At 41.7% G+C, this 144,179-nt stretch overlaps 5 protein-coding genes across 7 annotated transcripts; 1 reads left to right on the top strand and 4 right to left on the bottom strand.

Moving 5' to 3' along the window:
- Nucleotides 1-6,260: 6,260 nt before the first annotated feature.
- sfxn3 (sideroflexin 3) lies at nt 6,261-17,216 on the bottom strand. Its single transcript, XM_018671890.2, has 11 exons — nt 17,111-17,216; nt 15,086-15,258; nt 14,589-14,759; nt 12,189-12,287; nt 11,558-11,633; nt 11,324-11,409; nt 11,082-11,209; nt 10,524-10,573; nt 10,266-10,315; nt 10,100-10,147; nt 6,261-9,987 (listed from the first exon to the last, which is right to left on the bottom strand). The coding sequence occupies exons 2-11, from the start codon at nt 15,247-15,249 to the stop codon at nt 9,891-9,893; spliced, it is 969 nt and encodes a 322-aa protein (XP_018527406.1). The 5' UTR covers nt 15,250-15,258; nt 17,111-17,216; the 3' UTR covers nt 6,261-9,890.
- Nucleotides 17,217-18,105: 889 nt separating this feature from the next.
- Nucleotides 18,106-34,141, top strand: pdzd7a (PDZ domain containing 7a). Its single transcript, XM_051076922.1, has 16 exons — nt 18,106-18,375; nt 19,425-20,224; nt 20,461-20,598; nt 20,743-20,917; nt 21,363-21,539; nt 21,706-21,853; nt 23,978-24,038; nt 24,714-25,244; nt 26,104-26,262; nt 26,547-26,719; nt 27,231-27,322; nt 27,424-27,515; nt 28,245-28,313; nt 29,197-29,865; nt 30,151-30,251; nt 32,899-34,141. Exons 2-16 carry the CDS (start codon nt 20,032-20,034, stop codon nt 33,064-33,066), a joined length of 2,946 nt encoding a protein of 981 aa, XP_050932879.1. The 5' UTR covers nt 18,106-18,375; nt 19,425-20,031; the 3' UTR covers nt 33,067-34,141.
- A 157-nt stretch (nt 34,142-34,298) lies between these two features.
- On the bottom strand, nt 34,299-75,697 carry lzts2a (leucine zipper, putative tumor suppressor 2a). 2 transcript variants are annotated; one of them, XM_018671886.2, is made up of 9 exons: nt 75,413-75,697; nt 56,985-57,094; nt 41,449-42,078; nt 39,327-39,989; nt 39,083-39,205; nt 38,694-38,840; nt 37,841-38,356; nt 37,647-37,751; nt 34,299-37,500 (listed from the first exon to the last, which is right to left on the bottom strand). In XM_018671886.2, exons 3-9 carry the CDS (start codon nt 42,043-42,045, stop codon nt 37,318-37,320), a joined length of 2,334 nt encoding a protein of 777 aa, XP_018527402.1. In that variant the 5' UTR covers nt 42,046-42,078; nt 56,985-57,094; nt 75,413-75,697; the 3' UTR covers nt 34,299-37,317. The 2 variants fall into 2 exon arrangements, with proteins under 2 accessions (XP_018527402.1, XP_018527403.1); XM_018671887.2 differs by lacking the exons at nt 56,985-57,094; nt 75,413-75,697 and adding an exon at nt 54,123-54,440.
- A 17,319-nt stretch (nt 75,698-93,016) lies between these two features.
- Nucleotides 93,017-116,317, bottom strand: sema4ga (sema domain, immunoglobulin domain (Ig), transmembrane domain (TM) and short cytoplasmic domain, (semaphorin) 4Ga). 2 transcript variants are annotated; one of them, XM_018671884.2, is made up of 16 exons: nt 115,961-116,317; nt 110,745-111,058; nt 106,409-106,557; nt 104,851-104,913; nt 104,627-104,725; nt 104,416-104,509; nt 104,221-104,334; nt 103,321-103,475; nt 102,364-102,539; nt 101,127-101,271; nt 100,065-100,287; nt 99,276-99,391; nt 99,031-99,185; nt 98,584-98,642; nt 95,465-98,057; nt 93,017-93,984 (listed from the first exon to the last, which is right to left on the bottom strand). In XM_018671884.2, the coding sequence occupies exons 2-15, from the start codon at nt 110,890-110,892 to the stop codon at nt 97,048-97,050; spliced, it is 2,706 nt and encodes a 901-aa protein (XP_018527400.1). In that variant the 5' UTR covers nt 110,893-111,058; nt 115,961-116,317; the 3' UTR covers nt 93,017-93,984; nt 95,465-97,047. The 2 variants fall into 2 exon arrangements, with proteins under 2 accessions (XP_018527400.1, XP_050932629.1); XM_051076672.1 differs by lacking the exon at nt 115,961-116,317 and adding an exon at nt 111,161-111,526.
- A 2,590-nt stretch (nt 116,318-118,907) lies between these two features.
- tp53bp2a (tumor protein p53 binding protein, 2a) lies at nt 118,908-132,825 on the bottom strand. Its single transcript, XM_018671883.2, is given in 15 exon segments — nt 118,908-120,170; nt 120,280-120,479; nt 120,623-120,789; nt 121,066-121,199; nt 121,329-121,466; nt 122,319-123,169; nt 123,851-124,259; nt 124,398-124,519; nt 124,739-124,861; nt 127,310-127,493; nt 130,746-130,910; nt 131,022-131,203; nt 131,353-131,527; nt 132,723-132,782; nt 132,784-132,825. Coding segments are annotated over 15 exon segments (2,979 nt in total). The 5' UTR covers nt 132,811-132,825; the 3' UTR covers nt 118,908-120,128.
- Between the last annotated feature and the right edge of the window lie 11,354 nt (nt 132,826-144,179).

Genomic DNA, 144,179 nt, shown 5'->3' on the forward strand with positions numbered 1-144,179 from the left:
GTTTGGTGGTTTTTGACTCCTTACTATACTATGACATTTTTTTGACATTTTTCATGCCTTACTTACTATGACATGTTTGGTGGTTTTTTGACTCCTTACTATACTATGACATGTTTGGTGGTTTTTTGACTCCTTACTATACTATGACATGTTTGGTGGTTTTTGACTCCTTACTATACTATGACATGTTTGGTGGTTTTTGACTCCTTACTATACTATGACCTTTTTTGACAAATTTTCATACCTTACATTTTTTTAACCATTTTTCATACCTTAGTATATTATGGCATTTTTGGATTTTTTTTACTCTTTACTACAATGACATTTTTGGTGGTTTTTGACCCTTTACTATACTATGACATTTTTGGGTGGTTTTTGACTCCTTACTATACTATGACATTTTTGGTGGTTTTTCATGCCTTACTACACTATGACATTTTTGGTGGTTTTTGACTCCTTACTATACTATGACATTTTTGGTGGTTTTTCGAGCCTTACTATACTATGACATTTTTTGACCATTTTTCATGCCTTACTATACTATGACATGTTTGGTGGTTTTTGACTCCTTACTATACTATGACATTTTGGATGGTTTTTTACTCTTTACTACACTATGACATTTTTGGGTGGTTTTTGACTCCTTACTATACTATGACATTTTTGGTGGTTTTTCATGCCTCACTATACTATGACATTTTTGGTGGTTTTTGACTCCTTACTTTACTATGACATTTTTGGTGGTTTTTCGAGCCTTACTATACTATGACATTTTGGATGGTTTTTTACTCTTTACTACACTATGACATTTTTGGTGGTTTTTGACTCCTTACTATACTATGACATTTTTTGACCATTTTTCATGCCTTACTATACTACGACATGCTTGGTGGTTTTTGACTCCTTACTATACTATGACATTTTTGGTGGTTTTTCATGCCTTACTATACTATGACATTTTTGGTGGTTTTTCATGCCTTACTATACTATGACATTTTTGGTGGTTTTTGACTCCTTACTATACTATGACATTTTTGGTGGTTTTTCATGCCTTACTATACTATGACATTTTTGGTGGTTTTTGACTCCTTACTATACTATGACATTTTTGAACATTTTTCATGCCTTACATTTTTTGACCATTTGTCGTGTTTTATTACACTGACATTTTTGGTGGTTTTTGACCCTTTACTATACTATGACATTTTTGGTGGTTTTTGACTCCTTACTATACTATGACATTTTTTGACCATTTTTCATGCCTTACTATACTATGACATGTTTGGTGGTTTTTGACTCCTTACTATACTATGACATTTTTGGTGGTTTTTCATGCCTTACTATACTATGACATTTTTGGTGGTTTTTGACTCCTTACTATACTATGACATTTTTGGTGGTTTTTCATGCCTCACTATACTATGACATTTTTGGTGGTTTTTGACTCCTTACTATACTATGACATTTTTGAACATTTTTCATGCCTTACATTTTTTGACCATTTGTCGTGTTTTATTACACTATGACATTTTTGGTGGTTTTTGACCCTTTACTATGACATTTTTGGTGGTTTTTGACTCCTTACTATACTATGACATTTTTTGACCATTTTTCATGCCTTACTATACTATGACATGTTTGGTGGTTTTTGACTCCTTACTATACTATGACATTTTTGGTGGTTTTTGACTCCTTACTATACTATGACATTTTTGAACATTTTTCATGCCTTACATTTTTTGACCATTTGTCGTGTTTTATTACACTATGACATTTTTGGTGGTTTTTGACCCTTTACTATACTATGACATTTTTGGTAGTTTTTGACTCCTTACTATACTATGACATTTTTGGTGGTTTTTCATGCCTCACTATACTATGACATTTTTGGTGGTTTTTGACTCCTTACTATACTATGACATTTTTGGTGGTTTTTCGAGCCTTAGTATACTATGACATTTTTTGACCATTTTTCATGCCTTACTATACTATGACATGTTTGGTGGTTTTTGACTCCTTACTATACTATGACATTTTTTGACCATTTTTCGTGTTTTATTACACTATGACATTTTTGGTGGTTTTTGATCCTTTACTATACTATGACATTTTTGGGTGATTTCTGACTCCTTACTATATTATGACATTTTCTGACCATTTTTCATGCCTTACTATACTATGAAATTTTTGGGTGGTTTCTGACTCCTTGTTATACTATGACATTTTCTGGTGGTTTTTCATGCCTTACTACTAACATTTTTGGGTGGTTTTCCATGCCTTACTAAACTATGACCTTTTTTGACCATTTTTCACACCTTACATTTTTTGACCATTTTTCATGCCTTACATTTTTTGACCCCTTACTATACTATGACATTTTCTGACCATTTCCCATGCCTTACTATACTATCACATTTTTTGAACATTTTTGACCCTTTACTACACTATGACATTTTCTGACCATTTTCCATGCCTTACTATACTATGACCTTTTTTGGTGGTTTTTCATGCCTTACTATAATATGACATTTTTGGTGGTTTTTGACTCCTTACTATACTATGATATTTTTTGGTGGTTTTTGACTCCTTACTATACTATGACATTTTTTGACCATTTTTGACCCCTTACTATACTATGACATTTTTTGACCATTTTAAAATGCATTACTATACTAGGACATTTTTTAATGGTTTTGGATTCCTCCCTATACTATGACATTTTTTGGCCTTCTTCGACTCCTTATGATACTATGACACTTTTGGCTGTTTTTGATGCCTTACTATGACAGTTTTTGACGCCTTAATATACTTTGACATTTTTTGACCATTTTTGATGCCTTACTAAACAGTGCTTTGTGTTGGGCAGTTGATGTAAAGCTGTTTGTGAATTACCTGGAGGCCTCTGTCTTGGTCTGAAAGAACTTCTTCATTGTACAAAGACTCTCTGTGATCTTGGACTACATCTCTGTGATTGTGGACTACGTCTCTGTGATCGCGGACAATGTCTCTGAGATTATGGACAATGTCTCTGCGATCATGGACTATGTCTTTGTGATCGTGGACGATGTCTCTGAGATCATAGACGGTGTCTCTGTGGTCATCAACAATTTCCCTGATCGCGGGCAATGCCGTCAAATCGGTGACCCCCGTCTCCGCCGATTCTATCGCAAGGTCTCTACGAAGCATGGACAATGTCTCTGATCACGGACAACGTCTCTCTCATCTTTGACAAGGTCTCTGCGATCATAGACAATGTCTCTGATCGTGGACGATGTCTCCCTCATCCTCAACAATGTCTCTCCGATCATGGACCATGTCTCTGCGATTGTGGACGATGTCCTGGACAAAGTGGTGACACCTGGAGGAGATTAAAGAGAAAAATATGAAGGAAAATGATCAATACACTACTACCTATTCCTCATCAACAGTTTAACCATGAAAACACAGATAAATATTCAACATTACAGCTGAGGCAGAGCATTTAACATTAGAGGGCTGTTTCAGAAAATGAACAGTTGACTGCCGTCACCTCCTGAAAAACCAACAACAAATACTTGGGAAAAAGTAAAATAATTATTGTGTGTCTATCAACTAATCACTGAAGCAATGATATATGTTACTGTGAACTGCACAACAATAATAAACAAAATCTTTGAATGCAGGATTTTAACTTGTATTGTTTATTATACTTCAGTAAAGTCTGAATATTTCTTCCACCACAGACAGTCTCATACAGAATCATTATTTCACATTTCAACCTTTTGAAGCTTTTCTTTTTTATGACATTTTTTGAACATTTTTCATGCCTTACTATACTATGACATTTTTTGGCAGTTTTTGACACCTAACTATACTATGGCTGTGTTCAAAACAGCATACTAACGTACTATTCATACTAAGACTGACGTCAAAATTAGTACGTAGTGTGTTCACACATCATAGTATGCAAATTTTGTGTACGCAAGAAATGCCCAGATATATACTAAATCGGCAAGAATTTCAGAGTATCCACCATGAGCTTACTGGATATACTCAATTGCCCCACAATGCATTGCGTTTTGTCCGACTGCCTACAATGGTGGACCTTCAAGCAGATACTCCTGGCACCAGCCAGCAACAGTGCGCCTACAAGTGTGAGTATTTTAACTATATTATAGGTTGTATGTGGTTAAAATAATATCCAAACAACAAGGTTTACATTAATAATGAATCTATTTTGTTTATTGTTGTTGGAATTGATGTGGCGCTTGACTGGTCAGTTAGCCCGTTAGCCTACATGCTAATTTAGTTTAGAGGCTTGTCAGTTGGCGCCGTAATTACTACGGAGCAGTAAATGTGGACATATGATGTATAGCCGTGATTAACAACGTTGTACGTTGTTGTTCGTTTCATCAAGAGGCTGATGCAGATACGGGCCGCCTATACCCGATAGGCGGGCCGCCTATACCCGATAAATCAGGAGCAGTTCACGGGGAGGCGTAACGCCGTTGTCCGAGGCTTTGAGTTAGATAATTAATTTCAATGTGCATAGTTCATCATAAGCTCTTTCGTTTCTTCTACCAAGTGAATGATAATTTCACTAATGATATGCTTGTTTGGGATGTTCATCAAAGATTAAGGGCTGGAGGGAAAGGTGGAGGCTGGGTGGGTGAAAAAAAAAGTGGGAAAATCTGAAACAGAAGTACAAGGCGAGTTCAAGCATCAAAAACACCACAGTCTTTATGCTAAGCACAGAAGAAACATGTCATCATGTTTTTGCTTACTTAAAAAATATCAAGAAGTTTAGGATCTTACCAGAAATGCAGAAAATATTCTGCAAAAGGTACAGTAAGAGCAGTATGAACATACTGATTTGAATATGCTATGATATATCAAGAGTAAAATCATATCAAGAAATATGAACACTAGGAAACGCAGAGTAAACAGTTAAAATATGACAAAAATATGATGTGCATATAAGTGATCAAATATAAGCAATAGTTTGTAGGGTATGAATAGTGAAAAGTTGTTGCTGCTGCCACCGGTGGTGAGAAATGCATTCTGAGATACTGGTAGTATACTTCAGTGTGAACGGCCACCTACTTAAACGCTCATTTAATAGGCAGCATACAGTATATACTGTTTGAGTATGTAGTAGGCAGTACGTTAGTATGCAGTGTCAAACACAGCCTATGACATTTTTTGATGCCTTACTATAGCTTAATCCCTGACTGCCCTCTTGGATGTTTTGTTTTGTTTCTTGTTCAGTTTTTAACTTTTAGTGTTTATTTTTAGATACCTTTTGTTTTACATATGTTGTTACCACTCACTCAGTTCCTAAATCTACTGATTGAATTGTAATTTCTTAAAACTGAAGTGCCTATTTTCGATTGTATTGAAAGGCTAATGCTAACGCTCGCCACTAATGGTAACATCCGAGTGTAGCCACAAACCAATGACAACGACATGAGAAACCATCATAAACGAAGTTAAAATGACCAGGATGGAACACAAATTTACAAAGAGATGCAAAAGGTTGTAAACAATTACAACATGGATTTAAACAGACTATCAAGAGCTCGAAACACAAACAACACAAACACTCCTAGCCACGTGATAAAACACGACGACGAGAAGATAAGGCTAATGCTAACGCTAGCCGCTAGCTAGTTCGCTCCTTAGACTTACCTTCGCGCTGCAGGTGTATTCAGCGTCCAGCCTCACTCGTGTTCGATAAAAAAGCAGCTCCAACGCTCGTTTTAGCATTTTAGCAGTTTTCTCACAGTACTGACAAACAGAGGCAACGGTCCGACTGTAGGTTTTGTTCTGATTTCCGACTTGTCTCTCCTTCTCTCTGCGCGGTCAGACATGACCGATGACGACACACGACGCGGCCAATCACAACACACGCAAGCCAACAACGGCAGAAAAAAATGCCAATTGGCCGTCTGATTCTGTTCCGCCCTAGTAACCGTCTCTGGTCCACACACTAAGACTGAAAATAAAGGAGAGGTTCTCATTTTTTGTTGAAAGCTGGAGATGGATCTAAACGTCAGTAAAACAGCCACAGGTTATCATGTTTAAATCACTAATCTAGTGAATTATTTTATCCTCAGACATCTCAAGACAAAACATCCACAGCACTGTGTGTGGGTACACACAAAACATTATGTAACGATTCAGATAACTTTCTTTTAGCTGATGTATTTGTGGCTGTTGCACTAATAAGTCCTATCAGATAACTAATTCTCAAGAGCAGGAGGGCAATACTACATACACAATTATAATACACAGTGTTTAATAGTATCACATTAAGCAGTTTAGACATTAATGTTACACATTTTATTCTATTGCTCTGAGTAAAATACATTTCACACCAAGGAAATATATTTCAACACAATACAAAATAGAGGGAGAATACACCAATACTGACAAGATTACATGTATGTAAGTTTGTATGTACATGAAATAACCAAAAACATTCATGAGTGTAACAGTAACACAGATTGTCTGTACATTTGTGCCTTCAATATGCAAAGATTTCACTTTTATTAATGGCATACACAAAGAAAGTTTAAATTAGTGGGTGCTGAACCAACGTGCCAAAATTCACTGCTGCAATGTGGAATAAAGTCAACTACATTTAGAGATTTTATTGAGATGTTAAGAAAAATCTATGCTAAAAATATGACCATTAACTAAAATGCCAATTGGAATTTATTTTTATCCTCAGTCTGTTAAGTTTGTGTTAATAATGATGCTTTGTGACATTCTTGAAAAATTTGGTGTTGCACTGACAAGGTTGAGGATTTCCTCTGTAAAAAAAAACTAAAACACGTTTTTGCACGAGAAAAGCCTGGGAAAAGGTCCATACGATAAAGCTGAAACAAAAACCTCACACTTCTTCCCCTCAATCCTGTTCATACCCGTCTCATCTTTGGCTTGATCTATGGGTGCAACATGTTGTGGTGGTGCACTACAGTCACAAGCTCAAATACATGTTTACAGATGTGTTTTGACGCTCACTAAAACCGTCCAGTTTTGTTCTTGACATATCTATGCCATAATTCAAAGAGCAGAAAAACACAAAGGGAAAAAAAACCAGAAACTGAGTCACTTGGTTATGAGCAATGAAAGCAACCAGATAATGAATGAATTATAAATTAGCATTAACATGATTCATTCAATGTTATCCAGCACAATAAACAATACAATCTTCAATATACATTTAAAAAGCTCCTTTTAAATAGCAACACAAATCAAACTAGTTCCTACAGCAGCACAGCTATGGTTATATAGTGCAGTTTTGCTCTCAGCAGGAAAACTTCCCAATCACAACACACAATAACTATGATCAGAACTGTAGCAGAAAGAAACGTCTAAATTATATAGCCATGGTATATAACAAAGAGTGTAATACAGTAGTGATGCTAACTCTGAAACACTGTCCTGCAGTGCATGTGGTCATATTTTGGTGTTACAGAGGGATGCAGCGGACTACCATCTGTTTACATGGAAGATAACAGAAAGAGTTTGATTATTGCTCCGGGGGTTAAATGTGTATATAAAAATATGAAATTCAGTAGTGAGTACAATAGCAGAAATGAGATATCTTTCATCTAAATCTAAATAGTACAAAGATATCCTCATACAGGAGTTATGAGTCATATTGAGACACTCTTTATGGACAGGAATCTGAATTTCAAGTGGGAACAATTTTCAAAAATGATCAGGAATGAAACCATTGAATTTCAGGATCACACATAAGAACAATCATTTTGTGTTTCTGTCTGTACAGAAGTTCCTCCATAAAAATGCAGCAGTTGTGCGGTTGCTGTAGTCATGCAGCACTCAATCAGTTTACATTTTAAAATGAAAGTATCAGCATGGCCTGTACAATCTTACTGTTGGGGTTACAGGGTTTTTTTGGACATGAAACATCAACTCACACAAGCACTGAATCATAGAGTATTCTCTGTAACGAGTCGGGTCTGTCAAGAGGATCACTCATCTGATTTGAGAGCTCATTAGCCCTAAAGCAAGAGGAACACTTGTTTATTTGCAATAAACTACTCTCTGTATTCCTGTAACACAAGCAGCTGACTTTATTTTATGATGCATATTTGGGGCCATCTGGTGGATTCACAACCAGAGGCACACCTTGAATCCCTAAAATACCACATGCATATGTGCTCCATACACTGTACATCATATATATATATATATATATACTATATTTATAGATATATCCAAAAAATATACATATTCTTACATCATTCAGACAGTGCTGGGATAAAATTCAACTGACACTTCTTCATGTACACCATCATTACTATCTAACCACAATGACAGTTGTGTGTTTGGAAAGCTTGGTCAACAGTGTGAATAAATTTGATCAGAGAAGCTCAAACTCTGCCAAACTTCCACTTCAACAAACCAACAACAAGGACTGTGCACACAATTACCCACTGCCGTGACCTGGATATAAGCTTTTAACATTTTGACTCTGTCACACAACATTAGCTACTTTCATTTGGTACAATGTAACATCAATGGCTCGAGTGCAAAAAATAATTTTTGCAGAAGGCTAGCTATCTGTTGGACAGTTAAATCCTGTGTCTCCAACTTAATTAGACAGCTCGCTTTGCTTGACAGCCAAGCAGTTTTGAATTCTTTCAATCCGTTTGGGCAGTCTTTCAGTTTGAGTGTGGACATTAAAACCAGAAAAACTGGAGTTACAAAGTTTTCACATGACAACACCAATACACTGTTGTCTGACCACAGCATTTTCTCTTAGCAACAACACATAGACTCACCAAAGGACATTCCTTTCCAACTAACACAACCACCAAACAAGCACCATCACTTACAACAATCAAATAACTCATCAATGTGCTACTAAAGATAGTGACTGCACTAGTTAATAAAGTGATCTCAAATGATGAAAGGCCATGAAACACAAGTTGCCACTGCCATGGCAACAGTACATATTCATGCTGACAAAGATCACACTCAGCAGTGTTAACTAATGTATGCTGTGCTCTGTGATCTTCTGTAGTATAATTCCTACATGTTGTCTTTGCCAAATGTATCTAGCACCTCATTACCTGGTCTAAGAATATGAAGGGACATAAGTACACTTCAAGGAGAGTTCAAGAGAGTAAGAAGCTGCACCAGTGTACAACAAAAGAGTAACATATTCACTGTGGATTGGACTATTTAGAGCTAATCGATGCACTGGTTTTTCCAGTTTAACAATTGTAACGAACTATACTCAGTGTGTGATAGATTAAGATATTACTTTTAATAACAGCATAATGTGACAAAGACTAGGGAAGAATTGGAAAGGCAAAAAAGATTATGTTACATTCAGAAGCAATACACAACTTACAAGCACTAGCCTTCACTTCAAACTGGAGTTACAAATGATTCAGAGGATTTGCATGAACCTGAATGATATTGGTGAGTCAAACACAAATCAGTAACTTCATGGACTACCACCCCATAGTCAGTTTTGCCCAAAGGAAGACAGAAAGCACACCACAACACAATAGTCATAAAATAAAAAAAATCAGGAGTCTTTCCTAGGGAGTACCATCTATGTACAGAGAGAACTGTAGATGATATTCCTTACTAAAGTGTTTAGTTTTTCCCTTCAGTGAATCCTCTTTTTTAAAATCAGTCAAATAATTGTCACCCTCCACTGTTACAGTTGGAGCAGCTTCATGTAGTCATGTTCAAAAAACAAATGCAGCAGTACACGCAACAACAACAAAAAAACTGCATAAATAAATTTTGTTTTGCTCTCCCACTTGTGCCCACAAGACAACAGACATGTGCATATATATATGTGAGTGTCTGCATGTGTGTGTGTGTGTGTGTGTGTGTGTGCGCGCAAGTGTAGGCTGGTCCTACAGGCCCTTGTTGAAGTAGACGGTGGTGGTGTGGGGACTGGTCTGTCGTATCCTCTCCTGCAGGTCTGCTTCAAGCCCACTGATGCTCATTGAGCTACAAAGAGATGATTGAACATTAATAATTTGCTGGTAAAGTTTAGTTAATGCCTACAGATATGACCCCCCCCCCTCTCCGATAAGAGTGATGTGAGAGTGGCTGTTGGTACCTTTTCTGTGGGAACAGGGCGCAGCACAGAGGAGTTGCAAACACCAGGCTGAAAATGAGGTAGAGAGGGGATGTTTTAGACAGTTTTACCAGTTCCTTTTTAGTGCAGATACTTGTGAGTCCACACAGAAACATCACAATGGATACTCCTAGTGTAATTTACTTACCACAGACCTACGAGCCCCACCTGGACTGGAGCATTTAGAATTGGGAACCGCTACAGAGATGAAATCAGAGAAGGCAGAACCACAGTGAGATCAGGCAAACAAATTGTCAATGTTTGTCCACAAGACATCCACATGCAGTGACTGTGTAACATGTGAAATGCAGAAAGACTATTTTCAGCCTATCCAACATACCCAGTAAAACCACAGACTTACTGACAACAAACAACAGGATGACAGTCATGCACATAGTCTACTTACCTTCATGAACGCTCTCTTCTCCAGAGCATTCATTATGACAGGAGGAATGGCTGTAAAAAATAAAAAACAAATCAGGTGAAGTCTTCTGCTTCATGAATAACAAAAGAAATTTCACACTTCAGGAGTGAGAATTTTTTCATCCCTCAGCTAATGATCAGTCTTGACAGTTATTTTGTTTTAACCATGGATGATTTGTGTGGGACGACAAAGGCTGGTGCACATATTTATATTCATACTGTCACTGAGATGACCATTGTTGTATATGATATTCACTGTTTTTGGGTCTTCCAACTTCTGAGAAAAATATCCTGCTCTTTAGCTGATTAATGCTCCACTATGTTCACCAGCTAGTTGCTAACTGTGTCTGTCTGCCATTGGATGCTGAGCAGGTAATGTACAGTGGGCTTTTAAACCAGAACAGTGAAGGTGTGGGCCAGACAGTTAAAAATGAACTAAAACTCACTGAAAAGGTCTGTACAGTGAGGGTTGTTATCATAAATATATTGATTATACACAGTTTAACAAACCAGTAGATAATATTAATAATCTTGTCATTACCCATTGCTGGTACTGCCATTCCGATCCTTGACACCACCACCTGCACGATGGCCTGCTTGGCAGCATTAGCAGACTCTCCTAACCTGTTTCCATTCTCATCCGTCACAGGGATACCGTACTTCAACTCCCTGGAGGAGGCAAAAACAAAAGTCATATAGAGCTGCTGTAGCAGTTGTTACAACTCCTAAAAGCTCTTGGGTGAACAAAACAGAGGACATTGGCTTTTACTTTAGAGATTTCACCTCTGTCTCATGAAGGGAATGTTGATACAGTTAGCAGCAGCAACAGCAGCAAAGGGGACAAACCGGCTGACGATTGGAGGGAGACGCTGCAAAGATGGGGGTGAATCAGAGACGCATTAGACCAACTGACCAAATATGCAAATATATGCAAATATATGTGTAGATCAGTGTGTCTTTATCTAATTTACTCTGTTTCATTTCATCAATTTATTAACTTGATCCTTTGGGTATTACCGTAGCTAGAGACTTGAGCCCCAAGGCAGTGACTACAGCTCCAGTAGTAGCACTGACGTAGGCTGCACCGAGCTGACTGTGAGAAAACAGATGCATCAGAAAACATATCACATGTTAATTACCCACTTCCTCTTTCACACATCATAAATAGCTGACTAAGTCTACAGAACATGAGAACTGTGGCTTATAATTTCTCCAGTAAACTAAAATAAAGTATTTCAGAGAACAGTTGCCTTGGTTACAGTGAAAATTCATGCTATATATGAATATGCAAAGGTAAATAAATTCTCAGTTACATGCTTCATCCATGAACTATGCATTTGCATGTCCTGAAGGAAACCCTTCTGAATGCATGCATTCGATGCATTTCTGCAGCATCTGAAGGATGCACTCTGTGGCAGAATGAAGAGAGTATGCAAGTGCATGTTGACCCAATATCAAACGGGAGCACTGAACCTATGTCAGCATGAGTGCATGGTGACACGGGCTTGAACATGGTTAACAGTGGAACGTAATACCGCTGTGAGGGAAGGGGAGAGGCCAGCAGCTCCCACCGCCTCCTTACAGACACTAGTTTAGAGGGAGGACAGGAATGATCTAGAGTGGAAGAGAGGTGAGAAGTCCTCCCTACTTCACGGTGATGGGGGCATCTCCACTGCGGTTGGTGTAATTGACAACAGCGTTGAAGGACTGGTTAACCCACTGCCAGAACACAACTGCGGGAGTAGTCCTGCAAGCACAAAGAAACAACATTTTGTTTGAGGAATTGAGATTTCACATCATGTCAAGTAAAAACTACTGTATTGGCACCATTAACACTGCAGTGAAAGAGTTTGGTGACACCATAAAAACATTGTCACAATAAAGCATACAAGCAGTTCTACAAAAAATATCCTACTATCCCACAGTAAAGAAAAGTGTGGGTCATTTATTATATTGAGCACACTTTGTATACCCTCAGTCACTACTTATTTCACACAAATGCAGCCTGAAGGAACCAATTATTAACATCATCTGTCAACTCGGCAGTTTAGTTTTGATTACAGCTGGTACACATAAAATAAAGATCAAGAAATCTGTTTGTGTAGTGGAGCACTGTTCTCTGTTACATTATGCAGGCCCCAAAGTACAACCTCAATGCAACAAAAGTGAGTACACTTGTGATCACTGTATCAAAAGTGATTACACCTGTGTTCCAGTCAAGGTTAATTGTGTGAACAAGGTTGTAAAATAACCTAAGAACACTTCAGCTTTCTCAAAGAGAGGCTGAGAAACAATCATCTGTGAGAAATGTCTCTAGAGATTTCTGACAGACTGGTGTCATCCATGCCCAGGAGAATTGAATCCATCTCAAAAAATGATGGTGGACATACAAAATATATATATATAAAAAAAATAACAGTGTGGAGTCTCACTAATGATGGTGTGCTGAGTTTTGTTGCAGTGGCTCTCTAATATGAAATACCAAACATTTCTGTTTGTCACTGTGACTATTTTAGTGATATTGACTGAGGGTGTAGCAAGTTTTGTTGTATCTTGTCTGTATGACAAGTGAAGTAACAAGTTTATCCATTTGGCCTAAAATTATTTATTAACTATTTATTTTTGTCAAGGAAGAAATGAATAAATGATAATTCAACATGCCTTTTGTCTTTGAATCAAATGATAGAGTACAATGATAGAACAAAAAGTAAGAGTCAGTCTTAACGCTGAGAGGACAGAGTTCATGCACTGAGTGCATCACTAAGGCCTGACCAAGAGATACACATTCTGTTTCACATTTAAGGTAGGATAGCTACATGGAAAAAACAGAATGTACTCCCTCCCTGGCCTTGAGCACAGTAAGGCCTAACAGGAAGAGATAAAAGTAACAAGGGTGGCATTTTTGCCAGGGACACTATGACGCACATAAAGTATCAGGATAAGCCATGGCAATGGGAGTTAAGATGGACTTACTGCCAACAGTCAGCAAGAGCTACATAGAGTCATAAACACATCTATCTGGTATCTCAGTCCCTACAGGGCCTGTTGCCTATGAGATAGGAAACCATTACTCAGCTCTTACATTATGGTATTACCTCAATCATGAGAATGATATATTTTGCTCTTACAATTTTCACCATCTGTTGCTGTTAAGACAGAGAAACATACTGGATTTATACTTTGAATATCTGTATTATCTAAATGTTGATAATGATATTATATATATATATATATATATATATATATATATATATTTAAAAAATTCTCTCCTTCAGTAAATCATCTTATGTCTAACCTATCTGTGTTTATTTGTTGTTTCAACTTCATTATTTAAAACTGATAAAATTTTAAACTATAGTGCCCTCCAGTGACTGTATGCGAAAATGTCAGCAGTACATGCGGCTGCCCCACTAGTCTGATCATAAAGTGCTTTCATCAGTGATTTCATCCTGCTCGTTTTTATAATAACAGGGTTTACTGCAGGTCCCTTTCATTTTATTCCAGCAGTTTTTATTTCAAAATGTCCCTTTTCCAAAGCCTGTGATACAAATTTTAATTGTTGTTTGACTTTTATTTCACAGCACCAATTTTCAAATGACTGTTTTCATAATTCCACTTTTCATCAAGCCTGTATCTGTCTATCACGACAAACAGGACAAAGCAGCATTGAATACTTTTTAAAATCTGTGACTAGCTAATTTTCACTTGATAAATCTAAATTAATATACTAATTATCTTTTTTTAAATTAATAATATTTTTTCTGTTTCAGCACATTATCACATGACTTCACTGTCCTCTCAGCAGCCCAATGATTCATGAGTATTCAGTACAGTAAGTTTTATTTTTTATTCTTTAAGAGGATTTTCACTCCAGGGATTAAAAGCTCTATTTTTATGCATTGCCACTGCTGTATCAAGGTTAAATTTACAGTCACATGGAAACCATATCAAGTTTATTCAGCACTTTAGCAGATTACATGTTTAATTCATAAATCTTGTTTTTTTGGTGTTGAACACACTGAACCATGTGTTGAAATGTGTGCTGTACCTGTAGAAGGTGAGCATGCAGCCTGTGATGGACATGTTCATTGGAACCTGAGCAGACATACGCCCAATCACAAACATCTTCTCGCCTGTGTCAGGGTGGAAGGCGGAGTCGTAGATGTACTTGGCTCTCCAGAGTTCATCCTCCGTCAGGCCAGGCTTCACGATCCCAGCTCTAAAAAAGTCAAAATAGTACAGTGACAGAATTTTTTGAAAATAATTTACATAACAGGATATACTGAACCATTTTTATAAATCCTGACAAAAAAACGGCAACATAAAAATGCAGGTCCACAGCCCAGGAAGTAAATACACTGCCTTTCAAAATTCCCACACTAATATTGTGAAAGAAAAGCTCTTTACCTCAAGTCCACATATAAGAGTCAGGCATCATCACCTGGTCACATCAGTGCTAATTTCTATTCATGCCTCACAACACCCCACCCACCCAAATATTATAATTCATACTCCTACTCCATCCTCCAGTGTCTGACCCTCTACCTGTAGTTCTCCACGATCACTTTGGCCTCCTCCAGAGTCTCAGAGGACAGCAGGACAGTCCTGGGATCCGTAACCATGAAAAAGTGCTTGGCACGCCCCATGAATGTGCCCTGGTCCCATCGTGGTTCCTTGATGTTTATGTTGAGGGACAGCTCTCCAGACATCCTGGCTTTCTATGATCAATGACACAAATTTTTATTAATATTCAAAGTTTTTTCCAAATTTATACTGGATTGGCATTACACAAGTGTGTAAGAAACAATTGAGAAACTCTATCCGATACATTTACCTTTTAGAATAAATTTGGCAAAATTAGGATTTCAATAGCGAAGTATCTGATCTCATCAAAAAAAAAGGGAGACAATGCTACAAATCTCACCAGACATCTGATGGCACTGTTTTCAAGCCCAGCCCTAAAGGTGAAATTATCATGATTAAAAAACCTTGGCTGCACAGTTAAGCCCCTACCTCTGCTCCATTAATAGCTCTGCAGCAGTAAAGAGCTGCATTGAAGCAAAGCCCCCTCCCCCAATCACTAAACAGCATACAACCCAGAGCAACTATACACAGTTATCTCTGAGAAAATAACTCCAAACAGAATTGTGGTCTAGGTTTAACATATTCTGCCTCTTAGTACTCCTTGGTTGAAGCTTGATTAATTTTTCTGATGTGTTGTTCTTGCTGTCTCAAATTCAAAAATGACCACATTGTTGTCTTGTCAAATTGTTGGTTCTTTGGGAGTGTTCAGCTGCCAGGAGGCTAATCTCAAACATCCTGTAGGAGTTGTGGCTGTGAGTAGGAGATAAGTGAAAACTGTGTTTTTGTAAGTATGAGATAAATGCTTGAAATGTATGCCAGTAACTGTGGTATTTTATCAGTCAAACAAGAAACTTCAATTTCTGATATTAGTAGATCTGCCAATTATTCTGGTGAAGAATTGATTTGTCTATATTTGTTAGTTTTAGCTTCTAAAAAGTGAGAATCTGCTGTTCTTCTTCATCTTGAATGATTGTTTCTGGAATATATGAGTTGTAGACTGATGGACAGACAAATTACTGAAATACTGACAAATCGCTACTTGACATTCCATAACCTAACCCTAACCCTAACCCAAATGAACAACAAATTAAATGAGAATAGGAAGATAAATATGTGAGGAATATAATTATTAACTGCAGTCCTTAATCGACTATCAAAGTAGTTATCCATTGTTTTGCTGTCGAACGACTAATTTCTTAAAACTTTTTTAACCTTGTAAGTGAATACACACAAAACCATTACAAGAATGTGTGTGTTGAAGCAGCATTCCTACAGTGTATGTGATGGGATAGTCCCTGCAAAGCTCAGGCCATGAGAGGGCCATAACCACCTATGGTCCCATCTGCAGGCTACAGCAGATGGAAATACTCCAAGAACACACTGTACAAGGGCGATATAATAACTGATACGGTGGATTCAAGGACAAAAACGTTTAATATGTAGCTAAAACACACAAACGGCTTATGGGTGGTGTTCAAATATAAATACACATTCCACACACAAATTCACTTTAGCCTTAGAGTAAAATATAGAGTAAAAGACCTGGCTATCTACTGAGATAGCCACATAAATTACACGAGTTACACACAAGTAGCTGATCAAAGACATAGCGTGACAGATGGGTTTGGGGAAGTCACGACACGCTGCCGGTTCCTACGAGCAAGACGGCTAACGACAGTAGCCAACAAACAATCACACACTGCAGTACAGGAATACTATAACAGGACAGTGAACCACATCAGATTCACACAACATGAAATGTTTAACCACTGGGACAATAAACAGCTTTCTATGCTGTCAAAACAAATCACTTCTTGGCACCTAATGTCAACCACACAGCTAGCCTGATAGTTTATAAGCTAACTAATATGCTAGCACATCAGTTAACGTTGCAGGGGCACATATCGAAGCGGAATAATCGCTAACTTAGTCGGATTGTGATTTAAATTAGTCAAAGACGTGAACTCGGTCAGTACTGAAGCCTACCTGGTTTGTTTTCTTTGTTTTTTGGAAATGTATGACCTCTCAATATCACAGTACCACCGGGTAGACGTATGCTGCCTTCTAGTACTCATAAAATTATCGTAAAACACAACCTCAGCGCAAATGACTGGGAGATAAATAGGAAAAAGTAGACATTTCTGTTACGACTCATGAGAGGTCGTGTCTACAATTATAAAGTGATGGATTTAAAAACGTATGAAACGTGCCGATGGGATAGGTAAAACTTCAGTAAATGAAAGACCAATACAACAGTGTAAAAAAAAAACTCAGAGCATCCGAGAAGCCTTTGAAAGCAGCACCGTAGAGTCACACGCTGGGGGCGGTGTTTGTCATGGAGGTGCTGGAGACCGCTGGGCGTGGAGGACAGGCAACTCATGATTGGTTAAAAAAAACACAACTGATGGCTCCGAGGATGTTTTGCACGTCTAAGAATTTCTAGAGGCTGTCAGACCGGTCCAGGGAAAATAATTTAAATGTCTTAGATGCGACAAACCCTTTGGCTGATTAGCAAAGATTTGGAACGAATAAATGCATAATTCAGGTCAAAACATGCAGCTAAGTAAGATACGGCTTACTTTGACTGCAATCGTTCAATTTTAATAGACAAGTATCTCGAATTTACCTACTAACTTTTCAGTGTATTTATTTTTATCTATTTTTCTCCTTTTAATCATTATTTTTGTCATGTTTATTTTGGTTATTTAGAGAATCTTGAAAATAAGTGCAAGCTGTGGTGTCTTACTTTTGCGATGATGTTGAAAAAGTTGTCAAACATCATAATAAATTTGTTAAATTGTGTTTTTTGGGTGATGACTCTGACGAAGGCATGACATGACACCGCTGTCCACCGGGTGGGGTTGTTTATCCACCTCACTGAGGTGGTGAAAGCAGTCAAGAGGATCCACTGCTCAGTTTTTCCACCTGCCTCTGGAGTTTTACTGAAAAATATAGACTTCATTAACACATTAACAACAAGGTTTACCCAAGGGCAAGCTGCAATAGACTTGAGTCAGTGTTACTGTAATGTTGTGCAATTAGTGAGTGTACTTAATCATCACTAGTCCGGCGCTGATGGTTGCACAGCTGTAGGGGCTTTATGTAAAAGGCTTACAGCTCTTAAGACAATAATGGTCACCCGGAGAACAAATGAGGTGGCACTAATACTCCGGACGAGTCCACTAATGCGTCAGTGAGACGGACCAGTGAGCGTCTGTTCGAGCTCACCCAGCACAACATGGACACAACAGGTAACGCTGTCATGCTTTGTTCACTTTAGATTGAACGCGAAGTCTTGATGTAACATTTTTTTTTTTTTTGGGGTAACGTTTCACGGTTCAAGGTATCAACAGGTAGACTGTGTCTCTGAAACAGGACTCCATAAAATTTTACAGATACCGCTCGCTGTGGCAGATGTTATTTACATGTGGCCCAGAGGTTTGGTTTGTTATTGAACGCGAATAAATTTATGTTAATTAACGGTCAAAACTAATCCACTTATTTATGTATACTATCTCTCAGTCGCTGTCCATGGTGCTGATCGATTGAAAAACACATTAAGTTCAATGAGAGAAGAACAATAATACACCATTATTATAAGCTATGATTAATGGCTTTATTAATGGTTAATATTTAATTTAAGCTACGCCCGCTTTACAGATCAGTTATAAGCCATTAATAAGAACAGGTTTTGGGTTGCCAGGTTGTGGAAAATCCTGCCCCAGCACAACACTTCTCTTACCTTTTTAACTCTTTAATTCATAAGGGAGAATCCCACCAATGGACTGTTTGACCACCTGCCCCCTGGAAAAGGGCCAAACGACCAAAGTCCAACTGCTTATTAAGTGTAGACTTAATGGACTGTAGAACCCATGATTTATTAATATTTATAATTGCAGATTGCTGACTAACCTTTGCTAATGCTTCCTTAGAGAGAGAGAAACCCAAGACCCTTTACCAATGTCATACTACTATTTACATCTACAAACCTGATAACACTAGTGTGAAATCCTAAAGTACTTAAGCATTTTTAACAGCTAGTCAAACTCTATGTATCAGTAAATACATGTGTAAACCATAGTGAGTCTGCTGTTGTAACTGTACTGTTGTATTAACCATTAATAAAACCATCAATGCCTAATCACAAAGTGATACCCTGTTTTCAATTCAGTTTTTTTCTGTTCAAGATTCAAGGTTAAAGGTCATAACTGTATCACAATGAGGGAGTTTTATTATCCCATCTGGAACTTCTGAGGCCACATTACTCATCACAATATATTCTTTATTCTTCTCACAACAGATATCCATTTAATTAAACATGACCCGAGGGGAATCACCATGCACCGCTGACTTCTCTGCAGACAGGCCTGCAGCCTCTCAGCTGAAGCAGGGGGAAACAGAGAGGCACCATGGACTCTGTGGAGATGGACTCAGAGGCTGCAAATGAGTCTAGTGGAATATACTAACTTCTCTAAACTGCAAAGAAAATTAGGATTCAATCCTGAGCTAGGAAAATTGGAAATCCAGAGTCCACTGTTCAGTCATGGAGCGCTACTTTTTGCCATCCTTTTCAAATGAGTATAAAGTTTGCTCTTTTAGCTGCGTGGATTCAGCTTAACTTTGAGCTTCTCTATGTCACATTTTCTTTTTTGGATCTTGGATTCTTTTATAAACCCTTATTTAAATTGGTTTCGATGAAGATCAGCCATGTAAATTACAGCTTTGTAAATTGCTTGAGCATTATATCATCTGCTTTGGACCAGCAGGTGAAAAAAAGCCCAGCTGCCTAAGACACTGTCCCACACCTCCTTTCCCCAAATCCCAGGCTGTACCTATTCCATCCTGACAGCAGACCCCAGATATCCTCCTGTCTGGATGACTAAGAGAAGAAGTGCCAGACATATAGCATGGCTTACTCCACTGACCCCTCTGGCTGGAGGGAGATGACAAATGGAGGGGGGCACCCCCACTTCAACAATGGAGGCCAGATGGGGGGTTCCCACAACACCACGCGCTACATGCTGAAGAAACAGCACCGCCACAGACGCAGGTCCTCCTCACCGATGGGAAGGGTCATTCTCATCAATGCACCTGTTGATGGTAAGATCTGAACATGATAACAGTCCTCTGTTACTTTGATAACACACACAACACCACTGGCAAAGTTTAGAGCAAGCCACTATTTATTGATGCAATAAATTATAGATACTAGAGTTAAAAAGACGAGTTCATTCATTCATCAGATTTGAATTTTCCTACCTAATTGTCTCAAGACTGCCAGAGTCCTTGCAGGCCTTTACAACAGGTACATGTCTGTGTGTTTTGTGTGTATGTAGGAGGGGATGACTGTGAAGACATTCACACAGTGACAGTAGATAAGAGTCCTGATGGACGTCTGGGTTTCAGTGTCCGCGGAGGCTCTGAACATGGACTTGGCATATTTGTCAGCAAAGTGGATGACGACAGCTCTGCAGGTTAGGAGGATTTGTGCATGTGTGTCTCTCATGACAATGGCAAAGCTTATTTATTTTTCATTGTTTACATCTGGGTATGTGGTCCTCTGTTTACGTGCGACATTTACTCCTGTGTGTCATCCTGAGTTCCACCTGTGTCTGCAGCGCAGGCAGGGCTGATTGTAGGCGATAAGCTGGTGGAGGTGAACGGGGTCAGCCTGGAGAGCATCACCATGAGCAGCGCTGTGAAGGTCCTGACAGGCAACAACAGGCTGAGGATGGTGGTGAGACGGGTGGGCAAGATCCCTGGCATCCGCTACTCCAAGGAGAAGACCACGTGGTGAGGCCAAAGGTTTTGTCACTGTGAATAAGGCTGCCAAAATGATATCCTATTGAATCTACAATTGAATATTGTTAATTTAACAGCTTTACCAAACAGTCACTGTATATTATGACCACATATATACTTTGGATGTATTGTTATGTAAATTACAGGCTGCAGCCTTGTTGTTACCACCAATGACCTTTGCATGGCTCCTGTTTTGTGTAGTCTTGTCACTTGACTGTAGCTCACACTGGTTATCTTTCTTTTGGGATATACTGTATCTTGGTTTCATGTAGCAGCAGTGGATGGATTACCGCTGTGACCTTTATGGCTATTTGATAAACCGATACTGACAGGCCTGAGTTCAGTGGAGAAAGGGAAATTATTTTACGTGAATGTTTTCATGCATGCATATACAGTATGTACTTTTTAGCATGTGTGTGTGTGTGTGTGTGTGTAGGGTGGATTTGATTCACCGGCGGATGGTGGTGGAGGAGAGCGGTCGTACACCATCAGAGGCCAGTTCAGACAGCGCTCTCCGCAGGATTGTACATCTCTTCACCACGTCAGATGACTACTGTTTAGGCTTCAACATCAGAGGAGGCAAAGAGTTTGGACTAGGGATATATGTCTCTAAGTAAGAGCCAAGTCAAGTTTAAAATATGCTCAGCTTCATTCAGTCATTTAAAGATAGTAGAATTGGTTGATTCTTCCTGCAGTGGAGGCCAGGTTCATAGACATCTATCTCTCTATCCTGTGTGTGTTTGTACGTGTCTGGATGCCTTGATACATTTTCTCTTCAGGTTGGATCCCGGTGGGCTCGCAGAGCAGCATGGCATCAAAATGGGAGATCAGATCCTTGCAGCCAATGGGGTAAGCTTCGATGACATCACCCACAGCAATGCAGTCGAGGTCCTGAAGAGCCACACCCATGTGATGTTGACCATCAGGGTGAGGGACAGTTTTACTAATAAGCTTGCAGTCAAGTAGTTCCACTCAGCTCTGTGACATGTTTTAGCCTCTTTAAACTCATTGTTTTGGGTTTACAACCCACAACTTCAGTGTCATGGTTCACTCTCACTGCTATCACCATCCTACTTTTCAGTAATAACACTGTATGCTACCTACTCACCACCAAACAGCACATAAGCAAAGTTAGCTGGTGAACATAGCAGGGCCACATATTTGCACCTGGGCTTGATTGAAAGCAAAACACAGCTGGAATAAGAGTGAATACTGGTCAAACATTTATCTGGTTGATAGAAATATGAATCCAATGAAAGCTGATTCCATGTCTGCTAGATGTGTAAATGAACAACTACTTTCGGACACATTAACTACATGAACTTTACAAGGTGATAATGTTGATGCTGTGTTAATAGCTTGTTGTCTAAAAGAATCAGTTAATGCAGCCTTAAGTCTGATTTCAGATATGTAGTCCTGTAACATCTGTGTGTTGCATGGGAGCATTAATCATTTGCACAGGTTTAAACATAACAGTTGATTGGTGCTTTAAGTGCTGTGACACAATAATAAATGTTACAGCATGTTAAACAACACCAGCTCTCCTCTGGAGGGGACAAAATGAGCCTGCACAGTAGAGCAGACAGTTGGCTTACAGCCCTTGAATTCCTTATGTGTGTCTGTGTATGCATGCATGTGTGCAAGGCCACGCCACTTAACCTGTGTCATTTTTAGATAAAGGAATTGTGTGTATGCTTGTGTGTATGAATGGGCATATGTGTGTTGTGCAGTGTGTTTGAGTGTGTGTCTGTGCACTCTGTTAGCTCTCTAACACAGCTGCGTGCTCATTTTACTCCTCTGATCTCAGGTTCCACGTGTGAAAAACAGCCAGGGACAGCGTTCATTATTCAAAGGCAGTCAGGGATCAGGTTATAATCAACAGAAAAGCTAATTTTATGTCTTCTCTTTGTCCTGTATGGGGCACATTTATGGATCAGAATCATGCATGTGGAGCTACTGTTGATTTCAGTTATGAAACTCAAAGAGGGCCTTAGAATGGACTTCTACCTCCATAAATGTAGTTTTAAGGAGGGTAGTACAATCTGTCAGGTAGGAAATATCCATCAGAATCGAGTACAATTCAATCTTTTGTCAGCGGTCGATATGCTGCTCTGGCTTCCTGCTAATGTCTGCAGTATGCAAATGTGCCAATACATCATCACATTGCAATGTCGTTGATATTGTGATATGATTTTTTGTGTGTGTGTGTGTGTGTGTGTAAAACTTGGTATGATCTGGCACAGCCCTACTTGAAAAGCTACTGGAAACTAACTCTTGATGTAAAATGGTTCCTTCCCTAATAAACAATGTCCTTAATAATCAATGTCCACACCTTTCCATACCACAGCACACAGCATCAGGGCACAATGCACAGAATTCGTGTCCAGTAGCCTCTCACCCTTTTCAGTTAAAATGACATAGTGACTTTGATGATCCCTTGACCTTTCCTCTAGTGCCACCATAAGGTTGACATTTGTGGTTTTGAGTGAAATGCCTGGATATAGACACTGACATTCACTCTCTGGATGAATTATAATAACTTTGGTGATCCATAATATCATCTGGAGCCACCATCAGGTCAAGTTTTCCATTTGTCCTAATTGGTTTATGACCAAATACCTGCAAAACAAATGACACTCCCATCAGCCTCAGCTGTACTTTTGTGCTACTGAGCAAATGCAAACAGATTAAACTAAGATGGTGAACATAGTAAACATTACACCTGCTTAACATCAACATGTCAATATTGTTAGTGTGAGCATGTTAGCAAGCTTACATTAGCATATAGATCAAAGTATTGCTGTAAGTACAAGCTCACAGAGCTGCTAGCATGGCTGTGAATGTTTGTTCATGTATTCCAGGGATGGCAAATTTCAGGAAGGGTGATATTGTGCGATCTGTGTCCCACAAGTAGCTAAAAGATGGAGTATAAAAAAACAAATATTGGCTTGTTCTTTTTATCTACTTCATCTGTTGTTTTCTGTGTCTTCTAGTCTGATTATGTTTACTGTCTACTTTTGCTGAATATATTGTGTTTTTGGTCTTCAACAGGAAGCTGGGAGATACCCTGCATACAAAGAGATGGTGGCAGAATATGGCTGGCTCGACAAATGTATGTTGACTGTTGCAGAAGTGTGTCTATCACACAATAGGATTTTGCAAGATAATAAAGATGTGACCTGGTGATTTAGTTTTAAATTCTCATTTCCGTTTGCAAAGCCATGTGTTGGATACTTGGAAACCCTATTTTAAAAAAGAAAGGGGCGGTGGTGGGGTGGGGGGTGGGGGTAGCCACATGTGGCATGCTTATACTAAACCCTGGTCATTCAGAACTCGCGCTCCTTGTTTTCCATTTTGATGTGAACATTTCTGAACACAGGCAGGGATTAATTCAGTGTACTCAGTGTACAGAGCATGACCTGACATCTGGGTCAAGATACTGAGTCATTTTGAGTTTCATTAAAAAAAAGAAAGAAAGAACCACATGAACTCCTGGTTCATGTTCTGTCTCTCAAAGTCTGAGAGGATTAGCAGGACATGAGGGCAGGCAGGTTTTAATCCAAACAAAGCAGACTTTGTAAAATAAGGAAATGAAGCTTCCCCTGCAAATCTTATTCACTGTGTAACCTATCAGCATTTGTGTGTATATGTCTGTGTGTGTTGTTGTAGCAACTGGACAGTTCCATAAGGTATTGCGCTTGAACAATACTATATATATATATAACTATATATATATATAAACACATGCTAATCCCCACACTTCATTGTAATTATGGATTGTTTTCAGTGGCCAATGGGGGCCCTGCACCATTCTCCCACGGTTCAGACTCAAACTCCTCTGCCTCCTCGCTGTCCTCCAGCACCCCTCTCAGCTCCCTCAGTGGTCTCTCCCAGGTCCTTTTTCCTCCTGTCTTTGGCTCCGAGATGGTAGACGTCGCCATCTCCACAGAGGACCGCTCCCGACGTCCAAGCAGTGCCGAGCGAACTGCTGACACCGCCATACAGACTGACCCCAACCCCCCAAACTTAGTGGACCACCCTTCTACCCATAATGGGTCATACCCTGACAGACTGGTCACCACAGAGACCAGTCGGACTGTAGGTGCCACAGTGCTGCTGAAGGACACAGTGATACGTGGGAAAGGGGAAGGACCCAGGGAGATGGGAGGAGCTGGTGAAGGAGGGCGGGGAAGAACAAGGACGCTGTCAACTGGTGACCAGGAAGTAGTGAAGCACTCGCCTAAGACAGCGGCGCTGATGGCCCTGAGTAGACCACGGAAACCCATCAGACGTTCCCAGAGCCACATCACTGCGTCAGGTGAGACCTGCAGCCTCACTAGAATTTGTGGTGCAAAAATGGCAAAACGTGTCTAATAGTTTTTGAGCTGATTTTTGTGACCCCTTCATCTTTCTACAGGTCATCAACCAGTTTAATGACCCCTCACCCCTCTCTTATTCTAGGAAGTAAATAAGAACATCCAGACTCTACATGGCTGATTTAAGTTCCAGACAGAATTTGTCCAAGAGCACAAAGTTAACACAGACTCATGATTAATCACTGCCCTTTACTCTCACTTGTTGTATGTCTGTGAGAGATGAATAAGAACAAGCATATGGAGAATATCCATCTAAACCTTGGCGCGGCTGTTGAGTTATGAGCCTTTCCTTTTCAATTTATCCAGCTCATTCACACCTCCAGGACCTGGCGGAGGCCTGGGGCAAAGCCCAGGGCTGATTGGACATTTGTTATGTAAGCTGGGACACTTCACTGTAGTGCTCTCAATAGATGGGGGTGTGTTCAGGTTGGTGTGGCTGCAATTCATCAGTATTACAGTATTACTTCCCACAGTGGCAGATTTACAGCAGTGAACAGAGAGGCTGACTGGAAGAGAAATGAACAGTCTAAACTCATAGTGGAGAGTGTGTATCACCCAATGTTATTGGCTAACTGTTAAGTATGGTGCAGTACAAAGCCTAATGGATTGTGTTTTCAACACCATACAATGATATGCAGAATGTTCTATTATTGCTATGGTTCAACACTTGTGAAAGATTTTTATACAAACAAGATTGCAGCAAAAATTGGTCAAAATATTTCAAAGCATTTGTTTAGGGAAATGGGTCTGCACTGACTATATTGATGTATCAGGTTGTTTTTTTTTTTTTACCACCTTTAGAGGACAGAAAGAAGAAGAAGAGGCAGCAGAAGGAGAAGAGCTCAGCAGAGGGTAAAACTAGCCTGCAGCGCTCCAAAACCTTTGTTAACCTGTTATTTAAGAAAGACCGTAAAGAGAAGAGCTCCTCCAAGTCACCATCCCTCCACCACAGTGACAAAGGTGAGAGTGCGGTCACAGGAGATTTTCCTTTCTTTGCTCACATAACTTGTTTTCTCATGAACACAGCTACATATGAAGCTGTATTTTATTTAAGAAGAAAAGAAGATATTTGATTTGATCTTATTCTACCTATAATTGACCATTACTATCAAAGTAATGATAGGGTAATGAACTGGTTGATTTCCACTAGATATCAGTTAAAAGTATTTAATGCCATCTGCAGATTTTCTTGTTTGCCTTTTTTTTTTTTAAATTTTATTTCAGTTCTCCTTTCAATTTCTCAGATAAGGAGCGGGGTCGTCCTTTCCAGCTCTTGACCTCCCCAAGAGAATCCCGTGCTGGGATTAAAGACAGCAGCCTGCTGCCCCGACCCGAGACCCTGCAGCATGTGGAGGACGTGGCAAAGAGACTGCTCAGCCAGGATGAGGTGGCTGCTGTGATGAGACACTGTCGGCGGGTGAGTTCCTGATCTAAAATGACCATCTCTAATGCTTCAGTGGTTCTCTCCTGTGTGTGTTTTTTTTCCTTCCACTGAATGAAAATCAGCTACTACTCGAAAGCTTAAGTGTGCGGTATTGTTCCCCATGTCGCAGAGTGTCCTTTAGTGATAGACGTGTTTGGCAGTGACTGTGACAAAAGACGGATTTGGCCTGTCATTTATGATTAGGATCAAATATCAGCCGTCATCTGATCCCCTTGTCTCTCTTGAGCCATCTCACACTCATCGGCCAATTTCAAGGGGATCAGCTCCTCTGCCAGCCCTTTGCCACCACTGCAGAGGATATTGAGTCTACTTAGAGCACAGTATGACTAACCTGTAATACAGTAATTAAACACCACTGAAAACAGTGGAGCGTAGTGGTGCTCTTGGAAAAGTGAATATTTAATGTGCAGGCTGCATATCAGAGGACAACCCAAATCCCAACCATGAAACTGTCTATTTAATCATCATCTTATCTGTTCCTCAGTTTTTGTCCGACAACATGATTGAGGATTTAGTACGTCCCCTTTTGGCGATCTTAGACAGGCCAGAAAAACTGCTACTTTTCAGAGAAATAAGGTGAGATCTGCAGAGTATATGTGCAGCATAATACTGCTTTTATATGTATACATATTGTATACATATGTGTTAATGACTGACTCTTATCATATCCTCTGCAGAATGCTGATACCTACGACTGAGCTGAGTCGGTTTGACAGCATGGTCTTACCCTTTGAGCTGGAAGCATATGATATTCTCAAGAGTCGCTCCTGTAAGCAGAGGATTATACTTAAAAACACTCATTAGGATTTTTGATTTATACAGCTTTTGTTTGCGTGAAAGCAAGTGTGTGGGTTTGGTTTCAGAGGTGGGTGAAAGTTACAGATTCTTCAACTTAAAATATATGAATTCTGTTTCTCAAGTATTGCAAATAACACATTATTATGAAAACAGTTATTGAGGTTCCCAAATTAATAGTAGCCTAATAACAGAAATATAAACGCTGGGTAAGCTGTGATATTGTTAACTCCCTATTAGTACTTGAAACTACATTTAATTTTCATTAATATAGACAAACTTTATGATAACTATTGTCTTTTACATTTTTTTTTTTTTTTGATTGATGGTCAGTTGATGGTCAAAGAACATTCTCTATAAATAAAATTTAAAAAGTCTTTTTTCTTGTTCTTCAAAATCCAAGGGAAAGAATTAACTCACTGCTGCTCATAAAGCTTACTGCACTTGCTGTAGGTGCATGGTAATAATTGAAAATGGCCTAGATGATTGTATTAACATTTTTATCAGATCATCTCCTCTCTCTCTGGAAAGAGATGGGGACATGTCCCCCTCATCTCCAGTGGAGATTATGCCCATGCATGAAAGACACCACCGAGTAAGAAATCGTTGTAAAAGTAGGGAGGATTACACAGAGCAAGGAATTTAATGGCGAAATCATGTGATATATCACGTGATATATCTCTGGTTGTTTATTTCTTCATAGTGCGTTCTCCAGCTCTGCGCTCCCCTCGCAGTGGAACCCCTCGACGTCACCTCATCACCCCAATCCCAGGTACATGAGTTGTATCTCTTCCTGTTCCTCTCACCTTTATCCTTCTAGACCTCACCTCTCTCCCTTTTATTCTCTCTCTGTCAGGTTGATGGCCTTTATCTCTTCCTAGAGGAACACAAGATACAGAAGGGGTGTAAACCTCTGACCTTTTGTGTCCTTCCCCTCCTGCTCTTATTTTTCCTCCCTCACCTCACTTCTTTCCTGCCTCATCTCATATCTGTAGTGCCAAACTGAAACAGTTCCCATCCCCGGCATCCCATACACACATACCCACCTCACAAACTCATATAAAACACACATGCATGCACACACATTACCGTACACAAAATATCTCAGGTTTCCTGTGCCTGTGCCGAGGCAGAGGCTTGTGTTACATCTCTGCGGCCTATAGAAAGGACCGAGACATGCCTGGTTGTACGATGTGACATTTCAACAATACAGAGATGCTCCAAGCGTTTTCCTCATTCAAGAGTCATTGAGACACAATCAATACAGTCTCACTTTAGGCTGACTGCAGCCATCTCACTTTCTGAGGGCACAGGTTAGGGGTCAAAGGGTCAGCACTGTGAAAACAGAAGGGCACTGAGGAGTCAGTGTTTAGGAAGGCCAACCATTCATAAGATGCAACATTAAGCATTTTTTTTGTCCTGTTTAGTAGTTGGTACACGTCTGTTTCACTGAAGTTTGGTGCTCTGTGTCAGTTTATTTGTTTTGCAAACCATCTCATGCTGACCTGCTGCTTTGACTTTTAAATAATCTCCACATCACTGTGTTTTTATGTGCAGATGTTCCCCAGAGGTTTCACATCTGGATGAAACTTCTACTTTTACTGTCTACAGCCTGCAGGGTTAAAGCTGAAATTACTGTTTTTATGTTTGTCCAGACTACAGGGGTGGGTTCCACCTCCAGCCTGTGCAGGACACAGTGCGGGAGCATCAGTTGATTGAGGAGTTGGAGAGACTGCGTTTGTCTGGGCAACAGTCAGGCCACCTGCCTCCATCCCGTGCCTTCACCCCATTGCTGGATATACCTGTGGACAGCTACACCTCCTCCACTGTACGCTCCCGCTCCCTGAGCCCCTCACCCACCCACAGCTTCCTCCTCACAGAATCACCGCACAGCACCCATGGGCGCCAACCGCATCGCTCCCCAAACAGAAGAGAGAATGGGGTGTCGCGGTATGATGAGGTCTCCTTATTGTCCGTATCTGACCGAGGAGACGCGGCACCCGAACGAGGGAGGTCGCCCGTGAGGAATGGGCGCGGGAGAGCGAGGAGAGAGGCGAGCCCTGATAGCATAGATGGCAGACGGAGCATGCAGGAGGGCTTCACAGAGGTCAGCGTGCGTGTTCCTTCACAGCGGAGAGGGAGAACTCCTCTGGCTGATGTATTTGAGCCTTCTAGAGATAAGAGCCCATCCACAGGCAGAGGGAGCAGCCAGCAGGTAAATAGATATTCACAAAATGGTCATGGTGTGAAAAGAGGAGCAACTCTGCCACCTGAGGAGTATGAAATCGCTACTTTGACCATCTCCAAGGCCAAGCAGTCACTGGGTGAGTACAAGACAGAAATATGTGTATTTTGAAAACTGATCAAGTGTAAATATTTTCAGGAATTTCTTGGTGCCAGCTTCTAAAACAGTTTTAAATCTATGCATGTTTATTCAATATCCTTCCATGTTCATTACATAACCAGCAGAGGTCAGGGCTCACTTACTACTTAACTGAAAGGGATTTGGAAGAGCTCAGTGCTCTAATGTCAAAGGCTAAATAGAGCATATATAAGACTTGTTAGAATACAGGAGTCTGATACTATCAAGCAATTTGCTGTTTTTTCAGGTATTAGTATCTCTGGAGGAATGGAATCAAGGATTCAGCCAATGATAAAGATTGAGAAAATCTTCCCAGGAGGAGCAGCATCTACAAATGAGGCTCTGAAGGTGAGCTGTCACATGGTTTAAAAGGGTTTAATGTGATTATGATTCTTAGCCTTGAAGTAAATTCAGGAAAAAATATGGTAAACACATTAAACATTATTACTTTCAGCCTAAATATTGAGAATGTACTCTTGTTCCTTAATAACACTTTGATTTTAAAGCACATTAGATGTATTGTACCTGAGACCTCAGACCTGTGGTTATGAGTTGATGTTGCTATAAGTAAGCATGTCTATGACAGAAAGGTTGAAGTTGCGCAATGAGGAGTGGAGAGTAGATGAGTGGAGAGCCATCTCAAGTAGCCCATCACCTCCATTATTGATGAGTTAACACGGGTGCTGGTCTGCTAATGTATTGGTAATATATTGCCTGCACAGTAACTTAACAGATGTCTGTAATCTTGGCCCAGTTCACTTAAACACACATGATACACACGCTAATTCACTACAATTAACCACAGGCTAATTCTTAAAGCTCTCAAGTCAAAGATAAAGAGGTCAGACAACCCATGTATTGCAAAAGACGTGTGTGTGTTTGAAATTGAAAGAAAATATATACCTGCAATAATACAATATATACTGTATGTGCATGTGTGTTTGTGTGGGTTAATTTGCATGTGTTTGCTAACAGCTAGCTATCAACTAACAACAGCTAGCCAGGTCTAATGCCTGATTAGTGTCAAACATCAGGGGGATCCAGTGTCTGCTCAGCCTTTCAAATTCAAAGAACTTCTCTCACAGGGTCTTTGTACACACACACACACACACACACATTCACACAAATGCCATACATATACAGAGACACACATTATGCACCCAATCAAAGGATATAAAGAAAGAAATAACAGAAGTTAGACTGAGTTAGAGGCCAGCACAGTCTTTTTTTACATGACACATTGCATCCAGACATGTCAGTCTGCTTGTATCAGTTCTGGCTTAGTGTTATCTCCCCCTTCTCTGTAAAGGAAAGTGAGACCAGGGTAGTTCAGTGTTAACATGCATCCTGTCTCCTTAAACCCACAAGATAACAGACAATCTGTTAGGGATTTGGTTTTTACTGGACCCAAATGCAGACACAGAGTCTGGGTAGAAGACTTTAGGATGGATTTTTTTTTGTAAAAGGGTAGTGATGAGGGAATAAGATATAGAGGAATGGTGGAGTCTGGCTGGTGAACGCAGCAGGAGGATGAATAGTTGCAGGAGGAGGTGTGAGTAGCAGAGTCAGAGCAACACTGGATACTAATTAACAAAGAACACGAGAGAAACTTGCAGCTTGTTGCAACAAGTAGCAAAAACAAACAAACAAAGCGGCCGAGAGCACAGCCACCACTGAGTGAGCTGTAACAATCTGCCAGCGAGTGGAAGGTTGTCCAGGGTTTTTGAACAAGAGAGTTGATAAGTTGATTGGGAGCAGGTGTGGAGATGAGCCAGGAACTGGGCGAGTAAGCCACGCCCACGCACACACAACCCACACAGAAGACATCTGTCAACAACACGTGTCCGTAAAACGCAGTACAGGTCAACAGCAACACAAACTGCAGCCTAGGAGTTGAATGAGTTGAATCAAGACCTCTCTAACAGTTTCAACAAAAACTGAACATTCTAACTTTCATGAAGGGAGGATTTAGTGCAGAACTGTTGCATTAGTTTTAGATTGGTTTACCTAATAAACTGCCAACTGACTACATATCTCCTCTCCTTGGCTAAATAATCTAGTTGAATGTATTTGAAATGGCCTGGTAAATGAACGAACAATTCGCTGATCCTTTTCTGCAATCTGTCAGATTTTTTTACAAGCAGTGTTATTTTTGGATTGTGCTGTCCATTGGCTAGAAAAGAGGAAACCTCATAAAATGCTCCATAAATGGCTGAAAAGAGGATGGGGCAGATTAGGTTGTGATCTATTTAATTCAAATAAATTACTTTTCAAAAATGAAAAAGCACTTTTTAATCTCATCTTTGGTTAAATGGATCTAAATCTTTTGATACTCTTCTCACAGAAGACTGTAAGGTTATTGGTGAACACCAGACTGTGTGATGGAGCCTCCTCCACTACCCAAACATGTATGTGCCATGATAGAAAGAATAAGAACAGAGTGAAGGGAAAAATTATCTATTTGTGTCCAATGACTGGAAAGGAAAAGGGAAAGGGAAAAAGACGTGATTGGTGAAGAATACAACAATGGCCATCAGCCTTGCATGTGTCTGTGTTATGTGTTTCTAACCTTTACTGAAGTTGAGCACATGAGGCAGGTGCATCCTTGGCTAACGCTGATGACATCAGAGGAAGTTCCTCTCACAGATTCACCACTCTCTGCTCACATCCTGCAGGAAACTGAGAGCAAACAGTCCTAACTGTATGTGTGTGTGTGTGTGTGTGTGTGTGTGTGTGCATGGTTGTCTCAGTGTATGTTCTTTTTTCAACAACCTTGTGCTGAAGGGGAAACTATGTGCACTAGTGACGGCCTTCAGTGTGAATATATTAAAGTAACAAAGAGAGCCCCAATTCTCTCTGGCATAAATCAGGTTCTCGCTAAGGGACACAATCACTGCAGATTTATGGAAACTGTCCATAATGTTGCCATGGAAAGAGACAGATTTCTAGCTTCGCATGTTGAATTTACCTTTTCACCCACGATCTGCATCTGCAGGCAGGCTACGAGCTGTTGTCCGTGGATGGCGAGAGTCTGCAGGGAGTGACTCATCAGCACGCCGTGGACGTAATTCGCCGCTCGTTCAGCAACAAGGCCAAAGACCCAATGGTTTTTGTGGTCAAGGTCCCTACCGCCCCCACCAGCCCCAGGAGACCTGCTGACTAACCTCTGCAGACCTCACAGCCAGACTGCAGCTCAGGCAATAAGGACAACAAAAACCTGCAGCTCCTGCGGGAGAGAATAAACTACCGGATTCAGTCCATAAGAGAAAATATGAGACAGGTAGAGCTCTGGTCATAGTGGTGAAGAATGGATGCACAGAAGCATCAGTCCTGTTAAAGGCAGAGTTGTGACATGAAGTACAAGGAAATTTCCCCAAACAGTGAACAGTTTTTAAGACTGACACAGCAACTTATTTATCAGGATAAAGATTGTTTTAAATCAATTTTGCTATCATGTAATGTAAAATACTGTGTTGAAGTATATATGTTGCAACTGTACAACTTTTATAACATTCTTGGCATTTTTAGAAACATTTTACTGAATGCATACATTGCACATTAACTTGATTCAAAGTAAGTCGTTTAGTGTTTTCTAAAGGTGCTTTTATGATAAGATCGTATGGTTCACAAACTCCTCCTTGGTTGAAATTGTGCCACTGTTTGACACGTGGCAACCTTGCTGTGACCTCTGAGCACTGTCTGATGATTGTGAAGCCAGTGGTCTGCACATTTGAGTTGGAGGATCTCAGTCCAGCAGCCCTGCAGGCCTGCCAGAGGGAGATTACCCCAGCCTGCGTTATGAGATTTATAGATTTATACCCAGATTAAACCCCTGTATTATGTCAAAACTGATAGTTTGGGTTTAGTGGATGTCTGGGGGGATTATTACAAATTGCTGCTCAGTATTTTTTGTGCTGTATTTTTCTGGCAGAAGTGCTTGCACTCTGGAGCAATCCACCACTTTAGAGGCTTAATTACACCATGCTGTGGACTGAGCTTATGCAGACATGTGGAGGAGTTGGAAAAACATGTCAATGAGAAATGCAGGACATGGAGGCCGGTGGCACAGTTTAAATCAAAGTGGGCTAGAGGAGATATGAGCAGCAAGATAACGGGAATATAGTGTGCATAGTGCCTTACTTCTGCAGATGGCCAGTGGGGAAAACATTGATCAAATGTTAAACAAACTTGGTTTTAATAAGTGCTAGAAAAGCTCAAGGTGAAATGTTTCAATCCAGACATGCAATTAAATTTGAAAATGAAACTGAGTGTCTATGCCTTTGAGTTGTTATAAAGTACTTCAGATGTTTGACTTTGATGCAATACACACTCATTCAGCACACAGATCGCTCAACATTTGAGTGTCAGGTTAAAAACAAATCAATCAACAGTCACTTTGAGGTGTGACAACTTGTTCTTTAATTAAAAACACAGTCATTTGTACAAGAAATGTACACATAAAAATATACATGGACAACTACGTACTTTTTGAATTAATGAAGACACAACATAAGCAAACATTTTAAAAAATGCACACAAAAGGATGAAAAAAAAAATGCCACAAAAAAAGAAATGTGTTACGTTGCTTTGGTCTAATCACAGTGGCTACATTTGAAATAGACACTTTGTCTAAATAAGACAATGTCACTCTGTTATACTATTTAGTGTTTTACATATTTACACGGTTATGCAGTAAAGAGAACTGAGATATGAGGAAAGAAATGGAAGATGGGATGCACACAGCACTTGTCAGTGAGGGAGTGAGTTTGATTTGCAACACCTGTGCTAGTTAATCTGTACCTGTGCTGCACCTGTGGTGAGTGAGTAACAGTCTAGGGTCTGGTTAACAAAGTGAATATGATTGGACAAACCCAACTTCTTCCCATCAGAGTCACTTTCCATTGCTTTATGTTAACAATTTATGCACAGTGCAGACTTTTAGTACTCTATAATATCACTTAAACCACAATGAATGTGGTAACGTCATGCAAAATACAGGCTGATCAAATTGTCTGAAAGGGTTTCAACTGAATTTCCGAGTACAGGAAACTTAACATGTTCTTGGTTTGCATTGGCTCCAACCTCAACTTTACAAGGAAGTTCCTCAGAAATGACCTGTCCCATGCATTTATAGGAATGACGTGCACAAAACGCAATGATGAAGACATGGATCAGTGTGATATTATGATTCTGATAATCAAGTGAAAGATCAATTAAAATGGGGAGACAACAGGTTAAAACTAAGCCCCCAACTGCTTTACCAGCTGCAAAGTTTGGTCATCAGATAGTGTGTGTTTGTGTCACAAAGATTATATAATGTAAACAGATTTTCATGCATTACAGTATTAGGTGCAGTCTGTCTATGCTGCCGCCTCTATTTGTAATTGATCCATCATTTGAAATATTGGTATGTGATATATATAGATATATATATATATATATGTAGAAGTCTTTATACTTTGTGTATTAAACCACACTTATACCAGTACTACAACAAAATATCTTCATGTGCTATTTATAAAAAAATATACAACATCTCCTCCATTATATAGATTTCCATTTAACTATTACTCCATGATATAGACTCTTTGTAAAATAAAAGTTCTCAGCCTACTACTGTTTTTTCTCCATAGAAACCCACAATGCTCAGTGTTATGCACAGCCCTGCATATACTGTGAGAAAACAGAGCAACTCCACAGCTGCAAATGTTAACATCCTCCTCATCAGTTTATATTTAGGGCTTTAAGAGCCGACCTGCCTCGAGGACATTGCAGTGCTGGAGCTACTGCATCTGCAAATTCCCATCTCACTGCTATCTAAGCCAGCTTCTTCTGAAATCTGATATAACAAAGACATGCAGACATGCCAGTCTCACTACCTGTATAGCAATCATGGAAGATTATAGTCTAGGGGAGACTAGGAAGACTTTAAAAGTGTTATGTGGCTTTGGACTGCCAAAAGCTAAATAAAGAGCACTAATGGGAACGAAGGGGAATAAATGGAAACTCTGAATAAGCATGCCTACAGTTCAAACACCAGCTTAAATCTCTCAGTGACGCGATGACCAAACTGAAAGAATATGCTCCATTTTTAGTTTCCTGATACCGATTGCTGAGGTGCTTTTCACTGTTATAAAAATAGTTGAGTAAGAGGCAGATATAGAGAGGAAAAGAGACAAAGAGACAAAGGCAGAAGTAAAGGAGAGAAAAAGGAGAATCAGCAGCATCCTGGTGATGTCTCCCATGCTACGGTCTGCTTACTAGTGCTACATAACAGTAAAATGTAAATGTTTATGCCAGACCTTGTGAACGAGCTGACACGTTGATCGAGTGCAACGGCATGACTGTTGGTGGTCTAGAAAAAATGACCAGCGTTGAAACAAAGCATTTCCCTTGAACGTTTGCTTTCTGCGTCCTCTGCGGTTTGGGAAATGACAGAATAGGATGTCCACATGTAAGCAAACCGCCAAAGCCAAATGTCGGAACTGGTTTGTTTAAGTTTGATGATTTGCTTCACAAGAAAGAGACGAGGGAAGCTGTGCAAAACAATACCATGTTTCCCTTGGTGAGCAGATTCTTTCATCGCCAATGTCCACCATTAATACTGCATTTCTCTGGAGTGGTAACAGTCACAATATATTCCTTTTCAAATACACACTGCTGAGGAAATACCTCCAAAACAAAACTTTTCTTATCCTTTTTATAAAATGAAATGAACTGCTGACCTTCTGAACACTGTAAAAAACAAGTTTATGTTGTCGTATTTGGTGTTATTTTCCCTTTAGCAGTTACTTGGAGAACCAGCGGTTGATGTTTGTGTCGCCAATGAGCACAGTTTGGACGGGAGATGAGGTCATCGTTAATGGCCAGCAGTTGTGCTGTGGATGTGGATGGGGCTACTGTCATGATGCATCATAACATGCATGCTGGTGGCCGGGTGTCTAACCTCGTGTGCTACCGAGAAAAAGTGTGACTGCGCTTCAACCAGATCGCTGTGCGTGTAGTAACATTTTTTGCTTTAAGTTCCCATTGATTTTCGATACCCTGATTTAAATGTGGTCTGAGGAAGGAACACTTTTATTCAACTGCTTTTGCTCCCACAGAAGGAAAAAAGTCTTTGTGCTGGCTTTGTTGGGGGATAAAACCCATTAAAAGTGCCGGGGGCGGACACTTCTTCATAAGGATTTATTGGAGTACATCACAGAAAGTGAGAATTCACCTTTGGGAGATCTCCCTTTTGACAGTGACGAGTGGTGAGTGCTCGCTCAGTGGTCCAGGTAAAGCCATGTTGAAGACAGTGCAGTATTTGGCTTGGAGTCCAATGTTTGGGTTACATCTTTGCGTTGTTTGTGAGTTGTGTTCCTGTGTATTTCTGTGCACATATTACTGTAAGAGAGTGTTTATGTGTGAGTGTTTAGATCTCAGTGGCGGTGATTTCCTCAAAGTGGATGTCATTGCTGCCACTGTGAACTTCATAGTCCTCCATGTCCCTGTTCTCCAGCTCCAGACTCAGCTCCCTCATCACTCGCTCGAGATCCCGGTTTCGGCGGTACATCTGGATATAGTTCTGCTGCAGCTGTTTCTGGTAGCGGATTACCTGGGTGGAAAAGTTTAAGAAATCACTCTGTAGCCCTGCCAATCTAGACATGTATTTATTCCCTGCTGAGGAACAAAAATGACAGATGACAAAGACTGAAAGTGAATTAGCATGCAGCTAATGTAAATCTTCTTCCCTCTTTTTACCTTTTCTTTCTCCTCCTGCCACACCCTCCTCTCATCCTCAAACCTTGACAGTTGCTCCTCACTAGTCCTCCTTTCATACATGAGCTCAGCCTTCAGCCTGTCCACCTGATAAAAGAAATAGGAAATGTTAGAAATTGTACTGTTAAAGGTACTCATTACTTTTTTTGAAAAATGGTGCAGAAAATAACATGTACCTGTTGTCTGAGTCCCAACGCTGCTTCTGCATTTTGCCTCTGTGCCTTGGCTTCATCACTCTCTCCTCCCCAGACCAGATGAGTCTCCTCTCCATCACGGTACACAGAGGGACTGGGACCGCCCCTTCCCACCAGACCTCTGCCCTGTTGGAGGGACAGGTTCATACCCTGGCCCTTCATGGTTGCACTTCCAGGTAGAGAGGGTCCACTGTGATTGGACAGGGTGTCGCGGAGCCTGGCCGACTCCTCTTCCAGACGGCCCACTTTCTCCCGGAGCAGCTCAGCTTCGCTCTTGCGCCTCTGGAGTTCGTTCTCGCAGACTTCCAGTTCAAGAGATCGCGTCCGCAGGGCCATCTGGGCCTCCTGGGATCGAGCCTGGCTGGCTTGCAGCTCAGAGCGGGCTTCTCTTAGCTGGGCCTTCAGGACCACAATGTCTCCTGCCTTCTGGCTGAGCTCTGACTGGATCTCCTTCAGCTGCTGCTTCAGGAGGGAGATCTCTCCTGACTTCTGACACACCTGAAGGGGCAGGAAAGAGGGAGTGTGAAAAAGAGGTGGAAACGCTTGAAACAACATCGAAAACAAATTGTCTCACGGCAGATTACAGAGTAACATTTTGGATTTGCTTGCTCATTAAAAGTAAACTTCAAATTCTTTCAGGCTTATAAGCTTATAAGGTTAATTTAAGCCGACTAGGTGTCACCTCTGACTTGACACCTTTCTTTTCGACTGCATTTTAAGCTTTTCATAGTGAGTCAACAGTAGAGCAGTAACACGCAGCAAAGGTCTTGTGCCAGACTCAAACAGGGATATTGCAGCTCACAGTCGGCACCTTTAATCACTGACTCTCACCCACCTCCCACTTTGTCTCCTCCAGCCGTGGCCCAAGCTGGGTTTGCTCCCTCTGGATAGTGGCACACCTTCTTTCCAGCGTCTCCCTGTCCTGCAACAGAGAGGAGAAGTCCTCCTGCAGCTTCTTTTTCTCCTGCTGTAGTTGAAATACCTGATGGCATACAGAGATGTGTCTTTTCAAACTAATTTACATGTTAAAACAGATATTCCAATATACCGAGGCATTGATTGAACAAATTGAAAGAAAAGATCTACACTTTTTCCAAACAGATGAGTTGAAATTGGTAGCACAACTCTTGAACTGTTTTCCTGGACGATATTTTATTTCCATTTTCTCCGCATAAATCTCTGTCTGTGTAAATGTTTTAGGAGGTTTTTAAATGCTTAGCATACCTGTAACTGTAGCACCTGCTGTGCCCTCTGGGCCTTCTGAGAGGCCTGCTTCATCTTCATGGCACAGTTCTGTCTCAGCTCCTCCATCTCTCTTTCACAGCGACGCTGCTTCTCCTCATACACCTTTCCAAGCAAAAGACATGGGTGAGTTCGTCATCTGTACTATCAGCATATCAAGCTGTTTATTTGGTGTTCTGAGAGAGGGCCTGGTCAGTGTGGTGAGGTGAATGTATTTAAGTCTCACCTGGCAAATAGCAGCCTCATTCTCATCCAGATTTTCCCGGAGCTGCTGGAGCTCCAGGTCTCGTTCCCTCAGCTTCTCCTCCAGCTCCCTCACCACTGCCTCGTAGCCCTCCACTGGTGGCGGTGAGTGGCCACAGGACCCGCTGTCCGACAGGGGCTGCCCGCGCCCACTTAGCGACCCCGAGCCTGTGCTCTTGCTGGATGAGGAACGTCCACTGTCTGAATTAGAGTGACCATGGCTCCCACTTCCTCCCGAAGTGTTCCGGCCCAGGCCTGTGACAGGCTCAAGCTGGCCCCCAGAGCCAGACCCGGAGCTGGAGCCCTCACTGGGGGCCAAACTGTAGCCTGTACTGCTGTGAGTGGGGAGGCTGGAGAGGGAGTTCCTCCCTGAGTCTGACATGGAGCAGGATTGGCTGCTCCTAGCATTGCGACCTCCGCTGTAGGAGTTGCGTTTCCCTTCAGAGCTGGAGCTGCTGCTCCCTCCGTTGCCGTTCGTGCCGCTGGCGCTGCTGGATCCTCCGAGGGGCAGCAGGAGGTTGAGGCTGGCCTGGCTCTCTGACAGGCTGCTGCCTCCTGGCCGTGGTGACAGGTAATGCACAGAGTGGCGATTCTTGGGAACGACAGGCTTGAACGCTGTTGGACGGATCAGCACTTTTTCCATGTTCTGAAAGTACAAAAATCATTTTTTTTAAATAGCATTAGTAATAGATAAAAACTAAGCTGTGCTAATCAGAAACGGCTGAATAAAACTCATTAGAGAGGGGTGAGTGATATGCTGACAGGTCACCCCTCCAGGCTCTGATTAGTTTAATTTGGTTTAATTGATATTTATGGGCTTCATTAAGCAATTTTCTTAATGATTTTCCTATCATTTAAGACAGAAGACAGCAAGAGTGGGAGAAAGTGAAAGAAGAGAGGACAGAGAAAATCTGATTAAAGGGCAGAAAAACAAAGAGGAGGGAGGAGACTGGAGGAAGAGGCGAGACAAAGACAGAGGGGGGTGAAAAGCTCCTAACGTGTTCTGTAAGCATTTCTCTTAACAGTCTTCCTCAGAGGTTCAGTAATTACGTCAGTGAATGTAAGCGAGCTCTGACATTGATCACGATGTGTCTGCAAGGTGAGTAGCTGTCAAATGATCCATCTGAGCCCTGTCAGGCCAGTGATTAAGCTTCCCTCTGGATCGATGGAAATAAATAGCCAATTAGACAGCTGAGGTAATCTGCTGTAAAAACGTGTCAGCACATGGTGCAGAAACACTCGTGTCTGCGTGAGTATTTCCTGAGTACAGCATGTATTCCCAGAGAGAACAGAGAAAAAAGTCCTTGCTATGGCATTTAATGTCAGTGTGTAATCTTGAGCTGTAATTAAAGAAGCCATTTTCCTATAAATATCTTCAGGTCAGATGTCATGGTCAACTAGCTGGTAGGGACGCTTATATACTCTCAGTGAGGTAAGGTTTCTTCTGTCTATACCACTCTATTGCCTCAAATGTATGCTGTGTATAAAATATACATAATGAATAAACAGAGGCAGCTACAGAAAAATTAGGTTATGTTAATTGTTTTTAACATAAACATTTTCTCACAGACTTCATCAGTGAAGGGAGTTTGCTCAGAAAACTATGATGTAGCTGAAAGCTTCATAAAAAGTTTTTAAGTGGACTTTGAGATGACTTTGCCAAATGACGATTACTGAGGTCTAGTATGAACTTTTTCACAGTTTCTTGTTACGGACAGTAACACCGGCCATACTGATTCATTGACGGGCTCTGGGATTTATAAGTGTAAATGTAACACAATCTACTCTGGCCTGACTGATTTTTGAGGCCTGCAGTTCAAAAAAGTAAAAATATATGGGTTGAAAGTATTATTTTAAAACAAGACAACCACACAATATAAACAATAATTTTGTTATGGAAAAATGACCAGGGTAAATTCACTTGTCAGTGCTCTCTTGTGGACAAATTAGGTAAAGGAGACATGTTTCTAAATGACCTTGAACCTAGTTTGGCATTACTGCACTGCAGACTTTTTGGCTGACGTAAAAACAATACACTGCTATAAGCTAAAACTATGTTGTCCTGGTTGATTTTATAATCTACCTCTACAATCTCCTCCTCTTACCTTCTCTAACTGTCCCGACACTGGGATAAGTTTGGGAGGAGGCCCACCAATGTTGCCGTTCACAGTCCTGTTGTCCCTTTGGTCCTCTGAGTCACTGCAGGGGCTTGCAGCCGCCACCACCAGGTTGTCATTCCAGTCTCCAACCACCACCTCATCACTCACATACCCAAAGTTCCCATTAGTGCTACCACCTACTGCCCCGGCAGAGTTACCAGGCCGAGGCTGCTTTTTGGTGGGTAGCGGTGGAGGAAGGACCTGGGCCTGAGGCTGCGTTTGGTTGCTGATAACCAGCAGCTGCTCTAAGGAGCTCCCACTGCGGAGGGTGTTATCCTGAAGCCGGAAGCAACTGGTAGCTGGCGTAGAGCGGCGGGGTTTGGTGGTGAATTCACTGGCAGCCCGGCAATGTCTTTCCTGGTACGTCCGGCCCGATATGAGACTGCTGACAGAACCCATGGCTGTCCCAGAGCTACAGGGCCCACAGGGGCCAGAGCAGGGTCCTGAGGGGGAGTGGGATGATAGTGGCCGGCACTGCTGGACTTCGAGACCTGGATTGGGGTGGTCAGTTACGGTCACAGGTAGTGCCTGAACCAGAGCCATGGCAGCCTGACGGCGTCAGACACACCACACACTCTGACAAGAGAGAGAAGATAAGGACAAATTTTTAATTCATGTAACAGACATGACTATTACACACGCTCTGTTGAAGAGATGTATCCATGCATATGAGGTTTTTCATTAAATATGCATTAGACATAATACTTTCATCTAACTGCCAATGACATTATAGACAATTTTATGGCCCTTTAGCCCCCTGAAATTTAATGTAGCTCTGCTAAATAATTTATTCTCCCTTTTCTGACTGATTTATAATGCAAAACATTTGATGTAGACTCAGGAATCACAACAAATACAAAAAAAGGGAAAAAAGACTGGCACTAGGACCTAGCAGAGAATGCTGCACAGAGCTGTACTGTGAGGAAACCAGTGAAAATCCACTACAGCAGCGTGGATTGTGGCTGCATTGCCACATATAAAGATGAAGAGATGATAAGATGAAAACTGACAGCTACAAGAAAAATATCTTTAAAATATTTCACTGGAGTTAAAAACCCCAGTGGCTATACTGACTGAATGATTGGGGTTGTAGGTGATCAATTCAGAGCTCTCTCATTGATTTTTCTAAGCAGACAATAAAAAAATGTGCAGGCAGTTTAATTTAAGACTCAAGAAAAAGAGAGTGTTTAAATTCTGAGCTATTATTGACCAGAGGCTGGTAGCCCATTACTCAGTAAGGTTTATGAATGGATTTTGCCTTTGAGTTGTATTTTCCCCTGTTACTTTTTCCAAATATTTCCAGAGAGGGGCACAGCTACCTAGGACAGTGAGGAAGAAAATGTCACTTCAGTAGATATAAGTAACAACTACAGAAATCCACAATAACCATGCAATAAATAATGTGCTGACATAGTTTTTATAGAAAACTATGATTTTTCTCAAATGATAACTTAGCATTTCCTCAGTATGTTCATTTACATAGAGTGTTTTCAGATACTTAATACATACAAAAATTGTATTTCCTTAGTTGGTTAGTAAATACTTACAAAGCTAATGACATTCCCAACAGCTTTAGAGTTAATTAGCAAAACAAGATCAACACAACTGCAACAGTTGGGTTACCAAATTTTACCAAAGGAAGACTTGTAATTACGTGTAGTAATATCCTTGTAATGCAGTTAGATGGTTAACATGAGTGGATTCAATACAGATTATTTATTGGCCCATGACTTCATATGTTTTAACATGTTTCCCCGTAGAAGTTCAGCAGAACACAAGAGAATCAGACATTTTGAGAGTGGGAAAAGTTTTCCCAGTAAACTAACGGTGTGACAGTGAGCCAGCATGCACAATACCAGGGCCCTGAAACTGAAGCAGCTAAATGTTGAGGTCAGGCATCATTGATATTATCATTTGCACCTGTGCTTTTCTTGTTGAGAGGTAATATACTTTAACTCAAACATCAAACATAATTACCACAGTGCTGACAGTCGCTAATGTGATTTGTGCTTAACATCTCATCCATGTGTAAAAAATATGTAGGAGACTCGATGTGTGGTAAATGGCTTCACTGTCAGTTTTGAATTATAGGGCTAATCATTCCATCATTATTCTTAAATTGTATATATTAAAACTATTTCATACATAATCCCTAACACTTGGAATGTGATAGATTTACTTTATCTACAAACTTGCAAGTAAAAACAATCCTCTTTGCAACAATGAAGCCAAACTATTTATTGATTTTAGGCTTGTTGTCACTCGCAAAAAACTCATTAGCCACAGCCACTTCACAGCTGTTTATTTGAAATATTTTTCCTGGGGGAGCAGGTCCCCAAACCCCCCCTCCCAGTAAAGGCTCATCCCTCATTAAATACACTCTGTATCTCTGGTGACGCCACTGCTAATTGTCAATCTCATTAGCAAAGCAGGAAGAGAGAAAAAAAAGAGAATGGATTTGGTAGAAACTGACACAGACAGAGAGAGAGAATGAATCACGGTCATCACCGTCTGCAGCTGCTCTGTGATTTTCCTGAACATCCTCATCTGAACCTGGTGAGCACTCATCTATGTATTACTTCTAAAGGGGTTTGAAATCTAGTCACTCTGCTGATTTCATGATCACAATGCTCACACGCCTATAAAAAAAATCTTTGAAGAAATGAATAATAGCCTCACTTGGTCGCTGCACTATTTTTAGGATGAAAAACATGAATACATATTACTAACACAATAAGTGGCAGCAGATTAAGTCTTCCATTTGCAGATAGTATTATCAGTGTTGGTTGCCTGCAGGGACAGAGAGGGGACACATATCCTGAGCCTGTCGTGCCAAGCCCAAATCCGTCTGGCCAAGTGGAATAATCCACGCCAGCTATGGCTGCACAGTCTGTCAGGACTAATGCAATCATGCAAACTGACACTCATAGACACACACACACAGTGCATGTACATGGACATCCATGCACATAAAATGGATGCATCAAGGTGCACATTAATCATGAAAGTCCCAAATGAAGTCTATGATCTTAGAAATAAATGCCAAGAAAGACAGGGGGTTTTGTTTTGTTTACTGAAGCACAATTTAATCAAAGGATTAGATCAGATAGCGCTTTGTTGCCAGATTCCTTGGAAATATGTCTTCGCTGTGTCTACACAGGAGGTGCAGAGTGAGCAGCATGGTGGCAGGGCAGCAGCCGCAGCAGCTTCGGTGCTCTGTGTGTGTCTGCACAGGAGGTGTTCAGGCACAGTACTGAGTTGTAGGTCACCTGCATTTTAACAGCGCTCAGAGACCAATACACAATCACTGTAGTTATGTAAAATGGAAGAAAATAGGGCTTGGATATGCTTTGAACTGCACCAACGGCATACAGCACGAGTGAAATGTGAGCCAGTTCATAGACAGCTGGACTGATTGATTGGAGCATATCTGTTCCATCAGACACAAGAGAGACATCCGTCCAGTCTCTCCTCAAAGACATTTATAGTGTTGATCATGATAAAATGACAGAAGTAGTTGGGGAAGAATGAAAAAGGAGAGGTTGAGAGAGAAGTTCAAATCCTGACTTATTGTTCTTAACTCTGCAAACTTGGCTAATCACTGCCTATAGAAGAGATGGTTGTCAGACTGTTTGGAAAAGTTTCAAAAATTGTCAACAAAAGGTCATTTTATGATGAAAAAAGTGCGCTTTTACTCCACCCTTGCCTCCAAAATGGGGATGAAGGGGCTTATCAGTAGCTTTTCAACACTCCGACCACACTTTGTTTTAGGCATACTGATAGACTTTAGCTGTAACTCTTCAAAACAGACTATTTGACAACCACACCCATAACAGTTAGATATTAGCCAGTTGGGCAGAGGTGAGAAAGCAAGGCAGGATTCTTCACACAACTATGTCGGTCACTTTTCACGTGAACTACCAAATTAAACACCATGAATGCCTTTGAAGTTAAACTGTCCCTATTCTCCTTTGAGTGTGGCCAGGCATGAGTAGAGGTGACACACCATAACGAACTAGTTCATTTCAAGCATACTGAAGCCTTGAGATGTATGCATTAGATGTAGAAACTGAAAAATACAAAAATCAAAAAGAAGCGGTGGAGTATGGAGGGTTTAAGAGGTGAAGAGGGCAGCAAAGATGTATATGGTCTGGTCCAGTCCAAAAGTCAAGAATCTCCAAGTGGTTGTTGCATTAATCAGAACAAACAAATCCAGCACTGGAAAACTAACTCTGATAATTTCTCATGATTTTAGGTCCTATCATCCAGCCCTACATGGGAATTGAGGGTTTGGTAATATAAATAATAGGTTTGGTATAATTATTTGATCAGTCAGCAGGGTGGTTCAGTTCCTGTCCATTGACTCCATGTTGACTAAACTGTGAGCATGTCAGTAAGTACATGACAGGGAGTGAGGGGGAGTTAAAGAGAGGAGACAGACTTCATGAGTGCACATGAGTCAGGGAGATAAAGATATGTGTGGTATGTGATCACTTCCCATGCCAAAATAATCACTCCTCCACAACCTCCTTTCACCTTTTTATCCCACCCTCCCCACCTTTTCTTCAGTCCCAGCCCTGACAAGGACCTCTCAGGCAGGGATAATAGAATTAACAACCCTCTGAGACCGTCAACCGTGACCCTGTGAGCCCTAACCCTGCGACCCCCTGATGAGCGAAGGGGAGCTGGTCTGATTCTGTCCTCCCCACCCCTGTGACCTCCAAGGGTCTGGTTTTGTTCTGGCTGCTCAGGCAACAAATCTCAAAAGCTAATTTCCCCCTCTGATGTTGCTCACTGGTTATTTCTTAAAAGTTATTGAAGCCCTCCTCCCCTCCTTGGCTGCATTCCTTTGACAAAGCGAAAATACATGCACTTCACTATCTCTCCATCCGCCCTCAACGCTTCCTCCACCTTCCTCATCACACGCATCCTCCGCTGCTGTCAGCAGCATAAGACAGGCAGAGAGAAACCAGTCATCGTCACTAAAAATAGAAAACATCTCAAGTGCCTGAAATCATTCTGATAGTCTTTCATGAGGTGTTTCTCTCAGCAAGGCATTTGACTCGATGTTCAAAAATAAACTCCAGTAGTGTTGCAGTCAGCTATTATGGGGTCAAACCAGGGGCACTTTACACTGCATCCTGACTCTCTAAAACTATTAAATGATGCCGAATGGCTTAAAGGCAGCTTCACTGCCTCTGACAGGAACTGGAAATAAACCAAGTGGTTGTGAGAGTTTACCCTCCACATGGCACCAACTGGCCGAGGATGAGTGAGAGCGGGACTGACAGAAGAAAGAAGTTCCCAGGTATCTCTCTAACAAGATCCAGAAGTGGGGTCTGTGATGGGGAAATAATCCCGTTATGATAAGTCTGTTAATAACGCCAGTATTACCCAGGAGAGGAAGCCCATTATTCCGCAGCAGCAGATCACCCCTTGCAATCACACGCAACCTCCAAGCTGTTCCGGAGACTCTGCTGGGCTCAGGATGGAGTTAGAAAAGCGAGAAGAAGAAAGAAGAAAAAGAAGGGGGTTTTAGGAGCGAGGACACAAAGGCTGTGCGGGTGGGGGTGATGGTGTGGGGTTTAGGGGAATTCCAATACCAGGTAGTCCAAAGAGGGTCTCCAAAGAGCCCTGAGCTCTTGGGAAAACCAGGCATTTATAATCCTGTTTGGACATTATTTGGAGAGCACACAGACACCAGGGTCTGAGCACCTTAAGATCTCCTAACAAAATCAAACATGAAGACAAGATGTTGTTTCCTATCTAGACCATCTGCTCTGCTTCTGAGAACCGAACACACTACTTATGTCAGCTTGAGTGAGTTTTCTTTTCTCTCGTTTCATATCTTCTTTCCACGTGTGACTATTTCAGACATCATAACAATAAAGAACAAAGAGGAGAGAAATGACAGCTGAAATCTTTTGACCAAGGCTGCATTTGCAGGAGTTTCAGTTAATGTGAGCTACAACTGTAAAAACAAACCAGGGTGATGTGTCCTCAGTCCTGTAAAACCAGGAAGGTTATGGATGCACGTTGTCACCCACTGTAGCAGCAAGAGAGTACAGTAGAGTCAACCACACAAGCGACCAAAAAAATCAGTAAAATCATATTCTCAATAGTAGCACACTCTCTAGATAATAGATAAATACAACCACTGCCCATATACTGTATTTGTTACAAAAACACAATGAAAGAAAGCAGGGCTGAAACTAATGGTTATTGTTATTAGAAATCTATTGATTATTTTTCTGTTGATAAATTAACCAACAAATGGCTTGTTTTGACCTTGAACTGACGCGAGACCCAAAGGTACAATAATAAGAGAAAAACACAACAAATCCTAAATTTGGAGAGGCTTGAATGAATTTTTAGATAATTGAATTAATTAAAACCTTTGGTCAATTAAACCATCTATTGATTTGATATGGCACATATGCAAACAAACAGTTGCCTGTTTTGGTCTTGAGTTTCTGGAGTTGTTAGCTGCTAAATGCTCCTCCATGTTTATCACAACTGTGTCAGTTTGGTGCTGAGCAGGTACTGTACAGTCAGAATTTACAGCTTTTTCACTGAAGACAGCTGCCTACTGGTGGTGAGGCTGAACCAAGCTATGGTATGTAAAACTAAAACAATGAGCTGAAAGATGCAGAGCTGGTAATTCTCTGTGGATTGATCATTTCATCATGATTAGAGAAGCTTTAACCACTGGAAAACGGTGACATCTTCCTGATGAACTGCCATGTTTTTAGGGTCTTTAACCTCCTTCCTCCACTTTCATCCTTTTTTCCTGTTCCTGTTCATTTTCACCTACTTCCTCTCTTCCTTGCTTCCTGTGCTGGATTATTACTCCACAGTTCTCCTGCCACTCTTTCTTTTTCCACCCCCCCCTGCTCACTGGCCTTTGCAGCTAGATTTTCATCGGCCGCTTCTTTAACAGCAACACCACAGCGTGACTAACCGAATGCAAAGCCAGCATGAGGACGAGAGCAACAGGTGGAAAGTATAAAATTGTCAGATCAGAGCAGGCACTGTATGGACGAGGGCAAATGTATCAGAGTGGGAGCGATAATCGGAACCATTCATAAAATGCCTTTGCTTAATGTTTCTTCTTTTTTGATGGGTGGTCACTGCACAGTAGTGTTTCACTGCTCACAAAAATAGTAGTCACTCAGTGGTACCCAAACATGCTAAGTTTCCAAAATAAAGCAGGATATTGTGAGAGTGTGGTGTGAAGCTGCAAGCTTGTTCAGACCAGCAGAAATACTCCACCTTGGTATACAGAGTCTGGGTGGCCTTGATTAATCCTGAGACCAGTGATCCCAGTGGATGGAGCGAGTGAGGGAGACAGACAGACAGAGAGACTGAGGTAGAGAGAAAATCAACGGGCTAGGTGAGTCACAGTAATCCTCAGCTGGCTGCTAACAAAAGAAAATCCACAAGTATCAGGCAAGGCAGAAACACACTGACACACACAATACCTCAGCAAGGCAATCAGTCCACACCTAATCTACTCTCCCATTTATTTGTCACGCATCTACTCGCTGAAACTCAACAATAAAACTTCAAACAGGCAAGAAAATGGTATTGTAATGAAGTCAGTCGACTCCACTGTAAAATGAGAGAAGTCTTTTAATGTTTTGCCAGAAGACCTGGGGTTATATTATGCCTCCATTCCAACACAATGACTGTCTGTCTGAGTGGTCGCTCACTGTCACCTACCCCCACACGGATTGCTCAATGCATGCAAACCTACTCAGTCCTCATTAACCCATCGCCTCATTGCCAAATCTCATTTCACTCAAAGCAGAGAGACATTGTCCTCTTTGGCAAAGTAACATGGTTGACATTGTAGCTTCACAAAAGTTGTGAGCTGGAGCGTCCCGGCTGCTGCAGGGCTCTGACTTTATTAAACCAGGTTTTCTGTGGTGAAACAAAGGAAGAAATAAGGTTTCCAAAAAGTGAGTCTGTGCATGAGTAATTGGCAACAGGTCCTCCCATAGTCCAGTTTTTTTCTCCCCCTGCTTTTACAACCAACTTGTTGGTGTTGCAGACTTTAGCTTCTAGCTCTGTTTGGAGGCGTTGCCATGGCACCGGAGGCCATGCACAGGGCGAAATGAGATAGAGAGACAGGAATAGTGGGAAAAGGAAGGAAGGAAGGAAGAAAGAGAAAGAGTGAGTGAATAGGTGAATGAGGGAGTGAGTCTTGTGTGTGTCTGACAGTCTGACAGCGGGCAGGTTGGCTCTTTAGCATCTCAAAGCATCTGGCCTCAATTCGGACCTAAGAGGCTGCTGGAGAGTGGGGTGACTGAAGCCCAGATTCTCTCTCTCCCTCTCTCTCTCTTTCTATTGCACACACATATAACTGCAGTGAAACTCACAAAGTCCCCGTGGGGGTTGACAGAGAGAGCAGCCAGCAATCTATTGAAATGGGATGCAGTAGACGTCAATGACATGAAAGTAGCGACACAGCCTTGTGAAAACACTGTGGTCATCTGGGGACACAAACTGTCAGTCACATGATTATTTATGGGTCTAGTTTGAAATGAGCTGTCCTGAAGGTAAAATGTATACCCATGTCAAGCTTAGCCATGCGGTATGAACCAAATTACTGTATACATTAGCTGTCAACTGAATGTTCCTATTGTATCTTAACAGCACAAGGGCTGGGAATCATTTGGCAGTTTGTGATACCAGGGAAGAGCTACTGTAGTAATACCAAAACAATACCTTTTTAACATGGTTCTCATTTAACAGAGGAAGCGACATTTCTTAAATTTTGAAGGAACAGTGCAACATTTTGGGAAATCCACTAACTTGCTTTCTAGGACACAGTTAGATGAAAAGATTGATACAGTTAGCTTAGCTAATCTTAAGGACTGACCAGGTCTACAGCTCACTGATTAACATGATATATCTTGTTTGTTTAATCTATACAAAGAGTGAAAAAGACAAATTAAATACAAGCAGCGAAACAGGAACTTTCCCTAATTATAAACACCTAAAATCTTGAGTTAAAGAAGGAACTATCTGTTCAAAGAATATGAAAATGTTTGTGATACTGAGTTTTATGGACACATTTCAGTTGATACCAGAAAGTAATGAGGTGCTATACCCAGCCTTTAACAGCAGTGGAGCTGAGGACAGTTTGGTTTCCAGTCAGCTGGCACTGGAGGAAATTGAGGCAACAGTATGTGAAAAAGGGAGAAGATGGCTGACATTCCTGGTCCGCTCCAAATGTTGGATTTTCCAGGAGGTTTTCCAGCCACTGACAGTTATCCAGCGGTGGTCAGTGGTCAGACCCGCAGACACTGGAAATACCAAGAATGCCAGTGGTAGAGACACAGGGATTAGTCTGGCCAGTGAACTACTGTTTGTCACGATCAATGACCGTGGACTTAATGCAACAACTAGGGGCAGCTACAATTTCTTATCAGCGCAGGAGCAGGTCATTTGGTCTTGGTGCTTACTGAAGTATGTTTTGGAAAATCCTGGTGCTCAGGCTGTTCTGACTTCTCATTGTCTCAACAGCTGAGAGAAGAGTAAAGTTTTCCCTCCTAAACTTCCCTTCCTTCCCCCCCTGCTGCTTCGGTTGTATGAAACAGTGGAGGGCCATTGTTTCAGTGTAACAGAGGGCAGAGAGCAGAGAGAAAGAGCCTGTTATCTCACACTGAAAGCAGCCACACTTTGACTGACAACGTGACCTATAATGTGAGGGGAGATTTAGGCGGTGTCACTGACAGGACGCATGATTGTAGCAGGGCCGTTTACTCACTAACAGGCCCCACTGAGGAAAAGTAGGCTACAATATCTGAAATGGCTCAGCCTTTTTTCCAAAAAAAAAAAAAAAATATATGCAAAGGTGTCACAGCTTTAGTGTGAAGGCACTGATCATCACTGAAGCAGAATTTAACACACACAATGCCACCCACACACACCCAGTGCTACTAAATACAGCCAGGCAAATGAGTTCCACAGCAGCTATTACATAAGCAGCGACGCCTCAGTTTTACTGTGCCAGCCTCCATGTATAATTCACTTCCACTCATCTGAGAAAATATCTGACATGGCAAAGAAGCACATGTGCAGACGTATTCTGACATATTGTCCGCGCCACTGTAAACTCGAGAAAGATGGAGGGGGGGGGGGGCAGACTGGCTTGGAAAACACTCATTCAGCAAACTGAGCAGAGGCCAGGCCGACTTCTAATCTCTGGCTGTCTCTCTGTTTTCCTGTGTTTCTGTCTCTCCTTCTCGGTCTCCCTCTTTCAGTGTTCCACCACACTTCTCAACTAGAGGCTTTACATAAACACCTGGCATGAGATTTCGTTTGACGGCATCGCTGGAAAATAACGGAGCTCCAATCTGAACACTTCTGAATCCTCATCATCAAATTGTTTTGGGTTGTTTGTTTGGCTGAGTTTGGTTAATTCTATTTATTTTTTATTGTTAGCTATGTGAAAGACTGGCAAACTGTCCAGAGCGTACCCTGCTCTTGCCTAATGTCAGCTGGTCTTGGCTTTAGTCCTGACTCATTTTTTTTTCCCTTTTGCAGCTGCAAAAGTAAAAAACAGCACAGTGTAGTAATTCTGTTTTTATCTTTCTGCAAATATTAAATAAATAAATCTCAGACTGCACATAAAACATGTTCTTTCTTCAAGATGATGGATTATAGATAAATATTTAAGCAAGGACTTGTCATTCCATCCTTTGTCACGAGTACCCTCCCACAAACATTGTATTTCATAGTTGTTCTGTTGTGTATCCACACTTCTAAGTTTAAGTTAAGGCGTCCTGCTCCATCTGTCTTGTTAACAACTGTTCTTGCTGATTTAGCATGTATTTGTCTGTGTCACCAGTTTTTCTTCCCTTTGTAGATGCCTGTAGTGTCAGAAAGAGACAATCTAAAAGAAATCATGGATGATATATTCAATTAAGGATCCAATGCCTGCTGAGCTTAACAAATCATAGTATTTTCCCAACCTCATCCAAAATGGAACTGGCTAGTACGGAGGACGAAAGGGAGGGAAAACCAAAGGAGGTACAGAGCAGTAAGAGGTCCTATCGCCTTTTATTTGGAGCTACTTCACTATCTTTTAATGCTGTACATATACACACTATACACACACACAGGAAGCATGAGTCAAAACAGCTGGAAAGAGTTACGTATGTAACCTGCAACACACATTTACCTCATTTGTTTTGTTCAGAGCAGATGAGGTAACCCATCTTCTCCACCTCTGTCCCCACTCGCACTCCCCTCTACCTCGAGTTAAACTGTACGTCAGTGCTCACATCTTGACACCTGCCCATTTACAGCTGCTGTCTTTATGGAGTGAAAACGTCACTCCTTCTAACTAACTGCCAAAATCCAGTCTGGGTAATTACAGTCTTCTCCCAGTGTGCTCTCAATTGAAACCTCAACATGACACGGTCAGACAGGCTGCTACTACAAAGAGTTGAGTGAATGGACGGCCCTGTAAACCGCTCTGGCTATAAACATATCTGCTGACACATCACTCTCAAGCCATAACAAACTTGATGAAAAACTACAATATGTGGCCCAAGGCGCATGAGGAGTCTTGTAATTACACGCGTAGGGAAGAGAAACAGCAGAGGCCCGTGTCTGCCAGAGTGCTTCGTCATCAAAAGAAACACAAAGATTCCCTTTGAGTCTTCTGGATAAAAACATATTTTGTATGGGTCACACTTCTGAGATGCAGCCTAATTGTCTGCTTTGGTAGAAGTATGTATGCTGCCTCATGCTCTTTCTTATCTTCAGTGCGAGTGTGTGCGTGCAGACAGATTGAATATCAGCCTCCTCCTCCTTCTTCTTCTTCCTCCTCCAGGCCAACTGTCCAGAGGGTGGAACAGCTTTTCTACAGGCTGGAATTTCAAATCAATACCCCAACAGTCTGTAATGAGCAGATTACCCAGGGCCAGGATTAGAAAAAAAACAAGGCTTACAGACACACACCACCAAAAACTCAATCATCCCACCTCCAACAAACCCATGCTACTGAGTCTTGTTTGTCTCGGCTAGTGCGAGGAAAAAGTCTCCAGGGTCATTTAGAGCAGTTACAGTCCTAACAACTTCAGAAAACTAACTTTAAGTAAATGCCAGTCAGCTGACTCTGAATCATCCAGCTGACTTCAATCTCCGGCAAAATGACTAGAACCCAAGTTTTCCAGGGATCCTTTGTCATTATTTCACCATTCAGACCTCAGCTTATCCAGATTTTAGAAGTCATCACCAACTTTTTGGCCTCTGCTAGCATTCCTAAACTAGTTTCCAATCCTGTTAAAATTTGTGTTTCTATGCAAATGGGCCTGCCAAACAACTTTTGTCTCAAACTCTTTCCGTTACACACCTTCCATTAATGGCATTTCCGCTATTGACACCCTCCTAAGTGGCTTCACACTGACTCAAGGTGCTGATGAATATAAAGTTTCCACAAGCAAATGTGTATTCATGTAAAGAGAGGCCAAGCTTGAATGAAGAGCAGGATAAAGACAACCTGAGATTGGAGAACTGAAGACACACACATGTGCTCATATATCACACACACTTACTGCAGGCACATGCACAAAAACACAGTCTCTTTCTCACTCCACACTCACCCCAGTGAGAGCCCTGCATCGCTGCCTCCACTTGTCTCTGTCTCTCTTGGAAAAGAAAAAAAAATCACTCCAGGCTCTGCCGGCTCAGATTCTCCTCGTTTCTCCTCCTTTTTTCTCCACTGTCGTCTACCTCTCCTCTACAACGCTCCAGCTTCCTGCCGCTGCCTGTGTACCGCTCCAGGACTTCATATCCCGACACGAGGACTTTCAAATGGAAGCCCCCTTATTTTCCTGTCCTCCTCCTCCTCTGTCTTCTCACTTCACTCCACTGTTCCTCTTCTCAGCTTTCCTTCCCTGCCGTCTGCCTTAGCACCGCCTCTCCCACCTCCTCCTCCTCATTCCTCCCTCCCCTCTCTCACTTTTGTCTGCCAGCCCCCCTGCCTCTAGTTTCTCTCTTTTAACACACACTCACACACTACTCTCCTCTGCCTCCCTTTCTCCTCCCCCTTCTCTTTTTAGCCTGAGCTTCATCCATCCCCTCCTCTTTCACACATATTCTCTGCATCAACACAATCCTGCCTGTCAGATTGAACATTTCATCCATTATTTCAGTTTGGTGGGTGTGTGAGAGCAGAACGGACCCCGCAGGCGTCAGGGGATAACCTCCTCTTACTCTAACTGTCCACATCGGTCCTGTGGCTAAATAACACTTTACACTCTATTGTGTGATTATCAACAGAGAGTGACTACATCAAGAGCTTCAGTCACTACAGAGGGGGAGAGATATTGAGGAAGGGGGGGGGGTCAATTAACCCAGATGGGGTAAATTACATAACATGTTTGCACTCATCTTTCTACTGCATGTTCTGTTGTGCACATGAAGGTGAGCATGAGCATTGTTCAGCAGGTAACAGAAAGCAGGGGGCAAACAAGTAAGGGAGTCAGTGTAAGCATGTTAGTAGGCTTAGCTAAGATGGTAGCCTAAACATGGTAAACATTGTAGCTGCCTAACATCAGCATACTAACAGGCTGATGTTAACCTTTAACTCAAAGCAGCACTGTGGTTAAGTACAGCCTCACAGGCCTGCTAGCGTGGCTGTAAACAATTATTTGATTGTCAGGGCAGTTAAACTGTTCAAAGAGTTTTGCATCAATTCGTAATTTGATTAATTCACTAATTGTTTAAGCATTAAACTATTTATAGATAACACACAGTGTTCTGCTGTGTAGTACACAACACTAACCACTTAAGGTTTATTGTTGTATGCTGCCATGGAAAACCAGTAGGAGGACTGAGTAATGCTGGAGGAGAGGTGTGTGTGTGTTTGTGTGTGTGTGTGTCTTCTCCCTCTCTCTTAACGGGAACTTCCCTGTACCTCCCTCCTCCCTCTGAATCCCATGGTAGTATAACAAGTGAGAAGAGAGTTCACTTTCTGCTCTCTGACTTGGCACTTTACTGCCATTAACACAGCCCACCTCTCCATACTGAAAATACAACACCAGAAAGCTTTTGAGTCTTTTACATGTGCGCAACAGTGTGTTTGTGTGTGTGTGTGTGTGTGTGTGTGTGTGTGTGTGGGTTTAGGTCAACAAGAGTTTCTATTTCAGCCTCCAAACAGGTAAGAATAACTTACAAACTGAGTGCATCCGTCCAGTTTAATATGTTAAACCGTCATATGAGTCAGCACAGAGCGAGGGGCTACATACATTTTTAGGGATCATAAAACTGCATTAACTGATTTAGTTTTGGCCACTTGGGGGCAGCTCTATTTTTGATCACCTCTCATCTGTATTATTTATATTTATAGGAGCTGATTAGATCATTCTCATTCTCCAGCATGGCACAGGGATCAGCTATGTTTCTGATATAATACATTGCAGCACTAAAACCCAAACAATATGCTGAAAGTTGCTTAAATGTTTTGGGTTAATCATAACAAGCAGCGGCTTTCATATTACATACACTCATTTTATCCATTGTTTCTATAACATGATTGATTATCGCAGTTTTAACACGTAGGAAACAAGTATCAATCAAAAACAAGGTACTGAGTAGGACTTATACTGAGTCTTTTGTATTTTGAAAGTGACCTTCCAACACAGGCAGTGAGTGGTGTTGTGGGACAGCTAATGAAGGAAGGGGACAGCTGGGCTGGGACAGGCTGAGCTGGACTAGAGGAAAGACAGGGAGCAGAGGAGACGGTGGATCTGTAATGGAGACGGAGGAAAGAGGAGAGGAAGACAGCTGCTGCTGTGTTGACCACACATTATTATCAGGCTGCATATCTTACAAACACTGCCCTTCACTTTGAGGCCTTGAGCTGACAGAAGCTAATGTTCAGTGTTGTGTGATGGCCGAAAAACGAAAAAAAAAAAAAAACCCAAAACTTATGAAAATTATGTCTACTGTGACATAAAATGTGATTTTCAGACAAACACACCTTCCCCAAACATCTCTGAGGTCTTGCTGTCACCCAGTTGCTGTATGGAACAACATGGACTCAGCCGTAAATTCCTGACCCCATGACCCCTCATCTCCTCCTCTATTCCTTCCTCCCCCTGTGTCACACACTCCAACTAACATCCATCTCCAAACCCGGCCTCTAATCGGACACTTCAAAGACGAAGGCCAAGACCCCTATTTCCATAAATGTGTGTGTGGGTCTGTGTGACAAAGTGACCACAGCGGGTCACTCCAAACTGAGCCTACACCAAGACAGACCATTGATCAATGTCCCCGTCTCCCCAAAAGACAGGAGAGAAAAAGAACAACACCGAAAGGGAGGGAGAGAGAGAGAGAAAGAACAAGAGAGGTAGGAGGAGTGAGGGACGCTTGAGTCAGCAAATATTGAAGGTCAACGTCGTCAGAGAAGGGTTTTGTCTGCAGAGGGTGTTTTATGTTTTTTGTGTGTGGCTCTTTACCTCAGAGTGTCACCCAGTGTACTCCTCCTGGAGGTCTGGGGGAGACAGGGAAATGGCAGAGAGCTCTCATCCCAGGACCTCGGTCCTCTCTGGGCCTCTCCTCCTGCGCTCTGGACAAATGGAAAAAACAAAGCATTAACGTTAACCTGTTGACTCAAAATAACACTAATGTTTGTAGCATTTACATTATAACAGCCGGACAGCTTAACAATGAGCTAAAACACACTATAAACCTCTGTAAACCCAAGGAGAGCTGCAGATTTAGGTGATAATTGTCTGCAGGTTCATCACTACGAGTGACTGCTTTCCTTTTTCAAATAAAGACATCAAATATCCCCCACCCTCCAAAAAAGGCAGATTTATTTCAGGCCTAGAGAGTCAGCCACCCCACCCCCGGGGGTAATGTTGAATTAGGAACCGTGTTTCCAACAATCAGAAGGAAAAGAGGTTTGTTTGTTCAAGAACACTGTCCTAATCCTGACTGACAGGTTGGCAGAGGTACTGAGTCCTGCCACATTAAGAACCACAGAATCTCAACTCTACTACATGTATTTATACTACTATAGGTTCTTCTGTATTGTTACACTCTTTGTTAAATTATCACTGTAAAATGTCCTTGTAACTGTCTAACTAGCCCTATAACAAATGTCCTATAAAACCATGCAAAACAGACTTTAATATAAACTGTGGAATAAAACCGAAAACATAAATCTCTCTTTTGTTGTCAGCAATGAATTCCTCTGTGTCCTTACTCATCATATCCACGTTACTATTATTATTTTTTTTCTCTCTTAAAAGATTCTGATTCATGATAATGTTACATAGTGACTATGGCACCGAGGTATTTGATTTAAAAAAAAGTAGTTTTGATTTCATGTGTGTATTCCCAGTGCACAGTGTACAGTAACAAGAAATATAAGCTCTTCCATTTGTACACTGGAAGATTTTACTGACATTCCCCAGAAAACACTAATTCACCCTTTTTTTTTATTTATGTTTTTTTCTTTGAATCTCAGTCCATCTTTCTCTTTGCTTCTACCCACCTACCTCTCCACTCTCTACACTAGCAGCCAATGAGGTAATCAGTCAGCTTGTTACAGTCTGTTAAGTGATATGATACGACTACTGATTTTGGCCCCTGTTTCCCGATGCAGGGGTCAGTCCTGCCACACCGCCCGGCTGCCAGGCCGAGCCTCTGAGCTGCTTTCAGGGACCACGAACAGATGCTGACGGGGCTCTTTCACAGCTATTGTCACAAACAGACAGACTGTAGGAATACGGACAGTCACACTGACAGATTTTCCTCCTTACAAAAAGTCCTGTCAAGGCAAATCGTGTCAACCACAGTTTGATGCCGTGTTTTGGCTGCACAGAAAATCAGCTATTTGGAGCAAACTTTGATCAACAATGGATGAAAACATCATATGGTTCCAATATGAATAGAGAGTATATCCATATAGATTTTAATGACATTACCCCAGATAATCAAGGTAGAGGAAAATCAGAGTGCACTGTATCCCCATCTTTCTACCACAATACATACAAAGGCAGAAAAATCTAGAAGCTCAACCATTACCAAACATCATCGGCTAAAGAGATGCAAATTTAATTTGGAAAACAGGACATAATGTATAGCCTTTTAAACTAAATCAATATAATCAATTTAATTCTGGTAAATGGCCAAATAAAACATAACTGATTAAAATTTAGATTTCCTTGTAACTCTTACAGCTGTAGCTGTTGTTTTTGAGAAGCTGAAATAGCATCAATATGGAGCAAACAGGAAATGAGATCATGTGTTGGTCTGTGTCTGTCAACAGAAAGTCTCACAAACTTATGAATGGATTTCCATGAAATGTGGAGGTCAGTTAGGCTTTGAGCCACGACTGATTAAAGTGGCAATCAGGATCTGGGATTTCTGCCATTAGATGATTACTGTGTTTCAGCCATTTGAGGCCTGATTTGATGGCCACGTGCCTTGCAGTTGTTACTGTGAACACCAGTGAGACACCGTCTCATCATCTGAAGCTAAGCATGTAGTGGGGACTGTGGGGGGGACACATCAGAGGGTGTCCTAACGAGGAGCCTCCAGGAGGACAGATGGTCAAGGTCTGCCCTCAGGGACACAGGGGTCAGGATGGGGGTAAAATTGGTGAGATAACAGGGTGGGGGTTAAGTTTATTCTGAATTTCCCCTCCTCTCCACTGAATTTTCTTGGTAATTCATGCATAAACATCGTAGATATGAGAGATATGGAGAGCGGCTAAAGACAATGAATTATAACTGTATATTCTCACACACACACACACACACACACACACACACACACACGAATACATAATCTGACTTAGGCTATGTTACTTACATCTTTAATTCTTAAAACGTACTGAAAGCAAAACTATGACTGTATACTGTAATGATTCTGAGCATAAACACACACACACACACACACACACACACACACACACACACACACACGTACACACGAATACATAGATCTGACTTAGGCCCGCTTATGTTTAGCTTTACATCTTTTAATTTCCTTAAAACGTACTGAAAGGCCAAAAGCTATGACCTGTGATACTGTAATGATTTCTGCAGGGCTTGGAGCTCATGAACACACACACACACACACACACACACACACACACACACACAGAGGTCAAACCTCTCTTCCATGTCCCATCTCTAATCAGCAGATGACATCTCGGCCTGTATGATCATCTGATGTGAACTCATGGGTGCAGATTAGATAGAGATTATTAATCCCTTAGATCACTTGTAGATAGATTATATCACTACAGCAGCATATGTCCTCCCTGCAGGGATGACACTGTATGTAAATACAATGACACTATGATTCAGGGTCACATTCCCACAGGATGCTGCAGTATTAACCTCAGCTGCAGTTATTATTAAGGTTATGCGGCTTGTACACGCCTCGTTGCCTTAGGTTCACTTTGTTAATCACAGTGCCTCTAATGTTATAGTTATTGGGTTACTCTACTGTGTTTCTTCATTTCAGAGAGCAATGCTGTACTTATGAGGGGGCAGTAAGGGAGTGTGAAGGAGAAAGCAGCTGTCGTCACACAAAAGGCGTGGCTAACTCAGTGCCAAGGTGACTCTTACAGACTGAGAGAAATGTTCAGCTTAATCCTACACACTTATTAGACATATTTAGGGGTGAGCAAAATTTCTGTATATTGCTTTTATTTGCTATTGTCATTTTGTATTGTAATATCAACATACGGTATGGTGATACAGTATAGTAGAACTAATATTATTTGAACTTTCAACTACACTTCCAATTAAGATTAATTAATTAATCATTTTATCACAGAAAAAAAAAACCCATCATATCATAATTGCTCATCATTGCCTTAGTTCTGAAAATAACCACACAGGAAAATCTGTTTTTGGCTAATCCAGTGAATTACATGCCACATAAATCACAATACCTCATCACCTTCATGAAAAAACTTGGTGAATGCAACACTGCCATGAAGCAAATCTCCTCAGTGATTTGCAGCATTGCACATAATAACCAGTAGGACTGAAATGATTAATCAATAGAAACTTAATGTTTCACGTTTGTCATTTTTGGGGCACATTGCTCTGTTTGTCTCAGTGTCATTGTTAACTGAATATCTTCGGGTTTTGGACTGAATAAGCCAAATTTTCTGACATTTCATGCACCAAACTGTTAATGAATAATTTAAAAAATAATCATCAGACGAGCTGATAATGAAAATTATCACTAGCTACAGCCCAAATAGAGCTATTTCAGTGTTAGCTAGCTCTGTATGAACTGAAGAAATCCCTGATGATTTCTTACACATTTGTATCATCTCACAGTTTATATTTCTGTATTGTATTGCTCAACCACAGACATATCTATTAAATAATGGAGCTGACAAGTCAACAGCACAGTTTCCACACCAGGATAGAATCAATGGGAATAGTAAAACACTTCCCAGGAACAGAGCAGTCAGGTAATGCAATTTCTATGTCTCTCTTTCCATTTTCGCTGTCATTAACTGAACACTCTCATTGTACTCCGTGCCCGGCACTTTGCCGGCTTCCGCTGTCGTTTTTTCCAAGAAAGTGGAAAGCTGCTTTGTTGCCATAATATGCCCTGTGTGATGCTTGGCCCACTTTCCAGCCTGCTTTCATTGTGTAAGCACACATACATAAAACATGATTTGCTGCTTCAATTTCTGACTTTTATTCAGCAGGGATTTGGTGGCAGACAACATCAGAGCCATGAAAAGCAGAGCAGAGCAGCGGCGAAATGCAACTCTCCCTCTGATCCTCTAAGAGAGGGAGGGGAGAAGAGATAGAGGGGGAGAGTTGGCTGCGTTACAGAGAACAAGGTTTAATCACTGACCTCTAGACTTACAACTGAAGACAAATGGCCATGATTAATGAGTGCCATTCATCTTATAGGTAGAAAAAAACAATGAGAACTGCATTTGCCCGTGCTGCTCTGATAGATCTATCTGCTGTATATATTAAACTCCAGCTCTGTTAGTTTGCACTTCACTTCTGATCAAGGGACTCAGGTCTGGCTCGGTGTAGATCCAGCACTGTTCACTAGAGGGCAGCCTGTCTAAGTCTGGCAGCTGCAAAGATGGCTGTTCTCAATAACAACTGCTTTCATATTCAGACCTCAGGGAAACACAGTTGTTACAACAAATAATAGAAGAAATAAGAGTGCATAAACTGATTCTAATACCTCCTGTGCAAAACTGTGCCCTCCAGCTTTGTATTAATTCATTCCTTGTCAGATGAATGTAGTGGAGTAAAAGTATAATATTTACTTCTGAAATGTAGCAGAAGAGAAGTGGCATAAAATGGAAGCACTCAAAATACCTCTCTTAAGTACAGTACTTGAGCAAAGGTACTTATTTACTTTCCACCAGTGACAGAGTAAAATGACGTTGGCAGCAGCAGGGGTGGGTCATATCTATCGCTGTAAGCGATCTTAAGAGCAGCCACAGCCGCACACGATCATCCTCTGCTTACTAGAAACAAAGGATGATCTCACAAGTTCACAGACAGCTGATGACTAATGAGGGTGCTCAGTGAGGAAACAGTGAGATGTCAGGCAGGAGGAGCAAAAGGTGACCGCACAGAGGAAATTAAGAGAGCAGGGGGGAGAAAATTAACAAATGAAAAACCAAGACTGTAGGAAAGTTTTCCTTTTGCCTTTTCAGCACTTCAACTGCAGCCGGAGCCAAACGCTTTGTCTTGGCTTTTGTCTGTTTCCAGCTCTATCGGTCTGCCACTGTTGTTGTAACAATTTGCCTGTGTGGAGGATGTGAATCATCTCCTTTCATTCACACACTTTGTCTCTGCTCATATTGTTCACTGTCTCCCTGTCTTTAGCTTTCCATCCCTTATTTCAAACACAAGTTCTATGCACAGAATCCCTCTTTCTCAGCTCAGAGGAGTGGAGCCACAGCACAGGGCAGGTGTGGGAGGTGGGAGGTGGGGGGCACCAGATTTAAACATATTTCACAGAAACACAGCTGAGCACCTGTCAGCATCTGGCTGCACTTGCTGAACTGCACATTGAAAGGGAAAGATGAATTGATACCAACGGCACGAGAGCCGCTGCTGTTACACTTCACGCTGGCTGCAGAAAACTGCAAGATTTCCATCTTTATCATGTTTCACCATCTGTGACTACCACAGGATGGTTGGTGTGGTCACAAGAACACATGGAAACCACTCTGAGAGTGCAAATGTATTTCATTTTTTGTCCTGGGCCAGTGGTGACAGACGTACTTAGATTCCTCACTTAAGAAAAAGTACCAATAAAAGAATGTAATAATACTCCATTACGAGTCCTGCATTCAAAATCCATTCATAAAGTACAGATGTGTTATCAGCAAACTTTGCTTAGTTCTAAAAGTAAACATGCTTTTTATGCAGTAGTGTAATTTCCAAGCTTGTATTTTACCCATGTAAAATCTTAATCTGAAAAGTAACTACTTACTAGAGCAGTAAGATGCCATGCAGTAAAAGTACAATACTTCTCTGAAATCACATTAGGAATTAGGTAGCATAAAATGGAAATACTCAAGTTAAGTACTTCAAAATTGTGCAACTCACTTTCCACCACTGCCACAGACATGCCACTCTGTACCACAGTGGAGAGAAACTATGATCACAAGGCTATGATCAGAAACTAACCACAGAGCAAAAAAAATAAAGTTAGCCAGACAGGAGAAAATTTGCCTCAAACCTTATTTCCAAGTCCTACCTCTATGTGCCGCAGTACCTGATGGGGGTGAAAATGTGAGAGTGAATATATACTGTCTCTCTGCGAACACACAGATGCCTGCACATATGCATGCTGTGAATGCTTGTGTTTGTGTTCACAAATGTGTGTCCTCTGCCACGGCCACAGTAAGTGTGTTATTGGAGCAGGGTGAGCTGGGGGCAGAAAACAGCAGAAACAAACGAGGTCCTGTGCAACCCCCGAGACTGTTCCATGAATCACCCAGGAACTTATACAGTAGCTGGCCAGTCCTCACAGCCTTCAGCTCACACTTAATAACTTCCCATTGTGGCCTGATTCGAAAACATAAAATCCATTTGGTTTTAGCCATATTTGCCCCTCAAAACACAAAAAAATATAAATGGGTTGTGTTTAAAATTTGTGTTACTGACTTAATGTAAGGAAATAAGACCTGTTTTTGTGCTGTAGTACCAAAATTGAGCCAGCACTGCTACAGTACATAGCTAATAAACCTAAACATAAATAAACCACAAAAAAGTTATTTGTGGAAACACTGAACGTCTCCTTGGTTTAAAACAGGAGCCATTTCTTCTCCCTGTGACTCAGTTAGATCATATGAATGTGCGTTTCCATGTGTGTGCGTATTTGCCAGCAGCAGCTACAATAAACAAGTGCAGTGATGTCATCAAAGTCTGCCAGAAGGGAAGCCCACAGTCAGATGGAGTTGAGGGAACACGTTTCTCTCTCTGAAACACATGCATTCACCTGCACGTGTAGTAGCGGTATGTATGTGAAAGAACAAAAAGGCAAAAAGAAAGAAAAAAAGATGCAGATATGCAAATGTGATTTAAGAACAAAAAAGAACTTGAAGGACATGAGAGATGGGGTGCAACGTTAAATTATTCCCAAGATTAAGAAGTAAAATCAGGGAGAAAATGTTATAAAAATAATTTTGGTGTGTGAGTGTGTGTGTTTCAAATTAAACCCACCGCTCTCGGATACGAACCATTTGTATCAAAGGACAATCTTTTCACCCACTGAGCTGAGTGGCACGCAATTTCACCCACGTTTCACAGCATATTTATGTCAGACACTGACTGACTGTTAACTCTACACATTCACACGTACACACACACTGTCAGATCTGTCAGTGTGTAATTTTCTCATACTTCAGCGGCAAAGGTCAGTGTACCCACGTTTGCATGACAGCCTGTATGTATGGCCTCTGGGTATATATACGTGTGTATACAGAGGTAATGGACAATGACATCAGGACTGACATGGATGCTGAGCTGTGCTGCGCTGGGCCAGGCGGTCTAACCCAGCAGCAGGGATAAACTATAAATAGACCATCTCATCCACCTCCAACACTCGCCCCCCCACTCCCCTTTCTCCCGTTCCCTCCTTTCCTTTTGCATTATCTGCAGACCTTTTATTACCTTTCACTCTCTTTCTCAAAAATATACGTTTTGCTCTCTATTTCCTGTTCCTTTTCTAATTTTTGGCACTCCCTTCACTTCCCCTCCTTGTGGTCTCTTTGAATACCAATTTCCAGTCTCTTTCTGTCTTCTGTCTCTTCAAATATTTGTCTTGAAGGGAAGAAAAAGACAACAACAACAAAAATACTGGAATAATAAACAGGCCAAGGCCACTCTTGTGATCTCAGAAGAATCTGGAAGAGTGTGGGGGATTGGGAAAAATGGAAAATGGGCTGGTTCAGGGGGGCGATGTAAGTGTAACAGACTTAAAAGAAAAATTCCCAGAGAAAACTGTGACTCTTTTCAAAGCCTCCAAGATTTGCAGTGACACCTTAACTGCTATTGTCTACTTAAAATCTAAAGTAAGTGACATATTTAAGATAGAAAGAGAAGATGATCATATCTGATCTGTTCTTCAAACACAAATACTAGAATACTGTAGTACTCGATAAGAGCCATGAATCCTGTATCTATATTCAGAACGGCATACACAGGCAGATGTACAGTAATTCACTTCAACAGAATTGTACTGAAGAGCTGCCATGTTTATGTGTGTTTCATGTGTTTTTACATGAAACATCACAGTCCACAAAAATGATTTGAAAACATATACAGTATTTAACAAACATGACATGAAGGCTTTGTTTTGTGAAGAAGGTAAGGGGTGGGGAAGAAAAGGGTAAGAAGTGGGGGAGAAAGGGTAGGAAAGGGTGTGGGGAGTGGGTAAAGGGGAAAGGGGTGTAGTTAACCCCTGTTCTTTTTCTTCCATGTCTTCCTCTGTGGCTTCTTCTCTTTTTTCAATTTCATTTCTTTATCTTCACTCCTGGTGTCCTCCATCTTTACATCATCCTTCTTCTCTATCTTTTCTTGAATCTTGTCTTCCTCTTTCTCCATCTGTTCTTCCGGAGCGTTCCTCTCTGACTCTCTGACCAGGCAATCAACAAATGCTTTAGTGTGAGCCCTTCTCTTAATTTGTTTTTTTGTTTTGTTGGTTTTTTTTATGTTCAAGCTCCTCTTTGAACTCGTTCTCCATTCTCCTCCGTTCACCTCACTTGGTTCCTTCTTCCATCTTCTCAGTGTATTTCTTCTCTTCCTGCTCTGTCAGAGCCACCTCCTGTTTAAGACTTGCCTCTAAATCGATGCGTCTCTGCTCCTCACTCTTCTCAAGCTCCTTCTCTTTCTCACTGAGCAGGACCAGGTTGAGTCTTGATCTCATTGATGACAGAGTACAGGGTGTTTCTAAGGCCCTGTATAGTTTGCTGCATTGTAGGCAGCAAGGTTGCACTACTGTGCCCCGTAAAGGGAAGCAATCACATACAGCATATGACTCATTCTACAATAACTAAGTATAAACATAGTAAGCTTCTGTAACTCTATTCTTTACTTACAAACTGGAAAAATAGACAGATGAAATATTATGTAAATATTAAGTTATGTAAGTGAGGCTGAACCCAAGACTGCAAAGTAAATGGGACAAGGATGACACTGGCCTCATTTCATCCATTCATCTCTGCATCCACCGCTGCAACCCCTCCAAAAACTGCTCAGGCACCACCTTAATCTATCTGTTTGATATTTTTGACGGCAGACTGGAGCAGCGTTTAAACTCTGCACACCAGCAAATCCTGGTCTGCTTGACAATGAGTGGAAGTTTGAAATTCAGCAGGTGAACTATTATATAATTCATGGTTTAATCGAGATGACGTTCCCAGAAAATCTGCGTCCCGTCCTCCCACTTTACTTTCCCCTCATATCAACAATAACATCAGATTTTTCAAAGCTCACTTACATAACACAAGCCAACCAGGACAGTGAGAGAGCAACTGAAAAGAATGGGACATGTTCCTGTTCAACAAAGTGCGCTAACAGCAACTATAAATATTCCAGATCCTGTTGAGTATCAGATGCCAGACATCTCTCCTCTAAACACAGAGCAAATAGCATGTTTTCAAACTTTATGATACAGTACTTCAGATTTAGACTCAATGACATGGCTCCCCAACACATGATCCTCACCCCTTAACTGTGAGCCGACATTCTGACCTCTCCTCATCTCAATCCCTACTCACAAGACACTCTGTTACCCAGACATCCTAATCTGTAGAGGTATGCTTTGCTCAAAGGGTCGAGGTCACCAGAGTGAGCTCCCAACACAGAGCCACCTATCAGGTATTACTGCTTAAGTTTAAAATGACTTCAACTGGACTTAGTGTTAAGTGCTAATTAGCAAATGTTAGCATTGTCGTAGAGAGGATGTTGCTGATGCTGATGTTAACATTTAGCTCAACAGACCACCATGGCTAAGTGCTTCACAAAACTGCTACTACGGCTGAAGACGACTCTTTGTCTTAGGTCACTAAGTCAAGGGTTCGTAGGTTATCATTAATTTATTAAACGTAAGTGATTTAATATCAAGTTATTGATGAGTAAGAATAAAACGTTTAGAGGTCAGACCCCATTTTTGCAGGATTATCACGAGTGGCCAACTCACAGTAGGTTTAGATGTTTTATAAAATATAACCCCTGGTTGAGAGAAGCAGTGTTTTACTGCCTTCCCTGGTTCAAGGTTGACCCTACACCCAGCATAAATAATGGGAGTCATTTGAAGTGTGGTCTGTTGCACCTGCAACCACCTGCAGCAAACTGACACACCCTGTAGTACACTTCTACATCACTGCAGAGAAGAAGAGGGAGATTTTCAGGGGATGTTAAGTCACTTTTTAAATAAATCTATTAACATAAACACATAATATAAACAAACAGAATCCTTAAATATGGTTATATAAGAAGAAATATTTACAGTATGGATTTACTATAAACATATCTTTGCCATTTCTGTACTGCAATCTCTTTGTACTTATTAGATAATTTTTTACCAATACAGCTATGATGAGCTAAACTCAGCCAGTAATACTGGTCATCAGTTGGGTGCTGTTGCATTTATGACTGGGTTTTAATGAGTTCTTCTATTTCACAATCAGCCATCAATCCTTTAATGAAAAGATAACATTAATAAATAATTATTGGTTTTGACGTCTTCTTTGATGTCCACTGTTTTTCAGGATTATGACTCATCTTTTGGGCATTATTAGAATTGTTTTGTAATATCTAAAAAGGATTAGCGACAATTTATAAACCCTTTTGACACTGTTACTTTGAAATGTAAAATGGGTCCAGCTTATGTTTTACTCAACTAAAACAGGGCAGCCCCCACGCTGTAGGAAGGAGGTACCAACACCCTTTAACCCCCCCTCCACCTCTCCAATCCTCCTGCTCAGACAGGACGCTCCACTAAACTTTGACCTACTTCTGTCTGGGGGGAGAAAAACGCCAATACCCCTAACACAGTGAGCTTCATGCTGATCCAGCTGGTTAATAATAATAATATGAATATCAAAGGCTTACTTGGACAATACATCTTTTGAATGTCAAATCGCAGAGGGAAGCTGGGGGAGGCTTGAGGACGCGTGCATGTGAAAGAATCACACTGGACTCATTGTCTATTACTGTATATTTAAAATTCAGCTGGGCACACACATAAACACACACACACGTAGTGTATATCTCATGCTGAGGACTTGATTTCACTTTTCTGCTGATCAACTACAAGACAAACCCTGTCCTTCTTCTTTTGATCCGTGCCCGGTCTCTTGTTTCCAAGAAATCTCACTCAGCAGATGGACACAATCCTCCATAACCAATTCTCTGAAGGATAATGCAGAGCAGACAAAAACAGCATGATACAAAGGCAGACACCACCTCCAGGATTCAGCTCTGTCAGCCTGAGCCCAAGTCCTACAGAAAGTGAGCTGAAACCAGTGACTGCATCAGTTTGCAAATCTGCAACTATGTTTAAAATCAGCCAAATGTTTCATAAGTGCAGGAAGGCTTCCAGGCCAGCTGAGTCCTGGCAATCCACATGCGACGGGACCGCTGAGGGATGAGGGCTGGCTCGGACGAGAGAGTGGTGGGAGTTATGTTACAGAGACCACGGCTGGGACTGCATCCCAGAGGTTTCCCGGAGGAATTCTGGGAACATTGGGGCCCAGTATGTGTATGTGTGTGAGAAGGAAGGGGATGTAGGCATAGACGGAGAGGGGGGGAGACATCTGTCACCAATTAAAAAAAAGGGATTGATCCCATAGTTCCACCACTGAGAGATGCAGTATGCAGAGAGAATGCTGGGGTCATGATGTAAACACTCTCTCATGGTTCAAACTTCCCAGCCGCCCCCCCACGCAACCCCCCAAACCCCAAGCCTTCCTCTCCTCTCCTCTGCACTTCCACGAGACAAGCCAACCACAGTTAACCCAAGCTAGTCAGCTGATGCAGGAAGGGGGAGGGTCGCTGTGTGGTACGCATTCTGCTGAAGGGTCATCTGGCAGACGCATCCTCCAAGCTGGCTTCACTTCGTCGAGCAACACACACACACACACACACAGAGGGGAAGAAGCTGGCCAAGAGGGTGGAGGAAATCTAATCTATAAATCAGACACATGTCCAAACAACTGGGTGTCAACAGATCTTTGCTTATGTTATTAGCTCAGAGGTGTCCAGCTGTAACATGCTGAAAAACTCACTGATTCAATTCTGCTGAGGAAGTTGTTCTAGACAGGCCTGAGAAAAATGTGTAGTGTCTGTAAAGACAAAATCATATCTGAGAGGCTCCACTAAAAATCCAAAGGAAATTACAACTAAACCACACCAGCAGAGGCCGATGAGCCCTTACACCCGATCAATAATTCATGTTTTGCTTCCCTTGCTGGCACAAATCAGGTTTCCAATAGACGCAAATCAACAAACAGCTTAATCAATGGTTTTCGCATTTGTAAGGAACCGGGGCATCGCGTTCGGACCTCTACTCTCCCAGAGGATTTCTTTTCTGATTTCAAGCTAGAAGAGGAAAAATACCTCCTGACAAAACAATTCAGAGCAAACCACAATGGGTTTTATTGTAGAGATAAGATTGCTACTGATAAAAACATCTAATTGTTGCAGCTGCAGGTCGTCTCCAGCCAGTCCTCTCCCCACCTCCTAAAACCATTCATCTGCTACCAGGCAATGAGCCTCAATTCTGGACCTAATACTCGTGTCATCCATCAATCTTGTGTTTGTGTGTGTCTGTGTGTGCGTGTGTGGTCTGCTGTTTCAGCACTGGCCATTTCGGTACTCATACATCAACCTCCTGAAGAGTGAAGTGACGCTTTGTGACATATGAGGCCACTTTACCTTCTCCTCGGGAAAGAGAACGAGAGATGGAGAGTGCTGTGCTTGCATGGATGAAAACTGTTTCTATGTGTGATGGCGGTTGTCATGCTTTGCTCACAGGGCAGCTGCTGCATCTGTACACTGCCAAGATTGTTATTTACTCACATAGTAACTGTGATTTTGTTGCATTCTAACACAATAAGGTCTTCAAACTGCAATTTCAGCAAGTAATAGAAGTTTTTCAACAGTATCTTTGGGGCGCAGTGAACAAATACATAAGTGTTGAGCAAACACACTTTGATTGGCCTACTAATGGATGTTTGGAGCAGTTGGCAGTCTTCAGCACTCCTGGTACTAATGTGATCTGTGCCAGAGCGCTGCCCACTAATGTCCATTATACCTAGACTTACTCCACTCTGCATTGATTCTGTCTCTTCTTACGGACTGTAAGGGCTTTTAGAGCCCATCTCCGCCTGCCATCTCAGCTATCAGATTCCAACAGCAATTTAATTGACCTGCAATCTACTCGCACAAAAAAAAAAGAAGGGAAAAAAAAAAAAAAACACATTTTGAGTCTTCTTTCACACTGCAAAAAGGTTCTGCACAGGCAGGATGATAGACTGGCAAGTTCATGGGTCACATTTTATGGCAACTGTTGGCTGTTTTTAAGTCCGTAAAAGTCAAAGCGAGTAATGACAGGCTGAGGCTGAGGACAGCTTGACGATGACAGACCAGCGGCAGAAGTGGTCCACCCAAGTTTGTACAGCCACACCTCGGGGCTGATGAGTAGCCAGGGCAGATGTCTTGGTGAGCACCACTAGCTCCATATTCCTCTTGAATGGTGAGGTAAAACATGACAATGTTTGATACAGCCACGATCTCAGACTTAAAGGGGCAATCTATTGATTTTACACATAAAGAGGAGTTCCCATAAAGAGGGATACAACTCTCAAACCTAACCGAGATAACGTCTTCAGGGTTATCTTGGACTGAGACTTTTCCCAGGGAGAGGAGATGAAAAGTCTTAGCCTCTACTGCTTTAATGTTAGTCTAAAACAGAATAAAACATTGTAGAAGCGTAATACTAAATCACTGGAGTATCTCTTTAAACCCGCTTGCCGACCTGACCTGACCTCCTGCAGCTTGATGGATAAGCTGCCTACACACACTCATGACTGGACAAATGTTGGTTAATTGGAGTGCTGCAGCCAGGAAAGCCTAATAATCATCAAAGCCAATTCTGACTTCATTTCATAAACAACTCTCCAAATCCTTCTCTACCTTCTCCTTTTTCTATTCATGGCAGAAATTACTGTATTTGACTTTGATTGTGCTGAACAGACCTGATAATTATCATCAGTACACAAGTGGTGGCCTCTACTGCAATCATTCACCTGATGAAATGTTTTTCATTTAGTAACTAGACAGGTCTGCATAATGTCAGCGTCTGAAAAGCCTAGACTTAAAATGTCAGGGTGTAAACACAACATTCATTCATTCTGAGAGCCTAGTAAAATCTAAATAGCTCACCTGACTCACATATCAGACTTACAGGGTTAGAAATGTAAAAAGTCCTAGTTCCATCTGTTTCAAGGCTGAGTTCAATTTTGTGATGGTTTCAAAGAAATAAAACACCACAATCACCACATGATTTTCTGATCGAGTGTCACTTGAAGTTTTGCACCCTGACTACAACATTTCCTAGTGCACTGCTACTATAAGAATTCAATAATTCCTGCTGGGACCAGACCCACCAATAACTCAGAGTTTTGAAAATCAAATTAAATGTGTTGACACTGAAATGAAAACCCTCAGATATCCTTAAAAAGGCCATTTAATGAGGAAAATGAAATTATATAGATTTGCAGCAGTTAATCTGCAGAACTCTTAAATGTGCTGCAGACAAAAAAAACAGCCCTTGTTCATTGGTTCACTCATTTAGTGATCCATCAAGGGAAGAAAGACATCACACAAATGAAGACAATGCCAAAAAGTAATATCCTATTTGTGACTGATTGGTTCATGACAGACTGTGATTTAACACTTAAGAAAATAATCCAATGCTATAAATCAAATTTATTAAATAATCTTGTGGTTTAACAACAAATTTTTTTCTGGTATCTTGAAGATATAAAGCATTGAGATGAATGTCTCGGTATGAAGGATTAGAAACACACTGTCTACAGTCAAACTCCATTCCAGTAAACATAACTTGAACTAAAAAGCAAGATGAGCATGTGAATGCCTGCATGCCACCATGAACAAGGGAAGATTGGTGTTTTACATCTTCCACCTGATTCAAAGCTGTTACCATAAGTCTGATGTAAATATAAAACGTGCTCTGGCAGGCTCACACAAAACCAAAACCTGCTTAAATCTGTTTTGTTTAGTGCAGAAACTCGAAATGCTAAACTCTGAAGCAGCAGACATGAGGAGAACCATCTCCTCCTCTGCTCTGTCAGTGTTTTCTACAAGAGGAACGGTCCACATTGCTCAGTTTATTTCTGGCCGCAGCAAAAATCTCTGGAATGCAAGTCGATTAAATGCATCTACCAATGAACCACACTCTGCATGCTTCATTTAAATGAACAGAAAATTGAGAACTAATTTTACTCTCAGCTTTAGGAGTTTGACAGTGTATTGTGCGCTCACTCTGACCTGCATGGATAATGACAGATCCGTGATAAACAGCTTTAAAGTATCGCACATTTGAAACTTGCCTTTAGCAGATGCACATGCTTCATCTGTTGTATAATATCTCAGTAAACAACTCAGTCAAAGTCGATAGTGACGTTGTTTCTGCACTTTCAGTCCAGAATGGGCCTTTAAAAGCAGGAAAAGAAAGGTCACTTCAAACCCAGGCAGCTACTAATTACAGTCTCACATACGGGGTAGTCTTTGTTTGTCTATGTGTATGTGTATGTGTGTGTGTGTGTGTGTGTGTGTGTGTGTGTGTGTGTGTGTGTGTGTGCGCGTATGTGAGTCTGACTGACAGCTTGTCTCTCTCCCCTGCTGTGCTTTTGCTCTTGTTCTGTTTTAATGGGCTGACAGCGAGAAACTCTGATGTCTGAAATCTCAATGACGCGCCCACTGTTGGACACATCACAGCTGAGGGTGAATCAGAAGCAAAACTGGATCTCAGAACCAACATTACTCCCACGAACTGCACAGGAGATGCTGAACTGCACCGCAACATCAAACAGGACCTGCCTGTCTAACATGTAACCTCAGACGTGGAATGAGCTGCGGAGGGAGACGAAAGACAAAACTAAGAAAACGTATCTGTTGAGCTCCGTTGAGTGCACAAAGGAACTTAAGGGTCTCACGGTGCCTCCACATACAGCTTTTCACATGGGATCTCAGAGTTACAACACTTCCTGGCGTCTCTCAACACACCTACAGTGGCGTCTAATAAGAGCAGTACAAGGTGGAGTTTCTGTTGTGTAAGGCTTTTGGGGTCTATGTTACATCATGATGGATGACAATGAATTAAATATTTCGCCATGCTGCTTGCATGCTTTTAATCACATCCAGTCAATTCATGGCATCATCATCGCTGCAGCAAAATGAAATGGCAGCCCGTCATCATGTCAACCCCAGATGGCTGGAGAAGCATTTTGTCAATTATGCATCACAGGTGTGGATCAGATTGCTCTCTCTGTATCAGTTCAGTGTGGGATATACTGTATGCCGCTTCATGTGGGATTTTCCCTCTCTTATGTAAGAGTGCTCCCGAGTGCACAGATGTGCCCCTGTGTGCACATTTATGTGTTATTTTCAGCTGAGATTATCTAATGAGCAAATTATGCTGCTGCATTTTCAAACAGCCTGCGTGTCTTTAATGTTTCAGTATCTTCAGTATGAGTACTGGCAGATGTGCATCAGCTGTGATTCCACCTCTGGCTGTGTTCTAGTTTTGACTCATACGTATTTGTTAACTCAGTGTCGACATGAATTGGAGATGATGGGAGGTTGGCTTATTCGACAGTAGTGGCGGAAAGATTTTCATAATCGTGTTAAAAAAGAAGCATGAAAAAAAGAAGCTGTCTTATGATTACATGCTATCAAAAGCACACTGACCATGGGCTTGGTTGCCTACACCCCCCCACCCCCACCCGGGGCTGTTTGTCCTGTGAAGGATACATGTGATAAAAACGATCCCTCAGCATCACACCCTCCTCCCCTACCTGCCCTCTGTCCGCCTCCTTAGCTGCTCCAATCCTGATCGCCTGACAGCTTGGTTATCACCTCCAACCAAACCAAATCCCCCTCTCCCCCTTCTCTCTCTCTCTCTCTCTCTTTCTCTCCCTCTGTATGTGTCCTGCCACCTTCCTCCCCCTTTGGCTGTGTTGTGCTGTGCTGTGGTGACAGGACAGGATGATACGGAGTCTCCCAGTGAGGTGGCGTGATGCCTGACCACTAAGTTAACATCACAGAGCAGCTGGTGCTGCTGGCCCTGCTCAGGAGAGGAGGGAACATTGAAGAATTCACGTTTGCAGTGAACGTGCAGTGAACGTGCAGTTTTGTGCGTGGTCGTCTTAATGATTGCATCCAACCAAAGTCTTACAGCCGTGACAACGTGACGTCCAACCCATCAATCAACCACTGGGAGGGTGTTCAACACAGATGAGAAGGAGATGGAGAGGCATCTCAGGCATGCGGCTGCTCCTTCAGCGTTTATATCTGCTCCTGTGGGGATTATTTATGGTCCAATCAGACCCTGGGCGCTTCCAGTTCAACTCAAAACTAATCCATATATTAAAGTAGGCCTTGAGAGCATAAAACAAGTGGTGCTATAGTCTCTCCCTCCCTCTCTCTTTGCCTGTGACCTTTCCTTTTCATCACATTCCCCTCATCCTCCTCTATTCACTTCGTTTTGTCTTTATCATACAAGCAGCAGAAAACAAGAGAGAGATCAAGTGGTATGCAAGAGCAATTGTGTGTGTGTGTGTGTGTGTGTGTGTGTGTGTGTCTGTGTGCGAGTTGCAAGAGGCAGCCAAAAACCCCATTCACTGAAACAGCTGGATGGAGATAACAGAGTAATACTTATTCTCTACAGATTCCCTCCCTCAGACCAGTTCTTGAGGCAAAACAACTGAATTCAGTGCAACTGAAAACTCCAAACTTAACTCACTGCATTCAGCTGGATCAGCCACAGATTAAGCTCCGGAGCTTAAATCACTCAGACAAGTCAAACTATCAGTAACCAATTAATCACGTAAACTAAGCCATCTACACTCTAACGCAGCACAAGCAACCCCACAATTTAGTATTATCAAGCCCCATTTTTACATCAGTGTCCACAAACCACGCGTTACGCAAAAATCAGCAAACATTATGAAATAAGTTACTCTCATTCTCATGTCTATGTATAAAAGCAGGGTAAGAAGGCTTTGTAATAAAGCAAGTAACTTTACTTAACCTTCCTGTTACAAATACAACACAAAAACACAAGTCTGCCCCCGTAAATCACTGTTGCACGCCGCGTTACTCACCTTAACAAGATGTTCTTTACAACCAGCCCGTGCTGCAATATTACCTCCAACAGTAAATGTTTTGTTGTGCGTCAATCCAGTCGCCTTTTCTGTGCGAGTACAACTTTTTTTTTTTTTTTTTGAACAGCGAGCAGCTAAAAGAAATCTACTCTTCTTCTCTTGCTTTTTTGTAGTTACGATCGGCTTCTCTCTCCTTTACTCCAAGCCCCGTCCAGTCCGCAGCAGCTCGGTAGATCCGCTGCTGATCCGCGGCTGCGGCTGCTGCTGCTGCTGCTGCTCAGGCTGAGTGTGTTTGATACTTCCACCGGCAGAGCCCGGTTCGCTGCTCCGTGGGGCGGGCTCACTCTCTGCTCCAGCAGAGGGCTCGACTGCTGATCCCACGGCAGTGAGGTTTAGGACCGGGAGGAAGGGCAGGGGCTCCGCGTTGGGGGGGCTGTGACTACCGATGAGGCAGTTTTTCCAGCTATAAAATAGGCTTATGTATATTTCTTTGTTTTTATTATGACAGAGTGGAGTTATTCACTTTACACCTCTCATCCATGTCATCTGCTCCTTATTAGTTGTATGATATTCTGATGTATTTCTTTATTTTTGATATAGAGCTGATTTTTACTGTTACCATCTGTTAAAAGGTGAGTGTAACTAGCTGCAGATGACCAGTGACTCCTTTGAGCCCCATCCATCAGGGAGGCCCCTCTCAGGCCTTTTCTAAATTGCTTTTAAAAGTAGTATTTCTCCATCTCTTTTCCTTCACTTCTATGTGTAGTTGAGAGTTATTCTGCAGATTGCAAAGTGAATTTAAACCATTTTGTTTGAAAAAATATCAAAAAGCTTGCTTAAATGCCTCACATCAGTGTCTCTTGTTTCACTCAGTTCATTCACTCAGTTGAATTATTTTTTAGAATCATTTTTATGTGGATGTCTTAGATTAAATGTTCAACAAGTTACTGTGCACACATATACAGTAAGTTGCAGAGGAACTTCCCTTTTTGAAATGTTTAATTTAGAGGGTGTTTAAAACCCAGAAGAGGCGGAACGATTCAGTGTGGGATTAGGGAACTACAAGGGGTGAAATTCTGCTAGGGGCGCCAAAAAAGTTCAAGCCAAAAAGTACTGAAATGCACCGGTGTCTCAGTGATCTCCAAACAACAAGGAGGGGTCAAAAAATATTCCACTGACATGACTAGCTTTAATTTTCAAAACCGGTGGATAGCCAGGTGGTTACAGGTGAGTTCCTTGGCTTTGAACTCTCAGGTATAGAGATTCCCGCCTACTTCCTCCTGTCTGCTCACACACCCTGGAAACACAATATGGGGTTTTCTCTTCTCACAATAATAGACCGCCACCTGCCTGATTCATCCATGAAAGAGGAGCTGCATGAATGCCTGAATGACCTAATTTGTTAGAGAAATGTATGGACTGATTTCTATAAGGTCGTAAGGTGCACAAATCCCTACCAGTCATAATCAGCAGCTGCCACAATATAGAGTTATCTGACCATCCTGATACACACACATAGACTGTACAGTCATATTTATACAGATAGGATATTATGGAGAATTCATAAAATTAAAAAAATGTTTATAATTTTTAAATCAAAGTGCAGCTTTAAACTTGTTTTATTACACCGCAGCCTCCAGGGCATCACCTTGTGTGTTTGATGTTCGGCGGCGGGAGCCACGTCACTGCTGAACTCCTGCTGACCTCTCCTCTTCTGCCTACAACATACTGATTTATTTTCTGCACCAATCCCAAGTACGTAACCACCACCTCTCCTCCTCCTCCTCCTCTTCTACCCCCGATTCTCCTCCATCTCATCTCTCCCTTCAGACCGTCAACCACCCCTGCTCCTATTCTTCACCTTAATCCCACTCCATCCAGCAACCTCCCTTCTTCATCTGTTGTTACACCCGCTGTATATGAGCTCTCTGGCATATACAGCTTCCACCCCCACACCCATCATCACAGCCCATCCTTTCTCAATCCTTTTCTCCTTTAAATCGTTTCCATGGTTCATTTCGACTTCAGGCTTCAGCAGCCCACAACGCTAATATGATTTCCAGCTGAAATGAAACGTGCAAATGTGCTGCAGCCTCTCCTTATCCCCAGTGAGGTCCCATTGGAGTTTGCTTCATTAGACTGGGGTGGGTGGGGGTTTCTTTTTCTTTTTTAAAAGCAGAAGATTAAAGTTGAGCATTTTCAGGGCCTCATGTTTGTGGGTAGAGAGCCACTTATTTTTTCAGGCATTACAAAAGCCGTGCTAGTTTATTGTCTTCTTACACAATATGTAAAGTATGTGTGCGTATACTGTTGCAGCTGTGTGCATGCTTGCGTAGATCTCTGTGTGCTCAAGTGTGTTATCTAAGAAAAGTCCTTGCCCTTGGCAACCCGTCGCATCTGTACGACTGTTTATTTCATAATCACAGACAAAAAAAAGTCCCTCTCCTCCCATTGTCTCTCATGTTTTTGTTAAAATGGTGTGGCAATGTTGGTCACCTGTATCAGATGAACTGACATTAGTTTTTGAACAGACATGCATGTTCCCCAGAGGATTACCTGTAATGACCTTGATGCTCCTCAGACTTTTCATAGCGCCACAATGACGCTGACATTTTCATTTTTCCGTAAAATGTCTTGACATTTGTTGGATGGATTACAATTAAATTTAGCACACACATTACAGTTCCCCAGAGGATGAACCTGATTTTACCTCTAGCACCATCCTCTGGTCAACATTTCATTTTCCTCCTTACTTCAGCTGTGTTTAGCTCTCCTCGCTCAGCTGCTACAGTACATCTATGTGCATTACAGTGTACAGTATGTACGTGCTGTGATAGTCAAGCACATATATGCCTCCAGCAGCTCTGTGACATCGGGCATGGGGTTCCCAGTGGGGGGACTCTGAGAAACAACACAACCCATACATCTCGCATGCAGTTTGGTGTGACTGTCTCACAAAACAAGATGAAACAGATTAATAAAGAATTCCTCACGCTCATGCCTCAGCAGAAATAATACACTACAAGTCTTTGTTTCCAGTCTGCTTTGGTCTGTCTGTGGCTGTCTGCGAGAAGGCCACAGGCTTGGATCATATGACTCACACATGCCCTGTCCCCTCAGGGTCTTCATCCACCACCAGACACCTGACCAAAGTCCGACCCTCAGCCTTAACATGATTCAGAAATATCAAAGAGCACCCAGCAGTGTTTCTAAAATTATTCACAAGAACCTGGCAACATTCCTCTAGTGAGTTATTGCATTTTTGTTTTTTTCTGTTTCTACATAAAGCACCATTTACTTGTCCAACCTTTACTTTGTGTTTAATGACTCATGAATTGTTTATGCCTCATTTGCCAAGTGGATGAATTTTAACTGTTCAATAAACAATGAAACCCAAAGTGCGTCCGGGATGAATCGTCCAAACAAAACAAAACAACAACATGGGATTTTGAACAATGCCATTATCTGTGTTTCGGCCCTTTAAAAAATTCATCAAGCACTCTGACATCTCTGTCATGTTCCCAATTAGAGTTCTCCAATCCCAGAGCTGCACGTCCAGCGCTCCATGGAGGTTTATTTACATATTTCCATAATGGTCAAATCAGGAGAGTGCAGTGTAGCATGAAACACTTTATTCCCTTAGATTCCAGCTCTGGTTTGAACTCATCCAATATTGAATTCTTTGTCTACAAGGAGAATCAGTGTGGCTGGGTAGAAGAGAACTGGGGCAGAAAACAGCTTCATCTCTGTTTTGATACTGCTGTCTGTTCAGAACCTCTCATCTCTTTGCTGTCAAGGTTGGTCTTGTAAACCAATATGACAGCTCAGTTTTCATCTAATTCTGTGAAATACTTTGCTGCCGCTGCCGCCACAGCCAGGGGACTTGGCAGCGCAAACTCACTAAAACCCTGCACTAAAGATGTGTATTTAATACTGCTATTCTACACATTCTCATTAGGAGTACGCCTATGCAGTGAAAATAACCACACAGATAATTTATTCAGTCGCCAGCCACCGCTTTGATCTTTCTTTTCTTCCCATCCTGACGCAATTTCATGCATTTTGATTATAGTCCATATGCTCATCCATCCCTTGCTACTCTGGCACTGTAGCTGAACTCTGACCTGAGTGAGACCCCTGCATACAGAAAAGACATCATCATGAAATTAGAAATAGAACCATAATATGCCTCAGGGATGACAGCATGAATTCATAAAACTGAGAGCATGAAAACCAGACTTTTTATTTGCATCAATGTCCAGTAAGGAACTGTATAAATGTATGAATGTATGTTTGTTTTTCCATCTTTCCAGTCTTAAATCACTGTTATGTGAACTCAAAAATGTGAGTCTGAAGCTATTGTTAAACCATTTTAGAAAAAAAAACCCCAACCTGCCATATTTAGCTCCAAGTTTCAGGCAACAAAAGGCAACATATTTGTAATAAATCTTCTCCGAAAAGTGACATGAAATTTAACTTAAAACCAGCTGACAAAAAAGGGAGAAATGGTATCATTCCTCATCAAAGAAGTCCAGTCTCTTTTTAAAAACAGCCAGCTGTGATCTACCTTGCAATTCTAGATCTGTTTTGTTGTTTCATGGTGCATTTTTCTGCTTGGTTAAACATAAATGATGTGACCTAATGTTGGCATTTCAAGTGCAGCTACAGTACAATGCAGTCTGATATCAGAAAAAAAGGAAACATCAAGGTTAAGCTTTCTTGTCTCTTCCTTACGTTGAAAATTCAGTGAGGAAGAATCATCTTTTCCTCTTCGCCTGTATCACTATTACCATCCCTCTGCTCTCTCCATGTGACATGTGTATTGTGCACAACCCACTGATGAATGCCACAAGGTCGTACTCACTTCTTGGACATGAGAGTAACTCTGATCTAACTAGTGTTCTATAAGTAATACTGTATCAAAATGATCCCTATTCCTACCTCCCTGTGTTATGAATACTCTGTAAGCACTAATCACAGCAGAGCAGGTTTCCAGGCTGCCAGATTAAAGCTAACCACCTCCTGTAGCTAACTCTGCTTCTCAGCCTCAACCTCAAGATTTAGGATTCCTTTTTTTTCTGTTAGGCTCATTTTCTCACTGAGCCTAGAGTGGGATGCCATGAGCAATCCTCCCTGGATTATTTAAACAGCTACTTCAAAGGAGAGCAATTATAATACTACATTATTGATATGGGTGGGGGGGCTGTGAGTAAATGTCATAGTAACTAGACAGGAGCTGCCACAGACATATTTGGACATGCAGAGTGTGAGCAGAGGATAAGAGCTTTTAGATTTGAGGTTTAATTTCTTTAAGCGACATAAGACGGTAAGTGAGTAGACTTAAATCTTACACCTTGTTCAAACACACAACAGCTTATGTAACCACAATTGTACACTCACGTACTAGAGACATCACAAGCATACGTGTATGCACTGAAATGCTCTGAACTGCTATAATATGTTAAAGAATACATAGGTATTTAGGCCTATTTCTGTACTTCTGTTATGTTTTCTTTTTAATTCTTTGTGTGTTTAATGTCACTGATCATTACAGCAACTGTTAAAAATACCTTAGTGTATATTTCATATTTCTTTGAAATATACACTATACATTCTTTCTGTTAATTTGCACACACACGGTCCCAAAATTGGTGCAGTATCTCACACAACAGCTTCCTAATCTCAGATGCTTTTGCAAGATTTATTGTCCGCATTGTGTTTTCATACATACACACGGTGCAGCACTCTACGCACTATAGAGTCTATAGCATTATGCTTCGCTGAGGGAGCTGCAGCCTTCTGGAAGTGTTTGTTCTCAGATCACATACATGGCAGGCAAATAGAGAATAAATTCCCTGACCTTTCCCTATGGAGTGTTTATAAATGTCATTGGTGTCACAATTACTCACATACAAGTGGGCGCACACACACATGCACATCCACACAAAATCACATGCAAACATGCCAACTGAGGAAGCCAGCTCATATTTATTAACACAACAGCTGTAGTTTGGGTCACAGTTTGTATTTTTATGTGAAATGAAACCTCTTCGTGCTCGTATTTCTCCCAGTAAGTGTACTGACCCAGATTAGAGCATGCATGTGCGTGTCTGTGTTAGTAGTTAGTAGTAAGTGGCAGTGAATTATGCTGCACGTGTCCCAGAGAACTCAGTGCAGATGGTTATTTTAGTCCGGCAAAGGCTGCGGGCAGCTCCCTGTCATGTTGTGTAAATCCGGCTGCAGGAAAATGGTCCATCCCTGCAGGTTAACGATGAGATTACTGCACGTTTGAGAAATGGTGAATGAGAACACTGGAGAAAAAGCTAAAGTTATGTAACGTTCAGCCAAGTCGTTGTGATTTTACATTCTGCAACCCTTGTAATAACTTTCTGTTCATTGCCATCAGCACTGCATGAATAATAACATTTTGTGCCTCAGTAACCTTGGTGGATTCAAAGTTTACTGACCTTTAAAATGTCTGAATCAGGACCAGATGCATTTGTCTACAGACCTTTAATGCTTTTTTTCACCTGAATCCCATTATAAATTCATAATACATGTTTTTATAGTGTGCATACATTTTTTTTAACCATTTACAATATATTTTATATGATAGCAAATGCAGTTATAGGATGTGCACCAGTGTATGTTCAGAATATTAGACATGTTGAGGGTTGGACAGTGACATGTTGATGGTGGGTGACTCATTGCCTCCTGCCACAACAGGCTACCAGCATGTTTCTAATATCAAAACAAGTCAAGGACATGGCAGCAGGACAGCACAGCTCTTAAATCACCTCCACACCTTTTCACACCGACACGTGTCAGGACCAAGACACAAGGAGTTTGTGTTAAGCATGTGTCTTCACACTCATTCAACACCACACAGTAAAATAACATCTCCAACAAAACTTGTCTTGGAAATATTTCTTAAATCAAGCTCACATGCTGACAGTTGCGCAGCAGTGCAGAAAACAGAACAAGGGGGTCTTAGTTTAAAACAGCAGCTGTGGAAATGTTTGAATTGGCTGAAGTGATGCAAACAGCGTGACCACCTCCAGACACTCAGCAGATGTGCATAAACACACACACAGACATTCATCTATAGTGTCTGTCCAGTTAATTCTATAGTATATCTGCCATAAATGTTGTTGCGCCGTCTTTGAACTCTGAGCAACACCAGTATGAGTCACGCATGGCTTCTTTGTCACTGTAAAAGGCTGTGTAGAGTGTGTTTATGTCTCTCTCTTCTCTGTGTTGAAATGATAGGGAATGGAGACTGTCTTTCAAATTAAAGACTCAGGCTCTCCTGTGCAAGAAATGCAACACATGCTCTATACCTGACACAGGATAAGAGAAAACTCTGGCGAAGTCTGGGGAATCATTAGGATTCGTCACCTTTGCACCTATGTACCAAACTTCATGGCAATTGATCTAATAGTTGTTGAGACATTTTACTAAAAGCCAAAAAAGTCAGCAGAATTTATCCTCTGGAGACCACAAATGTCAATCCATCTCATAGTTGATATTTAGATATTTCAGTCTGGACCAAGGTGGTGGACCAATATTCACATTCAGGTAATCAAGTTATTAGTTACATGGCTTACTCATGAGACAGTTAATCAAGAGTCAGTGTACAGCTGGACAAACATCCGGGTGGCAAAGCCATTCAAGACCATCCTCGAACTGAAAAAGATTGTGACATGCATATGAAAGTGCAGAGAAGGTAACAAGCTTTTTGAGCTCGGATTATTTTGTTACACAATTTTTTTATTATTATTATTATTTTAATCGACTAACATTGTCCTCAATAGATCTTCAGGGTTCAAAGCAGGACTGCTGGATTAGAGTTTTAGGATGGGTTTGAAAAAAAGAAAAGGTAGCATCAGAGAGGATAGGAGGAACTGAGGAATACTTTTTACATCGGGAGGTAAGAGGTAGATGTGAGAGGTAGAGAAAAGGCCAGAGGAGAGAGGGATGACAGAGGGGAAGAGGAAGGAGAGTACACTACACTAATGTGGGGAGACAGGACCAGTCTAGGGAGCATCTGTTTTTAGAGTCTCTAAACCCTGCGCTCCATCCATCCTCTTCTCCCTGACCCCTTCTGTATTTTTTTTTTTTAGGATGGCATCTCTCTCTGAGTCTTTTATTTTATGTTTGTGTCAACAGTGTGCACCAAACAGCCTGCGTTTTACCACCAAAAAGCAAAGACCAGGAGCTTCTCCCTAGTGGAGTCGGATAACGGTGAGGGGAGACAGCGAGGCTGCAGTTATTTTTCGACAGCCCAGGGTCAGTCAGGGCTGCTCTGTTTAATAGCAGAAGGCTATAAAAATATTGAAGTGTTATTACAAGGGGGGGTGGGGGGTGGGGGTGAGAAATAATTCAAAGCATGTGTGTGTGTGTGTGTGTGTGTGTGTGTGCAGACCATTATTACATAAGAGATTAGCATTTGCAAAGGAAGGAGCAGGGCGGGTCTGGATGCAGGAAGAAGGACTGGAAAGAAATGAGGGGAGGTTTTAGTCCTCGGTCCTCGTTTATTTCTCCTTGCCATTCAAAAGGGTGGAAATCTGGAGATGATTTGAGGTCAGTCAACCTCAATCACACAACAGACTTTCATTAATTTAGGAATTATTTAATCACTGTTGGAATTCAGCCACTTGAACTCCACTCTCTGTAAAAAGAAAGTCCTGGCAAATCCTGCATGCATCCTTCAATTTCAGTGTAAAGAAGCAGATTTTCTGAAAACACGCTCTCATGCTCCACCCACAACATGAACCCCACAACTATTTTTCTGTGTTTGCCCAGGACTTGAAGGCTCCAAGTGGCCTCTCTGGACCGCTACATCATTTCATCTTCATAGTTCTTCATATGAGAAGGCCTGGGAGTGCAAAAAGAACATTCTCATGTTGTTACTGAGGCCCCTGGGTCAACCCGGGGCTCATAACAAACACTAAACCGCAACACTATTAAAAAATTACATCAGCCATGATGAGGAAGGAAGGAGAGAGACGAGAATTCAGGAAGGAAAGAGAAGAAAAAGTCTCTCCAGTGCTGGAAAGGCCAGAACCGCACTAATATCAACCCCAGAGACGGCCTGACCTTCACTTTCAGAGCGAAAAAAACACAGTAAAAACACAAGCAGCATTAACAAGCAGAATCATATCACAGAACTTTGGGAGGAACATCCCAGCACAAACAGCTTCTCTGTTTGTATATTTCTCTTCAATCCTTCCTCTAGTGTTTCAGTATGAGCCGTGCTAATGTAAGACCTCCCCACAGATCCTCATGATTAAAGCTGATAGCTTTTTTTTTTTTTTTTTTTGCTTCCCCATAAAAATAGATGGATCTCTAGCGAAGTATGATGATTGCTCCCATTAGCAAGTTCAATAACTGCATCATCGGTTATTCGACCAGGTATTGATGATATTGCAACTGCTGCAATGCAGATCTCGCAGGGACACGCGTCACTGAGCCTGAAGTGAAGGTAACAAGTGGATTCACAAACTCTCTCACTCTCGTTCACACGCACGCACACAGACGCACACACACACACACACACAGACGCACACACACACACACACACACACACACACACACACAGTCATTAATTGTTCCCTGCTGACTGGACACCTGGTACTGCTGTTTCTATTAATCAATCACCAAAGCAGCGATACCCACAGAGATTTCTTCATTATTTCATGTCGCAGTTTTGTGTGCTTGGTGCCATGCTGATGCTGTTTTGCATGTGTGTGTGTGTGTGTGTGTGTGTGTGTGAGTGAGTGTGTGTGTCCTGTAGATGTTTAATTGAGTTAGAGGATCCAGCTCCAATCCTGGATTAAAGCTCATCTCCCTGTGTTTATCTCCCAATGGACTATCTGAAAGGCAACAGAGGGGTTTGACCCAGTTAGACACACGCACATACACACACACACACACAAACTAGAAACCTTACCGTAAAACTAACTCTAAGCCTATCATTGTTCCATCTTACACTATCTCACACACTCATGTAGGGTGCCTGTGTGTCCTCTGCTCACACACATACAGTCTGTGAGGGTAGTAAAACTGAAAACTCTGTGTCATCTGTGTCCTATTCAGTGCCTGTGTGTGATGTAACACCACTATGTCACAGTGTTTTACAGTCTTTCGGTCTAATTCTCTGTCCTGAACACTAATGTCACTGTTAAGGTTTTGGCTTAGTTTAGTTTGTGGGCCCAGAAGTCGACACAGGCACAGGTATTGAGGGAAAGGTAAGGGGTTATATATGAATAATGAGGATGGAGGCTAGATGAGGGGGTAATGGCAGAGATTGCAGGAGGGAAATGGGTGAGTAGAGGGAGGTGTAGCAGTGAGACCAGCACAGACGAACACTAGAGCACAGGGAAAACACAAATTAGCGTGAGCATAGAAGAAACACTAGAGAATTCCTCAGTATAACAAGAGGTTGCGCAGCCAAGAATTTGAACACCACTAATAAAGCAGAACAATTTGGCAACAACTGGGTGAGGAGCCAGGATTTTTATACTGCAGGTGATGAGTAATGGGAAGCAGGTGAGCAGGTGAGCCAGGGGACCAGGGAGCCTTGCCACGCCTCCACACACACACACAGACACACACACACACGGACACACACACACTCAAGGACAAACCAGGGGGAGGAGACACATGGGAGGCCGGGGTGAAAATCACAGGGGAGAAATGTGGTCACACAGGGAGCTGTGACAGTCACCTTTCTAAAAAGTTAGCACAGCAGTGTTGTCCATGGACAACCATGGACGTGTGTGATTATTCATTTACTTTTGGTGAGACTGCCTTGGTTACTGACTGTTTTCATCCTCTCCTTCTTCTTTTTCAGAGAATAAATATTCATGTTCTCTTTGTGAAATCATGTCTTCAATCTGTGATCCAAAAGCAAGAGGAACAACAGGTTCCCCTTTCTAAAAATGTAGATTTTATCATCTCTTTCCCCTTACACCTTGTTTAGAAGTTATACCAACATCCCTGGATGGTTCTCCATTAGGCCTAAATGTACAAATATGCACTGGGACACAGTGTTTAGCACCTGCCACACAGCAAGCAGGTCTGTGAAGTTTACTCAGGCTTGGTGTGTGTGTTCCTGTGCAGGTCGCATTGACTGGGGAATGTGAATAAGCTGCTGCTGTGACAGTGCTTTTGAGTTAAAACCTTTTCAGTGTTTGTCATTTAAGTGTAAATAATGGATGACACTCAGGCTATTAGGCCAGCATATCCGTCACCATAAGTATTACTCAAAATTGTCAGGAGCAAAGATTATTCCAGTGAAATAATATGACTGCAAATTGATGAGCATAGAACAAGCAACATGTGCTTCCAATAAATGGCAGGAAAAAATGATGGAAAGAGGTAGGAAATGGTGTAAGTCAGCAGAAATGAGACACACATGCATGCGTCCACACATGCTTGAGCATACACACACACACACACACACACACACATCTGACTTCTCCATCCACCCTAAACAAGAATGACAGTGAAACACAGACAAGTGTTCTCATCGCTGAAGCCTGAAATTGCCTTTTCTTCCTGCTGTTGATTGTGTTTCACACTCAGTGAAACAAGTGCTGGGACCGAGCTGGGACCCCATGACAGATTCAGTGTGAGTCTGTGTGTCTGTGGTGTGTATCTTGTCCTCCTCATTTGTGTTACGCTCACACCAGTTTGAAAGAGATTTGATATTCTGCTCGCAAGATTGAATTTATGCATGGAGGGTGTGCACCATTCAACAAGAGAGCTTTCCAGTCAGTTAACCAGCCAGGTGGGACTGCACATACTCCTGAGGCTGTGCGGTGGGTATAAGGTTAAAATATATTGCAAATAAATCTATTTGCAGTACTGTTTCCTTACTGTCAGTCACTTCTTTTCTCAGGAAAGGATTTTTTTTTTTTTTTTATCATTCTATATACTCACTAAGCCTTCACCACACAATTAAAGGAAGACTTTAACTTTAAAAAGAAGAAATAACACATTCTTCCCCTTACGTATTAAAAATTACATTTATAGGCAATAAAATAAACACTTGCTCTGTTCAAAACACTCAGAGGCTTCGCTGTAAAAGCATTACTTGGTCTGGGGTGACCAGTTGTTTATGGTGGCTAATGCTAGCTAATGAAAGTGAATGATATTATAAATTGCATTTTAACAAATGTTGCTGAGTCATTTCACTGAGTCTTCCCAACTTGTGCTTCTCACTGGTGGAGAGGAGTAAGTGTATTTACACAAGAAATCTGACTGGCTATGTAAAGATAGCAAAAACTTACATATAGTACCTTTAAGTATATTTTGCTAATAATACATGTGTCTATATACTATGTACATGTAGTATTGAATGCTGAACTTTTACATGCAACAGATTACCTTTAAATTGTGGTAATTCTCTCTTTACTTAGTATAGAAGTAAGTACAAATTCATTCACTTTAACATTTAAATCTTACACACTACGTGAGGAAATTATGTGAGTTCTGATTGTGTGTGAAATCTTTTCAAATCCCAAATGCAAAACTCAAAGTTTCAAAGATACAAAGTTCCCTCAAAGTGACTGTTATATGTTTTATGTTGTAGTGTTTAATTTTTGCATTCCCTAAGGGGCATTTTGTTTTTGCTCAGGAAGGTCAGAGGTCATGGTGTGCTATGGAACAATGCCTCTGGAACTGGCAGGAGCTCAGCTTCGCTGTTGTTCGGTGACACATTCATCAGTGTGGACGCTTGCTGACATGAAGGATGGATGCCAGGTTTTCTGGGTCAAGGTTGGTCTCCCACTCACTATGCCAACCTGCAGCCTGGTTTTATTTTGCCAGATGGGGTTGTGTTTGTACAACCGGAGAGTCAGACAGTTAAAGGAAATCAACTCAGGCTTATCTGACATAATCTGAATTGTCTTCATGTAGAAAAAACAAACCTTTAACTCTTCCATTCAGGTTCAAACAAAGACTGCCATCACTTACTCGAGCAGTTTGACCCATCTCTGTGCCACAATCCACTCTGCATCGAACATATAGAGAGAGGTAATCCTGCTCCTGCAGCCCAGATGTCATCTAGCAGGCATGCACTGAAGCTTTACTGGCCACTCGATTAGAAAAACACACAGTTAATATACATACATGAGACAGAATTAAATTACTTACAACTCAGACTGTTTTGTCCCACTCAGATTATCTCTACAGCTGTTTTATTTCAGGCTTTGTGGCGTGTGTACTACCAACAGGGAAAATACAATTAAATGTGCAAATGGAGCTGAATAAAAGTGCTGGTTTGAAAGGAAGTATTAGTATTTATGGAGTTTTGCTGCAACTTTTAGTACATATTCCAGTATATTTGCTGGTGATCTGACAGTTCATACTGGGAGAGTGGGATATACAGTGATATGAGGATGTTCCATAAGCAGACAGGATATGACCTCCAGTGGTAAACAGCAGAAGTACATTTGAGATTATTGCAAAAAGAAAATCACTAGGTGGCGCCACTGGTGTGAGAATGAAATGTTAGGGTGTGAGATCATTGTTGTAAGGCAGTTCAGGGCCCTGGAAAATACACACATACCTCAACACACTCACGCACACAGAAGATCTCACTAATGACTGAGTCACACATAATGAACATACAATCGTAACATGCAGCGCAGCCTGGGCCTCATTTAAAATGCGTGTGTTTGTTCAGGTTTAAACATCAAAGGCAAACAGGGTGTACAGTGGCAGGTACAGGGTGCAGGCTGGAGGATGTTTACACACTATCAATATTTCAAAAGTCCAAAAGTCAAAGAGCAGACATTTTGTCTCTGCTTCTCCAGGATATTTGTCTCAACAGCCACCGGCCTGTGTGAATCTTCTTTACATTAACATAGGTACACACCACCTGCACTGTGTCTGTGTTTGTTTAAATCTGTTGAATTGTTATATAATGAGTAGGCAATAAACAACATCACATGTAGGAGCTGGTTTCAGTGTTATTACTCAGAAAGTTTCTGGTGAAACTGCAGTGAGCTGCTATCAAAACATCAATCTGGAGTGAAAGTGAAATCTCAGAAAAACTTGTGATACTCAAGAGAATGTGGTTGTCAGGCTGATTGTCCAGGTGACGTGTCGCGAGGACGCAACCTGGGTGTGTCTGTGCCTTCCCTGGTGGCTGCAGCTCTAATTTCCTTCTCCTATTACTTCCTTCACTCCTTCTGCGTAAACAGAAAACCACAAGGCATCTTTCAATGCTCCTGTTCTGAAAAAGCTGGCTTTGTATTGATTTCGTTGGCTGCTGTCAGGAAAAATCAGAGAGAAAAAATTTGCTGTTTAACTGCAACAAAAGCCAAAAGTGGTTTATCCTAGCTTACATGACAATATAACTAATAGGCTTTAAAAGCCAGTTTGGTGATTCAGAAATCATTTTTAATCTCCTGTAATTAACACAGTTTTCATGGGGGATTCCAGAACAAAACCCATAAATCTCGGCAGGTTTATCTGGTTTACCTGCAGATGCCAGCCTGTCTGACTTTGACAGGCATGTGTCTTGTCTGAAGAAACTTTGACAGACAGACTTTGAGGCGGACGGGGCCGAGCGGAGGAAGCAGATAAAGGGCTGATTGATATGGGAGTGTGGTGTGTGTGACAGCAGAGGCGCGTGGCTTTTGTGGTGTCAAACCGGTCCGGGAGGAGGCAGAAGTGCTGCTTGTTTGCATGAACCAGCAACAGTATCTGTTTGTTTTGGGGAAGAAAAGTGCAGTGTGACATACTTTGTCAGCTTTTGTCAGTTTAATAGACAAGTTTTCCATAGTGGTGACATCCACAAAAGCATCTCAGAGTGGAAACAGCAACTAACATTATTACAAGCCTATTTGCGTGGATTATTGTGAGCTATACAGTGGCTGCTCACAGAAACAACAATGTACCCTGGACACCATCAGTGTTTGTGTTAAACTCAAAGACTGAGTGGATACAACGCTTGGTTTCTCTTGCTTGTTTATCCGTTTTTTGGATGTGGGACCACGCTGAAGGCTTTAGCTGTACTGTACTACACCAAGGCTCCAGATCCTCTTAATTCATCCTGACTGTCAAAACTCTAATACTACATCTGTGTCTGTGTGACATTTCAAGCATCACATGGGCAGCACAGATTCAGGCATCAAATGGAGAGTCAGGGAAAGAAAAGGTTAAAAATCAACCTTTAAACATGAGACATTAAACATTAAGTGAGCTCAGTATTTTTCATTTCTCTGTTATGTTGTGTCCTCAAAACAAAGCAGTGAGTGTATTCAGTTTTGCGCAATAACAGGGAGATAATCAGGAGGAAGCTATTTGTCCCCAGCTTTAATGAGTCACACTGTCTTCAACTTCTCATCTATATGAAATCTGCTGCTTAATGTTACTGTGATTTAATATGTACCAAGACACACACTTTCAGAGGTGTTTCTTTTAATTCCTGCTGTTTATCAAACCCCCTGGGACAAACACAAAAGCACAGCAGTCGGCATTTAAATGAGAATTAGGAACAACTGGTAAACAAGACAAAGAAGAGCAGAGAGCCAGCAGGAGCAAGAAGGAAGAACAAGAGGAGCGGGAACTATCAACCACACCGATATGATTCCTACACCTCCCAACTCTTTCTACTCTGTCTCACTGAAGGTTACCTTGATATATGATTTATGTCTAGAAGCTAAAATCTATTTTTTATCCTCATCTGTCACTGAAAGCCCTTTCATCTGTCTCTCCTGGGATGATATTTATCAAATACCTACCGCTTGGATTCACAGGGAAGAAAAAGGGTCTGTTGAAATCATTTTTCTCTGAGATGTAAATCTAGTCCAGGAATAGAACAGATGTTTTAATCCCAGATTAAGTTACCTGACAGGATATTTCTATGAGATGGAGTGAAGAGCATAGGCAGACAAATCACACAAGGTGGTCTGAACAACAACATGGCAGTACAGCTCTTATTAAAAGGAGACAGTTATATGCTGAATAAAGATTAGTGTTGTATTGTTGTATTGTATTGCTGACTTATTATTATATAGATGTTGCAGTATCTTGACAACACCATGTGTCACTATATGTTAGTTTAATGACAGTTAAGTTGGTTTAAATTCAAGAGCCAAATGAGTTTTTGGGACACATTAATTCCTGGAAAAAACTGAAGAAAACCCTCCTATACATGGCCAATCTGTAACAGTAGTTCCCAACCATTTTGGCTTGTGAACAGAAATGTCTAATTAATTGCAACCCCTTATCAGCAGTTGCATATGTCTGCCAACTTTGACCACTTTACCTGCAAAGTAATTATTTTCCCTGTTTTATTTGATTAATTTTCAGGAGCCTAAAACTATCCATTAATTCACAAGACAAGAATAATAAGAGGGAGGCTAGTTTAGTGTGTTAGCATATTTCGCAATTGAAAACAGAAACCGAAATGTTGACCTGATGATTGTGCTATATGAAAAGGGATCATCAAAGTGGTAGTAATTCATTGTATGTGTATAAAATTTTAGGGCAATAAATCCACAAGTTTTTGAGATATTTCACAGAAAATCACAAATGTCAAGCTTATGGTGGTGCTAGAAGAAAAGTCAGGAGATCACCAAACTCAGTAGGATTCATCCTCTGATAAACATGGTTGAGTGTACAGAATGTTGTGTCTTCTTTTGGGTAGATGTTGAGATATTTTAGTCTAGACGTGGACTAACAGACCAACACTGCCTCCCTTTTAACAATTCACTTCACATATAAAATGAGACACTAATGTGTCATGCCACAAATCGCATAAGAGCAGCAATGTTTTATTTACCCTTGATTTTAAGTGAATGAGATGAAAATATTCAAATCCACCATTCATGAGGCAGAACTAGCTCTTCCTGTTGACCCTGATTAAACCCAGGCAGCATTACGTGAGTAACACACCAACCATGACAGTTTGCTAATCGCATGTCAAGCTGTAGGCACTGCAGGTACCTGGCGTTCTTACAAATCACCCTTGGGCTGCTTGTCTGTGTGCACATGACACGGCTGTCCTATTTATGGGTGTTTTGTCGTGCTGCCGATAATATATTATAACAACGGAGTTATTGTCTGAAAGCTGGGTGTTGCCCTCTCACCCAGGAACACGAGAAAAGGTCATTTGGATGATGGAAAAATCTGTGGGTGTTATATATTGACTGTGGCATTTGTGAAAGATCAGTTCTTAAAGCTCAGATTGAAAGTAAGAATGGATACTCTTTTCTAAAAGCTATTTCCTCCTTTGATGCCTTCAAAGGACACAGCTCATGTTTGGTGCATTTGGGTTTTGTCGACAGCACCGTCCTGTTGGATCTGAACCAGTACCGGGACGTCAACCCTCCCGGCAGCATTTTCCGTACCAGTCTGTGCCGTGCTGCGGGAACCTGGGCCTGCTTCCAGCAATAATGCAGACGCCTCCTTTTTCCAGAGTGTTTGAGAATATTTACCGCCTGATACTCCTTGCCCAGCCTCCTCTTTTAATATACCAGGGCTCTGCTCCAATAATTTGACAGGGGAAAAGTTTGTTTCATCCACCTATGTTTGTGAAATGTGAGTGGCAAACTGTAAATATACACAAGCAATGACGAGCAGGGGTTGAAGTACAAAGTTTTATTTTAACTCATTACTGAAATGTGAAGGAACCCACTGCCCTCTTATTCTTTGTTAGTTGAGTAAAAGAATTTGATTTGCGGTGTGCACACAAATGGTGTAACATGCAAATAGAGATCAAAACTAATATGTGGACATTACAGTGACAGAAAAGCTGAATGATCCCTAATTAATAGGTTATCATAAATAAGTAAATTGGTGTATTTTTCCTCCCATTAGTAGGTTATACATATTAAATTCTGTGGTGCTGGTGCAGCCTCTGCATGCTTTTGGCTACCGTGCTCCTATTTATCACATTTTGTGCAACACAGGCAAATTGTGACCCTTCTACTGACAGACGGGTGTCTCACAAGTGGCACTTAAACAGCAACAATACAATAAAATCCAAAACACAATGTACAAAATTATAAATACGCCTTCTTTTTTTAAAATCCTTTTCTTCTGGTTTTGCAATAAAATAGGCTCACAAAGCACTTTTTTATACATAAACCTTGGCACTTTTCATTAATATTAAGATGAGTTATCCTTGTACTTTCCTTGACTTAAAGAAAAGACAGCGGTATTGAAACATAATTCATGCAGCAGTGAGAAAAAGGTCATTATACATTGAGTTTGGTCTAACAAGTTTGCATCAATCAGAGGCAAGGATGCTCTCTGCACACAAAGAGCCACTGTCTGAAGAACAAATGCTGCTCGGTGAGACACTGCAGCCAACAATTTTCATTCCAGTTGTGGGGAGCTGCATTCTAGGAGCAGAGACTCTCAAGCTGTAGCCCTTATCCAGCCTCTCTTTCGGTGTCTGGCGTCACTGTCCACTAACGACAGCGAATCTGATTTTGCTGTTCATTAAAAGAACATCTTTGCAGTCACTCCTACCATCTGACGCCAGTGGGGAGATGGTGTCCCTGGGAATGAATTAAAGAGAGACTCAAACTGGCCTGCGCTCATCAGACCTGCAAATGAGAGAGAGAGAGAGAGAGAAATATTCAGGCACAGGTGTTGGTAATGTGTCTCCATTGTAGCGTTGCATTTGGTTGTTATTTTAAAAGCAGTCACACCATCAGACCTGTTTATGAGGGGCCTGAGCTGGGCTCAAATGCAGCTTAAAGTATTTACATATTAGCAAGACTGATTTCAAGTGTTCACCTTGTCTTGTGGTTTGTAATGAGGTCATAGTGCTTTAATGAAGGGTTTTATTGTGTGAAGTGTGCAGCTACATCCTTCTCCTTTCATGTCTTTGATCAGTGCCGCTGTCTGGAAAAGCTTGGCTCTTCAAGCGCCGTGCTTTGTGAACCACAGCAGCACGTATAGCATAACATCTCACACCCTGACATCACAGGCTTTTTAGATTCAGTCAAATGTATGATTACACAAGCGTGCCATAGGAACATCTATGGAAATGTTTGAAGTGGCTATAAGTGCCCAAAAGGATATGGTGTATACTTGAGTTTTGATATACAGTAATATATTACAAAAACCTCACCCTGGATTTGAGAGTATGGGAAAATAATTGGTAGCTGGAGAGTGTCACGTAGTGTAAATCTCTGGGGAGATCTCCAAACCACTCTGTCTCTTTGCTCTCTCTTTCTGCAATAAGGTCAGACTTGTCATGAGACGAGCGTTTAATTAATGCTGCCCTCTGACAGAAGAACAACAGAGAGATGAAGCGAGACCAAGGCAGATAAAACAGATGAAGTGTGAGTGTGAATGAAATAATGTCCGTAATACTAAGTTGTGATGCAAGTTAAAAAAAAAAAAAAAACATTCACTCTTATTGTAGTTAGAGCTGCAATGGCAGAAAAATAATAACCAACCATTTTGATAATCAATCATTTAAGTAATTTTTCTTGCAAAAATACCCAAACATTCTCTAGCTCCAGCTTCTCATTTATGAAGATTTTCTACTTTTCTCAGTTTTATTTGTACTGTAAAACAAATATCTCAGTTTTGGACTATTGGTTGGACAAGACAAGAAATTCAAATATGTGACTTTGGACTTTGAGAAACTATAAATAATCTGCATATTCATCGACTGGCATGGTCTGTCACCCTGATTACAAGAAACAAAGCCCTGCTGCTTTAATTTCTTCCATGTTTGTCTCATAAATGAATAAAGCTGTCAGACTGTTAATTTGTCTGAAGTGATACAGTATATGAGAGAGTCAGACTACAGCAGATGTTTTCATTTGGGCATTTCTGAACCTAAACTTTCCCACAAATTATCAACAACTGAGCAGTCAGAACAGCGAGCTGTAAGAATACCAGTGGAATTAAATCCTGTGAAAGTAAGATAACACTGTGCTCTCAGTGTTCTGTATGCATCCAGTCTTAAAAACACTGATGTACTCTAACTCCGTGATCCAGTTCTTTAAGTGCTTGTTTGGCGAAGTGCCTGCGTAGGAGATGTGTCGGTAAGATATAAAAACTATTTACCTTGGATGCTTTTTTCTTGTGCCCCACAGTCAGTCATTCTGTGTTATGGTCTCATGCAGGGTGTCGCTCAGCAGTGGATTCAGGCTCAGCTGAGACACAGTCAATGTTTTCCTTCTAATCCACTTGTGTCAAACAAGGTCCAGCGGACACAGCTGTGGCTTTTGCTGCTGCAGCTCTTCATGCTGACAAACGGCCAATTGAAAAGCTCCGCTGGTTGTTGATGGGTTGCAGTGTTAAAGTCTGTGGAAGCGTCCAATAATTTTCCCCAAGCGCTTTAAAACTAGTGGTTAAAGTGCATTAAAGTAAATAATACTGTCATATTTTCATCAGGTTGTCTACAATCACTTGGTGAAATAATCACTATTCAATATTTCTTCAATAAAGTAAAGGTTAAATAACATTATTTATTTGTTCATTAGTAGTCTATGAATTTTATATATAACAGAAACCCTATAACATTTATGTGAATTTATCTTTAATGGCCACATGTAGCAGATGTGAGCTGTAACATTATCATTAAGACCAACATAAGGCTTCAAAACATGACAGTTTCAACCATTTATGATGGATTGAATGAGCCTCAAGTGAGGCTTTAATTAGGATTTAAAGCACATTAGTGCTTATTGTGTTTGCATATATATTATAATGATGACTAAAAGTTTACCTGCAAATTACTAAGTTACCAACAAATAGTTAATTGTGGCAACACAAGGTTGATGATTTTTCATTTCTAACCAGTTTTAATACTACAAACTGACTGATTGACATTAATAATTACATAATGTACATTATGGCATTAATAATTTCTAAATCAAATGATAAATAAATAATGATAAATTAATTAATCTTCAATTTGGTTAGTTATTGACTACAACTTTTTGTTAATAGTAATATTAAATAATGATTAGTTCACCATTTGTCAGTGATGGCTGGTGTTAAATGTTATATTATTTAGTGTTTGTTAAGTCAGGATTAAAAGTGAAAACATTGCAAACCGAATTCCCTCACTCACCACATCCATTCCCTCAATATTTAAAACGTGTGAGTGTCATGTTTTAAAAATGCATAGGCCATCTGTGCACTTGTCAGTGCAAACAAACTTTGGCTAGCTGCCCTCCTGTTTGAATTGAGCCAAATGTGGCCACCCCACAGCAGAAGTCTTCACATGTATTTATATTCCCACAGGGCTCTGCTCCTCTTTGGAGTTTGTGTATCTGTGCTTTGCGGATCAGAGAGCTTTCTTTGACAGAGATATCAGCCCTGATACTAGGATCAGACTACAGCCTGAGTGCACATGTCCTTCTGGGCAGTATTAAGGTGAGGTAGATACTTTTTTTCTATTTCATTCTTGGTCCATCATTGGGAACTTGTGTTGGGAAATTTGGGAATTAAGCCCAAAGGTTCAAAGAGCTGGAATGTCTCAATGTGGGTTTGTAAAAAAAAAGAAGAAAAAAAAAATCCAAAGTAAAGAATGTAGATAAGACTCTCTCATTGCATTAGTCCACAACAATAGTGATGCGTATGATAGGCACTTCAGCACCAGAATACAGCAGTCCTCCCACCACAGGGGGAGTTGCATTTCTCTACACGGAGCTCTCATCTGGCCTGGGCAGCAGCTGAGTGTGTTTCCTCTTCTCTAAGATCCTATTGAGCTCCTCAGCGAAGGAGTAGCAGAGCGGTGACGTATTTTCAGAGTCGCTCTGCCTCAGCAGCACATAGCTGTTCCCATTCATCCTCCTCAGGACGCTGGGCAGTGTGGCCGACAGCCCGTTGGGGAAGTCACAATCTGGAGATGGAAGTTGTGGTGTGGGAGGGAGAGGAGGGGCAGGCGGAGGAGGCTCCTTATTGGGTGACGGATGACCCTCACCCGGGACAATCTGGAGGAAGCCTCCGCCCTGGATGTCACCGTTGTGTTGCTTTGAAACTCCATTACAAATGCCGTTGCCATTGCAGTGGCTTGAGATGGTCTTCAGCTCCATGTGGGAGGAGCTTCTGTGCTGTTTTCTGTTCTTGTTGTGCCTCTTATTGTTCGGGTAGGCAGCTGCCGCGGCACGTAATGAGTACTTCCCTCTGTTGCCCACTCGCAGGCAGAAGCCCACATAGACGAGGACCACGGTGAGGACCAAACACAGGCCTCCAAGGATGGTGATGAGGGACAGGTACATGGCCTCCATGTTCCTGGGGGAGAGCAGCTCTGAGTGGGGGAGGAGAGGGGGTGGGGGCGGTGGCAGGGGCCCCTCTGAGGATGGGTGCTCTGTGGGTGCTGTCAGGGTGGCGAAGAAACTGTAAAGGTCTTCAGTTGGCTCAACAGGTGGAGGAGGGGGCATGTCCAGGCGGATGGTGACATTGTAGGTAACTATGGCGACCTTGATATTGTTCTCAACAGCGTAGCAGGTGTACAGCCCGCTCTGGTCTTGCCGGGCCTCGATGATCAGCAGGCCGTCTGTGCCGGTTCTGAAGCCTGAGTTGAGGCCATAACCCTGCAGCTCGCTGCCGTCCAGAGTCCAGAGTGGTGTGGCCAGGTTGGAGCTGAGCTCACACTGTAGCAGCACGTCATCACCCACCCGCACAGAGCGGCTCCGCTGGATGACATCTGAAAAACACATTGTAAAACAGTGAGAGAATCTAATTTCACATTTAAAGGAAACTCACAACTTAGCCTCTGACTCATTTTATATGTTAATTGCTTAACACCTACTAAATTTATCAAAGGCTGTCCACAGTTATTGAAGCATAAACTCCAATTACAAATCTTTTAATTCCTGCCATCATATTACCTTGTACAGAAGAGGGAGCAACAAGGGGGCAGAAGATGCTACATTTTATCAGACTGAAACTGTGAAGTGAGAGAAGGCATTTGCCTGCCTTGAATATCAAACAGATTCCTCTCCAGAGATGGCAAAAATGTGATTAAAGAAGGGAGGAGAGGATTTTGCCAACACAGTGCGCATAATCAACTTTCAAAGAGGCCTTCATGCCAACACATGACAACTATGCATCTTTTGAGTCTATCCTAACATCCTCTATTTTTAATCTCCCTTTCATCATTCACTGTGTTAAAAGCAAGCGGTTTTTTTTTTAAGTAGCGGCACCTAACAGCAGATGAGATTTCTGCGTACCATCTTGTGTGTTCTCACATCCCTTGCTGCCATGCTTGATGTCCTGGATTAAAGTGGATCTGCAGAGAGGGAGAAAACAATAAGAATGCAAAGAATAAACATTTGCTGTAACATGAAGAATTTTTTTTTTCCGATTTATTATATTATATATGTATTTAATGCTGTACTCTGATCGATTCATATCTCTCCTGACTTTTATTGCTCACATAACAGCTTTTTACTCAGTAAGTGCTGCTGTCCAGGTTAATCAGTACACTTTAAACACACAGCTGCATGCTACGTTTACTGTCACTGCCAACATTTCTGTCAGCACTGTCATTACACAACTGTTCTCGGAGCTGACACTGTGACAGGGCACCGTGATACTTAAGGTTACTCAAATCAAACAAACAAAGGGGCACCTGCAGCACTTATATCACCTGATCCAATCTCACACGCGGCACCCACCTGTCTGTGTGTACCATAACATCCACACACTGGGCTCCATTCCAGGCACAGTCAGGGTCCCTGGCAAAAATGCAGTCATAGCAGGAAGTGTATCTGTGGCAGTTGGACAACGGCAGCTGCACCACGCCTGATGGAGAGCCCACGTATACACTCATCTGTGGGAGGACAGAGGATTTAAATACCGTAGGATGGGGATTACTCCCTCAGATGTGTGTGTGTGTGCATGTTACGGTCAAACACACTACCTGTTTTTCAGATATCAGTAGATTGTTAACAGGCTGTGGTTCCTCAAACAGCTGAAGCTCCTCGATAATGTGCAGTTGACCCTCGACTTCTACAGCTTTGTGTAACCAGCCTTCATCTGAGTGACACATATAAAGAGGAGAAACATGAATGTAATAGGGGTTTTGCTCAGCCAGCCAAAACATATCACTGTGTTTAAGTTCCTACTGTTTAGGCTTTGTTCTTTATTCATATCAGTAAGCAATATAAATTAACTTGAAAACATTTGATGCTAACTGAAGCGAGGTAATTCACTTTTTTGCCTTTATTTCTTATCATAGCTCGAGCATTGTTGAGTGTGTGTAAAAATGCAGCCACAATATTCAAGAAGGTTCAAACAACCAAGATGTACAAACAGCAATCTTCTTAATCCAACAAACAAACAAAATTCCATGTCCTATTCACACTGTTTACTTTGCATGTTTTGTTTTGCAGTTTTGGTTTTGGCAGTGATCCAATAATGAGCTGCCATTTTTGACCAGGTCTCTGTTTCTAGTTTTTACCATCACAGTAAAATGTGAATGGAAGAAAAGAAATATGTCTTAGTATAGTATAGTATCACCATCAATTTTGGCAGATTTTTTTAACCTTTGTAGTAAGCCAGGACCCCTGTTTCCAATCTTTATGCTAAGCTAAGCTAACTGTCACCTGACTGTACTGTAGCTTCACATTTAGCATACAGACATGAAAGCTTTTAATTACAGCAAAAAAGCAAAGCCAAAATGTCAAACTACTGCACAATTCATACACACCTGTGCCCATGTATAATACATGATATGTTTGTCCATCTAAGCCTTGGATCATGTGTACAGCCATGTGTGTGTAGTCTGTGGTCCTCCTGAACAAAAGGGGGTGCCTGTCTGAAGGTTGGATCTGCTGGGACATCAGAGGATGCCTCCTGACAAAGTCTAGCACATCATCAGGCAAGGAGGTGGAGACGTTGATGTCTCTGGCCCTCAGAGCGTCTGTCACACACTGCAGGAAAAGAAGCCAAAAAGAGGAATGATGAGCAAATAACAAGGCATAATGTGGGCTGCGAGATGTAGAGAGACATTTTTGGCTTGTTTGTAATTAAGTCTCTGTAAATAGAAACAGATAGTGGAAGGGAGAGGGGATGTCATGAGTCTTAGTGAGATGGTCTTCAGGGAAAATGAAGGGATCAAGAGGAAAACGCAAGCCTGTGGATGATTGTGTCTGGGGAAAATGCGACTTTTCACTTAGACTACAATGAGCCCGTGTGAGATCAGCAGCCAGCTTGTGCTGACATGCGAGAGGCTCAGCTTTTTCTGCACCTTACTAAGGGAACAACTTCCCTTCTGTCTTTGTGGTATCCAAATGACTTCAGCCAACTCCTCTAAGAGGCTTTCACACTCCCAAGCTAAAACCCTTGACCGTTTCTCCTTTTCGTTTAATAGCGAAGTTAAAATTAAGTCCTACAAAGTGTTGAAGTGACACTGCGGTGGATAATGTCTGCTCCTGCTAACGATGCCACGGCCCTGGCTGCCATACTAAGCCACTGTTGCCAAAGCTATGGGCTGGAGTTAATCGCCATGGAAATGGGTTTCAGTCACATAAGCTGGTTGTGGTTTGAGCCTCATCCTTGAGGCTGCCACTCATGGTCTCTCCCGTTTCCCCTCCATCTTTTCCTCTGCTTCCTCCCTTTATGGATCTTTACTTTGGATCAGTTTCATCTTCTCTCTGTTGTGGTTTTCTAATGTGAATCCTTGGAGGCTGAAGAGGAGGGAGACTGGCTTTTTTCTGTACTGTACTGTTGTGTAGTGCCTATGTGTATGTGTGTGTTCATGTGTGTTTACCGTTCCTGGTCGTGGATCGGGGATCTTTCCAGTGTATTCTGTCCACTTAGAGCCAGAGTCCTGGTTCTCCATGTAAGGTCCTTGAAAGGCCTCTTGGACATCAGACAGAGAGAATCGACACACAGCAGACGCCTTCACGTTTTTCCTGAAGACATCAATGTGTATACACACATACACACACACACAGTGAGAAAAACCAGAGCACAGGCCGTGAACAATAACAGCAGTAAACCCCGTGTTGCCATAGAGACAGCAGTAGAAGTACAGTAGATCAGTGGCTCACCTAGCTGTAACGGTGGAAAGAGACAAATGGGAGGAACACACAAGGGAGGGGGGGATGGGGATGAGCACTGACAGAGATCGTACGAAGCTGATTACAAGTCATACACCTCGAGTAGGAGGGAAGGAAGAGAGCGCTACAAAATGGTTCCAGTGTGCTGAAGTAGGAGTTGAGGTAAGGGACAGGAGTTTCAACAAAAGGCCATTGAAGTTATAATCTAAAAATCTTTATTAAATCAAACCACATGTTGTAACTACTACCAGCAGTTGACATTTTTTTCTGCAACAGCCATTTAATTTATTTCCATTCAGTAATTATCACTCTATATAGCAATAGTTAAGAAGTTGTGGAGTTCCCCTCCTGGATTCAGATTGCCTACCTGGACACGGGGTATTCACAGGAAAACAATGAAATCATGTAATCCAGTGCATTTTTATCTCACTGATTAATAGCTTCATTATCACCTGTTCACTCTCTTTACACCGTGTCAGAGCTGCATTAAGTTATTGCCAACATTTTCTACTTGTACTGCTTCATATTAAAAGCATTTGATTGGTGATGCACTGAGGTGGCTTTTATTATGAAGCAGCCATAGGAAATGTGTCTGTCTCCAATGTTACGCCTCACTTGATGTTATGGTAACCACAGGTATCACTCACCCAGGGCTGAAATCTTTACATCTTTAGCAGTGTGCTTTAGCAAGTGCATCTAAATCTGCATTTTCAATTAAAATTCTGTCCTCAAGCTGCTGCAAATCTCCTCCACCCAACTTTTTTTCTTTTACATTGTTTGGATAAAAAAAAGTTCTCCTCGCTTTGTCTTGCCCCTCTCTTTCATCTCGCCTCTTGTCTTTTGACTGTCTCAATGTATTGATTGGTGCCTTTCATCTTTGTCCCACTCATTTACATTTGCATCCTCAAAGCCCCCCTCTTGACAACACACAAGCTCACCACTCACCACTCCAGGCCAAAGATGCCATAGAAGAGCGTGTCCTGTGGCGTGTGGCCAGGCATGACGAACACACTGCGTAGCATGTTGAAGTGGAAGTCGTACTCAGGCAGAGAACACATCAGCCTGGCCTTGAGGAAGGAGGTCCACCGTTTCTGAAGGGTTAAGCGGCCTCCCCGGTCCCCCTGAGGGAAGAGAGGTGGAGGAGAAAAGAGAGAGGAGGAGGAGGAGGAGGGAGGAGAAAGGGTCATATCAGGTGAAATAAAAGAAAAACAGACTGACCATTTGGCTCAAGGTGGCACATAAGGGGAAGTGAACCTCCTAAAGAGCACAACAGATGGCAGGGGGAAGCAACGACGGTATTTTCAATACAGCTATGGCATCCCATAGGTAAGACTCCCCACTGTAATCCACAGGTTTGTAGATTTGTCCTTAGCTTGAAAGCACTCACCGTGGAGTGAATTTCTTACAGGGGGTGACTGACACACACACACATCTGAAAATGTCACATATGCCGCCACAAGGCATTTCCATTAAGATGAAAAAACAAATGCCAAACTTTCAGGGAGAGAACTTGTGAGCTGACTTCATTTTAAGGTGCCACAGGAGAAAACAACAAGGTTATTGCACTGTACAGGTGGCTCTCGCTATTCTTGACTCCTTCTTCTGGGCAGCAGGAAATGTAAATCATTCAGATTTTAGGCAGCAGAGGATGCTAAACATTCTGTTTCTCCCCTGCAGTCATCCATCCCTCTCACTCCTAGGCACACCGACTCTGCAAGCCATTCATCAGCTACACAGTCTGCTCCTGTAATCACACTGGGGCCTTGTTACCAATGCATTCCCCATCTAGCCCCTCATCTATTATAGTGCCCTCTCCCATCATCAGCCAAGAATTTACTAAAGTTAGCGTGATGCATGGCAGTTGCAAAATATCTTCTGCATCTCTTTTTAATGTGCTCTCACCTTACAAACCCGAGCCACTCGTGCCACCCTGCTGTGGCTGTAGACTGTCGTCTGCTCCTGGCTCCCCTCAGTGAAGAAGAAATAGATCTTGTCATCATCGCCGGTGCTGCTGTCCAAACTCTCCCTCACAAGCGCAGAGCCCACAAAGTCTGCCTCTGTACGGGGGAGAAAAAAGACACACTGACTCATGGTGTGATACAGTGTTTTTTTCTCTTGTTAAATGAATCAACACTTTTTTTTTACATCCATGAAGTTTCATTTAGATAATCTGCTGACATGAACTGGTTGTAGTGCCTGCCTTGAACAAAACAGCTCACGATATTCTACCTCACCAAAACATAAAACAGTGGAAAGGTGATAAGGGTGCAGGTAAAGGCAACCATCTTTTGAGCAGTTGGCTGTGTGAGGGGAAAGGCATGACCAAAACATAGTTTGCACAGATAGTGAAAACGAAAAGTAAAATGAGAGCGTGTTTACATGCTTCAGTAATCTGCAAAACATCACGCTTTTCAATTATTGCAACTCAAAAGCCTAGTTTCTGGAGGACTGTATGAACGTGACTAAGAGTCTAAAGTTATACTGCAAACTCTGTGAGGCTGCACACTGGCAGACTACAACTAAAAATCAGGATTATCTTTGCTTGTGAAATGAGGTTGTACTGCTTTGAGAATAAATGGAGCCATCAGAAGCAGGTTCAATGAGAGTAAAATAATGCGTTATTGATCCAATGAAGCTAACAGAGAAACAGTGTGTAAGTTGCTCAGGCTACTTCAGCAGAGGTCTGTGGACACTTGTTGATATGGAGGCTTAACCTGGTGTTAGCCGGTTGACAGACATGGAACCACCATGTCATCCAAACATGTTAAAGGACCTTTTTATCATTCCAGGAGATTAACTCACCGTTCAGCCAGCGTGTGGGGGCATCCTCTGTCTTCAGCGTGGGAGATGGAGAGTTGCGGCGGATATCTGGGAAGCTCCTAAACTCATACTGGGAAGCTGTATACATCTGCTGGTCTGGAGAGAAAACAATTTGTTGGGTCATTCAGTTGTTGAGTGAAACTGTGAAAATGATTGCTAAATGTTTAGGGGTCTTACCTATAATGAGGGCAGTGTAGCCTGTTGTTGGGCCATAGGGACATTTCTCTCTGCCTTCCTCAGGCTGAGATGACATCACAAACCTCTGCTCATCCTATAAAGGACAAAACATTTGGGTTATAAGGAGGGCAGTTAGTAGTTCCACAGCTGTAGGAAAAAAATCTATTTCAGATGCACTAGAAGGACTGTAATTTGTTGTCCATGGACGTACTATGTATGCACAGAGTGGTCTGAAGGCATGAGTCCCGCACATGTAAAGATGAGTTGAGTTGAACCTCTGGAGGAAGCGGATGTGATTAAAACACTCGGTCTGGAAGAGGAAGAGAAAGTTGGAAAAAAATATTTCGGTTAGGGAATGAATATCACATAGGAGAGAACGAAACACAAAGTGATAAAACAAAAAGACTGTGGGAGACAGAAAAACTAAATTCCTACCTTATTGTCTTTTCCCTTGAGCAGACACTGGCGTTTTTGCTCGGGGGAGGCCTCCCACTCAATCTGTAACACACCACATAACATACAGTAAAACAGAGAGAAAAGAATTGGATGGTTTCATATCACTGACTTGTACAAATTTTAGCAAAATACTACAGATCTGACAGCAGATAAATGGAGAATAATATCTATAATATATTTCACTTTAATAATTCATATATTAGGAATTCGGCCATGTGTTGTTGAACAGCAGCATGTTTCTTTACTCTTATGTAACAAACAAAGTTGACTTAACATTTGTATTTACAGCAGGATATGGAGGAGTGGTTGCGAGGGAGTGTTACATACACACATAAACACACATTAGCAGTCATGCCTTATGACAGACACTGCTGCTGCATTAACAAAATTAGCATAACAGCTTAATGTCAGATTGTCACTACGTAACAAACACAGTAGCATGACAGGTGAAAGAAGCTTCTATGGGTACTTGCAATGTGCAATAGTTTGTGGACCAGACTCAAACACCGCAATACTGCTGACAATACACTTTAAGGATATGGAAATAGACACTGTTGCCATCAGCTGAGGGCATAATTTAAAAGTTAGAACCCAAAAGATTTCAGTTCTAGCTGATTTGGTGACACCTGTTGCTCAGAAAATCTTATCTAATCCCAGAGTTCTGTTCGATATGAGACGTTTATTGATCACTCAGGGCAGGAAACACACTTTCTGCAGCTACCTGTCAGAAATTCAATAAGACAGACCATGATGAAAATCCAATGCCCTCATTATAAATTGTGGCAAGTGTGGCAGACCCAACCACTGATGATGCAAAATGCTATATAAAGAGGTAACTGCTAAGTGTAGACACATTTAATGGTGATTGGTGAATAAATTCCAGAAATGAATTGTATTAATAATTGGGTTTGACATGAAGAAAAGGGCCAAATGTAATCTCATAATCACCAACCGAGGTATGGGGTCCTAACTGCAAAATTGAGTACAGAAAAGACTGTACAGAAAAGACCCATAAACTTAACTCTACATAGAGAATATCTCAGAGTGTCAAAAGATACCACAGAAGTTAGAAAAACATGCACAAAATGATGAATGTGCACAGTTTTTAAGGTTTAACTCAAAAAGTAGGTTAAATACTGCCAATGCTGAGTTGGGGTGGATAGTATGCTAATTACAGCATTAATTAGAGAGTATTTCTGTTTCAACATGTTTCAATAGCTGGATGACATTAACATGAATTCTGAATCTGTTTGAAGGAGTTACAGTAGTCGGTTTTTCAGTTTTTCCTCATTAGTATGTAAGTTTATGCAGCAAGATGCTCTTGTAGAGTAACTATGAGTTATTGTGTTAAAAATAATGTGACTACACACACACAAACACACAAAGGGTGGTGGGGGAATAAATACATTTGCCTCAAAATGAAATACTGTTGCCTAAAAAGGTCCCTGTGTTGTCAACTGCAAATGAAGCCATGGTAGATAAGATAAGATAAGGCAACTGAGGTGCACAACATGCAGCAACACAGAAACAAACTCACAGTGAGAGCAGAGCTGGCTGAGATGTCAGAGGCATTGAGAGCGAATATAGCCCCCCGGGCCCCGACATAGAGACGCTCACTGTCAGCCTCCAGCAACATGGTGCTGTAGTTGACTGCAGAGGACTGGAAATGCCTGCATCCCTGGAGACCTGAGAAAAGAGAGGAGAGGAGAGGGAAGGATTAATGAAGGTGACCTTTTGTGGCCCCCCCGACTGCTTCTGCTACATCTGTTTATGCAAAACAGCTCCAAATATCCTTTAAAAAATACATCACAGACATCCATACACTTGCCCTTTAGAGGCTGAGTTGGCAGCAATGCAATGAAGGATTGGTGAAATTTTAGAGATGACACACTCAAAAACCAGAGGGAGCAAAAATGATCAGGACAACTCAGTTTAACCCTCTTTTGCTGCTGCACTTCCTCAGAGCAGCACGTCCCTGTTTCGTTATAGGACAATACAAGTGGTTGAAAAGGTCTGATTCTCATTTCTGTGGCTACACACATTACCACCTGGGCATGTCTCAGCACAAACACATCCATTGCTGCTATTGATTATGGTCTGTCTCTATGGGAACAACTGTGGCTTAACAAATAACACTTCTCAGGGATCAATTTTCCACATTTAGATTTAGTCAAATAATCCAGAAAGTGACTTATTTATCCTCTATCATACCAATGTACTGATTATTGTATTGTGTACATCCACATACATACAGCTTCTATTGTTCAAAAAGATTTAAAAACAATAATAAAACAAAACTGTACTGAAAATCAAAATTAGTGAACACTAACACTTCTCTCTGAATGCCTTCAGAAAGCCCCAACTGCATAAAGTTATTGCCATCAGGGTGCGGCATATTAAAAGCAGAAGAGTGACCGCATATTCAATCTAACCTGACAGTATGGGAATAAAAAGGAGAAAAAGAAATCTATTCATGTTCTGCTGATGGATTTCTCACTGTATGATTGTTGAATGTCAGTATAAAGTGGTAAGATGGCCTCGCTCTTTGATTCTGAGGGACTGGCTTCAAAATCTCAAATTCTTTTTTTAAACTGCTGGGGAAAATTTCTTCTTTTAATCTCCATGGTGCTGTTGCTACATAGAAAGTCTCTCACGGTCTCACAGTGTTTAGTCAGAAATAAGAAAAATGCAGTTACTCATAAAATGGTTTGGTCTGAATTGATCAGTTGCTGTTAATAGTGATCTATTTTGATGATCAGTTAATTGATACATCGACCCTCACCACCAGTGCAGCTAAAAATACCACAGATTTGTTGGTTCCAGCATCACAAACCTGAGTATTTTCTGCTTTTCTTTATGTAGCACTGACTAAAAATGAATTTACAACTCAACTATGGACAATAAAAGCCACAGGATTATGCTTATCCTACACAGCTCTGCTGAGAAAGAAGAAGATGATGAAAAGAGGCAGCACACATCATGAGATTTCCAGAGATGCACTTCTACTTAGAGTGGATTTCTGTGGTTCGATGTTTCTGTGCTGGGATTGGGATGCATCTGTTTGACAGGACAAGATACTAATGAGGTTCAGTCATACAAACACTCAGCCAAGAAACATACTGTACAGCGTGCACACACACACACACACTAACAAAACACGTCATATAGTCTCTTGCTAATGTCATGACGTGCTGGAGGGTTATGTAAGTTCTACATGTAAGATCTATCAGAACTCCACTTAGCTTGGGTAAACATGACACCACTGTCAACACACATAAGCACATACACACACACACACACACACACACACACATCAGAGACAACCTTTACATGTGTTATAACCACAACAATAACTCCACGAAAACCGAGTTGTTAAAAATAACAGCAGTGTTGTTGTTTAGTGTCTAATTAAAATATCTGATGTGACTAATGCTAAGCAGGTTTTACTGTCATCTGGGGTGGAGTTTTGGCAGCAATTAAGCTGTATGAACTTGAAAGTGAGCCACTCTTCATGTCTATTGATGAGTATAGTAGCTCAACACAGCGAAACAGAAGAGTATCACACTTTCTGCAATCCCAGCCAACCTGCCTCCCTCTGAAGACTGTGTGGTTATCAAGTAAGCTGTCATTAAGATTCCTATCAGCTGCTGCAAAACACAATCCACTCTGCTCACTTCAGCAGTGGCAGCAGCAGCTGCAGCAGCAGTCAGTTCCCATCCCAGACTGCCCCTGGGTGATCAGGTGTCTACTGTCTACTTTTCCTCCCTCATTCTCAGCAGGAGGAAGAAGGGTATTACCTGTATGGGATTTTCAGAGCTTTTCCTACGTGATTTGAGTGTCTCATTGTGGCTGAAGACAATGCATTATAACAGAGACAATGCCCGAGTTTCCTCAGCGTAATACGAGCATTAGGACACACAATACCCTCTGTGTGTGTGAGGGCCTGACAGCTGGAGCCAGGTAACTCGAAGCAACCTCACTGAGAGAGTGACGCAGCAGAGGGAGATTTATCTGGACGATATTAACTATATATGATGATCCCACAGCACAATTTAGCCTCGGGTTACAAGATCACGTGTGAAAAGGCTCTCTGATTTATTCTATTGGGACAGAAAAAGAGCAAGTGAGGCAGTTCGAGAAGCCCAGATGATATTATTTACTGAGCAAACACTTGGAGGGACCTCAGCTGATCAGCACGGTACACGGTGTTCAGGGACACGCACACACATGCACGCACACACACTCGGTGAACCAAGTGTTGGACTGTGACGTGATGGCCTAACATACAAATTCACAGTCGAATGTCAGACCTGTTTACAGCCCAGATATTCAGACGCGTTAAAACAAATTAAATCCACTCACTGCAATTGTTGTCAGCGTGGCAAACTTTCAAAAATATTTAACAGGTTAATGAAAAAGTATTCAGATATAACATCAGTTTTCATTCTTTCATTCTGCTCTTTGAGCCAGAATTCATCAAATGAATAACCCTTAACAGCCTACCTCCCTCTATTTTTTTCAGCTTGTCTAAAGGGAAAAAGGTGAGGTTGTTCAAGTGCATGCATGTACGATATCAATACCCAACTCAGATTTGGAGGCTTTGCCTTTACGTTGCTACGAAACACAGAGATTAAAGGGATCAGTGGTAGGTTTGCATATCTTCTGATATACAAACTAATGAAACAAAGACAAGCAGTAAAGGCAAGGGAAGAGAATTAGAGGAGGACAGTACAATCATGAAAAGTAGAAACTAATGAAAAATAAAAAGTTGAAATGGAGAGGAGGGGGAGTGGATGAGAGAGTGATGGGGCAGCAGATTAGGAGATGAGTGTAGGAGGACCTGTGGGTTGCAGGCTTGAGCACTGACTGATAATTTACAGAGAGTGAGATAAAGGTACAGAGGGAGATTCATAGCAAAGGGAGTAATGCGAAAAAAAAGATAGGTAATGAGTTCGAGTAGGTGATGTGTTGCAAGAAAGACAACTGTTTAGAAAAGGAGAAGAGGGGAGGAGGGATATTGTTCTACAAGTAGATCGCATGAGCGAATTTGGCTGCAAATCAAACTGGAGACGTGAGAAAATTTCTTTCACACGTATGTGAATCAACAAATAAAGTCCGGGATCAGATAACAGAAACACACAGACACACTGTTGCCCACACATGCACAGAAGAAAAATACTGTATACGATTATCTTGCGCCATACTACAACAGTTGTCATGGTTACGGTGCTTCTCAACTACCTACAGTGGTGTCAGTCTCCCAAGATGCTCCGCAGGGATCCAAATGTAAGCACTTCACTCTGCCTCTGTCTCTAAGGTACCTCAGGCTACATGCCATCACACAAGGTAAAAGAATAATAATCATTGTTTGATTGAAAAAAAAAAAGGTTAAGAGAAGAGGCAGGTGTGAGAATTACCAGAGGCAAGCAAATATATGTGCTAGTCAGTCTGCACACAAATAAGATTGAGAGGAGTGAAAAGAGAGCAGAGGGGAAAAAGAAAAGAGCTGTGTCAGGAGAGAGTAAGTTAGTGAGGGAAGAAGGGAGGCGAGAGAGAGGGAGGAAATGAAAGAAACTGAAAACTAGATAAAGAAACTGACAGAAGACAGTGGCTGCAATATTACAGAACTACAAAGCATTTGAGGGGTTTCTCTCCAAAAGGAGATGATCTAACCCGACAGCGTCTTTTACAAAATGATTGTTGTTTGAACGTAAATCACTGCATCAATATTTTATAATCTTGTCATCTTCAGGTATTTAGCTACAAAACAGTTTGATGTTTAAGAACAGATTCATAAAGACTTTTGAAATTTTGACCATTTGACAGGAATGTGTTGCACCAGAAACTGATTTTGTGTTTTTGGCTTTCCTTACCGCTGCTCAACACGGTGACACGTGGAGTCACATCCAGGTCCAGGGGTGTTCTGAATGGGTAGCCGACCGCCGCACACACACAGCAGCTCAGCAGCAGGAGTGGCAGAGCAGGGCATCGAGCACCCTGCATCTCTGCCCAGCGCCTCATGGGAACACTCTCTGACCAGGGTATATACACATTCAAAGGCACTCACACAAACATATTCACCCTCCGACTCACATACAGCCTTGCACACACACCCACACGCTCAGACACACTCGTAGGCAAGCAGGCAGCCTTTTTCACGGTGCTGTAGAGAGGACTGTACAGTAACCTGAAAAAATAAAACACACACAAAACCAATAGTGTTAGTAGTCGTGTCTACACTAAAAGAAACAACAAAACGCTGTGCATGCTATGAGTGAAAGTGTGACACCTCAAAAAGTCAGTGGAGAAGTTGAAAAAGAAGGGAAGCTGGGGAAGTGGAATGGCAGAGTTCAAACACAATAAATAGGCTGATGTGGAGGATTTCACCAGGATGACGACAGAGATATGAAAGAGACACAAAGTGCATTTGCTCAATAAAATATTGGGTGCTTTCGTAGATCAATGGCATTCAGTGAGACTGGGCCGTCTCTCAGCGTTGCAACAGCGTAGCCTGTGGTGTGCGAGCAAGCAGCTGCCTAGTCTAAACACATGACTGAAAATATCATTAACCAAACAATGACTGTCAAACAGAGGTACGTGCTGATATCACGAGCAAACACTTGAGGATTTAACAGCGATGTGGAGCAATCCAGATCGATAAGGTGTGAAACCATTTCAAACTGTGGACGCACCTGAGACAAGCAAAATCCAGGAGGGGAGAGACTGTGAAATATGATAATCTCTAAGATGTGTGTGTTGTGATGTGAATGCCAATGTTGTTCCCACAGAACAAGACCCTCTTTTTGGAGGACTGAAGGGAGGGATGGGGAGAGGAGGGAAGAGATGTGTGTGTGTCACCATCACCAGCGCACACACCAACCTATTCCAAATTTATTAAGGGGAATAGTGACATCTCTCTTTCTCTTATTCTCTTTCCTTTTGTGTCTCTTTCTTAACAAACACACACACACAAACTCACACACACACACTCCACAATACTCCACATCTGTCTTTAAAATGCTTTCCCAGTTCGAAATGTAAACAGTCACACTCTTTAGCGCTTTCCATTAAACAAAGCATGCCTCTAGCACCCTAAAGAGCTGAACGTCCAGGGAGCCTGCTTGTTCATTCTATCGCGGACACACACACACACACACACACAGTAACACAAACCTATTTACACATACACATGGATGCAATAAAAAAAGAGCAGGAAAGTGAAGCCAGTGGCACAAATGTTTGTGACTGCACTCTTATAGAAAGTCCCAGCAGCGCCTCAGGGCTGACACCATGACAACGGCTGGCTTGAGAGCTGCATAATGTTACGGTCAAACACAGCAGTATGCAGGTGTGGATAAGAGAGATACTCTACTAACTGTGATTTTAACAGTTAAGACTCACAGGCTCCTAAACGTACTATGAGTACTATATACACTGTGATATTAGAAACTTTTACCACTCACATTTATTATATAAGACTGTCACAAGGGTCTAGGTGAGATAGGTTAAACATCTCACTGAATATTTGCCCCTCTTTAATTCTAATAAAACTGCACAGTAATGCACTTGCGTGTAAGAACCGCTTTGAAAATGAATCTGTGTTGGGCCATCTGCCAAGAAATACTGTAGCCACAAGTTATGTTGTCATAAAATCAAAGCATGAAGGTAATAAAAATGATAAGGTCACATGAGTGTCCAGGAAAGGTAATGGTGCTTAAACAATTAAGTAATTAGTTGATCGACAGAAAGTTCATCGTCAATTTTGATTAAACATTTTTCAAGAAGAAAGGCTAAAAATTTGATGGTCCCAGCTTCTCAAATGTGAAGTTGTGAAACTTTACCCAGTTTTATATCATCATATACAGTATATCATGTTACATAAAATACCTTTGGCTTGTGAACTATGGGTTTTACAAAAAAAACATACTTTTGTGAAAATAATCTGTAATTCAGCATAAAAAGCATTATTTAGCAGCAGCTCACTCTTAAGTCTTGAATGGAGGACTTTCCAAGAATAGACTGGCAAGGAGGAGTTTTAAAAACCATTCCTGATTGCAAATTCATTACTTTGACATAAAAGCAGTTTGACATAAAAGTAAAGTCAATTAAATCTACACAGTGATGGATTTCATGTCTCTGCAAATGGATATTTCTACTGCACTGGAGTGAAATTAAACAATTACCTAGAAGGCTGGAAATCAATCTATATGCACTGGGAATGTAAAGTGTATGTGACTTGTGATGGTCGTCTAGGTGTGGAGAAAAATTTACAACCAGGCTTCTAAAACTCAATAATAACTTCAAACCTGCACAGTGTAAACGTGGTTGTTTTAATGAGTTCCTGAAATGCAGCCATTTGGGAGATATTACTTTTTCACTAATGTTAACAACTTTTTATAGATCTCTACTGCTATATCTTGCTCCCAGTATGGCAAATATACTTTGGGGACACCAATTATTTCAGTCATACATTCTCTCTCAAGAAGTGCTGCCTCTCCTGAGGCCTGTCAAACACTGTAAAAGTGTGACAATTGCCCTCCCATCCTTGTCTAAGCTCCTCTTAAAAGGTGGTAGAGGAGGTGCACTGAGTGGCCCTTTATAAGTCATTTCTCTGACTCATGCACACAAAATCACTCAAATGGGCTGTCAGGGTTTAAATCGGTCAGCCACAGTAGTTCTGATGTGCTGTTATGATCCTGGGAGGAAGGAATATGACAGAAAGAGAAAGAAAATATGAAAGAGGGGAGAGAGAGCAGCAAGCGAGGATGTAAAATACTGTTGGAAAGTCCAGTAATGCACAGGGAAGAGCCAGTAATTGTGACATTCCTAATTCTCTGTCATCTATAATCCATTACTCCTGACTTGCTCAGAGTACCCCTGACCCTCTAAATGCAAGAGCTTTCAATTGTTAATTGGCCACTGAGCACACCAGTCAAAACTTTGAGAAAATATATATATAGAGATGTTGAAAATAAAATGAGACGTACCCAGAGGAAATCAGAGTGACTCTACCACTCACGACCTAACCTTTCTAATCTGTCTTCTTCCTGATCTCGCTGCCAGCCATCAGTCCCATGGCATTCATTCACGGAAATGGATTTTATCGGGCAATTATAAAGTGTCTATAGACCTGCCTGAATAGGAAAGATTGGAGCACTGTGCTGACAGCTCCATCAACAGACAACACTTGTCCCAAAGGACTCAAAACTCTCAGTTGAGTTGAGCTGGATATGTGCAAATGGTAGAAAAGATTACAGTCAAAGCTATTGAGCTGAGCTTCAGCTGCTTTAAAACACTTTTGTTTCACAGACACAAAAAAGGAAGCAAACTGAACTGGACTCTGTTCTCTGACTGTACTATACTATGTACATTCACTTTGTCAATGTAACACTGGGCTCTGTAAATCGACCTTTCACACAGTTAATCTGACAATACAAGAGATAAAACTGTGAATGGCCAGTGTATTATCAAAATGTTGTTTGCCATTATTTATAGCTGCATATTACACAACTCCACAGCTTATGTGTGTTGTTTGTGAGATTCATTCCACTCTGCAGCAGGCTGGCTCTGGGTTTAATGGCAGTCCGAATGGCTTCTAAAGTCTAAAAGTCAAGACGACTGAGAGAAGTTTAGACCCTCAAAAATCATAATCAATCGCTTTTAAGAAAACAGGAGGCTTACAGTCAATTCAGGCTTATTAACAGGCTTTACAACAAAAATCTTTTTTTTTTGCAATATATGACCCAAAACCCAAATTTGCCTCATTTGTTCTCAGACTCTCTTAACAACAAGGAGAAATTCTCTCCCCCCAAAAAACAGGACAACAGGATGATAGCAACAGAGGAGGAATCTCTTCCAGGTCAGTCAGACATGCAACAGTAAAATCATGAAACAGCATTACATCATTAGTCTTAGCAAATAAAGTGAAAACATATATGAAGAATATGGAACAACTTTTGTTATTTTGTACACACTACATGTTTGCAGAGTAGATGTATCCAGGAGAATAAAACCTAATAGAAATCAAGGTCTTTTCATTGACATAACATACAGCTCCTTGTCTTCATAAAGATTTAACATGGACTGTGTTAAACCCCGATGAGAGGCGGCAGCAGAATACTGAGTCAACTCAAAACTCAATATTCATTGAGTGAAGTAATCATAGCAGCACAGCTTTAAATGACCAAAACCAACATTTGACTAAGGGATGAGTTAAAAACCAGATAACCTATCCTTTGAAGAATGGGGTGAAATAGAAAACAATAAGACGAGAACATCAAGGTCTCTATCTATATAATAACATACCTTGTGTTAAATGGGCACATCATAGAGGCATTTTCTCCCACTTACCGTGCCACAAAATCATGAATTTCATTTAAATACTAAACAGTGGGTTTACATGTGTTTCTCTATGGGCCTGATGATTAGATCACAGTTACAAAGACAACGGGCTTGGGCAGAAGATGGCTGATTACTCACCTTTAACAGATCAATCATGATCTTCAAGCACCTTGAGCATCATCAATGTGCATCAATGTTACTTATTTACTTTGCAAATTGCCCAGTTCGTCCACATCCCTGTTAATATCTGACGGATTGACACCAGTGGAGCCCCAGAAGAATTCAAACGCAGTAATGCAGTAAAGTGAAGCACATACACTGGGACACTGGGTGTTTTCCATGCAGCAATTAGCCAATATTACACACATTTGTGATGTCAGTTCTTGCCTCATTTGGTGGTATCTCTTACACCTGGCTGAATTGGGCTACTACACAAGAGCAGGTAAAGCTCACTGGCAAATATCCAACAGTGAGACGTAAATTACCCCATATTCATAAAGAAAAATATCACAGGGAAACTCTAAGTCTGTATAAAACCATTACATATTTATTATACTGATATTTTTGGGAGATTAAAAACATAAACCGACGACACAGAATTACACAACTATCATTAGTAGGGCCATTGCAGAAATGTCACAGGCACCACGGGAGAACGACAATAATGAATATAAACTCACAATAAGTAAAGCTATTTTCCTGTAGACTGTATCTAAACAGCGGTCGTGTATTGTTCAGGGTGTCTTACCTGAATCACGTACACTTTCCTCGAAGAGAAGGATACGTACGTTTCCTTGAGCTCAAGATAATCCAACTGGACTTTAGACGCCTACACACACTCTCAAACACACAAACACCTACTGAATGACACACAGTACTCCCAGCGGCACTGACTCGGAGCTTCTCTCCACTCATTTGCCGTCACAGGTGGCCCGCCCTCCCACGACGCTCACTTCTTCCTCTCTCCTCTATTTTTTCCCCGTTCACCAGCCTCTGAGTCAGGTATTCCGGTCCTTTTGTTTACAAATCATTGTTATTTGATGACGAGACGGTTCCTCGTTCGTTGTCCGACTTTTGTTCAGGTGTATCACGAGCTCCAGCCGGCGTAAGGGACAGTCACAGTAATGAGGCAAAGTGAAAAAGGTGCTCAAATGCAACCTGTCCCGTTCAGTGCTGTAGGGTGGCGTCACACTGACATCTAGCGTGCACAGAGGGAATTACACGCAACCAGCTGAAATAAAGAGTTTTGTTTTATTTTATTGTTTTTTAACATTTACCAGTAATATTTATCATTAATTTGGGTCATTTGGGTCTATATAATTTGATTAATTGCAAATTACACACCACTGAAGTGGAACATCAACTTATAGAGGGACTTTACCTTCAAGACTCTACTAGTTGGTTTGTAGAGAAATAATGAAACTGCCATGTATAGTGGGGGTCAATAAATGTTTGACCTTGGGCATCCAAGGAGGTAAATCCAGCCATAGTGTTTAGTTTCAGTGGCTGGAACCAGCATTTCTTTAATCTCTCCTGACAAATGAGAGAAAAAGATTAAATCACACGCAATTCCTCAGCATTTCATCTGTATTTGATGGTGCTTTGTAAATTTAATCAATGACTGTTGCTACAAAACCTCAGAAAACTCAGCTTCAAATCTCCAACATTAAAAAGTCGTGACTAAAAAAAAAAAACTGTATTCAAGGTATGGTTTTTGGGGAAAGCATCTTATCAGGTATTATAGTGTAGTTTGATCAGATTTGACTGACAGTGGCCTGGTAACATGATCAGAATTTTGAGACATCGGGTCTTTAATGGCTAGTAAAGAAAAAAAATCAATATTTTCTACCACATAGGCTCTTGAATAATAAATTCAGTACATGTTTAAAGGCCAACATTGATTGATATATGCTGCAGGTTTACAGAAGACACTGGATGTGAAACATAATAAACTAAAGATGTCACTGTAGCTTTTGCTTTAGGTTTTTTCTTTATTAAATTACATTTCAAGTTGCTTGTGAAAGACTCACATTACTCACATTCAGGCATGCAGATGTAATCGCACCTCATCTGTTTCCCCACCTCCTTTCCTTCCTCTTCTCCAGACCCTCAGGTAAAAATATTATCTTATACATTTCTAGGTGAGATTCATGGCAAGGCTGATCTCATATCCCAACAAATGTGAATGTTGTGTACACAAGAGCTCAACACTTAATGAAGGTGCCTGAGAGGAAAGCTCTGGCTTCATCTCTCTCCCCTGTTCCAATCCCCAGATACACAAACCCAATGAAATAACATGCCCAGAGGGTGTATATATGTGATTTGAGTCATTATATTGTACATGGTGGCAGTAACAACATAGATCAGATCTTCAGTTGTGTGGATACACCCTGTGGGTCTTGACACCACTCAGAAAAACAAGGGCTGGTGCTGGTGTGCAGCAAAGATCAGCGAGAGCTCTGACTGCTGAAGGTACACAACAGCAGCTATCTGTCTTTTCTCATACAGTATGACTGTTTCTCTCATTTATACAGAACTTTTAATTCATTATGAATGTATGCATCAATTATGTATGCAGTTAGTCACGTTCATTGGGTAGTATTGATGTTAAATTCAGCATTTTATTAAATTATATACTCCTTATAGCAATTTAGCAAGGGATTTGTGCAGCACAGGGGCTGTGTCTTGAACATTCAGCTCCATTAACCCCACAGAACTCACAAAGGGACACAAGCGATGAACTTCACTGGAGCTAATGGAGAAAGGAGCGTCACTGCCGCTGGTTACCATAGCAACAGTGGTACCTGAAGAAGGGGTGGAGCGGTTAGTTCATATGTGGTCGTAGAGTATGTTGTGGATATACCAGTTACATCACAAGATGCAGCACTTCTGTTTTTCCCCCCCGTGTGTCGCAGCTAATAATAACGATAGAGAATCCAGGACTGTGAACTGTTTCACTCTGCCCGCTGTGCTGATACAGAGACCTGCACACCAAACTCAGCATGCAGCAGGACTTCAAACCAGTCAATTAAAATTCTAGTCATTAATGTTTTTGTTTTTTTTCTTATACGTGTATCTAGATGTAAACATAGGGTGTGTTATTTGAGAAAGTTTATACAACACAACCTAGGATAGTGATCATTTGTGAACATTATACAAGTATGGATGGCAAACAGCTAAAATATCTCTATTATGCCATTGCCATGACATTTTGTACAATGAATGAAGAACCCTACAGATTTTGGTGGTCCTGTGCCATTTCCCTGTTTACTTTTCTGTATTTTATCTACACAACATCACCAATCCATTCAGCTCCACAAACAGTACTGAGTTACAGGTTTATTTATCAGATTAATTTAGCCTCAAAAACTTTGTCAAGAAATAAAATTATTCTTTCAAAGTTATAGCACAAACAGAGGGCTCAGTGTGTTCTACAGTAGAGTGGTACTAAAAAATATGATCATGTATTGTTTTTCATGCTTGCTCAAATCAGGTTTTATATATGCATCACTGACAAATAACACCATAACCTGCTTCCTCTACAGACTCGTTGCATTTTTGAATTCTTGCTGTGGAAGGTGAAAGCTTCACCTTCTGTCCAGCAGAGGACAGCAAAGGCAAATGTTGATAAATCTAGCAATAACTGGCCTTTATGACAATGATATGCATTTATGGTCAGTAACAAGAAAACTGTATAAACTTAGTAGAAAGTCTTTTATTGTAAATGTTTGAAATTCTACAGTACATTTGTGGTTATATTTCTGACAAAAGGGCTAAAGAAAAAAGTAACAAAAATAAATACATTTGCATTGACAGAGATATGTGATGAGTTTTGGGAACATCTGGGAATGTGAGTTCCATTTTTTATTTCTGTTTTTTCGCCTTTAAGACATGACTTGACTCAGAAATTGTTCTCTAACTTTATAATATCATGTGTTGTTTCTTAGTGAGCACTACAAAATGGTTTCTGTATTGTCATGGAATGGCTGTAATAAAATATTAAAATTCATACTGCATGACATCTCCCTTAGTCAAAGGGCTTCTTAAGAGTTTCAGAGTTTTCCATTTTAATAACAATATCATTGCTACAGTAACAATTCACTAGTTTGTGTGACAGAAACACATGTATCCACAGTATCTATGGCAACTCAACCATGTGCCAATTGCAGGAGAGTAGACTGGATTTCTGGGTATCATAGACCACAGAATGAACAGCAATAGATCAATCAATAGCTTCAGCACCGTTTTTCCACCAATCATCTCATTTTCTATTTGTTTAGCTAGAACAGTGGTGGTCACAGCTGAAACTTTACACCTCCAGTGCAGTTATACGGAGGCACAGTCACTCAGCATAGATGATGAGAAATGAGCCTCCCAAAAGATTGTCATGGTAACAGCATTTCCAAAACATCATCATCATCATCATCATCATCATCCATTCATTCACCTCATGCAACGTAGAGCCTCAAATATGTTAGAAAATAACAAATAGTCCAGAAAGCAAGTTTTAAAAGACTGTTCAAAAGTGTAAAAATTACTTCCTAGCAATAAAAATACTGCTTGTTCCATTTACAACCCAACATTTGAGTTTCTGTCATTTTAGAAATAGTAGTTCAGACACTAATTACAAAAGCAACAAAAACAATGGAATAAATGAAAACAATGCCATTAGTGTCTTACATACAAAGTACACAGTGTGGCCTGGAAAAATAAGTGAGGGAGTCCCTCTGTTGATACAGAAAAGTGCCAGAAAGAGTTTATAGTTGATCCTTCATAATGTTTGGTCTGTCCTTGTCTCTTCATTTCAGCAGTGTCCTTCTCTTTTCCAGTCTGTTAAAGCCTGTGTGTGTGATGTGTGTGTGTGTGTGTGTCTGTGTTTTGGAGAGTTCTCGCAGACTGGAATGTGTCTTTGTGTTTTAAGCCAGGGTCCTCTGTCTTGGCTTTATTCTGGGGTAGAGCTGTTGGGTACAACAAGAAGACGTGTCAACATTGCAACTGTAGATAAATGCTTCTGCATAAAATAAACACCCTTTTTAAAATTATTACTTTCACTGACTCATGACTCACCCCTAAGAGGTTGCGGGGAATGTATCCCTCAGTGTCGCCCATGCGTGCCCACCACCATTCGATCTCTTCCTCGTCTTCTCTGCGGATGATGGTCATGCAGTCTCCCTCGCGGAACGACAGTTCATCAGGGTTTTCACCAGCATAGTCCCACAGACCATAGACCACACCCCTGTTCATGATGCCCATCTTCTCTTGCACACCTGAGTTTGGACAGATTTAAAATAATATGGAAACTAATCAGCACAAAAAGATAGCAAGTATAGTGAGTTTTTGTAAAGAAAACACAAACACAATAAAATGAAAAGGGACACATGCAAAATCAATAAAAGCAGCTCTCACTGACCATAGAGGAACTGAGAGCACTGGGTATAGCCCTCCTCCATCTCTTCACATTTATCAGCTGCGGTCTGCATATCGCTGTAAGTCATAGCAAATACTGCGGCGCCAGACTCCACCAGGAACTTGCACACTTGCACATTGTTGCAGGATGCAGCACAGTGAAGAGGCGTCCTATGTTAGGGGGTGAATAAGAAAAAAAACTGAGTAAAACTGGGGATATTAGAAATACAATGAAAGCCACTTTTTGAATTTTGGTGATTTCGGTCAGATAAGTACGCTACATTCAGGTTTCTGCTGTTAACTTGCTCATACTGCAGGATAATGTTCAGCAGTTATCCAGGTCTGATGTGAAAAAAATCTAACATTTAGATTAATAATAACCATTCATTGTTCATTGCATCATCAGAGAATCCATTAAGAACCACGTCAGAAAAAAATTTAACTCACCAGCCGTCACTGTCAGCAGCATTGACGTTGACACCAAACTGAACCAGAAACTTGACGATCTCTGTATGTCCAGCACAGACAGCGTTGTGTAGAGCTGTGATGCCTTCATCATTGGGCTGACTAGGGTCCTCAACCTGTGAGTGAGAAATTACGGGACAGATTTTAGCGTTCAATTACAGTTACATAATTGAATCTAAATGTCTATGATACAGTGGTGACTTATAAACAGCAGAAAAAGATGCTAAAGAAACCACATTTCTTACTTCATAGATGATTCTCTGGACAAGGTCAAACTCTCCCTCCAGAGAAGAGTCCAGCAGCAGAGCCAGCGGATTGAACTTCACTCTCATGCTGTGATCGATGCGTTCAGAGCCAGGCTTGCGCAAGTTGGTCCTCTTTCCCTAAACACACAGTCATAATTGTGAATCACACAAATGATCTTAAATAGCCATTACAACATAAAAGAAATAAAAACAGTAATCTGAGATGTGAGACTGCTAGAGTCTCATCTTGAGGTCTGTCCTGCTGAGGTGGAAGCGTCCACCCTCTGTTGTGTTCAGCCTAGACTGAGAGCAGAGGAGGGACTTGATTTTCCAGCTCTTAGTGCATTGCTAATACAGTTTATCAGCACAGGCTGTAAGATACAAGTGCATTTCTCTAAAACCACGATTATGCAACCTGATTAGGAACAAGTACCCTCCAGTGAGGTAAAAAAAATGCTTTCTTCAGTTTTTAAATGGGTCTTAAATGGGAATCGGGGGGGGGGGGGGGGGAAATGGGTCATGACACTGAAATCTCAATGGTTTGCCCTTTTGGGGTAAAAACTTGCTACCTCACTGTAAAAACCGCTTAAGGAGTTACACTAAGACCCTAGCAGCAAGAAAATGTAAACTGGTGTTTCTTTTCAACACAGAATGCCCCTAAGTAAATGGGGGAAAGTAGGTTGGCTATCCGCTTAGTGTAAGCAGAATTACAGCCCATTTTGTCACTCAGAAACAATAGCAGTACTTGATAGGGATCATTTAGTTATATAACATCAGACCAGGTCACTGCTGTTGGAAAGTAGAACTAACTGTAACCCATGACCGGCTCCTATGGTGCTAACATGAGAGGTTTTAAGAATACGTGCACCATAGAGCAAACAAGGGTAATCTATACAGGATTATGGTGATCAAGATCCATCGTATCATTCAACAACAAACGAGACAAGTGAGAGCCACGTTATAACTGTGATTGTGCATTGTGATTCATACCGGTGGCAGAGTGACCTGGCCAGTGACCTCAGGTGCCTTCATGTTGAAGGTGTCCTCCCCCAAACTGTCTTGCTCTGCTCCACTGGGGTACGGAGGCGGCGGGTATGGGGGGAACTCTTCCAGGAAGCCCTCTGGAGGCGGAGGGGGCAGGTTGGGCATTGTGTCCTCCAAGCCAGCAGGGGGTAGTGGTGGGAAAAGAGCATCATCTGGCCTGGGGGCTGGATGGGATGGTGGAGGTGGGGGAATAATGTCCTCGCTCTCTGAGGTGGTTGAAGGTGGTTTGGTCTGTTCAACAGGGGCTGGAACAGAGGCACCTGGGATGTGAGACGGGTGCTGTCCTCCCTCCAGAGCGTGTCCTGCCTCTGATGGATGGCTCTCTGCAGCACTCAGAGGGCTTGGAGTGTGCGGCCCCACAGATCCCTCTGCTGCCTTCTCTGCTTCACCAGCATAGGTGGGAGTGGTTGGTGTAGTCACAGTGGTCTCCATAGCTGCCAGCGTGGTCTTTTGATAGAGGAGTTTCTGAATGTTGGGCCCTGCGGGACCCTCAGGTTCAGTGATGGAGCTACGTTTCTTCAGGGGCCTCGGGGCATTGTAGAGCTTCTTCCTCAGGGCTTCCAGGTCACCTTCACTCTGGTGTCTGTAGGGGTTGGAAATGAAGGGAAGCAGCTTGGTGGGGCTGAGGGGCCGGGGGATACGCTCTGTTTCTGGTTGGGGGCCCTCAGATGAGCTGGGACCCACATTATTCGATCCATTGTGGTCAACCTCCGTGTCTGGTGCAGGGGATCGGCGTTCCAGGTAAGGGTTCTCTGGATGTTGGGAGCCTCCACTGGGGATCACTGGTTTACCGTACACTAGAAATAAAGATGGTAAACAACTTTTAAGATGACAGTGTCTACAGAGATCAGAGAGAGTGGCCTTTCAATGGTTTATCTGTTTTCTCCTATTTTCCTTAAGTACATTCACAAAATTCATCTTATAAAGCTAGCATGCATTGTAAGAAAATCCTCAGAAGAGACTTGGGGCTGGATAATAATTTATTCATTTTGACAGTTCCAATCAGAGGCAGCAGGTATGGTTGCCTGTGACCATGTTTGTAAAGGGAAGATGTAACAGATGGCTTAGCCTCTCTAGCTGCTCCTCTGGTCAGTGGCGTGTGAATATTTTCTTGTTCAGTGTGCTGAAGAAAATAGCAGCAGGGCAGATTTACCTTACAGTGAATGTATCTTAAGTGACACAACATACTTCTCTCTTCTACTCTTGCTTAGATCTTGAGTCTTGTGTTTAGATTGTTAGATTTTTTTTTTTACTCAAGCATATTCCTCAGATTTAAGCTTGTTGTGACACAGGACCCTCTCAGATGTAAGGTTAGATAAAACAGTAACCTTACACATAAAGCACAAATAGAGAAAACAGACTACTACTACTGAGTATGTTATCTGGAACCCAAAGGAGAATGATCACATTTATCTGGGTTCCTATAACAACACGGTTTTAAACACTAAATTTAAGAAGTTACAAGTGTATATTCTTACCACTGACAAATCCGTTGGGGCGGTTTTGGGCCCTGTTGAGAGCACCCTGAACACCAGGCTGGAAGGGTTTGTTTGAGCCAGATTGCTGTGTGTACATGGAGTATATGGAGCTGGCCGCAACAGTCTGGGGCTTACTCAGGCTGGCGTCTTTGGAGGAGGGCAGCTCTGGGGTGAAGGGCCGTACCGCGGCTGCGGGTGGAGTGTCCTGCTTAGAGGGTAGAGGGAGTGTCTGGCTCTGTGAGGGTGTGAGGGGGCCGCGGCTCTGTGCAGCCTGGGGCTGCTGGCTGTGGGGCTTGGCTTTAGGGAAGGTGCCTGTGTTGAAGCCTGGTTTGCCATAGGGCATAACACCAGGGCCTTTCGGTTTGGTGGGAACTGGAGGAGGCACCTTGACTGGAGCCTTGGGTGCAGACTGGAGAGATGAGATGAGAGGAGAGAGAGATAACAAATTAAATGCTGACGTGTATTTCTCTAGTAATAAACTAATCTGACTAGTGATTCAGTCCTATGAGAATGTAAAGCATGAAAGTGTGTTTTTGTTCCTTCTCACCTGAGCATCCCTGACCAGGTCATCACTGCTCTGGTTTTTGCGCAGGGAGGTGGTGGGAACCTCTGTTGGCTCAAACATGGAAAATGGACGTACCTTCCTGTCCCTCTTCAGCTCTGTCTCATCTATCCACAGACCACATATAGAGGAAGTAATCAGTTTCATCTCATGTTCAGACACAGTGTGATTCTATAAAAAGACAGAACAAAAGCCCCTTTGAAAGCTTTTGTTCTGCCTTATAAACAGTAACTGTTTTCTAGAAAGGGACTGAAGGGATTGCAGTGTTGTTTATGTGGAAATACTCTATGTGCATATAGTGTTTTGCATGTGTGTATGTCTCTTACCTTGTTCTGCGTTAGAGTTGGAGTGAGAGGACATTCGTGGCAGTGTGGAAGCAGGACCATGACCGTTGGTGTTGGATTCAGGACCTGAAGAGGCCCAGTCTGCCAGCGTGGATGGCTGAAGGCCTGGGAGACCGGCAGGAGAGGAGGTAGTGAAAAAGGGGGGACAAAAAGAAAGAGGATTTTACGTAGAGATAAAGGAACAAAGCACCAATATACATGTAATCTAGTGGAGACTATCTAGCCATATAGACACAACTTTCACAGAGCTGTGTGCTTTACAATCACACAGAGCAAAAAATCATGGCATTTTGATAAAGAGCTGTGAATTTAGTAGTATTTTGCCACATTGTTTGCTCATTGTCAGTTTTTTTTGGTTGACTAACTAAGACCCAGGCAGTGGCCATGCATGTCCACAGACATCCAAGGTCAGATGAGCCACAGACACATGAGGCTCTTGCAACTAGCAAAATTAGCATCACATCAAAGATGAAAAACATAATTATTTCCATCGCAGTGCTTGCAGACTGTAGTTAAATGTTCCCTCTCAAGAGGTGCTGTACAAATACACCAACAAACACGAATGAGACCTGACTGGGTTGGTCAGAATCCACACTCAGTTCACTGAAGGTTATGTGTTTGTTCCAACTGACCCATTTAGAGCGACAGAAAAAGAACTGAGGAGAAAGCTTAATAAACACTTTAACAAACAGCAGCAACACAAGCAATAAGGACAAAAGACCCAGCAAAGAAATGCTAGAAATATCTAATCAATTCAACTTTTTCAGTGAGGATAACTCTCATGAAAAACAAACACGTCGAAACAAAGGCACTGAGAAACACACACGCACACACGCAAAAACACAAGTGTGTACCTTTTCTCTTAGCCCGCAGCTCTTTCAGAGGCTTAAGCAAGAACATGGCTTCTGAGGAAGATGCATTTGAAAGACAAGAAAAACAAAGTAGCCTTAGAGCTCCAGATCTCCCTTCACTCTGGACGAGCTGTTGGCTGGGCCCAATCAGGGGGCCCCCTGAGGGGCCACGCAGCAGCACTCAGATGCCACTCACATTCAGGAGCCTGCCTGGTACTATGCACAACGTTCCTGCTATGGGGAAACTGGGAGTGGGTGTACACTAAGAGCAGATTCCTCAGCGTCCCCGCCCATCCCTATCTCTCTTCTTTCCATACTGCAAATCAACTCAGCATGCAGAAATAATTGCGTGCAACATCATGACAGACTGGGAAAAACCTGTTACTTTTACTTCCTGTATGCTGGACTGCTTTAAATAGAAAAAAACATGGGCTGATGAAGAGATGAGAGAGGGAACAAGGGAGGGAAATCCCTTCTGCTATTGTTTTGTAATGACTAATTTTGGTGTCAGATCATTCATTTTTAATAACACATAGCGCACTGCTGGCCCATCATCCACTGGGGGACAGAGTTAGGGCTAAGAGAGCGAGTCAGAGATGGAGAGCGTGAGAAAGAATTACTGTATACAGGATGGCACAAAGAACATCCTTAAATGGGATATGTCGCTCTGGTCAGACTTCCTTCCCCTCCATTACAGTGCACACATGCAACTGCAGTTTGTGGGAGACGTTCTGGTGCAACAACAGATTACTCCGTATCATTATTCTGAATTTTATCTTAAAATCAGGTATGCCTCACTGTCTTTTTCAGGTTTCAAATCAGGATCAGTATTAGCTCACATAAAGAGTGACCTTCTGAAAAATTACGCAATCACCAGTGAATTGTTTTAATTATAAGATACTAGATGCTGACTATGAATATGAACCAAGCAGTATAGGGCCACCACTGAATGGTGAAAGGTGAGAAAGGACTATACAATGTTCATCCTTCCTTATGGTCTAGTTATTACAGTAGGCATTAATTTGAAATCTCTGCTAATTTGCCTGTGCATAAGTAACCTCTTACACACACCTGCAACTAGTGTAGTGAGACCTGATAGGAAGAATGGCACAAAGAAACACACACCATTGCAATAAAAACACTGGCTCGAAAACTGGTTCACTCACTGCAAAACATATCAACAGTTCAACAGAGAGTGGAAAAAAAAGATTGTGATGTCCAAGCTCAGTAATACTAGGTCACAACACACCATCCAGGAGGTAACTAGCTACCTTCTGAGCTCAGAGTGACATCGCAATCAGCAGGTGTCCCACACTCCTCTGCTCCTGCTGGAGGCAGGATAGTCTTGTCACATTTCAGTTTAAAAAAATAAATAAATAAATAAAACATGCCCAGTTCCATGATGACATAAACAAAAAACACAGTGAACAGCAGTTGAGGATTCCTTGTAGATTCTGCTATCAGTTTCCTTAAATCTGATAATTCAAGTTTCACCTTCAGCTTTCTGCTGCTGAGTGAGCTGTTGCTAACTCAGCAATTGCCAAATTTAGCTGACTCAATTATATGTAAAATGACAGAAGGGACAGGGGTAAGCCCTGCTGCCAAGTCGGCCCCAGCAGAGATCTGAGTCACGGTGAGGAAGGAAAAGGATTGAGTTAAGAGGTGAAAGGTTTCAGACAGTGTGTTATCTCTGGTTGCTCACCTGCACCGGCCTTGCTCTGTGGGTCGTGGGCTGGTAGGGTGGCAGTGCCGTCTGGGTAGGCGGGTTTTATAAGCAGGTCATGTCTCACTGGGCCCCGGGGCATGGTGGACGACTGGATATATGGGCCAACCGCTGCCACACGAGATGGACCTGACTGCTGTCCGGCTTGGCCATCAGAGGGCTGCTGTACAGTAAAAGAAGGGAGAGAGAAAAAAAAAACAGAGGAGACTGTCAGAGTGAAAAAGGTCAGTGACAGTAATTTAAAACATCTTGTATTACAGTAGGACACATAAGCATATAGATGACAAAATGGCAAACAAAACTCCATGTGATGTTTTGGTAATCATACTAGTAACTGTTGGGATTGATATGAGTCATAAAAAGTATGCTAAAATTATAGTTACTATTGAGGCAGTAATTAACAACTCTAAGTCTAAAGCAGGTCTACAAAAAAAATTATATGATGAATAAAAAATGGTGAGACAACTTTAATATTCTTAGATCCTTGCCACTACAGAGGCAAAAGTGTAAACTTTGGCTCAGGTTGGCACCAGACTGGGCCATGTTGCCTCTCAAATAAATTCTGGAAAGCGTGGAAGGCCTTCAAAGATTATTCTTCTTCTTTTTTCTGACCTGTAGGTGGTGCTAGTAGAATGGTCATTATAGTGAGACACATGAGAGTTGCGTCCACTGCGTCCAGAACTGCAGATTTAGACCTGCCAGTGGGGCTTGATGACAGGCCAGGGGATCAAAGTAATTTGGATTCAATCTCTGAAGACCATAAATGTCTATAAATGCTACAAATTGGCAATCCACCCAACAAAATTTAACTAACTGGACCAAAATATTGTAATGACAGACTAACATCGCCAACTCTCTGAGCCCTGCCTTGAAAATTCTCCCACTGCTATTTAGTTTTCTTAGGAATCAGTCTGTTTAGTTACTACTGAACTGCTGTATTATGTGAAAAAACAAATGGATTACAGTTACTGAGTAAAGAGTGATCAAATATTCAAACCCTCTCATTTTAATAGCATAGCTTTTTATATTGTGGCAATGGAGCATCATGCAGTTTTAATTTACAACATCTAGGAGATATGTGGGATCTCCACCTTAGAGGTGATGTAAAAAGACAACCTCCTTATTTGTGCATCTTAATTAGAGGTTTAATTATAGAACTCGTAATGTTATAGTGGAAATGCCTTTGTGAAATGCCTAATGCCTTTGTACTCTCCAAACCCAACAAACAGACTCATTAACTTTCACTTCAAACTTTGCATTAAGTACTTAAACTGTCTTTTGTTGTCCTTTCAAAACAAGAAGAACATAGCTCATTTCGCCCATCAAGGTTCTGAAGCAAAAAACAAAACTGATGGAATTGGGAAATCAGAAAGAAAAGAGACATATGTTCAGCTCCAATACTAGATTAATTACCTGAAGATGAGTGTCTTTTGAAGCCCTCTCTTTACCAGGATAGCCATTCTTGAGAAAACAAAAGCACAAACATGCAACAGCAGTTCAAAATACCAGATAATCCCCTTTTTTCCCAATCTGATATTAGCCTTTTCTAAGTGTCTCCTGATCTATGTGACTAAGACGGTGCAGGATGACTCTAGGCTGGCAGCTCTCACACTACCTCTCCTCAGTCAGTATGGTTATACGTGCTTGTTGGGTGATGTCAGCCAGACGCTTGCTGTTTGGTTGGAGGAGAGAGCAGCTTGGATGGAGTGTGTCTTTGTGCTGGTGTGAAAAAGGGCCACTCATTATGATTCCAGGCAGGGTGTGGGTAAATCACCTCCTCACTAGGGCCTATTCAGTCCCTCAAGTCTAAAACACACACAACACACATCATACACACCACACACACACACCACACACACACACACCACACACGCACACAACTTTCTCTGTTCTGTTCCTACTTTATTATATATGTCAAGAGGACATCAAAAGAGAAGTTGAGCTTCTTTAAAGCTGGATTAGGGTGCAAGTTGCTCATTTATCTAAAAGGCTTTGAGCAGAGATTCAGATGTTTAATCTCCATTATAACATTTATTATTTATGTTCTAACTTACGGCCACTTTAGGTCTTGTATATTTCATTTGCTTAGTATACACTGCATGTGGCATACTAAGAAGGCACATTTTTGTATCTACAACACATAAAAAATATTTCTAAACACACAGAGCTTTGTACTTTGCATTACAAGGTTATGAACAAGCATAAAATGATGAAAAAAAATATTTGTAGTTAATTTGTTGAATGTTAATTTGGTTGAATATTAATTTGGTTGAAAGAAGGAAATGTTAATGTTGAAGGCCAGTGAAACACCCTAATCACATCTGAGTGGAAATCGACCTGATCAGGAAAACAATTAAGAGAACGGCATAGAGGACAGAGTAAATGACTTGTGTAATTTCGGAAGGTGAATACATAAAACGTCGTCCTTCGACCAGTTGGGACAATTGTTTTCTTTTTGGCTGCCCTCACATCCTTGCTCTTCCCACACAAGCATTCAACTTCAAGCAGTGAACATGTTAATTTTTCTTCCTCGCTCTGTTTCATAGACGTGTCTGTTGACTCTTATGTACAGTCCCATGGCAACCTGTGTTCAAAACAACTCCTGGAGAGGAGAGAGAGGAGCAGAGGAGCAGGGAGACACCAGGCAGAGATCTGAGCCAAAACCTTAAGTAACACAAAGAGTGGATTATCCATCCTGTTGATTTCTAAAATGTTTTGAATCCTGTCATGTATTTTATTACAATATGTGTTTTGAAAAGGCAGAGTTTTTAGTAAGATGGCTGTTTGTCTTAAGTAAACCGGTTATTTCCCGTTTCTGTCGAGAGTGCAGCCAGAAAAGATAGCATCTCCCCTGACATTCCTGCCTGTCTGTGATGTCAGCCTGCACTCATTACTCCTCTCTCATCTTCAGGAGTTGTTTGTGCCAAATGGGACTGAAAACACAGCTGAGTGAAGAAGTGGGAGTGTTAAATCAAATGCAACTCTGTGACATGTTCAAAACAATGATCACTTCCCACCGGCTATCTCAGACAGAGAGATCAAAGAATAGAAAAAGACAGAGAGGAGTTGACCCCTTCAAATGAGGAGGTCACTAGATTTTCCCACACAGAGGATAACAAGTTTGAGGATCCTTACGTTGGCATGGGTGAACTCTGAATGCCACGGCATCTCAGGCTTCGGGAGGTAAATAAAGATAAAAACAGCCTTTATTATAAGGCCACTAGGGGGAGCTCTGATCAAAACAATTCTCATCACTTATCATCAAATATGAATATCACTGTCCTGACAGATTGTGAGAATGTCCCAAAAACTATTAAACTCATGTCAGTACCTTTCACAAAATATAAACGTTGATAAATGAGGGTTTTATTTATCAGTTTATGTTTTTATGACGTTGTGGTTTGATAATACTCACAGGCAAGTTCTCCTTTTGCTGAAGTGCTGCCTTCTTCTTCCACAGCCGATCTCGGAGCTCATTAATCCGTTTGTCCATGGCAGCCACCTCCAGGTTGCGCTTGTTCAGGCTCTCTCTCTGCTGCTGCAACTTAGAGTTTTGATCCTGGTTGAGCTTGTTTCTCAGCTGTGGGGACATAGAGAAGTTTACATGCATGCTCATTTACAACAAATATTGTCTTCTGAGTTCAATTTTGTTTTGCTGCTGAACTTCTGAGTAAATCTTATTTCTTCACACCTGTAGCTCCTTGTAGAGGCGGTCAAGTTCAGCCACAGAGCTCTGGTTGTCATGGAAGTTGTCCATTTTACCATTTTTGAGCAACTCTAGCTGCCGGCTGAGCTCCTCCACCTTGGAAGCAGCCATTACCAATTCTCTCTGCTTCTGCTGGAACAGGTTGTTCATCTGTTCTATCTCTTCCACTGGAGATGGAGAGAGATGAAGATGAGGAGGAGGGGAGAAAATGTGCATGAAAATGATGAAGGCAGGGAGGTGAGAAGAAAAAGATGCAAGGAAAAATACAAAATGCAAAACTCTGAGCAGGCATCCATTCACAAAATTGCAAGCTCACCCAGTTTGCCATTGCTGAGGCGTTTCTGCTCCACCTGGCCCTTGAGGGCCCGGACCTTCTTGAGCCGAGTTTCTTGGTTCTCGATGTTCTCTCGGAGGCGCTGCAGCTTCTCCTGCTCGGAGGCCTGCTGCTGCTGACGCTGCTCCTGCTGCTTCAAGTAGCGCAGCCGCTGCTCCTGCAGACAAAAGACAGCAGAGAGGAGGCAAGGGGCAAAGGTCAGACAAATGGTTACACAAACACTTCTCTGTTACTCTCATTTATGAGTAATCCATGACTGGGTGTGCTTTCTTCAGCAGCTACTGTTCAAGTGTCCGCAGGCAATGTACTGAACTATGTACTCTGGTTAGATGTTTAGGGGCAGGCAGAGTGACTGTTGTTGTTGTTAGAGTATGATTTCTTCCTGTTCCTGTTTCTATAAGCAGGAATGCATTTTATGTCAACATGCCTGGTTAAATGAGGGTTATGAAAAAATTGTGTGGAGCATTGTTAAACTTTCAAATTCAATCATCAGTCGTGACCTATGGCACAGTGAGCTATAAACCTGACAGAGCTCTCCCAAACAGGTTCCAAGATGAACACAACAGTCTCTGTCTGGAACTGTTCAAGCCATGTGAGCTCATGGTAAGTCCTGTTTGTTTAGCTGACATGTGTGCATGTGTACATGACTGCTTGAGTTTACATTCGCTAGCTTGCTATATTACCCTCAGGCTTACACAGCACTTGGATCTGAATGCTGAAGTGTATCAAGGACAGCCTGAAGGACGTATGTAAGGAGGGAAACGACAAAGACATAAGTTATGTTTTTTGGTTATCTGAATACAGAACATATTCCTGGATCAGTAGAATAAAAACATTTCGAGGTGCTTTAGCATAAACAAAAAAATAGGACGCCCAAAGTATTTAATCATACGACACCTGGTCTCTGTCAAATATCTTTCTTGCTGTCACCACTATATCCTGAGCAAAGTGAGAAACAAGATCCAAGCCAGAGGAAAGACATCTTCAAATACCAGATGAGTCTGACGCAGTGAGAATTCAAGGCAGGCAGCTGTCTCAGGCTTCTCGAATTGTAAACACCTGCAGCCATTCACAACTCATCTCACCTGTCTGTCACAACCTCCAAATCCCCTCTGTCCTAGTATTTTCATTTCCGTAAGTGCACTAGATTTGTTTTAGTAGCTATTGCTTTGTGTACCATCTCCCTGCTTTCTCCCATAACCCTCTCTTTAATCTTGCTCCATTATGTTGTCTCTCCTTCTCCGGCTTTCACTTTCATCTCCACCACTTAACCCCTTCACCCCCTTGTATCCATCCACCCAACCCTACCAGTCCCTGTCTTTGCTTTCATCTTGCACTTCCTCTTTATGCACCTTCGAAGCGAGGAGCTGCTGTTGAGCTTCTATCTGCTGCTGCTGTCTGGCAGCCATCTCCTTGAAGCTCAGCCAGTGTCATGTCCATCCGTGGTGTCGCCACCTGGACAAGGGTGAATAGAGCAATGAAGGGAGTCAGCACATGAACATATGAATGCTTATTCACTGATTCATTCTAGTTTTATTACACATGCTGAGGGAAGTTTATTGGAATTAATTCCAGGTCTAGCACAAGATTACAAGGGTAGCCTTTTAGCAAAGCATAAGCAGCTCTAAAGCATCAAAAGAGGATCAATATTACCCTTTAAGCGATTTCATGAGTTGTAGAGAAACTGAAAAAATATTGTTTGGGAATAATGATCTTAACATTCCTTAACATGTCCTTATTATGATGCATTGATTAATTTCTAATTAGCATTCATACACTGTAGGGTGTTTTGAATTGAATTAATTAGTGCTCCTTGGCAAATCATCAAGCTGGCTTTTTGTAAAGTATAAAGAAATTACTTACCAGGTCACAAAATGTATGTTTATGTATGTATATGTTTTATGACCCACACAGTAAGTCTAGTGACAGTGCTCTTTTAGTGACCAACAACACATTTTTTGTCTTGAAAATGAAAGCAGCTGAAGGCATTTCAAATGGTCAAATTTTTTTTAAACTTACCCCATTCTCCATCCTTCTGTCTGGGGGACCCTTCACTCCATTCCTCTTCGGCTCTGAGCCTCTTGAGCCTCCTGAGTAACCAACACAATAGGAGACGCTGTCAGACGTCACAATCTACTGCAGAGCTTCATCAAAGGCAACTGTCTCAGTTTAGCCCAAACCAAGAAACAACAAACTGAGCAAACTGGCCTTCACAGACAGCTGTGAAAAATGACTGGAACTTCCTCTTGCCCTTTTGCCTGTTATTGTCTCTGACAAACAAGTGTGCACACTTAGGTGTACAGCATTCTCTGGACAGCAGAGGAGAGTGTAGATGTTAGCTCCTCTGGGAAACAACTGGGATCAGTGCTCTTTGTGACTTGCAATAATCTCAGGATTTAACCTAATACATAACCGTCTGTGGGTAGGTCCCACAACTGTGTGTGTATGTGCTTGTCTGTGTACATGCATGCACTTATGTTCTACCATGCTAGTGGCATTTGACAGCCGGGGGGGAGGGGGGGAGGGTACTCCAGATCCCATAAAGCCTTGGCCTATAACCAAAGCCCTTTAGCTTGCATAATAGTTTTAGATGACCCTTGACTTACAGTATGCATGTTAAACAGATGCACTGGTTAAGTATTGGTGTGAACATAAAACCCTGCTAAGGTTCAATGAGTGGCATTGAGTTTGAGATTACTTATCTAGCTCAATTTAGTAGAGAGCAGACATGCAGACGTGTTCTGCTGTGCAGACGTGTGAACATTTAATTGCAAACATTTAACTGACTCCACACAACAGGTAGGACTGTGTATAGCAGAATTTCCATAAATAATATGAACACAGAAACAGGGGACCAAGCATATTTGTTCTTAATAAAAAACAACAGAAAAAGGTAATACAGAACCGTGTTGTAAAGACTGAGCAGAGCTAAGCTAACAGTGTGGGAAAACAAGAACAGGCTAAGATAACAGGAAGGGAAAACAGCCATCTAATCCCTGGGCCAGACTCAAGCTGTGAGAGGTAAAAGGGCTTAGTTATGCAACTGGGGGCTGAGAGGATAGCACAAGACCAAAATACTAGAGTTTTCTGTGTTCCTAAGAAAACTGAAAATTAACAGGCTTATGACGACAGGACACCTTACGTTCAGCTTGGTCTTCAACAGTACAGCTTGTTCAAGGATTTGAGGTCTGCCAATATAAAACCCTTTCCTGTAGAAAGGCTGTCTTAAGACTACTGTAGAGAGGAGAGATAGTATGGTTCATTCTCGTTCTCATTCTCTTCATGAATGAAACTCCAGAGAAGATGTGTGTGTATGGTTAAAGGCTGCAGGCATCTCTGGAGTTTACTACGTTGGTGTCAAATGTTTTTTCTCTGTGGACAGGCCTCATCCAAACCACAAGTCTCATGTGTGTCTGCTTCACTATCTGTTTTATGTGTGGCTGGGGTGTGTGCTGGAGATGGACACTTACCCAATTCCCTGCCAGGGGCTTGGTTGTGACGCAGAAAGAACCGCACCTCTGCCCTGCGCTGTCCCCATCGTTGGAGCACATCCAGCATCCTCTCCCCTTCACCTACAGCTCGCTCTTGCAGATGGAATACATAATATGTCAGCCATGGGGTATGAGATAAAAACACTCCCATAAACTAAATATTTAAAAAAATAATTATGTTAAGCTTGGCAAAGTTAAAACAAATGACAATACTAAAGTAGGTCATGTGCGTGTGTGAAGTTTGCTTTGTTAATACAGTCAAACCATGAGTCTGACACTGTTGGCCTACACTTGAAAGGAGATTCATTTCATCAGCACCATCTGCATCTAGTTGATCTTTCTGAGTGATGACCTCAGGGAAAACCACTGTGATGTGTTGTCAATTATTCTGGCTGGTACTGAGCCAAAGGACTCATCATCCATTCCTCAGACATTTTCTTCAACCTGCTTACGACCATTTCATTACACAAATGGACTGACACATTACTGTCAAGCAGAGGTTAATGAAATCGTTCTATTATAATGACATCACGGCAAAACAAATCACTGAGTACAATGACATAGAGATTATTAACAGCTGTACATCTAAATGTGATGCAAAATGTCACTGCTGTGTTTTCAGGGAGAGTCAGCGGGGGCCTGTGGTGAGAAATGGCTGCAAAATGAGACAATCTTTTCAGCAGTTAGCAGCCGCTTTTCAGACTTCTTGTGGAAGTACTCAAACACAATAATTGGCACTTTATACACTCTTAGGGTAGCATTACCATGGAAACAGCTACAAAGCCTGGCTCCTTGAGTTGTGATTCTGAATACTTCCTGACTCTTAGAGATGGGGAAAATGGGGCAGGCATGAAATCTCACCCTCCCCTCCCACCTGAGAGATATGGGAGATGTCTGGGTGCTTGTGTTTGTTACAGAGATTATGGGCTCTGCTTCATTTGCATTGCAGACCCAAAGAGATAAGCCCTTCAAAAACGAAATCACCAAGCAGTTGACCACACAGCTAATCTCCATATATAGTCCACTTCAGAAAAGCAATTCGTCTCTAATTAAAGGAAGACGACAAACAAGTGTCTGCACGCTGACTCCTGTCCCTTGGGATGCAGTCATATTCCACAACAACACAGCATGTGACTGAAAATCTCATGTTCTGCATGGTGTGGAGATGAATGAAAACCTAACACTGGGTAAACTGGCAATGCCACTCACCAGATCCACGCCACATCTCAGACAGGTGGCAGTCCGTCTCCCCGGGCTCCTTGCACAAGTCCACCACGTCTCGGCACAGCGTCTCCGGGGTAACGGGAACCTCAGTAAAATGCTGGTCATTGTTACTGAGGTATACTGTCAGGAACATCTGGGGACAGCAGGAGGGAGAGAGAGAAAAGCCAGAAGGCCGGGCAGATTAGATAGCAAAGTTAAATAACAGCTCAAGATAGAGGATCCTGGTGGCCTCGGTAGAAGCAGAGTGAACACCATAATTCTCTGTAATTGGTGTCTTATTTTCCTATGGTTCAGCGTGGGTGTGAGTGATACGTGTGCTTCACTGATAGCAGTATCCATTTCCCAACCCTCATTCCTCTGTGTCAACAGAGCAATCAGAGGCCAGCTCCCAGAATTCCATTTCCCCCACGCCATGTAACTGCTAACTAGCGCTGTCACCACTGTGACAGATCCCGCTTCCCCAAAACACACACACACGCACACACAGACACACACACTCACATAGCCACATTTAATAACCCTGCCAAGCACTCAGAAGGAGCAGACCACTGAGGACTCTAGAGGAGCTTGGATTTGTCAGTGTGTGACTGACAGATGGTAGAGAATGGTTCAGGACTATCTAATAAAAAATGGACTATCTCAATGAAGCTGTCAGTGATGGAAGTGAAATGTGAAAGCCTCCAGCTATAGCAGAAAAAGAAAAAACACACTGAAAGTGAGCAGAAAATTGAGCTGTCTAACAGCAAGCCAAGACATCTACTGTATTGTTTACAAACATTTTAAAGGACCCATACTGTAGAAAATGAAACTTGCATGCCTTTTTAGATTATAAAGAGTTCTAGGTGCTATATAACTTACTATAACTTGCTATATAACTTACTTTATTCCCAACACAACACCAAGTGGTCATGAGCTAGCAGACTACAAGAAGGTAAACACTCAAGGAAACACTGCACAATTGTTGGATGACTTCCCAAGCAGAGCAATATCAGAGACCAGTGGCTAAAGTTAATTTTTTTTGTTTTTTTTTTTAGATACCAGAGCATTTTAGCTCATTTCAGCACACTTGCATTTACTGGAGAGTTTTTACCAAACTACAGTAGGCTACAGTCTATTACCTGTGGTTGGCCTGGTCATGCATCCTCTTGCTAAAGCACCAGAGAGAAACGTGAGAGAGGAAATGTACAACTACACTAAGATGGTTTTTGGTACTTAACACCACACATATATCTTCTGATGGATATCAAAACTTTACATAAAACACTGGAAATGTGTAAAATATGGGACCTTCCAAGTAATTTTCAAATCAATACCTATACACAGTATCAATCTTATTATACTATACTTATCTTCTATAGCTATTATAAGCATTGGGAGAGCAATGTGTCAAACTACAGCCTTGACAGTCAATTTTAAAATGCAAATCTTTGAGTGAAATGTCATTGTCTGTAAAATAATGTTGCTAGGTAGTCATAAACAAATCCTTGCTTTAGAGGCTTGTACGGATAGAATATTCTCCAATCTGTAATCTGATCACACCTTGGGAGTGACAGGCCACAATAAAACCAATGTTATAACCCAGGTGTTATGTCTTTGAACCATTACGTCTCAGTGCCAGGTTATGGCACAGTGTAATGTCTTCACAGTGACTTCAACAGTGGTGCAATAGATAAGCAGCAACCCAAGACTTTGAATAACCTAGAAAGTGTATAACTGTCAGAATAGTATTGTTATTTGTGCCCTAAACCTCCAGGTTATACTGTCAGGTTTTTCTGTTTTCAGCGTGCTGCTGTGAACGACCATGCCTACGGGGGCCATGGTGGGAACATCAGGTCAGAAGGGTCACAAGCACAAAGGGCTTCCGGGGGGGGGGGTGCATACAGAGCAGCTGCAGAAACAAAAGTATCTGGGTTGCTTTTGAACTGAGGGGTGCACCAAGCAAAAGTGCAAGAGCCTTAAGATAAGTGGCTTTATCCTCCCTTTTCTTCTTCAAATGAGCCATAGTGAGTGAGTGGGCAGGTGACATGTTTCCTCTGAAAATCTCCTTAGCAACGTACACAACGAGAGAAGGCTTGTTTTTTCATGGCGATGAGGTGAAGGTGGAAGCGAGGGGTAGCGGTCCGACTCAGAGGGCCTGACTCAACTGGTTTGTTCCACAGGGATGTAAATTAAAAGATCCCCATCAACAGAGCGAATCAGCAGTGAGTCATCCTTGTCAGTAATCTACAGCACAGAGCTGTAAACAGACATTGCCCCAGTGTTCCTCACTGGCCATAGAGGACCTAACAGCTCTGTGGAGGAAGACCACCCCACAGAACAAAGCTAAAATTAAGACTTGTCCTTTTCCTGTCTGCTAATCAGAATAGTTTCACTATTTGTGGTATATGGTTCAGAACTAAACCAGAATCAGTTAACATAATAAATTACACTGTCAGAGCCTGTAATTAAAGCAAAACCTCAACTGGCATGAATTCTACGTAGTCTGCATTTGGCTTAGGATTCCAAAAAAGCCATTCAGAGATCAGTGCTGAGCAGCTGACATCATCACAACTTCCCAGCAATGTAGGACATTCAAATGACCCTGTTAATATTTGGAGAGTGAAAGAGAGACAACAGAGCGAGGGGTAGGGTGGAGGTTGGGACAAGAGCAAGACCGACAGAGAGTGAGAAGACAGAAAGCAGCAGCGATGGGAGGGGAAAGGAGTTTTTGAGGGAGGGGGGCAAAGCAAATTCTCCTCAGCACTAAAGTTAATGATCCAGGGCCACCACTACCCAGTCCTACCCTCAATCTAGATGAGGTTGCACTTTGCTGCTGACCTTCATCCACCTTATGCGTGCAGCCACTGCTTATGGGCCAGGATATTGCACACATGTGCTATATACACATAATTAATTAAGCTAATCAGGCCTATTGTCATACATCTTTGCATACTAATATACTAAAATGGGCTAGATAATACATTAATATTTTGTTTTTTATCTCATATCACTGTATTCATATTGAAGGATTTCACACACAATATTTCTATCTGAATAAACACTACACAACCAAAAAACAGACACTGTGACATAAAGTCAATATCAGATAAAGTCTTCTAATGATCTTAATACATGGTTTAATCTCCATAATGCCCACCTCCCACCTTGATAAAGGGGAAAAAGACTGCCTTAAGTGGTCTACCTGGACAAACGGGTGAGAGGAGTGCCCCGACTCCCTGTTTCAACTCAGCAAGACAACCTGAGAGTTCATTAAAGATTCATAGATACAACAGTGAGTAAAATTAAACAGCTCAATAACAATCTGACAGGCCAGCAGCGCAACAGCTAACCAGAGAGTATCACCTTAGGTAGCCTTACACAAGAAGGAAACTGAGCAGTGCCAATTTGGATTGTATATGACAAATATATGACTTGCCTTCTGTCTATCAAAGCTGATGACAGCTGAACTGCTGAATTGCACTTCTTTCATACCTGATAGAGGGGCAAAGAGATCGCCCTGGGGATCGAGGAAGGGACGGGCTGCCTCTGCTGTTCCAATATAGCAATAGATTTCTAATTGCATCACAGCATCAGCTAAGTCACAACTGTCTCCCAGGGTTTGGGACTGGTGTGACAGCTCAGAACTCCAAACTGACAATTAAAAGCAAAGCACAGAACTGTGGCCTTCAATGCTGCAGCCTCCACTGTAGATATTCTCAAAACAGAGCAGCTATAAGGCTAGGTCATTGGGGCTATATCTCAGGGATTAAGTTAATCTGCTATATAAAAATATAGCCTTTCAAAGGCTGGCTGGGTATTACAGTAGTAGGCTTAAATTCAATGGTTTGCAGATAGGCCAGAGCTACTATGCCCTAAGATGTCGAGAGATATCCTTCAGGGTAACCACAGCCCAATAGCATAGAGGTGTTCATTCTCATGAGTAGATTTCACTGCTCAGTAGCTGGATTAATTTGTTTAAATCCATAAAATTAGGGTACTGCAGTGACTTGAGTGGAACAAAACCTGCACAGTCTTGGGGGTCGATGGTACATGCTTAAGACCCTCTGTTCTGGACACAATAACAGACAGGTGTTAGCGTGTGTCTCAGAGATGAAAGGCTGTAACATCAAACCAACAGACAAAAGACACTGTAATAAGAATACATCTAAGAGGAGGAGAGTGACTGCAGCTGGCAGCACTTCTCTGACCTGCCTTGCTGAAAAGGGCCGAGAGGTTGAGAAAGAGAGACAGGATATAATGTACCAGCTGTTCTGGGTTACTGCATGGAGACCGGCGTCTTTATCAATGATTCTGTCCTGTAAGAGGTTAAATAAGCTGCAGTGCCAGCAGAGAGGAGGTCTGTTCTGTGAGTACTGTATACTGACGATATCAGCTATGGAGCCTACAGCCCATAAGATGCTAATTTCTCTCTTTTCTGTGTAATTCCTTCTCCCATCAAGGGGCCCTAAAGCAGGGGAACAGGCTTTTCAAGTCTTCGCAGTTGTTTAGACAGAAGACTCTGAGATGACTTCAGTTTAAAGATCAACACTGTACCCGCAGCCAATTACAGAAAGGAATGTTATGCTGGTGTGTGTGACACTCCCACTGATCACTCTGATAACAGCACATGTGCAATGCAGCAATAGAGTGGTGCACATAAACAGAGCACAAAATCGTTGTCTTAATGAGAATGTATTCAGGTCCAAGGAAAATAAAAACCAAGTTAGAAGAACAATCATTTGAGGATGTTTTTCTAAGCTGTCCTAACAACAAATCAATCCCTGTGTCCCCCCTTGAAAGTCCACTCTCTCCTTGTGAGGGTCAATTCTACTGCATTAGTCTCTCAAGACCATTGTCCAAATACAATTGGATGTTTATTAAGTTAAGAGTGATCAAAACTGTCTGCTACTGCAGTTTCCTATTCCAAGAATAGACAAATCACAAGGGATTGTACTGTAATGGAATTACTCTGCAATATCAGGATAACTAGCAAATGAAAGCCAAACCCATCACAGAGAATTCACGTCAATATAACTAAACACACCCACAGTAACATCAGAGATTCATTCATTATCTCAGTTTGGTGTTCTGAAAAAATCCAATTTCATATCCTTGCTGATGGTCCCAGTAACATCAACAAGGATATTACAATAGTAGTAACTCATTTTGTTTTGGCCCATAATTTTTAAAGCTGAAATTTGCTAATGTGTCTATTTTTCCTGCACATTATTTGTGAACAGAAGTGGAACCACAACAAGATTGTTCATTACCAATTAACCTTCAAGAGCCCAAAAAATCGTGTAAACTGTTCCAAGGCTATTTACATTAGGCTGTGTCAACTCCTGAAGCTCTTGACGCAAAGTGGGCTGAAACTGTAGGAGTAGGCTGAGGAGAAGCCTGCTGCTGATTTGAACCTCTTATTGTAAAAGTTGGCCCTTCATGCTTTACCTTCAAGGGTGAGGGGAAAAGAGGTTACTTCTCTCTGTAGTACGTAGCAGAAAATATATCATTTTCAGCTTGTCATAATGTTGCATGAACCTTTTTATTCCATGCATATCACACTGTGTCGCTATGATGGACCTGATTACAACCTCTTGCTGATAAAGGAGTGAGGAATAAACAAGTGCAGTCAGTATAAATTAAAAACATGAATATTAAAATCAATTATGTTGATTGGTTCAGCAGGTAAGACTTGGCAAAGGGGGGCAATGAAGTATATAAGCATGCTTAATTATTTTAGTGCGAGTTGGATTCACAAGTGAACAGCAATTTCACAGGAGTATGGATGCAGTCAGAACAAATTAAGCAAGTGTCAGACAGGCTTGACAGAACACAGTGGGATTGACTGCCACAGATATACAACATCTGATATAATGCCTGGGGTAGAAATGGGACAAGTGGGAAAGTGGACAATGTGAGTCAGGGTGACAGCAGCGGAGGATAACAGGGGGCCGTATCTTTGACCATGCCAGAGGGGGTCTCACCTTAGGGCTGCTGGGCCTTCTGTCCACACACACTTTCAATTACAGATATTGCTGTGGTAAGCAAATGACTCAACTAGGTCTCGTTGAGGGAGTCACCTCTGAATCTGATTACCTACGGCAAGTTTTGCGAGACACTGCCGCAGCATCTTCCTCTGCGTGTGTCTCCCTGCCACGGCTTCAAGAGTTGACACAGTTCCAGCAAAGCAGTCCTTCAAAAAGGCGAGGCAGCAGAAAACTCCCTGATGGGTTTATGCATTATTCCTCTTCGTCTCTCATTCACTCTCTCTCACTTTCCCTATGCTGCATTAGAGGGAGGGGTGAGGGAGAAAAGGTCAAGGGTAACAAAGAGCAGAACACATAAGGAATCAGAACACACAGTAGCCTCATTCAGCTGCAACATTTGGGGAAAAATAACCCCCCAAAAAACCAAGCAGCTTTAACAACACACTGAAGCTGCAGCGAGCTGTGACTCCTCTCTCTGTCTGCATTGCAGTACTTAGCCTATCACTTCATAATCGGCACTCTCGCAATACTCTTCCTTTCCTGGTCTACGTGATGAGACAGTTCTTATTTTGTGCCTATCTGGGAGATAAGGGAAATGGGAGTCAAAATTAAGCCAAAGGGAGAGGATGTATCCTTTTTTCTGAGCCCTCTTGGCTGGTGGAAGAAGTCATTCAGAGAAACAACAAGGCCACAGCAACCTAGAGATAATACACACAAACTTAAATTACCTATAAAAATAAATGACTGAAAACTGTAGCATTCACAGAATTGTGAAAACAGCCAGCCTCTTGTGTAGCAATTTTCTGTATGCAAAATCATCTTTTATCGATGCTTATCTCATGAGGGAAACTAACAGGCAAGAGGTAGCGGTTCAAAATGTGGCAGACGCACTAATTGGCTTCCTAAAAAAATGCACACTGAATGATGTCTTTGTGGTGTTTAATCTCTCATATGCAAAACAGTCCGTGGTGAAGCAGGAGAGTGAATGACTGGAGGAGGCAGAGTTCCGCTGCGGGAACTTTTTTGGGGATTGAGGAACATTAGCCACATTTGGACCAGCAGAAACAAGCATCTAAATTTAGTTCCTGGGCAGTAGTTTCTGTCCCCACAGAAAAGAGTCTGCAAGCACTGGTTGTCAGTAGCACAAAAGTTGGACTACAAAACAGAGTTATGTTGCAGAAGAATATGCATTGAAACATCAGAGCTGGACAGCAGTTAATTACAAAGAGCAATGTAACAACTGTTCAGTTGTCACATTACATGACACATCTTTTTTCGTCCATTCCGTGCTTTATTTCTAGTAGTAGTGTAGCATCTTTGGGGTTTACAGAGATGATGACACAATAAATTAAAAGAGTGCATCAGTGTTAAAGATAATTCAGTTTGGAGTCTGTATTATGTTAACCCCAAGGTGAGCAAATGTAAAATAATGTCAAATCTTAACATCCACAATGTAGCAGTGGATGTGGGTGACTGTGTCCATCCAATTCTGTAACTTTGCAAAACCAATAATGCAACATTTACACCCATTTCTAACCATGACTGACCAGATGTCTGGAGGTGAGAGATTAGCCAGGGTTTTAATGTTTCTTTCGAGCTGTCTTTTTAATATTTGTTTCACATCTGTATCTGTAACTTTTCATGTGATGAACAAGAGTGCAACACTATTAACGTCTATCAAGAGAGACTGTCTGAAAATGCACGCCATTATCCCCTCCCCTCTCTATGATGGCCGTCTTTTCCCTCTACCTTCTGCAACAACTATTAACACATCTGATCTCCAACATGGTAGGACAACGCATGTACAAATCCTCTATAAACTAGCTCTGACAGAGTATAAACCAACCTGTCTGTTTGTGGGGCTATTTAGTCCAAAAGCATCACATTTCTTGGAAGGTTGATTCCCTTACCACCCTGAGTACACTTGCAAAGCATGACCTCCCTGGTCCTCATGGCTGGATTAGTCTTTCGACCTTTGACGCAATGTCGCCACAATATCCTGTCTGTATAAACAGTTATCTTTCTGAAATTGCCCCACTTTAATGCGTCACTCTGCTTTTCACATGGATTTGTCACAGATCCGAGTCACACAGTTCTCCAAGGTGGGTAAGATGATACCTGCTCAGGT

The sequence above is a fragment of the Lates calcarifer genome, linkage group LG16_LG22, assembly GCF_001640805.2.
Source record: "Lates calcarifer isolate ASB-BC8 linkage group LG16_LG22, TLL_Latcal_v3, whole genome shotgun sequence".
NCBI classification, from domain to species: Eukaryota; Metazoa; Chordata; class Actinopteri; family Centropomidae; genus Lates; species Lates calcarifer.

Bases quoted from the DNA above. Each gene is read 5' to 3' on its own strand.
- sfxn3 (XM_018671890.2), bottom strand. From the start codon at position 15,249: ATGTCTGGAGAGCTGTCCCTCAACATAAACATCAAGGAACCACGATGG. The intron at 11,634-12,188 runs GTAGGGAGGACT...GTTTTCTCACAG, and splicing joins GATGCCCCCATCACCGTGAA to TCAGCTCGGTGCAGCCTACG. The intron at 11,210-11,323 runs GTGAAATCTCTA...TGCCTCCTCCAG, and splicing joins ATTCCCTTCATGAGACAGAG to GGAGTTGAAGTACGGTATCC.
- pdzd7a (XM_051076922.1), top strand. From the start codon at position 20,032: ATGGCTTACTCCACTGACCCCTCTGGCTGGAGGGAGATGACAAATGGA. The intron at 20,918-21,362 runs GTGAGGCCAAAG...GTGTGTGTGTAG, and splicing joins TCCAAGGAGAAGACCACGTG to GGTGGATTTGATTCACCGGC. The intron at 26,263-26,546 runs GTGAGAGTGCGG...TCAATTTCTCAG, and splicing joins CCTCCACCACAGTGACAAAG to ATAAGGAGCGGGGTCGTCCT.
- lzts2a (XM_018671886.2), bottom strand. From the start codon at position 42,045: ATGGCTCTGGTTCAGGCACTACCTGTGACCGTAACTGACCACCCCAAT. The intron at 37,752-37,840 runs GTACATGTTATT...TTCTTTTATCAG, and splicing joins CGTTGGGACTCAGACAACAG to GTGGACAGGCTGAAGGCTGA. The intron at 37,501-37,646 runs GTAAAAAGAGGG...TTTTCCACCCAG, and splicing joins GGCAGGAGGAGAAAGAAAAG to GTAATCCGCTACCAGAAACA.
- sema4ga (XM_018671884.2), bottom strand. From the start codon at position 110,892: ATGAGGCGCTGGGCAGAGATGCAGGGTGCTCGATGCCCTGCTCTGCCA. The intron at 106,558-110,744 runs GTAAGGAAAGCC...CTCTTTTCTCAG, and splicing joins TGTCACCGTGTTGAGCAGCG to GTCTCCAGGGATGCAGGCAT. The intron at 102,540-103,320 runs GTGAGAGCACAT...CTCTTCCCTCAG, and splicing joins GAGTGGCTCGGGTTTGTAAG to GGGGACCGGGGAGGCCGCTT.